Raw genomic sequence first — 115263 nt, forward strand, 5'->3', positions numbered from 1 at the left:
CACTGTATATATAATAAATCTCTAATAAATAAAGCAATCCTGAACAATAAAAGAACTTCCAGAGTTTTCACCATTCCTGATTTCAAGTTGTACTATAAATGTATAACAATAAAAAACCGAATGGTGTTGATATAAAGACTCAATGATCAATACAATCAAATTTAAGACCAAGATATAACTCCATATACCAATAGAAACCTGATTTTTGTTTTTTATAAAGAACACAGAAATACACCCTGGAAAAAAGAAGACAGCATCTTCAACATATGGTGTTAGTCAAACTGGATGTCTGAATGTAGAAGAATGCAATAGATTCATATTTATCAGTCTACACAAAACTCATCCAAGTGGATCAAAACCCTCAACATAAAATCAGATATAATGACCCTGATAGAAGAGAAAGTGGAGAAAAACTCACTGGCACAGTAGAAGACTTCTCAAACAGAACACTGTTAGCACAGATACCGAGACCAACAATTAATAAATGAGACCTCAGGAAATGGAAAAGCTGTTGTAAGGCAAAGGACATGTCATTCGGACAAAGTGGCAACCTATGAAATGGGAAAAGAATACCAACTTCATGTCCAATAGAGGACTAATATCCAAACCATATAAAGAAATCAAGAAACTAGATTTTTTCAAAGCATCCGATAACCCAATGTTAAAAACAAAGTATAGCTCTAAACAGAGAATTCTCAAAACAGTAATCTCAAATAGCGGAGAAACAAAGAATTGGTCAACTTCCTCAGCATCTGGGAAATGCAAACCAAAGCTACTTTGAGATTCCATCCTACCACAAAGACACATTTATGTTTATTGCTGCTTTGTTCATAATAATCAGAAACTGGAAACAACCTAGATGTCCTCAACAGAGGAATGACTACAGAAAACATGATAAAATGTTCATTAAAAAAAAAAAAGATGAAATTTGCAGACAAATGGACAGAACTAGAAGAAGAAGAAGAAAAAAAAAAAAATCATCCTGAGTTAACCCAGGCCCAAAATGAGAAATAAGGTAAGTATTCACTAGGTGGACACTGGCCATTAAATAAATGGTACCCAAGCTACAATCTGTAGATCCAGAGAGGTTAGGCATAAAGGAAGGGATTTGGGAGAACACAGATGTCCCTGGGAAGGGGAAATAATTCTACGGGTGTACTAGAGTTGCAAAGCTCTTATGAACTCACAAGAGACTAAAGCAGCAAGCACAGGGCCTGCATGGGTCTGCATTAGGCCTCTGTGCATGTAATGTAGTATTTTTAGGGAACTCCTTAGTGTGTGTATTAGTGTGTCTCTGATTCTTGTGCCGTCTCCTGGAGCTCTTTTCCTCCTGTTGGTTTGTCTATCATCCACCCCCCACCCAGAAACACACACAGGGTTTCTCTGTGTAGCCCTGGCTGTCCTAGAATTGGCTTTGTATACTATGTGGGCCTCACATTCACAGAGATCCACCAGCCTCTGCTGGGATTAAAGGAGTGTGTCACTGCAGCCAGGCTTTTGTTTTATATTTTGTTTTTGTTTTTTTTTTTAAATAATTTACACTACTGTGAGGAGTAAAAAGAGGAAGAGAGGCAGGTGGGAAGGGAAGGTAGGAGGAAGGGATCTGGTTAAGTGTGGTGCTTGTACAAATAAAGCCTGCCTGAAGGTCAGATAATGGAGCTTGCCACACTAGCTAAGCATAGAGGTCTGTACAGACAGACAGGAAGTGAGATAGCTGGAAACAGGATATACGCAGGGAAAAACAGGAACTTGCTCTCTTGTCTGCTGAGACACTTAAGAAGGTAAGATGTGGTGATTGCGGCTTGCTCCTTCTCTCCAATCTCTCAGCATTTTCCTCTATATTTTACTCCAGGTTTTTATTTTATAGACCAATTAAGAACTCCTCTTATAGTTAAGCTCTGAGGTCTGTTGAGGGCAGTAAAATAGTGACATGACACGGTTTTCTATGCTGCAAACATTTTAATGATTATTGTTGAGCATACATTTTGGAAATTTACGTCAAACTGCAACAAGTTAAATAAATGTTTATAATATACAAAGAAAAGACAACCAAACATAAAAGTTGCTGTGTGCCTTCCACCTAGACCAGTGTCTCCCTCCCTTAATATATCTTTATTTTTGAGCTGCACAGACACACTTTAGGATTTCATCCTTATAGAATGGTAGTTAGGAAAAAGAAGAAACTCCCACCTCAGAGAAACAAAAAGGCTGTGCATGATTGTGTGCTGAACAAATAGAGAACACTGGAACACTCTGGTAGTGCAGGCATCATTAAAAAGGAAAAGGAAAAGCTTGAGATGCGCGTAACACTCTATGTTTTACGGAAGCAGTATTTTTTGACCAAGTAGCTAAAAAGCCAGCAAAACGGGGATCAGTGATGGCAACTGTAGTGTATGGAATATGAAACGATGACAACTTGATACAAACATGGTTAGAACTTCCAGTGAGCACTGAAGATCTGAGAGGCTGCTCTATGGAACAGTTAGGCAGAACCACCTTTTCCAGTCTCGTGAGCCCTTGTAAAGCAGCACAGTGCCCTGTGCTGGGTACCTGCTGGCTGGGTAGTTAAGGGATGTACTTTGTCATTAGCAGCTAAGGAACTTATTCCACATGTTCTCAAAGCCTTACTGGTGGAAAACAAGGCAAGTGTCATTAGTGTGAGGATCACACACTTCTCGGCAAACAAAGCAAGAGGCTTCACTCGGACTTGTCTCTGCTGGCTCCTTTCTGCATTTCAAGCCTCAATTGAGATGAAAGCCTTTCTCCATCGTAGCAGCTAGCAAGCGCTCCCTCATGATCTCCTCAGAAGAGTACTCAGGCAATTTCAAATAATGGACACAAGTATTGACTGATGGATAGCTTGCATCAGTAGCATCAACCTATAGAAAGAAAAGGAAACACAGAAATGAGTTCATCTTTCTCATCCTGATGGAATTATGTTCCATTTGGATTCCCCACTAGCTAGTTTGTACCTTTCTGACAACTGTGAGCCTGGGGTGTAGGTTAGCCAGTCCACCTGGTGGTAGAGTTGAACAGCCAGTAGTAAACTGCAGGAATGCTTTCCTTTCATCCGAGGACATGCCACATAAAACCCTCACAAACCTGAGGAAGCCAGGACTGAAAGAACAAAACCAGAGCTTGTGTTGGTTTACCATAGACTGAAAACAAGACACACTACTACTACTACTTTGTAAGTCAACAATACCCACCCCATATACACATGCTAGAAGAACAAGACTGTCTAGGAACTGCTGAGTTAGATAATACTGGGCTGACACAGGCACTTTTAAAACCTCAAAGGCTGTCTCTCACAACAGAGTAGAACTGAAACAATGAAGCACAAGATTGAGCATAACAGGCTCTAGCTGGGTGGTGGTGACACATGCCTTTAATCCCAGCACTGGAGAGGCAGAGGCAGGTGGAACTCAGTGAGTTCGAGGCCAGCCTGGTCTACAGAGCTAGTTCCAGGACAGCTAGAGCTGTTACACAGAGAAACCCTGTCTCAAAAAACAAACAAACAAACAAACAAACAAAAAAAAAGGACCCCCCCCACACACACACACAAGTTCACAATCACAGTTTAAAACACACTTGCATAGTTAAGGATATAAGAGTGTATTTGATCTATTTTCATCAGTAAAATAATCAAATCTTATGACATTATTTTACTGGCGTAAAACAAAACACTACTTACCAACAAAGTGAACTACTACTATATGCCACAGGCAGAGGGGCTGTATAATCATGTGCTAAAACAGAGTACACAGAAGACTGCATGATTTCACTTGGGCTTCTAAACTATTTGCTATTCAGGCATATATTACACTGGCATGCTTACATGGTGAGAATTCCTGAACCTGGATACACAATATGGGTGCTTCTGTTACACTTCTTCAGTAAAACTTTAACACCTATACAGTGCAGCCTACAGGTTTACAATTTTCCCAGCTTAAAGAATGACTAAGCTCGGTGAGGAAGGCAGCCGAAGCATGAGGCTGCCTGCAACTCTATAGTCATCTTAAGTGTCCTCAGAATCTCATCACTGCAGTCATCTTGGCAGCCCCACTGTGCGCTTACACATTGTGAATGTAGCTTTCTAAGTTATAGTTCTTAGAGAATCTGTCATTGACTTTCAGACAAATGAAAAAGTTTGTCTCTTGGAAATTATCAACACATACCTGTCACGTGTATACCCAAGCTTAGGTTCAGTGTAATTGATAATGTCCTCTGCTGCCCAGGATGGTGACTGATTACCACAGAGAATCATCTGGACCTCCTCGTGGCTGAATGAACTTAATTTCTCCATTGGAAATACTTTATTAAAACCATCTACATTACACACAAAAAAAAAAAAAAAAAACCAAAGCATACAATTCAGTTCCTAAGACACAATTATAAAATGCCCAATTAAAAATACAAATTTCTGTACAGGAAAATGGGCCATGGGCAATCCCCAGCACCCCCATACTCCCACAAATAAAAACAATGCTTAATGTCACAAATGTGAGCAGAAAGAATATTTGGTCACTGTAGTCAATAGCCAAATTCTCATTGTATGTAAATATTCACTGTCACAACAGCAGCCAAGGTTGTGTTCATGTTTTTAAGTGATTTACAGTATAATTCACCCTCATCATGTAATATTGCATGTGTACAAATTTATGTCCACTCACAAATGAAGAAATGAGGGTGAGGGCCAGAAGTCTCCCTTCCTCTAGAGAAGTAAGCTTAGTGTTCAAACTTGTCCTAAGGGCAAATTCAATGCTACTCAGCAGCCTTGATGTTAATGTCAAAGTAAAAAAGTGTGATATCCTTTAAATTACCTCGAAAGGCTTCCATCTGCTTCTGAATACCCGTATGCATACAAAAGTCAAACATCAAATCCACATACTCTTCTGCATTATCCATTGTTACCATCTGCAAAGGAAGATTTGCCACTGTTAGTTCATTTCAACAATTTACATAGCCAGTTACCCAGTGTAACCAGCTTCATTAAGAGGATCTTTCAGAGCCTAGCAACTGTACTAAGAGCAAAATCTTTACCTCATCTTCACCACTCGGCTTGAGATCCACAGCTGTGAAGCCATATATTCTTGAAGAAGGGCAAAACTGGAAATTTAAACTGAAAGTTCAAAAAGATTAGATTACGATTCAGCAACTGACAGTGTTTCTAACTATTGTGGAATATTACTTTAACTAGGCAAAGATGTGTTACACTTACTTATGCTACATTCCATTAACCATGTAAAGATAGGTTGCTATTTTACCTTGCCTTCCTAAGGCACCTGATTGGTTTAATAAAAAAGCGAACTGTCAATAGCTAGGCAGTAGAGGGATAGGCAGAACTGGTGGCACAGATACGAAGGAGACAGAGACTCCCAGGGCCAGCCAGGCAGCCAGGCAGTTTGTTAGCCAGCCAGACACGGCAGAGTAGGGCATACAGAATGAGAGGTAAAAACCACCAAGGCAAAATGTAGAGGAAGAGAAACATGTTAAAATAGTGATGCCAAAACCACAAATGCTCCCACACTCCACCAACAAAAACCTATACTCCAGCTTACAGTAAAATCAGGCCTACCTAAGCTTCATTGTTTATTTATTGAAATTGCTGGGGATCAAACCCAGGGCCTTGAATAAGAAGTTGAATCTCTAAGGGGAAAATCATGTGCATGAAAACTATTAGGCCAAATGTTTACAAATCGTTCTGGCTTTGCAAAGACTACATAAAAAATATACTTGTCATGAATTACTTCCTCTTTTTTTAAAATAATTTATTTAATTTTTATTTTATGTGCATTGGTATGAGGATATCAGGTTCCCTGGAACTGGAGTTATACAGAAAGTTGTGGGCTACTGTGTGGGAATTGAACCTGGGTCCTCTGGAAGGGCAGCCAGTGCTCTTAACCACTGAGCCATCTCTCCAGCCCCGAATCACTTCCTCTTTAAGGAAAAAAAATATCAAACTTAAGATTTCCACAATGAGTTATTATAGGCTCATGTTTATATGTTTTTATAAGGCTTTTCTCCCAGGAGAGAAACTATTGCTTCATTTGTTATTCATAATATACACAAAGAAAAACAAATCCTTTTTCTTTTGGACAACATGGAGCCCTGGTAGCTAGCCTGGAACTATGTAGACCACACTAATGATAAGCTCACAGAGACTTGCCTGCCTCAGTCCCAAGTGATCTGATTAAAGGTGTGCACTGCCACAGCTATCCAGCAGTGCGCTAATGACAAAGTACATTCTTAGACATGTATCATTAGTTATCCAACCCTAGTAATAGAGACACACTCTCAGACATGTCATTAGGCAACCTTTTTGTTGCACAAACATAAACTATACTTAAAAAATCTAAATGGTACATTTGATTACACACCCAGGCTATATGATATGCTATGTATATTATTGCTTGGGCTCAAACTTGTACAGCATGTTACTTTACTGAATAGTGTAGACAAGTGTATTGTGAAGGTAAATATCCGTGACTAAAAAACAGCTAAATACAGGAGAGGTACAAGGAAGAAATCAAGTGACAGACTTTTAAGTCCACTTGAATTGTATGGGAACCCTTGTTTATATGGCCCACCTATGACTAAAATACTCATGTGTGTATGACCATTTATCACACACCATTTCTCACAATTACTAGCAAAAATGCAAAAGGAAATTGAAAGTCCTGCAGCCAACCTCAAAACATATGCAAATATACTTGAATGTATGACAATTATATATACAGGAAAGAAATATAAAGACCTGCAATGTCAGAGTTAATTGACACAGCCAATAAAGGCTTAAAGGCCAATCATTGTCTGACCTTAGTACAATGGGCTACATGTATGAACTGAAAGTTGTCCATATATTGGCTTTGAATTTTTTGTACAAGATAAAAATTTATCATACTTGAAAAATCAGATAATCTTCCAAAAACATAAGGATTAATGTTTCTTTTTCAAGGCAATGTCTTATGTATCCCAGGCTAGCCTCAAACTTTCTATGTAGCCAAAGATAAGCTGACAATTTTTTATTTTTCTGCTCCCACCTTACCAGCACTGGGATTATAGACACATGTCCCATGCAGGGTTCTATGCAGTGCACACTAGGCAAGCACAGTACCACCCGAGCCATACACCTGACGCAGTATTACCTTCTATAATAATAATAGAGGTTCAAACAGATAACCAGTATCAGTGTGTGTGTCAGACTTACAGAGAAACAGAAGCCTCTAACTCCTTACTTGTTGAGTCGAAGAATGAATACATTAATCTTACCCTAAATCCTCTATGCTAAGTGGAGGTCCAGAACCCGATGGATTCTTGAGCACTAACTCCTGTAACTTCGTGTTCTTCTCATCTTCAGAAAGATTTTTATTGCCTAAAATCTGGCGCCTTTTGATAGCAAGGTCTTTAATTTCTTTTAAAAATCTGGCTCTGTGTGGATTTACTAGTTCAAAATCTTCCCAAGTCAAAATCCCATTAAACCAAGCTGGGGGTTTGGGCTTAGGGGGATCGAGGATAAATTCTGACTTTGAATCCTCTTCAAAGCTTCCCACTGAGAGAGAGTCATGGCCTTCTTCTGTGGAAGCTTCAGACTGACTTTCCGTACAGTGTAAGTCTCTGTCGCCTCGTGACTCGTAGATCAGTTTGCTCATATTGCTTTTAATGTCACCCAAACACATAAGTTTAAAGAAAGGCTTAGAAATAGGTAAGTCCACCAGTCTATTGTCTTGAATACATTTGGCCAAGAAAATTCCAAGGAAGTGGAAGAGTTTTGTGATTCTTTCGAGCTCATCACTGTCTTGTGGAAATGGTGCTGTGAACAGTCCACATGATCGCTGCACATAGTATCCAGGAGGCTTAAGTCCACCGCCAAGATCAACCTGTGTTTTAGAAAGGAAACAATACATACATACATTAAAAAAAATAGTTACCAAGCCTTCCATTACCATCTAAAAGATTCATAAAGTAAGAAAATAAATTTTAAAAAATTAAAAATAAAAAAGATTCATAAACAAGAAACATTTTTTAAAATTTAGGCATCTAAAGACGTATGAACATTAACTTTGGAAACCAAATTTAATCCTTTAGAAATATAAGTATGTATGCATGTATGTTTTGAGACAGGGTTTCTCTGTGTAGCTTTGAAGCCTGTCCTGGAACTCACTCCGTAGACCAGCCTCTAACTCCTAGAGATCCCTCTGCCTCCCAAATGCTGGGATTAAAGGTGTATGCCGCCACCACCCCAGTTTTAGAAATATTTTAGTGGCACTAAGGTTATTCAATAATAAAAGAAGAGGGCAACCTGGGCAAAGTAGTGAGACCTTCTCTCCAAAAAACAAAAAGTAGGGCTGTCAGGATAGCTAATTGGTAAGAGTTCTTGCACCAAGCTCAATTACCAGAGTTCAGTATCTGTGAGCCCTATGGTAGAAGCAGAAAATGAACTCTTCACATAAGTTGGTGTCCACATACAACAAGGCACATGTACACAGTGGTGCATGCATACATTTGTCCACACAGATGGAACACCAATGTAAGATAACTCAGTTGCTAAAAGTATCATTCATGGAACCCTCATACAGTAGATATAACCTACTTCCGAATTGTCCTCTGACCTCCACACATGTCTCTCTCTCCCTCCCTCCTACCCCATAAAAAAGTTTTGATATTTAGCTTTAAAAGGGTGCCAATGTGGTTGTGGTAAATTCATTTCCTAGCACCCATAAAACACTGGATTTGATCCTCAGTATTGGGGGGTAGGGATGGGGTCTTAAATAAAAAAAAGCATAGCCAGGGGACTGGAGTGCTGGCTCAGTAGGTTAAGAGCACTGGGTTCAGTTCCCAGTCCCCATATGGTGGTCACAACCATCTGTTATCTCCAATTCCAGGTAATCCATGGCCACATCTGCTGTCCCCAAGCATCAGGCATGTATGTGGTACACATACACACATGCACAGAAAATAACCTAAGTTAAGTAATTTTTAAAATATTTAAAGAAGAAACTACAGTCTGAAAACCTGGCACAGCCAATTTTTAACATTTTGTAAAAAGCGGTCATAGCTCAAAACCCAAGATAAGAATTAAGGCTTGAATTGCTTGTGGATCAAGATATAGAACCATGTTGACCTGCGCAGTGCCATGCTTCTCACCATGATAGTAGGCTAAACCTCTGAAACTGTAAGCCAGCAACAAATAAATGTTTTCTTTTGTAAGAGTTGCCATAGTCATGATATATCTTCACAGCAACAGAAACCCTAACTAAGGCAGAAGATGGTACCATGGAATGGGGTATTGCTGTGATATGCCTGATCGTGTTTAGAAGAATATGGACCATTTTGAGACATTGGACTAGAAAGGCAACTGAATGCTTTTAGTGGAGATTAATGGGAAATAATAGTAAAAGCATCTAAGACAGTGGTGATGTGAACTGTTGAGCCTGGCTAGAGAGGGATTAGAGAAGAGTGCTAGCAGGTGGCCTAGAGATAGGTCTTGTGTTTTGGTGAAGAATCTGGCTGGTTTTTAGCATTTTCTGAAGAGTCTGCATAGGTTAAAGGGAAGAGATTTGTATTGATTAGTTTGGCAAAGGAAATCTCCAAACAGCCTAGTATGGTCTCTGTCACGTGGTTACTAGTGTTCACGCTTATGAAGATTTATAATGAAAAGGAGCAAGCTGAGCAAGTCAAAAGGGAAAATGTCCAGATTGAGGGGGAAAGTGGCACTAGGAGTGGAATGGAGCTAAGTCCTATATTCAAGGAAATAAACAGATTAAGAAATGGAAAAGGCGGCACACCTTTGATGCCAGCACTCGGAAGGCAGAGGCAGGCAGATCTCTGTGAGTTAGAGGACAGCCTGGTCTATAGAAAGAGTTCCAGGACAGGTTCCAAAACAATACAGAGAAACCCTGTCTTGAGGGGGGGGGGGGGAGAAGAAATGGAAAAAAGTCAGTGGTAACCTCACCTAGCTAAACTTCCAACCTGTGAAAAGGAATTAATGAAAAGCTTAAAGCTGGGTATAGTGGACCCTGCTTTTAATCCCTGCAATGAGTAGAAGCTGGCAGGTCTCTAAATTCAAGGCCACGTGGTCTACAGACAAAGTTCAGGACAGCCAAGCTGAAGCAGTGAAGGAAACCACAGAAAACAGAAAGGTCCTAAATATGTAATTGAATGTCCCGGTAAGCAGCAAACTTGGCAGCTTTGGCCACATGGTTCTGGCTATAAGGATAGTAGAAAGGAGTTATAGAATTTGCCTCTGTGACAAATGAAAGGCACCGACGCCAGCAATTAGTGAGTGGTGTCCCTCAATAGAGGCCTAAAGAGGCCATTGTATGAAGCTGTGAAGTTGAAGCCTGAATTGCTTTGGAAACCCAAAGATGTTTTGAGATGCCTGAGCCATGGGGTACCTGCCAGGGAAAGCTGCTAACATGGAGTGGAACCAGCCCAAGAGAAAGAAGTGTGTTGCTGTGAAAAAAGCTGAAAGGAGTTGAGATTTGAAGACCATTTTGACATCCGACATGGAGATGAAGAGTTTGGAGTTTGCGAGGTAGTTTTCAGCTTTGCTTTGGGGCCAGTATTTCCTCACTGAGCACTCTTTCATATGTTTTGGAATGTAATGTATATCCTGTGCCATTATAAGTTGGAAAGTATGTTATTTGTACTATGATTTTGATTTTATAGGGGATTACAATTAAGAGATTACAGCAAGACTTTGACCTTTAGACTTTAAAACACTGTTGAGACAGTGATAGACTATGGGGACTTTTGAAGTTAGACTAAGTGCATTTTGCATTATGATAATGTTACAAGCTTATGGGGGCCAGGGAGTCAAATGAGGTAGTTTGCCTGTATATGGCTGACACAAGCTCATAGGGAGTAAGTAGCACTATGACGAGGTGTACTTTTGTTGCAGTAGGTAAGGCCTTGTTAGAAGTGTGTCATTGTAGAGGCTGGCTTTGAGGTCTCCAATATGCTTAAGCCACACGCAGTTTCAGTATACGTCACGTCATTGCAGATAAAATGTACCTTCTTCTCCATCCTCAGTTATTTCTCCCTAGCACTATGCCTTCCTGCACTCTGCCATGTCCACCATGATGATAATGGGTTACACCCAATTTAAATGTTTTTCTTTATGAGAGAGAGAGAGAGAGAGAGAGAGAGAGAGAGAGAGAAAGAGAGAGAGAGAATGAGAATGAGAATTAAGTCTTACCTGACGAGATTCATCATCTGGAAAGTTATCATCACAGAGCCAAGTCCCCAAGTCAGTCCTCTGGAATTCTGCTGCCACAAGAGCATAAAACTCTAAAGTGGGTCCCAAGCCAGTTCCTTCTTCTCCTAAAAACTCAACCTAAAACAACAAGGAAGAAATGGTAAAGAAAGGCTAACTTTGTGCAATAATTTGTTTTGTTGGTGTTTTCATTTGAAAACAGGTTTTCCCTGTGTAACAGCTCTGGCTATTCTGGAACTCTGGTTTGTAGACCAGACCGGCCTCAAATTCACAGAAAGGCATGTGCCACCACACCTGGAGCATATTATTTTTAAATGAATCACTTCTGCTGCATCTGATCCAGTAGCATCTCCTCTTTTAACACAGCAAAGTAGTATATATACGATTCAAAACACAGATACAAGATTCTGGGTTTCTGAAGTTTCCATTTTCCATTACTGGACCATCAGGCACTGCTCTGAGTATCGTGCATATGTTAATTACTTGTCTTATATCTATCACTCTCACAACTCAGCAGAACACTTCAATCTGATCTTTCCATTAGAGGAAATCAAATCTCAGATAACCATTGGCTTGAAGACAGGATGGTAGGCAGCTTTTGTTTCCACTGGGGTTTTTATGACCAAAATCCTAAATTCCCCAGTTGTGACTTTAAGCAATCACCTCGGAGACTTTTGAACATTCCATCTGATATAAAATTGAGAGGAAGTTTTTCACAAAACTTACACAGTATATGGGGAAACAAAAAGTTAAGAATTTTTTAGTTAGAAAAAATACAATGACCAATGCAGTGATGGTGAACACCTTTACTCCCAACACTCAGGAGGCAGAGGTAGGTGGATCTCGTTGAGTTTGATTAAGGCCGTTCTGGTCTAAAGGGCTAGTTCTAGGACAACCAAGGCTACACAAAGAAACCAAGTCTCTAAAAAACCAAAAACTCAAGGAAGAAAAAGAAAAAAATGTGATGGAAAAATAGGATAAAAGAAGAGTTTGTATTTAGGGTAAAAGTAATAAAGCTTTGTACATCTAGAGACTTATCACATCTGTTGTAAGCAATTTGTGATGCAAAAGATCAAAGTAGCTTGTTCACATCTGTGATATGACAGAAATGCCCATATGACAGAGATGCTCACATCTCTGCCTCTTCACAAGTTAGGTAAAGGAATACCACAGAACCATCTGCTCCAAAAATATACTTTATCTAGCAGCACAGCTTAATGAGGGTACACCTTTAATCCCAGTCCTCGGGAGGCAGAGGCAGGCAGTTTGAGGCCAGCCTGGGCTACAGAGCAAGTTCCAGGACAGGCTCCAAAGCTACACAGAGAAAAAAGGAAAAAAAGAAAAAAGAAAAAAAAAATTAGCTAGTCAAAAAGACTTCTTTGTGCATACCATTCAGTCCAACAACCCAGGTGTTAATAGTGTGTGTGTGTGTGTGTGTGTGTGTGTGTGTGTGTGTGTGTGTGGTGGGGGGGGGAGGCATTCTTAGATGTGCTGACTGAAAGATAGCCTCTGGGCAAAGGGAAGGGATCCTCTTCCTGTTGTTCTGCCATGGTTTACACAGTGCAGACATAGACTCCCCAGTTCCCATGCACCCTTTTCCTTAAGAACCTTACTTAAAACATTACCTCTAGGACTGATTTCCGATCTGCATGTATTTGCATGACATTCTCAGCCCACTCCATCAGAGATTCACCACGTGGAACTTTTACTCTTTCATGCTTGAGCCGACCAACTCTAAATTCCCCAGGGTCATCTCGCCTCACACTGCTGGTGGTCCTTGTTCGCTCCACTGTGGCCTCTCGTCGGTTCTGTAGCCACACTATCGCTCTGAAACACAACAACGGCCTGCTTATAGCACTGGGATAGACTGCTAAACCAGCAGCCCAAGGCAAAGACCGAAGAGATTGTTTCTCAATTACTTTTAAATGTTTCGAGACAGGCTTTTCCTGCATCCATCACCCAGTTCTCAGGATTCCAGGTACACAATTATGTGCTCATTTAGAATCTTTAAAAAATGTTCAGTAGGATGATTTGGGTTTGTTTATTTGAGTCAGTGTCTATGCATTCCAGGATGGCCTGGAACTTACTATGTAGCTCAGGTTGGCTTCTTACCTTACAATCCTCTTTCCCTACCTTCCAGAGTGCTGGAATTATAGCTGTAAGCCAATATGCCTAACTAGTTAATTTTTCAAATGGCAATTTATTAAGTAAAAATTCATAGAATCATTTTATCATTATCTGCTTTAAAAATGAAGAAAACTAGCTACATATTTTCCTTCTTTATTTTATCAATGAAAAATATTGAAGGTCTGTGATACAAGAATTATAACACATGACAAGTGTCAAAAGAAGCCAAAAAGTGATTATACCGTCTTTATTACTATGAAAGGCACTGCCAACTACCATTAAAATGGTCATTTTAAGATATTAAAAAAAGTGTGTGTGTGTGTGTGTCTGTCTGTCTGTCTGTGTGTGTCTGTGTGTTTTCAAGTGTACATGTGGAGATTATAGGGCAACTCTCTCAGGAGTTAGTTCTCTGATTCTACCACATGAGTTCCAGGGACTGAACTCAATTTGCACTTGGTGGCAAGCACTTTTCCCTACTACTGAGACAAAATATTTAACACCTGTAATACAGTTTTAGGTACTTCAACCACAACAGGTAACAAAAGAGCTAAAAGTAAAAAGTCCTGCCCTCCTGAAACTGGTCTAGAAGGGTGAAAGAACAAAACTAGATACATTGTACGATGGTACTAGATACATTGTACGATGGTAGAAAGAGAGTCGTCAGGTGAAGACACATCCAAATATTGACTGTAAAGAATGGGGCTGCTGTTCAGTAACAATGACCTTGTATTGAGCTCTTGGTTAGACTCCAGCACTAAATAAAAATAAAATGCTGCCTGGCAGTGGTGGCTCATGCCTTTAATCCCAGCACTCGGGAGGTAGAGGCAGGTGGATCTCTGTGAGTTTAAGGCCAGCCTGGTCTACAGAGCTAGTTCCAGGACAGACTCCAAGGCAATACAGAGAAACACGGTCTCAAAAATAAATGAAAGAAAGAATGAGTATATGGATGAATAAATGAAATAAAATGCTATTTATCAGCTGCTATTTATTTTGATGCTGCTGAGAATTTTGTAAGTTACCAAAGAACTCTGAGTGTTGGTAAACAGAAATCGATTACAATCCATGCTGTGCCAACAACGCATATGCATTCAACTGAAAATGGAAAACTTCTAAGTGTTGACAACCCTTCACCAGAACTACAGACAATGCATCCCCCCCCCAATCAATTTTAGCAGTGTACTTGCATATTTGGACCTTCTATAATGAAAACCATCTTGATTCTAAAGATATCAAAAAGGACACTTCCTACCTGGAGGCACCAAATGCTGTACAGGTGAAATAAAGCTGTCTAGTTTCAAATGGTATTAGAAAAGGACACTTGCTGGTTAATTGTTCACACCAGTCTGGCAGAGCCCCACTCGCCAGTGCCAATGGTTCCTGCAATTTAACAAACAAAGCCTTAATGCTAAGAGCATTAAACACAATTAATAATGAACACAAAGACTATGAGAACTATTAGTGAAGAAGGAATGAAGAGATAATCAGAGGCAGAAAAGAGAAAAACACATATTAAGTAAGAAAAGCCCACCAAAAGTCACCCGTGAGATTACCTCAATCTGCTGCAAAATTTTGGTGGTGATTTTTTTACTAGTAAATTCATCAGGTGGAAAAGTAAACTGAGGCTGCTCATCACCATCTGTAAAATTAATTAACATGATTAATAAAAATGAAAACTGACTTGTTTTCTAACTGATCTAGAAATCAAGGCTTCTTACAGACCTTCTTGGGATATTCTGGAGTAAGGATCACTTGCAACTATAAACAGAATGCGCAGAAGCTGAAGGACATCCTCCACTCCACACGAGTTCTGGCCATTGCCTGCTTTAGCCTGAGGTTGCTCTTTTGTCAGATTAAGAATATCACTACTTTGAAGAGCAGAAATAGCCCCCTGGTTTAATCCAGACTTTGTTCCATGCTCACAAAAATCCTGAACAGACAATTAGCAAAGTTAGCAATAAATCACCTTTTCAAGAAAACATTCATTATTCTTAGTATTAATGACTGTTGAAATTTTCCCTGTTTTTTGAAATAAACATTTATCACAGAAGACAAAAATTCATTCAAAACCATTCACACTGCCAAAGAAAATGAAACCAACCCAAGTTTTGTCTGCTCAGATCTACAGCCACAAGCAACTTTAATACTGACATATTAACCATGCTCATCCAAACTCCTTTAAAATAAAAAATATCCCCAAAAATGTTCTTTATACTGTTTTTTTCTTTCTTTTTTTTTTTTCTTTTTTGGAGCTAGGAAGCCTAATCCAGGACCTGATGCATGCTGCCTAAGCACTCTATATATCATCAAACTGTACCCTAGCCCCACAGTTTTAAAGCTGAAACAAAGCTCAAGCCATTCCCACTCAAACCAGTATTTTAATGCAATATATACCTTATATGCAGCTATAAGCTGAGAACAATTTCTGTTTTTCCTAATACTTTTATTAGTGCCAGTTAATTTCCAGTGGCGTAGGAAAGCGGCGTCTGCATTCTTCTGCAAGTAGGTTATCAAATCATTCTTTGGTAATTCATCAGTGCCAAGGTACTGTTCCACATGCTCTATAGACCAGCAACCCTACAACAGGAAAAACCAAACATTGGCCTTTCCCAGTGATGAGGTCTACAATGTTCACATGCATTACATGTAAGATCATGCACTCGACTTGGCCTAACTTCAGTAACCCAGTGTTAGTTTCCTTCCTCCTCAACTGTGTTACAATCTTAGTTTCTTCTCTTTGTGGTGATTTGAAAAAGACTGGCCCCTGTGGGCTCATATATTTGAAGGCTTAGTCAGGTGGGAGTGGAACTATTTGAAAGCTTGAGAAAGATTAGGAGGTATGGCCTTGTTGGAGGATGTGGGACACTAGGGGTAGGCTTTGAGGTTCAAAAAGCCCACACCAGGACCATTTTCTCTGTCTCCTCTCACCCTCGTCTCTCTTAGTTCAACAAGTTTCAGAAGGTAAGAATAGTAGTGGTCTAGAAACCATCCTTGTGATATTTTGGTCAAGAATGTGGCTACCTTTTACCTTTGTCCTAAAAATCTGCCTGATGACCTCAGGACTAAGTTTCCAAGTTGTAAAAAGGAATTAGAGAAAAGCTTAAACAGCAAAGGACACAATTAACAACAGAAAGCTGACACAAACGTAACTGGACAAGGGGGCCAAGGAGCAGAACTTGGCAACTTTGGGCATGGTTCTGTATTTAGAATCAAGGATACAAGAAGGGGGTTGTGGACTCTCCCTCTCTAACTAAGGAAAACCACTGAGGCAAGGCATGTGTGTCCCTTCATGGAGGCCTAAAGAGGTCACTGCATGAAACTGTGAAGGTGAAGACTGGACTGCCTTGGAGACCTCAAGATGTTAGAGATGCCAGAGCTAGGAGATACCTGCCAAGCATAGCTGCTAACAGGTATTGGAACCAGCCCAAGAGAAAGAAGTGTGTTGCAGTAAACAAAGCTGAAAGGAATTAGAGATCTGAACAGCATTTTGACATCAGCCATGGAGATGCAGAGTCTGGAGTTCGCCCAGCTGGCTTATGGTCTTTCTTTGGTCCAGAATCCCCTCACTTGGCTCTCTTTCCTCCATTTTGGACTGCTAATGTATAATTGTGCCATTGTGTGTTAGATGTACGTGATCTGCTTTTTGATTTTACAAGGGGTCAAAATTAAGAGACTACCGTGATTCTCAGAAATTTTGAACTTTATTTAAACAGTGCTGAAACTTTGATAGATTATTGGAATCAATTCAATTTTGCATTATATGACAACAAACATATACGGGCTAGGGAGTAGAATGTACTGGTGGCCCCCTTAGTCTGTATTTGAAAGTTTAGTCATCAGAGAATAGAGGAGTCATCAGAGATTAAAGGAAGTGTGTCACTGAGATTTTAAAAGCCCAGGCCAGGTCCAGTCCCTCTTTCCCTACTGCCTACAGAACAGGATGCACCTCTCAGCTACTTCTCCTGCACTACTCTTGCCTACTGCCATGCTCCCTGTCATGATGAAAATGGACTAAGCCTCTGAGACTATAGGCAAGCTCCCAATTAAACGCTTCCTTTTACAGGAATTGCCTTGGTCATGATGTCTCTTCACAGCAATAGAACAGTGACTAGACACTCTTACTTCACCCCACTCCACCCCCCAGGGAAAGGGTTTCTCTGTAGCTCAGGTTGGCCTCGAACTCGATCTACACTGCCTCTGCCTCCCCAGTGCTGGGATGAAAGGTGTGAACCACCACTGCCCCACCACTCTTACTGTTTTCACTAAGTAATTAAGACCCATTTTTGAAAAATAACTTACCATTTTCCCATTTTCCTTTTCTTTATCAGAGTCCTTCATTTCTCTATACATGATTCTAAACATGAAGACATTATTCAATTAATTTGTGAATCAAATGATTTAGACTTATTTCCAGTAAAGCTTAATCTTCAAAAATGTTAACGAGGCCATTCATTAGATATATACTTTATTAAATATGAAACTCAAGGAGTTGCTCGAAAGTACTCTACCACTGAGGTCTATCTCCAAACCTTACTCTTTGCAACAACCCCTACTGTGTATCTGAGGCTGGCCTCAAAACTGATGCTGCTGACCGTACTCTGCCTCCCAATACTGGGAGTATAACCATATGACTCTTGTCTGGCTCAAGTAGAAACATTAAGATAAAAATATTCCAAAGAAAGCATATATCCACCAGGTGTAGTGGTACATGCCCAGTAATTAAAAGTAGGAAAGCAAGGGGCAAGAGGATTACAAGTTCAAAGTCACCCTTTGCTACATAGCAAGTTTGAGGCCACCCTTTGCTACACAGGACTCCACGTTTAAAAAACAAAATGAAGGACAGGAGCTAGGCAGTGGAGACTACACAGAGAAATCCTGTCTCAAAAATCAGAACAAAACAAAATACTAGGGGGAAAAAAACCAACAAAGGACAAAGAAAACATATATCCCCTCTACAGTTTTCAATGTAACTTTTTAAATTACTTGTTGTGTATGGTGTAGACACACACATGCCAAGAAATCATGTGCAAACCAGAGGACTGAAAGTCAGTTATCTCCTTTCACCAAGCAGGTTCTGAGGACAGAGCTCAGGCTGCAAGCTTGGAATCGAGCACTGGTTAGCAGATGTGCCATCTCTAGCAGCCCCAAATCTACGGCTTTTAAATACACGAATGCTCTATATACTAAATATTTTTGACTTCTTTTATAGTAACAGAAATAAAATGGGGTAAAAAATATTTTTTCTGTGACTAGATAGAAAAGATAGGAATAACAATAATTAGAAATATGCTTATCTTCTTTCTTTTTTTCTTTTGGTTTCTCAAGACGGGGTTTCCCTGTGTAGCCCAGGCTGTCCTGGAACTTACTCTGTAGTCCTTCCTCTGCCTCCCCAGTACTGGGATTAAAGGCGTGCACCAACACTGACCAGTGAGAAATGCTTATTTTCTAAGACAGTGAAATCAATTTTCAGTGTCTGAGGTGATAAAATCATTGTACCTTCTATTTCAAAATGATCTACATTGCCTTTATCAGGTATCATCTAAGATTATGAACTATTAAAAGAATATCATAAGCGAAATTAACAAAAATGAAAGTACATGATAATGGTTTATTGCTATAAAATACTAATACTAAGTAATAATAATACTTAGTAATACTAAGCACTTACTATGTCCTAGAAACAATAGCTGAAAACACTTCATGTGTTAATCTAGTAATTCTTCACAATTATGCTTCATTTTGTAGATTTTGAAATTTATAATAATGTTCAATCTTTGGGGATATAGCTTGGGTACAGATTTGATTGCAAGTACTTTAAATCTGCCATGTCATTGACAATTATTTGTGGAATGAATAGAGAGGTAGCTTAGCTCACATACTCCACAAAAAAGAATAATGTATATTTAGAGCTATCACACACAATTATAAAAATTCAAATAATATTGTCTTCAATGCTGAGAATAGTAGATTAGTCTAGACTACCTCCAGAGTATCTCCTTCTGCTTCTAAAGTTTAGCCATCAACAAAACAAGAAATAAACCTTTCCTTTTCCTATAATGCAAAATACAGAGACTCAACATTCTTGGCTTATAGATGATAATAATGTTTGTTTCCATATCAAGTTAAGAATCTCTTACGTGTAAGTGGGCTCCCAAATTCGCCTAAGCTTATCCGACTTCACATTGCCATTACAAGACAGCTGAAGCAGTTTCTGCACATAATAGAAGATTGTTGATCGGAAGTTGGTAAGTGGCAATTCAACTTCCCGAGTTGTTCCAAGCCCAGTTACTTTCAATGTGAGAGCCAATCGAGGTGAGGGAGTGCATTCAACTTCTTCCAAGAGCTCCGAGTGAGGTGTTCCTAGAGATATGAAAGACATGAAAACAATCTCACAAAGAGCCCTGCAAGAGGAGACAGGGCCGTTCATTCACTAAACTGTGTCCACTTAAGACTCCCCTGGCTTCAAGGTTTATTTTACTTATTTCTGGTTTGTGAAAAAAAGGTCTTATTATGGAGTTCTGGGTGGCTTGGAACTATCTCCAAGTTCCAGGCTGGTCTTTGAACACATGGCAATCCACTTGACCAAGCCTGTCAGACCTGGGATAACATCATCCCTGACTGTTTTACATAAAAATAAAAAGATTTTGCTGGATAGTGGTGATGCACAACATTAATCCCAGCACTCAGGAGACAGGGGCAGGTGGATCTCTATGAGTTAAAGACCAGCCTGGTCTACAGAGTGAATTCCAGGGCAGCCAGGGCTACACAAACCAAAATCTAAAGAAAAAAAGTATTAAAAATATTTTTAGATATGCAGGATATTTTGCATATATGCATATGCATGTGCAATATAGTGCCTATGAAGCAAGAAATCTCTGGATCTGGAGTTACAGGTGGTTGTGAGCCCCCACATGGGTGCTGGGAACCAAATTTGGATCCCCTACAAAAGCATCAAGTTTTAGCTGGTAAGACATCTTTCCAGCCTGTTCTGTTATACTTTTAAATGGGAATTATTACACCTAAGTTTCTTAGAGACAGATTTATACATATCCATAAAACAGAACTTATGTATATGATGTATCTCTAATTTTTACTTAAAATACTTAACTATGAACAGTTAGTATTTAAGTTTATAAATTATAAACTAAAATTATCACTAAATCTACATTCATGGAACATTTACTCTCAGTCAACAATCTGTCAAACTTTTATTTACAGTAAATGAATACATTTGAAGAAAAGATGCATGCAGACATAATGAGGTTAATGATATACTTGGAAAAACACATCTTTTCATTAGTTTATAATTCATTTTATCTTTATCTCATGTCTCCTAAAAGTTTTTTTTTTTTTTTCCATTGTAATGCATTCCATTGTGCTTTTGTTGTTTGCTTTTAGAGACAGTCTCATTATATAACTCTGGCTATCCTGGAACTCTGTAGACCAGGGTGGCCACAAACTCAGAGATCCGCCTGCTGGGATTCAAAGCGTGTGCCTCTAGGCCCAACTTTATTCTGATGTACTTGAATTGAAACACGGCCCTGCTATTGAAAACAAAAAAGATAATAATATCCTCCCAGTCACTAGTATACACAAAACTGGATGCAGAGCCCATATTCTTATGTATGGCAAAAGTAGTGTATCAAGATAGGAACAATACTGACAGAGGTGCCCAGAAGTCTCTAGCTGTGTGCACTCTGACACTGTTCTTTTGTGAAAGGAGTAAAGAATACCTTACTAAGCTGTATCTATAGCTGTGTGTAGCTCTGTAACTAACCGGTCTTTCGTAAGAGTAAAGAACATCTTATTCAAGCTGTATTTACCCTCACATAAAATATTAAACTACAAAGTGCATGCATCTTCATATAGAACCCAATCTCTTTCTATCAGTAAAACCATGTTTAGTGGCAAACCCTCTTAAAGGGCCATGAATTAGAATACATGGTATTTACTGAGACACAGTCAGGTGCCATGATAACTACTTGAGATGTCTTAATTTCATTTCATCTTTGTTGTTGTTGTTGTTATTTTTTACTACATAGCCAAACAATAAGTATCATTCTCTCCATGAAAGAAATGTGGAGATCCAATATTACTACAAAATGGGTGCTCCTATGAGACAAGTTTATTAATATTAGGAGTTTGAAACCAGAACTGTATGCTTTATTCCTCCTGGAGGTTCCACAGCTGTTTTTCCCTTGCTGTTTTTCACTTCTAGAGGCTGTGCATGGACCGCATTCCTAACCTCACAGACCCCGTCTTGACACCACATCTCCTGGGGCTCCGATGCTTCTGCCTCCCTCTTATAAGGATTATACTGGGTCTACCTGGAGGTGTTTAACTCAACTTACCTGCAGACTTCCTGCTATGTCAGGGCAAGGTAGCGAAAAGTTCCAAAAACTTAAGATCTAGATACTGGGAATAGGAAGGGGCACATTAGCTGCCTACCATACCCTATAAAATGGCCAGTTTTTGTTTTGTTTTGTTGTGGAGACAGACTCATTATGTAGCCCAGCTGAGCTTAAAACTCCACCTGCTTCTGCTTCTAAATTTCAGGATTAAAGGTATGTGCCATCATACCTACCCCTATAAAAAAGAGTGTCAGCAGAAAAAGTTATCATCCATGCTGACTCCAGAAATCTTTACTAGAGAAGCAGACAGCCTTTCAAAGTTAATATGTAACACTTTTGATCCAATAGAAAAGTAGAATTTAAAACCACACCTTTAAAAAATACCTTGCTTAAAAGACTACAAGTAAACATGATTCAAGGCAAACATACATGGAGCTTCCTCAAGAAGCCCACATCTATTGTCTGGAGTGTATCTTTCTTTCTAAGCATCTCTTAAGCCCCATGTTCAAAGTCTATCTTAAAGGATCTAGGCTCCCCCCCCACCAGCCCCCTTTTCTTTTTTCATTGTTTTTCTTTGGAAGGTTTTTGTTGTTGTTCTTGTTTTGTTTTGAGACACTGTCTCATCTAGGCCAGACTGGTCTAAAATTCAAAGTACAGCTGAAGCTGCCTTGAACTTCTTCTGATCCTCCTCCATCAGTCTCCTGTGTGCTAGTACTGCAGGTATATGCCAACACACCTATCTTAAAATGTCCTTAATAAAACTTCAACTCTGCTAGAGAGAAAAAGAGAAGCTGTGATTGGCTCCTTTGAAATATCCATTTTTGATTGGTTGAGTTTTATTTTGTGTCTTATGTGTTATGTGTCTGTATACTTGTGGAGGCCAGAGATCTATACCATGTCTTCTTTAGTTGGTCCTCGCTTTCTTTTTACTTATGTGTGGCTTCCAATAAGTTCCAGAAACTCCATCTCTGCCTTCCAATAATGGGATCACAAACAACTGCTGCCATACCCAGCTTTACCCCCAATATGTATTTTTAGATGTGTATGTGTGTGTTCATGTGCCTGCAGATGCCAGATGAGGATGTCAGACGGCCCTGGAACAAGAGCTAAAGGCAGTTGTGAGCTGCCTGGTGTGGATGCTGGGAACTGAACCTCTTAAGAACAATGGCTGCTTTAGAGCTGAACCGCCTTCTCCCCAGATCCAACTTTCTGCACAAGTGCTGAGGATCCAAACTCAGGTCTTCACACTTGCAAAGTAAGCACTACCAAATGAGCCACCTCCCCAACACTAAAACAGCCTTTTTAAAACTTAACATCTTTTTTAAAATATTTATTTATTTATTTATTTATTTGGGGGGGGGGGGAGGGTTGCCACTGAGCATATGTGGAGATCACAGGATAATTTATTAAACCCCTTCTTCAACTATGTGGATTCTAAGGTGTGAAACCAGTTTGCTGGGCTTAACAGCAAGCACCTTTACTCAATGAACCCCATCACTGGTCCCAACATCTATACAACTTATGGCTTAAAAACAAATTTTGTTTTAATTAATAACCTGTGAATATAAGCAGCACTTTACTTTTCAAACTCTGTGTAACCTTCCCATTTGTTATCAATTGATATTAATCACGATACTGAAATACATTGTACCTGGGGGAGGAATCTCTAGGTCTGTTGTCTGTTGGACATTCGTACGACCAGGTCTAGGATCAAAAGCAGGAACCAAAGCAGAAAACTGCCGCTTCAGCACATAGTCGTCATCCCAGGTCCTGCGGCGTCCTCCTTTGGTTTCATACTCCTCTTCTTCCTATGGCAGGGAAAATCCACCTACAGTAAGTCTTGGGAACACATCTTATCCCTGAACTGACCTTCTATCTACCAAATAAATCATCCTTTAAATTTTTATATGTTTAGTTACTTATGCGTGCATGTTTATGCCTATGTGTGGAGGTCAGAGGATAACTTGAGGGGGTTGGTTCTTTCCTTGTAACATGTGAGTCCCAGAGATCAAACTTGGGTCTGTCAGGCTTGGTAGCAAGAGCCTTAATCACTGAGCCATCTTGCTGGTCCTTTAGTTCTCTATGGGGACTATACTTCCTTTACTTGAACTGATTGCTAAAGCATAAAATAAGCTACAACAAACATGTAAAGATATTTATTTACCAAATGTATCTATATGCACATGGGGAGTGCTTTTAAAGAGTATAGGAACTAGGTTTCTCTCTCTCTCTCTCTCTTTTTTTTTTTTTTTTGCGCTTTACTGAGACAGGATTTCTCTGTGTAGCTGACTGTTCTGAACTCACTCTGCAGATAGACTGGCCTTGTACCCCACTTGCCTCTGCCTCCTGATTAAAGATGTATGCTACCACTGCTTTACTACTACAACTTCTACTAGGATTACTACAAACCTCAGCTGTATTAATATATGCTCATTTTCACTCAAAGGTCAAGATGAAGCAGCTTCAAGTAAGAAACTCACAGCTGCATTACACCAGAACAATCATGGATTCTCTGTCAAATGTGCAACCTAAGCCATCAGGGAAGTCGGGTTGCAGCTGACAGCTCACTCCACCTGCTTAGGCATATAACGATAGGCATTCTGATTATGTTTTCCTATGTACATGGTAATGGTAGTACCTGTTCCCCAATAGGCCGGCTCCCTGCTCCAGAAGGAACCTGTGGTAGCTGTGAGGTGACAGCATGGTGTGTTACATCTGAGCGGGAGCCAGCTCGACGTTGCAGGGATGGGCGTCTCAGAATCTGAAATTAAAAAATACCAAGAGACTTATGTTTAAGGATCTGGTCAACATTCTTCATTCAGTCTACACAAGAAAAGTGTTACTTAACAATGATTCTCTTCCCTGGCCAATGAGGTATTTGGGGTTCTTATTTTATCATGCATTTCATACTAGCCTTCTTCAAAAAGAACACATTTAGGTGTATTTTTTTTGTTGTTGTTGTTTGTTTGTTTTTTCACAATCCTAGGATTGAATCCAGAGCCTGTGTCTGTACACTGAGTTACAACTCCAGCCCTTTATTTTGAGACAAAGTTTTATTATAGCCCAATCTGGCCCGGAACTTCCTATGAATCCCAGGCAGCCCTCCATCTTCCTGCTGCAGCCCAAGTGAGAGAGTACAGCAGGTTATCTTTTTTTTTTTTACATTCACTATCTATTTTGTGTATGTATGTTTGAGTACACATGTATCCTGGTATGCAGAGAGAGATAGAGGACAAGTTGTAGGAACCCAGTCTCTCCTTTCACTATGTGAGTCCCAGGGAATATTGAACTTAAGTCATCAGGCTTAGTGGCAAGCATCTTTACCCAATAAGCAGTCTTGTGAACTCCAGGCATAACCATACTATAGAGTATTTTTTAAAAGTTCTTTATTCCACTAACTTTTTTTTTTTTGTCATTTAATATTTTATCCCATCTATTGTATGTTTGAGACAGCTTTTTATGCAGCCCAGACTAGCCTCAACTACCCAAGTGCTGAGGATGACCTGGAATTTCTGATCTTCCTGTCTTCACTTCCCAAGTCTGGGACTACAAGAGAGTACATCCTCTAATAATGAAGGGAATGGGAGATGCTCTCTACCATAACCTCCTCGTATTCTTGGTCCTCCTGATTGTCATCTTCATTCTCATCATCTTCCTCATCAGGCTCAGGCAGATCCTCATCATCATCTAGCTCAGCTAAGAGAGTACTGGCACGACAGCTATCAAGAAAATCTAGGAAGGAAAAAGCCAACAACCTTATTGTCAATACAATTAATAAACAACAAGCAAGGTATCTTTGCATCTGGGTTGTACAAGCCAAAGATAAAATTCAAAAGGCTCAAGCATAAATGCCAGTTAATGATGCCACCTATATATCCTAACAACACATATAAGACAATAATTAAGAACTGAATCTAATCACAAGCATAGCGGAAAAAATGGATGATCACAACATGTATTTCAGTCTATACAATCTATGAAATGGCAACCATGTGGGTGATGTTTGAAACAAAATAATAATACAAACACCCCACCTTTGTTCTCTGAGTACCAAAGGAAATACAATATGGTGAAAAGAGCCCACTGGAGTCATTTATCCTAATCATGAATATCTACTGAGCAAACATCATGTGCAAAAAACTATCACACACACACACTCACACACACACCATTGTAAACAAAGAGTGTCCAAGATGACGGATTTAATAAATGAACCAATACCTATAAATATGAGCTTTTATAAAAGACCTTATGAAGACAAACATAATTTAAGCCAATCAAAAAGAATTAAGGTGTTATTTAATGATAATGACTACTTCCCCTTCATAGGAAGATTCATCCCTTTATCTTAGTTCTTTAGGCTATGCCTAACCTCTGTGGTTATATGGACTGTGGCTTGCTTATTGACGACTTCAGAAGTTAACAGCTACATTTAAACAAACACATACCATATTTGAGTGTGGGGGGCTGGGTTACATCACTAAGGATATTTTCTATCTATTTACCTATAAATTTCATGATTTCATTTTTTTTTTTAAAGATTAAGGAATGACCCATTTTGTAAGTGTATCATATTTATCTAGTCATACCACAAGGGCACTTTATTCAACAACGTTCATGGCAGCATTATTCATAATAGCCAGAACCTGGAAACAACCTAGATGCCCCTCAACCAAAGATAAGGTAAACGTGGTACATTTACACAATGGAGTACTACTCAAGCTGTAAAAAATAATGTCCTCATGAAATTTGCAGGCAAAAGGATGGAACTAGAAAAACCATCTTGAGAAAGGTAGCTGAGACTCAGAAAGACAAACATGATATGCATTCCCTCATAAGTGGGCATTAGATGTAAAACAAAGGATAACCAGACTACAATCCACAGCTCCAGAGAAGCTAGGTGACGAGGACCCGAAGAGGGACACACAGATCACCCTGGGAAGGGAAATTAGATGAGATCTACAGGGTAACCTGAAGGGGGTGGTTAGTAATGAGGATGGAAGGAGGGTGGAGGAGAACAGGAGGGGACAAGAGGGCCTAGGTGGGGAGGATGCAGTAGAAGAGCAATGAAATACAGAAGAGGCACTATGGGGTTAAGAAGAAACCTGGTACTAGGGTAATTCCCAGGATAATTCCCAGAAATCTGAAAGGATGAACCTAGCTAAGACTCCTAGCAATAGTGGAGAGGGTGCCTGAACTGGCCTAACCCTGTAATCAGATTGGCGAATACTCCAACTATCGTCATAGAGCTCTCATCCAGCAATTGATGTAACCAGACACAGAGATCCACAACCAAGAACCAGGCCAAACTACATGAATCCATTTGAAGACAGGGAGGAGGGAATATATGAGCAAGGGAGGCAAAGATCATGATGGAGAAATCTACAGAGACAGCTGAAGCGAGCTCATGGAAACTCATGAACTCTAGACTGACACCTGTGGAGACTCCTGGGAACTGAACTAGCCCTCTGCATGTTATGAAGCTTATACTATCAGAAGGGCCCCTAGCAGTAGGACCACAATACAAACGAGGTATATGAACTAGCTTGTTGGAGCCCATTCCCTATGATGGGATGTCATGCTTAGCCTTAATGCCTCAACCTATTGTGCCAGATCTTGTTGACATTTGGAGACCTCACCCGGGAGGAGGGTGGACTGGGGGTGGGTTGGGAAGGAGGAGGCTGAAAAGGGGTCTGGGAGAAGGGATGGGAGGGAGAACTGTGGCTGAAATGTACAATAAACTTTGAAAGAATAAATAATTAAAAAAAAGAATAATATCTATTAGTTATAGAATAATATATAGTATCTCTCACATTATATGATTTAATGCATGAGCAAGTTCAGCAATCATAAATCCCCTTCATCTTCTTCTTTCTTAGGATCTCTCCCCAATGAAGACTGGGTCATGTTAAAGTGATGGTATACAGTTGTGATACAAGCACTCAATAGGTAGAAGCAGGAGAAACATGAGTTCAAAGCCAGCCTGAACTATACAGTAAGATTCTCTTTCCAAACAAAACAACTACCAGCAAGAAGGTTCAGGGTGTCAAAAGTGCTTGCAAAACGAGCCTGACAACCTGAGTTCAATCCCCAGAAGTGACAGCAGAAGGGAAAAGTCAACTCCTAGAAGTTCTCCTCTGATCTCTACATACATGCATCATATGCATATACAAAAAATTATTTTTAATGTATCAAATTTATATCATCCAACATAAAGATACTAAGAAGCTGGACTATATGAGAACTAAAAACAAGCAGCAGAATAATGAAATTAAACAAGAAGTTTTTTTCTAACTGTATAAAGGGAATATAAACTCTTAAGCAAAAGTGAAAATACACTTTCCTAAAGATCAGTTTATCTACATGTATTCAGCAACTTGTACAACTTGTATCTGCACAACTTTGAGCCAAAAGTCTTATAATCAAAATGTAGTAAAGAGTCATGATATCCTACTTAATTAATTAAAAGGTAAATATTTTTAACACTTAATATAATATTGTAAAGTCAGTATGTATCCTATAATTACTGGCAACAATTTTAGCTATGGTGTGTCTTACAATCAATGTTTTCTTTCTCTTTTTTTTTTTGATTTTTGAGACAGGGTTTCTCTGTATTGCTTTGGAGGCTGTCCTGGAATTAGCTCTGTAGATCAGGATGGCCTCAAACTCACAGAGATCCACCTACCACTGCCTCTCAAGCGCTGAGATTAAAGACCTGTGCTACCAACGCCCAGCAATCAAAAGTATCTTAAGTTTAATGAAAATTTATCACCCTTCGCATAGGTGAGGGGCTATCCTGCAATTTACAATAGCACTTGTGAACATAATATAGTTCTTCAAAAAAAAATTAACACATCACACTTTTGGTTTGGGCATATACTCTTAATTTCATATATTGAAATTTTCTGGTATTTGAACAATTCATTTAAGTCATTTCCCCATATTCCTTTTGTTATTCATACAAGAACAATAAAATGCTCTGAGATTCAGGCATGGTGGTACACATCTACAACATTAGCTCTTTCTTGGGGCTCTGGGGCAGGGTGACTTCAACTACACAGTGAAATTTTATCCTAAACAAAGAAATAAGTCAGAAAAGCACAAAATTTCAAATATTTGAAGATGCCACAGAACCAAACAATGTATCTCAAGGTAGAAAGTTTATAGTGCAGTAATTTCCCATCTAAATAAAGTATTGTAAGACTGAAGTTACTCTCACCCTTCATGCAGTCTTACCAAGTCCGTTAGTGTTAGGAGTAGAGAGAGTAATTTCATCAACGAATACTTTTAAAAATAGCAGTTGGCCCTAACATTTTACATCCTTTCACACTGGCATACCCACAGCTCCCTATTTGGGGGAAAGGGGATGCAGGGTTGAGACAGGGATACTCTGTGTAGCCCAGGCTGTCCCCATACTCACAGAGATTCGCCTGCCTCTGCCTCCCAAGTATTGGGATTAAAGACTCACAGCCTCATTAATCTTAGGATTGCCACGATCAAGAACTAAAGTATGAAAGCTCGAGAGTCGGCTCAATAAAGGACAAGAGTTCAGTCCCCAGCACCCATGGGGCTGGTCATAACCACTTGTACTTCTAGCTACAGGGGATCATTCTGTTCTGGACTCCATGAGTAACCATATTCATGTGTGTATGTGTGTGTGTGCGCACACACACACACAATTAAAAATAAATTTTAACTTAAAATTACTGTATTAACAAATGAGTAGGAAAGGACAGAGGGCATCCATGAAAATAACTACATCAGCAAATTTGTAAGATTTTATGTAATAATCACCAAATTTTACACATTTAGTGGACAAAACAGAAAAATATGATTTACATAAAACAATAAAACATATTAAATCTTTGGCTTAGAATATAAGAGACCATATCATACAGAAAAAAAAGAAAACCCATTGATAGAAATACACATAAAAAGTATTAAAAATATATATTTATGTAAGATCTTTGAAATTATCAAAAAAAAAAAAAAAACTTTGTTTTTTAAAGAACTGAGGGTTGAAGATATAGCCTGTGAGTCTTGAGACTGCCAAAGGAAAAACAGGAAGCATGTTCAAGGCTGTATGGTAAAAGCATTTCAATTCATCTTGACAGGAAAATGACTGTTTTAGAAGTAATTACTTTTTAAGGAATTTATCCTGAGGAAATTCCCAGCAATACACCCTAAACTGTACATTCATGTTTACAGGAAGGAAAAAGTTGTAACTTAACTATAAAAAGTATATAACTTATCATGATGATCCCATAGTGGAATAATTGGTTAGTAATCCCAAATGTAAGACTACATCCAGGATTAGGATGTACTGTCAAATGCACTGCATAAAAAGAACTGAAAAGAAGTAATTTCCATGTCCATGTGTCCGTGTCCGTGTGTGTGTGTGTGTGTGTGTGTGTGAGAGAGAGAGAGAGAGAGAGAGAGAGAGAGAGAGAGAGAGAGAGAGAGACGTTCTGGGGCCCCAGATAGTTCCTTGTTTTGATTTCTGAACCTTCTCTAAATATTGTGTGTGTGTGTGTGTGTGTGTGTGTGTGAGAGAGAGAGAGAGAGAGAGAGAGAGAGAGATACATAAATCAAATCAAAATCAATCACATATGTACCTGATCAGGTTTGGAAGTTAGGGACTCTACATTTTCTATTATTTTCAAGATTTAAAAAAAAAAAAAAATGTATACTAGTGTTTTGCCTACATATATGCATGTGTGCCACAAGCATGCCTAGTGCCACACAGGCCAGCAGAGGGCATCCATTTCACTGAGTCCCAGATGGTTGTGAGCTGTCCAGAGGGTGCTGGGAACTGAAACCAGGTCCTCTGCAATAGCAACAAATGTTCTAACTGCTGCTAAACCATCGCTCCAGTCCCTTTTTAAAAACATTAAGAGAATCAAATAGTTTTTGTCTCTGACTACTGATAAAAGCAATGAAGATTAAAAAAAACAAAAACAAAAACAAAAAAACCTTCAGAACTTTCTAAGAAAACTTTAATGAATTTGAAAAAAATCAAATGTTAGTCAAGCCCCCACCCCCCCAAAAAAATGTTAGCCAAGCATCATGGCAAATGGCAGAAGCACTACCCCAAGTTCAAGGTTAGCTAGCTCTACCCACACAGCAACTTCCAAGCTAACGAGGGATGCACAGCCAAACACTGTCTCAAACCAACAAAAGTCAACCATGCAATTATTTCTAAAAGATCTTATAACTGTGTATAAAAACTATAACTTTATTGCTGGGCAGTAGTAGCACACACCTTTAATCCCAGCACTCAGGAGGCAAAGGCAGGTGGATCTCTGTGAGCTTGAGGCCAGCCTGGTCTACAAAGCTAGACAGAGAAACTCTGTCTCTCCTCCCCCTACCGCCCCCCCCCAATAGTAGTATCATTTTACAAAAACTACTCTGTCACATTTTTTGTTTTAGTGAAAGGTGTCAAATATTTTCTTATGATGGTTATTAAGACTTCATTATTGACAAGAGGCAAAAGAAGATGATACATGAAAGCTCTTAGTCTTTTTTTTCCAAATAGTTTTAAATTTTTTAAAAAATTCATTTTATGCTGGGGTTTTTTGTTTTTGTTTGTTTGTTTTTTCTTACATTGTCTGTGCACCATTTGCATGAAGTCAGAAGAGATTTTGGAATCCTTGGAAGTTGAGTTATACATGGTTGTGAGCCACTATGTAGGTGGCTCCCCTGAAAGCCACACCCACTGAAAGACCAACAAGTGCTCTTAACCCCTGAGCCATCTCTCCAGCTCCTATAATCAGATAATCCTCCATATTGTGGTATTTTTCCATTTTCTAGGGTTGTGAGCCACTATGTAGGTGGCTCCCCTGAAAGCCACACCCACTGAAAGACCAACAAGTGCTCTTAACCCCTGAGCCATCTCTCCAGCTCCTATAATCAGATAATCCTCCATATTGTGGTATTTTTCCATTTTCTAGGAAGAGATATTTATATAAAAGGTTAAAAATATGGGAGGATTGGCTTGGTGGTGCACACCTTTAATCTAAGGGACAGGGCAGGTGGGTTCCTTGAGTTCAAGGTCAGCTCAAATTATGGTGAGTTCTAGACCAGCCAAGGCCACAAAGCGAGACCTTACCTCAAACTCTCATATTTCCCAAACACAAAGCACAAGTACAATGTATAGAGAATAGATGCCATAGATCAGTACATGAAAGCTTTGTGGTGTAACTTACCATATAAGGAATACTCGGCTTCCTGACCGGTGTCACTCTCACTAGAGGTTGAAGTGAGGCTGGTGGTTAAGGTATTACTTAATGATTGACCCACTGATAGAACTGTTGTCGCTGTAGCTACGTTGCTGCTGCTGGTAACACTGGATGTTGACATTGTCACTGTGGATGTAGTACCAGGTGTGGTCAAATTAGGGAAACTCTGAGCACCCATAAGAGGAGAAGCTAAGGAAAAATGAAGCAAGTCAATTAAATACATAGGATTATAGGCACCTTAGAAAAACCAGAAATGGGTCTTTAAAGGCCAGGAAACACATTAATAATGAAAGCACTAAAAAGCAACAACTTTGGGAACCCAACTGAAGGCCAACTAAAAAACTACTGTTTTTAAAAATACTATTATCTTTAAAATATTTAAAGCCTGGCTTTTACAAAAAGGGAAAGAAGCAATTGGAATAATTTGTACTGTAATTTCTATGGGAATTACTTCACCCTTTAGTAACTTAAATTACAATTAAATAGCTTTCAGAAGCTAAAATGACTGTAGGAGCTAAGTGAAAGCTATACTACAATGTAACATTAGCATTTAACATTTAATAGTCATCTACTTTATCATGTAATTTTGCTTAAACATTTATTATAAATACAAGCTAATCTGAATTTTGAAAACTTGAATTCTTCAGAACTTAACCTCATAGTCACAAGCTGCTGCACGTGGCATAGTTTGTCTACCATGGCTAACTAACATCAGCAGAAGGCTGCAGCCGGAACACACTATCGCTCCCTCCTGTGAAGCCCTCAGTGTGGAGGCAGTAGGTCCCAAAGGGAAAAGTCACTTACTTGCAGTGCTCATCACATTCCTCCCCAAAGTATTAGTGTTGTTATCACTGCTGCTTCGGCTTAGGTTCATGTTGTTCGTGGCATTAGTCCGTGCTATGTTTGCCACTCTCCTTACAAAACTCTCCAAGCTAGATGTTTCTCTTGAGGACAGGTTAGGTACACTTGCACTGGAGCTCATAGGGGCCCCAGCAGCCAACAAGGAGCTCACTGACAGTCTGTTACTTGCTGAAGAGCTAAGGGGGCGCGGTGAAGCTGCTTCCTTGTTAGTTAATTCAGACACTGAACTAACATCAGGAGAGCTAACACTGACAATCCCCATGGATATTGCACTGGACTCCCCAGGAGCTCGGACAGAACTATCAGGGCCTAACTTCCTTTCAGCATTTTCACTTCCCGTTTCCGCTGTTAGGGTGCTGGTGCTTGCACTGGAAGATGACCCTACTTCTGTTTGAGGGACGTTTTCAGCAGATGAAAGAACAACAATTGGTTCATGGACATCAACTCCTGAAACTATACTGTGTTCCATTACAATTTCTGATCTCCGTTCCGTTTTGGTCGAACCCAAGCTGATGTCGCTGCTACTGGCCACGCTACACACAGAACTGCTGCTTCCTTTTCTACTTGAGGAGCCTGCAGCAGCAGACGTCTTGTCTGGACAGTTGTTTTTCACCAAGCTGCTCCATGATTGCGTTGTGCCTGAAACAGTGGATGAAACAGGTTTGGGTGATGCCACTGTATCAGGGTCGTACCCTGGTGCAAGCTTGAGGTCAAATTTTCCTTCTGCGCCCATACGGTAAGAGTTTGAGCCACCAGCATCCCAGGTGACATCAATCCAGCCTGGAAAGGGACAGGAGTTTGTGAGACCCGGCAGAAAGCAGAGAGGAGCGTGTCAGACAGTAGCTCCACAATATGGGATCGGCGATCATCAGTGCTGTACCTCTTGCATTACTAACCACTTAAGGTCTGCCAACTAAAAGGCAGTTTTGCCCTCTAATTAATTAAAACGTGATTTGATACTACTGAGTCTATCTGAAAGTCTGCACTATTTAATCCTTAAAAAATATATAAAAGGTTTCTTGGATACCTCTAATGTTCTTCCTTGTATTACTTTTATCTCTGGACAACCCAAGCCTAGTGATACGTTTTTTGTTTGTTTTGGAGACAGGGTTTCCACTGTGTAGGCTCTGGCTGTCCTGGAACTCACTCTGTAGACCAGACTGGCCTCAAAGATGTGCAAGTGTTATTTATACCTATTCTGATAAAAGGAGGAACACATTTTTTCGTTGTTAATGGTGCTGAGGGTGGGATCCAAGGCCTAGCACATGCAGGCATCTACCACTGAGCTACATCCCCAATCACAGGAACATTTTTTTTTTTTAAATGTAAAACAAACACAACCACCTACACTAAATTCACATTATGAAGAGGCTAAGAGAAGCACTGAGCCACCTGCAGATTATCTTTTCAAAGGTTATTTGAAAGGAAAACTGACCACCCCAAATCTATATAAGCTTAAATATTACTCCAATTTGCATTTGTATGCCAAAATAAATTTTGAACAACCAACATTAATCTACCTTTTCTGCAGCAGAGTAAAGTATAAAAAAGGTTCAAAATATTATCCTAATATTAAATGCAGTTGAGATTTGTATTATACTGATACCAATATTTACTGAAATGCCCAAAGTATAAATATATAAACATTATATAATATATAATGCTAATATGTTTTACCCAGAAGGCAGTGAATCATATTTCGCCTTGACCACTGAATAGATGTTTAACTAAGTACCTTTAGAATTTTATAGGATAAGTGAGTAAGTGGATAGTTCTACCACCATAGACTCTTCAGAAATGCAATGGCTGTAACTGGTATAATGCAGGAATATACTAAAAAGTGTACACCATTTATATTAGGTTTGAGTTAGCTTCTAAAAGGTGAACATACTATACCTAAATATAACATGAACTATTCCTATGCTCAAACACAGATTAAAAAGACAGGATTAGTTTAAAAAGAAATTACCCATTGTAGGAATTGTATATGAAATCTAAAAATATTCTCTGACGTGTTTGAAGCCAAAACTGAATTGTAACACGTGAGGGATCAGAAACATATGTCTTTCTGAAGTTCTAAGTTCTGAAATGAAGATTCTAATTTTCTCATGTGTTTTAGCTGACTCTATTCAGAAAAAAATGAACTGTATCCCATGTCCCTAGCTTCCATCCTTAGTAAGCCACACACTTCAAATTATGAGAGAACATATGAACTCACTAACAAGAATAAGATACCAAATAATAGTAATATTTTAAATATTTTATCTAGTTTGGTACTCTGTAAACCTGTTTATGTTTTAAGTTGTTTGCAATTAGGATTCAATGCTATGGAAATTTGTTTAGAATTATGGTATTTTTCAAGGAATGGAAACCTTAAAACAATAAAACTAATTTATTAAAGTTATTTAAATTAAATGTTTTTAATCACATTAAAGAAAATACATTATAAAATAAATGTTAACTATTCTCCTAAAGTCTATCATCCTAAGTTTTATTTTGAGAGACGTGGTCTCTAATCCAGGGCTTCATAAACACCAGGCAAGCAATCTACCAACTGAGCTCAATTCCCAGCCCCATAGCTTAAATGTTTGAAAATAAAAACATAAACATTTGACATTTTTAATGCTCAGTACAACTGATGAGAACCTAATTTTAAGCAAATTATCTTCTACTAAGTAAGCCTTTCAAACGTTAAGAAGAAAAGGCAGGAAAGCTGCTTTGGGAGTCAACAGTAGCTTACTATTTGGCAGGGACTTTTCAGAATCTACACATAACGGTTAAAATGAACGTACTCATTTTGTACAGTTCATCCTACTAAAGGCAGTTTAAATCCTCCAGAGGCTGGTAGACTGAGCACCCCTGTACTCATGAGATCAAGAAACTATAGTCCTTATTCTTTGCTTTACTGGACACTAATATTTTTTTTCTTCTTCTATATGTTTTTAATACAGTAAAAAGGTGCTGCCTAAATCCTAAAACTACCAGGAAAAGCACACAAAATTAAAATCAGGATTTATTGGTACCTTGAGAATAATACACCAAGGAATAAAAGAAGAAATGTATCTTGAAGATACTTAATTTCTTAATTGGCAAACTTTCTAACCAAAATCCAAGAAGTTCACTATTTCTAAGTAAATGAATTATTAAATTTACAAAGAATCTCAACCATAAAGGTCTGGTTGGCCTGGAACTATTAGGCTGTCCTCTGACTCAGAGAGAGAGAGAAAGAGACAGAGAGAGAGAGAGAGAGAGAGAGACCCACTGCCTCTGCCTTCCAAGTAGTGAGATTAAAGATGTATTCCACTACGGCCAGCTTTATTTGTATTTTATTTTATTTTATTTTTCATTTTAACGTGGAATCATTATATTTATTGGTTCTTCTACAAAGGTTGGATACATTCACACAATTGCAAATTATCCGAAGAAGAAATACTTTTTATCATTCAGCACATGGCTGCACCACCAGCAGGGCTAGCCACCCACTCACCATTGTGCAGTTCTCCTGTGACGGTGCCTTCTCCCTGCGGGCTGCCATCCTGATCTCGCCACTTCCAATCAAGGCCTCTGATAACCCGCGCTCCAGGAACCATGTACTTGAGGACTTGTGAGCGCACGAGGCGCCTCTGCCTCCTAAGATTTGCTTCTGCTTCTTTAGCTGCTTTCCCTACGAGATCAGAATGAGGGAGCTAGAAACCAAGTCACTTTTAATAAACACTTGTGGAAACTTAGAAAAATCTCATGTCCTCTCATTACCTAGTTGGTCTTCACATACTCCATTTACAGTGCCATAGAGTTCAAATCCAGAGAGTGAGAGGTAGTGTGTCTGTCCACTGGCATTCTTCCCCATCTGTTTAATCCTCACATGTCGCCACCCCTGCTTTTCATCCTTTGCGGGGTCAAGTGGCCAAGTTGCAGTTGATCTATAAATGCATTAGACAGAAAGTGTTTTAAAATACATGATTATAAAAAGAAACATTCACATGAAAAAGATATTGGAGGTGAAAAGGTCTTCTTACACAATAACAAACTTTAGGAAAAAAAAGAACATACCATTAAATCACGTTTTGATTACAAAACAATACTACCACCAAAAAAAAAAAAAAAAAAAAAAAAAAGAAAAAAAATAGCCAAAAAACATAAGCAGATAGATCATTGTAAGTTCAAAATCAGCCTGGTCTACAGAGTGAGTTCCAAGCCATCCAGGGCTACACAGTGAGAGCCTGTCTCAGAAAACAAAACCGATTACAAAAATAGCTAATAAATAGGAAATTTTAAAAAGAATTTATAATGTCAAATATTTGATTTGCAAAATGCGTAAGGCAAAAGGATGTTTAAAAGGAAAAATACTTTTAAAATGAAATTTTTGTAAATTCTTACCATTTTAAATGTATTAAATATTTTCTTTAATTCTATTTTTTTTTTAATTTAACTTTATTTTATGTGCACTGATGTGAGGGTATCAGATCCCCTGGAATTGGACTTAGGAGACATCTGTCAGTTGCCTGTGTTTGCTGGGAATTGAATCTGGGTCATCTGGAAAAACAGCCAGTGCTCTTTAACCACTGAGTCATCCTGTAAGCACCTAATTTTTTAACTTTAAAACTCAAAATCTTTGCCCACTAACCCTAATGTTAATACAGTATTTTTTTTCAAACAATATCAAATGTGGAAACCAACTTAGAAGAAATAACTTCTGAATCTAATTGTGACATAATACATATCTGGCCTGGGATATAGTACAGCTCAGCATATACAAACCCTATGTTCAATTCTCAGTACTACACATACAAAATCCATACCCATACCCACGGGGGGGGGGGGGGGGGAGATCATAAAAGTAAGAAAATTCTCAGGTAGCCATAATGCTACATACAAGCAATACTAATCTGCTGAACATTTACATCTATGATAATTATATGACTATGTGGAACATTTATAACTTTATTTTCATTTGTGAACTACACAACTCTCATAAATGTTTATATAAATATGCTCAGCTTTTTATCAAAATATAATCTGAACTTTATAAAAGAAATTTTATTCCATTTTTATCTCTATTTTTATTTAAGAGTGTTTCAAGTGTGTTTTGCCAGCATGTCTGTGCACTATGTGCATGCAATACCCACCCTCAGAGGCTAGAAGTGAGTGTCAGATGCCCCAAGACTAAAGTTACACACTGTTATAAGCTGCAGCAGGGATGCTGGGTACCAAAACTTAGGTCCTCTGATGAGCATCTTAAGAGCTCAGCTTAGCTGCTGAGCCATCTCTCCAGCCCCTAGTTATTGTGTGTGTGTGTGTGTGTGTGTGTGTGTGTGCACGCACGCCCACATGTGCATGGGAGCATATTTGCACAGACACTTACAGACACTTATCTGTTTTTTGGAGTTGGCTCTCTCTGTCCACCATGTAAATTTTGTGGCTCAGACTCAAGACTGGGCAACAAATGCCTTAACCAAGAGCCACCTCGCTGGTCCCTACCCTGATCCTTTTAACGTTTTCAATACAACCAGTATTTCAAACTGTCAATATCTAAACTACACATCAAGTGATTTGTTTTTAGAAAGGAAATCTTACTTTAATATTTCAAAAACTAGAGCTCTACAACACACAATTATAAAATTTCACAAGGCTCTTTACTGAGTTTCCCAATTTCCAAAGACACCTCAACTAACCCTGGTTCATTGAGACTGCAGTCATCAACATGGGTATACAGAGAAGTCCAGTTCTGTCCATCTTTGGATACCTGGAAAACCCAATTTCTCAGTGCAGACCTTCCATAGCCACGAGCATGACGAAGTGTATATGCTGATGGTATTACCCAGACACCCAGATCTATGGCAAACCAGGCATTCTTATCATCGTTGCTATGACAATTTAAAGCAGAATTATCACGACTCAGTATGTCTTCCAAGCGACCATATGGCAGATTTCTTCCTTCTGATGATGTTACTACTACAAGTCCATAAGCTGCAGGATTTACCCATTCATATGCAGTTCTACACAAAATTAAAAATTAAAAAAAGAGAAATCAGTATCATCAATGCAATTTGCATTTGCTCTTACTAGTTCTTAATTCCAAATTATAAACTGAGAATGGTGGTACACCCCTTTAGTAAAGCAGCTGGAAGGCAGAGACAGGAGGATCAGGAATTCAAGGTTACCTTGGCTATACAGCCAGCTGAAAGCCAACCTGGAGTATAATCTCAAATTTAACTTATGAGATAAATCCCTTAAGTAGAAGGTTCAGTGAGTAATAATTTTACTCTGCTACCTAAAACTTCTCCCAGCTGAGCACTGTCACTTTACCTTAAATGAAATAACTTACTTTGCATTGGTCCCAATCCAGTAAATGATTCCATTTTCATCAAAATCATGCTGGTGCCGAAATATAAAATTTTGGCCTTCTCTTAATTTTCGAACAAAAACAAATGAGGAACGGTCAAAATCATACCACTGCTTTGCTACCTAAATCAAAGCAAATACACAAGACTGTCACCTTAAAAACTTACTTGAAAAAACAGTAAGCCCTTTCCACCCTTTTCAAAGTCCACTGTGTTACAACAGTGTTTTTAAAACAATCATCTAGCCAAGAGTTAAACACTGGAAGACAATACAAAATAACAAAATGTCCCACAGCAAAAAGCTCCAGTATCAGTGACACAGTTTGCCTGTGTGTTTGCTTCTGCCATGCTGGAGATCAGCACTCAGGGCTTTACGTGATAGACAAACACTGTCACCAAGCCACACATCAGGTAAGGGTATTTTTCACATACTACTTTAATAGAAAAAGGTCTTTATTATCAAAAACATTTTCTATTCTCACTGGTCTTCAAATACCTTTACAGATATATGATATTCAAATTACGTATTAACTGTCAGACACTTTTCTCAGTGACTCACATCTATAATTGTATTAGGTTTATAATACAAAATTGTCACATGGGAATGATGGTTCACCTCTACAACCCCAGTACATGGAAGGTGAAGCAGTAGTGATGGGAGAGATCATTCTGTAAATATGTTTCTCTTATTGGTTAATTAATAAAGCACTGTTGGCAAGATAGGTGGGCTAGGAGAGATGGAGGATTCTGGGAAATGTAGTAGGGTTATGATGTGATCTTGGGAAGACAGGACCATGTAGAAATACATAATTAGTAATTATGGATTAATATTCAGAATGATATTTAAGACAGAGCTAGCCAATAAGAAATGCTAGTAATTGGCCAACAGCTTTGTAACTAATAGATTCTCTGTGTGTTATTTTGGGGCTGATGCAGCTGTGGGACCAGGATTGCTGGAAAGTGCTCTTTACACAGGAGAATCAGGGGAGTCAAAGCCAACTCAGCTACATACTTAGTAAGTGCAAGGACAGTATGGATTACATGAGACTGTCTCCAAAAAAAAAAAAAGAAGAAGGAAAAGGAGAAGAAGGAAGAAGAAAAAGGAGGAGGAAGAGAAGAAGAAGAAAAAACATAGTAATGAATAAGAGACTATACCTCTACTGATTGGCACTAAGGTTTTGTGTACTATTTCAATATTAGATGAACTTTAATAGTCATCTTATGGTCAAGGTACTGGTAAGACTATTTTCTAAAACATTTCCAGAAACAGAATTATTGGGCCCAATTTTATTACCCTAACTCTTGATATGTGTGTCCTTGACTTTAACAAAGCATCATGTTAAATGCCTACTTCGGGAATCCCCTGCCAGACAGCTCACCATTTTCAACAGATACTGTTCCAGAGATTCAACTGTAGCTAAGGGTTCCATCTTCAGCATCCTGCCAGTCCGATCTATCAATGCAGTTTCACCAGGTGCACGTTCCAACCGAAAGCGTAATCTTCTTGTAAGTATCTATGCAGAAATGATCAGCACCGGTTAGTATTGTAAAAACAATTCACAAACATGAATATAGTCGTACCAGGAGAATAAAGCCAGGTGTGTTGGTATATCTGCAACAGCAACATTTGGAAAAAACGAGGCAAGAAAAATTGCCACGAGTTTGAAGCCAGACTGGGTGTAAAACCTGGTCTCAAAAAAATAAAATGGAACGCAAAGAGTAAGATCAAAAAATATTTCTCCCTGGCTTGTTAAAAAAAAAGTTCAATGACTGACAGTGATTATCTAGGGAAAAAAAATTTCCAAACTTCAAATATACATAGTTTAAATAAAATTACTAAATACTATTCACAGACAGGGCCATGTGTGGTGGTGCAAGCAGGTGGGTCAGAGGTTGAGGCCAGCCTGATCAATACAATGAGTCCCAGGGCAACTAGACCTACATAATGAGACCCTGCCCCCAAAAAACATAACTAAATGAAATATATAGCTTATAAATCATAAATTCCAGTTAAGTTTCTTTAAATAGCTAATCAACTTATTCCTTTGCAGCCACATGACCCTTTCAAAATGTGTACATCTGTTTGTTTATTGTGTGAGTGTACATCTATACTTCTTATGTGTGTATGTGTGCATGCACTTGTGCATCTGCACAAGGAAAAATCAAGAGGACAGTCCACACGGTTCTAGAAATCAAACGCAGCTCATCAAGCTTGGTAGCAAGCACTGGCTGTAAGTTAGGTTTTTGTTTTACTTATTCATTTTTTAACTTATTCTATGTATCTTTTACATCATGTATGTTGATTCCATTCATTTTCCTGTCCCTCACTTCTGTCCTCTGCTCCTGCACCCCCTGATTAAAACAAAAGAGATAAAGGAAAAAAAACTTAAACAGGAAAGAATTAAAACTCTTGTCATAGAAGCTGCAGTGTGACACAGTGAGTCACACTGTAGAGCCCTTTTTCCATAACCTTTACTTGCAAGTGTTTGCTGCAAAGATTCATTGGTCTGGCACGAGGCATCTGCTTCTACTACACTATGGATGCTGGGTCCTCACTAGGACTCTTCTTTGGTATCCTATTGTTGCCTTGTGTTGTAGAAATCCTGCAGCTTTTGGGTCTGTAAGTCAGCTTCCTTTATGTGTTCCAGATCACAGAAGGGCTGGATTTTGGGGCGGGTCAAGTCATAACCCTGGGTCTAGGACTGGGCAACTTTACAACTGGTCTGCCAGATGAGAAATGGGGACGGCTGTCCCATGTTTACAATGCCAGGGCTGGCTCAGCCACACCTGGCCATAACAGGGTTGGCTCTCCCACTCCTATGACCACTGGGCCAACCCTACCACCTGCCCAAAGTTCTGATGGGGAATAGGGTAGGACGGGAGAAGACAACTCTCCCCCACCCATGCCATCACAAGAAAGATGAGATGGGTTAAGGGGTGGGGACAAGCTCTCCCATGCTCACAACTTGGAAGCTGGCTCACCGACACCTGTACTAACAGTGTTGGCTGTACTGTGCTGCCCAGGCGAGGTGCAGGGCCTGATCTCCAGAGTGTTGAAGCTGACAGGGGTCAGGGACAATTCTCCCATCTGCCTCAGTGGTTGATGGGGGTCAGGGGGCGGAAGGGGTTGCTTTCCTTTTAAATATTCTTATCACTTTAATTTACTTAGCTGGGGATGGGGCATGTGGTAGTCAGAAAACAACCTGTGGGCATCAGTTCTCCTTTAACATTGTAGGTCCTGGGAAATTAACTCAGGTCCCCAATCTCAGTGGCAAATGCCTTTACCTGCTGAGCCATTTTTCAAGCACAAAAAGTTAGTTTTAAATGTCGGTAAATGAGAACATAGAATCAGCTGAGGAGAGCTTCCATTGACATGAGTTTGGCTTCTAGTCATGCTCATGGAGAATGTCTTAAGTGATGTAAGAAGAGCCAACCCAGTGGTGGCAGCACCATTTCAAGAATGAAGAAAGCCACCTGAAGGAGCAATCAGGTAGCATGGCTGCATTTGTCTTTCTGCTCTTAACTAAGATGTGGCATGATCAGCAGGCCCTGTGCCCACAATGGTGGACTATAATCTGGAACTGTAGTCAATTGTCCCCTTCTTCCTCTAAATTGCTTTTAGTCAGTTAGTCAGGATATTTTATCACAGCCACAGAAGAAACGATACCAGCCTGTAATAAACTTTAAAAATGCAAGATAATTTTTAATTCAAAACATTTTAGTAGGCAACCAATTTCAGAAAGCTTTGTTTCTGCTATCTTAAATCCTACAGAAGCACTAGTTACTTGTGCATTTGGCACACTTCTGATCTTCCTTCTTTGGGTTCTGAGATGAAAAAGTACACAAGTTGGGCTGTGTAGCTCAGGTGGTAGGTAGAGTACTTGTCCTGGGTTCAATCCCCAGCACCACAGAAACCCAGCAAGATGGCTCACATCTGTCATGCCTACTAGTTCAAGGTCATCCTCAACAAGATAAGGCCAGCCTAGGTTCGTGAAGTCTAGTCTCAAAAGCAAACCAACAAACAAACCACTGAACAAGTATGAAATAAATGAAACTGGGAGGGTGGAAACATGGCCAAGCCAATAAGAGTTCATGTTGCACTTCTAGAAGACCAGGATTTGTTTCCCAGAACCCATACAGCAGCTTACAACCATCTATAGTTCCACTTTCAAGAGATCAACAACCTCCTCTAGCTTCTGTAAGCATCAGACCTTCACACGGTGCACAGAGATGCAAACACAATAATTATACACATAAAAAAATATAATGATTTGAGGAAGTGAATTTCCAGTCTTTGAGTCTATCCTCCAATTCACTCAGCAAGAATAAAAGCCCAAAACAATGGATTAGTATCTTTGTCCTTATAGATCATCTGAATGAAACACAAAGTAGTCCTCTATATTTTTTCAGTATTTTTACAATCACACCTGGAGTGGTAAGCTCTGCAAGATTGGAGTGGCTTTAGTAACTTAAGTTTTGTTTGTTTTTGGAAATAGGATCTCTATGTAACAAGTGAGTTTTTGCAGTTACAAAAACCTTCACTGGCTTTGAGTAGGCTCTGCTTTGGCAAAGTAAACCCTTAAGTGATTATTAAAGGGTTACCAAAGGAATAGAATGAATGATTCCATTACCACTCCCAGACAAAGCTCAGGAAAGACTGAGGATCATAGGGCAGATGGACTGGAAGAGCCAGAGGTCAGGATGAACTAGGAAAAGACCCCTGTGGACACGAAAGGCAGTTATGTCATGAACTGTCAACAGTTGTGGTTGTCCCATACACCTGCACAAGATCAATCTAGTCAATACTCCAGCACTGAGGGAATGGAGCTCATAAGACACCACTCCTAGCTGGGAAATAACCCGCCAACAGTGTTCCTTGCGGTAGGGTTGCTGGTATGCTACCCATGTTAACAGTGGACAGCTCTCTAGTCACATGCATGCAGGTTAACCTAACTACTCTCAGTAGATTTTGTCTTTATATGACATGAAGTTGGAGAGATACAAAGAGAGGGAACCAAGAAGAGTTGTAAGGGGAGGTGAAGAGGAGGCAAAATAAAATGAATTAATGTATAATGAAAAAATTTACTAAAATGTTGTTTTATAGAGTTTAATTTGAGCAGAGCAGTGGTGGCACACACCTTTATTCCCAGCATTTAGAAGTCAGAAGCAGGCAGATCTCTATGAATTTGAGATCAGCCTAGTCTACAAAGTGAGTTCCAGGACAGCCAGAGCTGTTACACAGAGAAACCCTGTCTCGAAAAAAACAAACAATACAACAACAAAGAGTTTAATTTGAACACATGGGGTTGGGAAGAGATCCGAAGTTATTGTCAACCACACAGTAAGTTTGAAGACACTGTAAAGAACATTAAGACCTGGTCTCAAATAATAATAATAACAATAACAATAATAATAATAATAAGCCTCCATATCTAAATATTTTCATTTTTTTCATATCTGAACACAGACTTCCAACAAAGAGACCTGGAATGTGCAAGTAAGTGGAACCGAGAAGGTAACTGGCTAAGTAGATACAGCCCTCAGAAATTAGATTAGAAAGTAGAAAGGAGGTGAACACAGTGACTTGTGTCTATAGTGCCAATAGTAGAGAGGCAAAGAGGCAAGTGGATCTCTCTGAGCTCAGGCCTTCCAGGACATCACAGTGAAAAACCTTATCTCAAAAAGAAAAAAATGGAAGAAAGATAAAAACCTACAGGAGCCTGTCTTTTCTCTTTAGCACTAGAATATGTGGTTGTTTGAGGAAACCCCTTATCAGACACTGAGTCTGCTGCTGCAGCTATATAATAAGATGTCCAGCCGCCAAGACTGAGTGCTAACTGGCTCCTTCTTTCTGTCTTGGTATGTTTTTTTCCTTTGAACAGACCAGACTCCATTTATAATTTTAGGATCTTTTAACTTGATTTCTCATGTTAAAAAAGTATCTATTCCTGCTTATGGTCTATAATAGCTTAATACTTATTTATTAAATACAATTTATATCATAGTAATATGATAAAACAAAATAGATTTAAAATAACATATACAAGAATCATTTAAAATGTTAATTTTTAAAAACTCAAATGAGCCAAGCAATGGTGGCACATAAGTTAAATCCCAGCACTCTGGAGGGTAAAAGCAGGTGGATCAATGTGAGTTCGACGCCAACCTGACCTACAAAATGAGTTCCAGGACACCCTGGGGTGTTACACAAAGAAACCCTGTCTTTGTGGGGGGGAGGGGGGGTTAAAAAAAAAACACAAATGGGATATAGAGATGAGACAGTTCAACAGCTAAGAGCACTTGCTGGTCTTACATAGGACTCGGGTTCAGTTCCCAGCACCCGCATAGTAGTTCACAACCACCTGTAACTCCAGTTCCAAGGGACTTGGTGCCCTCTTCTTGCCACCTCTGATACTCATGCATGTGGGGCATTACACAAAGGCAAAACAATCATACAAATAACTAAGTCATTCTTTTGAAAAATCAAACAGCATTTAAACCAGAATCTTAAAAGTTAAACTGAAAATTTTCTTAATCCAGCATGAAAGGAAGAAAAATTTTAAATAAAAATAAAGCCTATCAATGTAACTAAATGCACACAGTTATGCTTTTCAGTTACCTGGAGGTTATATGTGGATCCTGGTGTATCATACAAATGGAGAGGTAGTCGTTCAATTGATTCTAGTACAGCTATTAACTTTCGAATTAATGCAACTGCTGGTCTGCTGTGAAGACAAAATAAATAAGAGCTTTTCTGTAACTGCATGCTAATCTAATGTAGACCAACTCCACATACCCTCTGTTTTCTTCAGTGGTGCAAAGCCCAGGCGTATTAGACAGCTCCCTTGCTTACAGTTGCTTGTTTGTGCCACCAATAAAGAGGTCAGACAATGACTTGCAGCACTTGGCTCTGTCCTTCCAGCATGTGTATCCAGGGATTGAAATCAGATCCCATAAACCTTAGCAACTTCTGAGCAGTCAGAGATACTCTCCTAACTCAATTTCTGTGCTTCAGAATGAAATACATGGCTAGAGAAATGGCTGAGTACCTAAGAGCACTTGTTGCTCTTGCAGAGAACTTGAGTTTGGTTCCCAGCACCCACACCAGGGAGCTCCCAGCCACCTGTAACACCAGCTCCAGTGCATCCGAGGTCCTCTTTTGGCCTTCGAGGGTACCTGTGCTCATACATGCCCATACATAGACAGACTAATAAAATTTTCAATTAAATACAAAGCATGTGTGTATTGTACTATTTAGAAAGCTATGTGTTACAGTTAGTACAGTAATGTTTTCTTTTCTTCATTTTTTTATTTGGAGAAGTGTGGAGCCAGGGTTTCTTGGAACTTGCTCTGTAGCCTGGTAAGCCATGAGTGCTCAACTCTCCTTTCTCCGCCTCCTTAGTTTAAGCAATCTATGTTGCCACTATATCTGATTGAACACAGCAATATTTCAATTGTTATTCTCAGATATAATATACAGTCAGTTAAATGTCACTTATAGAAATTCTACCATATTCAAAAGTAGAGAAAATAATACAATTTACTACCATCAACCCAAAATCTAGCAATTTTGTACTGATAGCGAATCTGCTTTTATTTCTACACCCTGCAGACCTCATTCCATTGTATTTTGAAGAAAATGATAGTGTGCCATTTCTCCTAGAGGTATTTTAACTGTATGTCCCTACAAAAGGATACAGTATCCCTGCCACAGTTTAACTACAATTACCATTTAATATAACACATTTAGTCAATGCTCAATTTTTTTTTCAAGGGTGGTGGGAATATTATATTTAGCTCACGTTGGTTTTGAACTCACAATCTTCTGTTTCTATCTCCTGAATAACAGAATTTCAGCTGTGTGGTGTTCCACCACCATATCTAGCTTTTTATAACTGTGAAACAGATGTTTACTATACAGTCCAGGTTGCCCTCAAAACTTATGTAGCTTGAGTGTATCTTAAACAGGCATGTTCTTTAAACTAAGTGATCACCTGAGGTACTGACAAATACGGTTTACTTTCTTCTACCAGATAGATTCAAACAACATTTCAATATTTTTTTTTTCATTTATATTTATCAAGCTACTTTCACTGGGTAAGATAATTCCCTCTGTCAGAGGATCCCCAGGTGATTAGGTATACTGAAGGCACTGAAGTTGTCAGTGATGGGGCTGGAAATGAAAAGATAAGTCAGCCAGCTCACTGGAGGTAAAGAGGAAGCAACTCAAGACCTCCTGGTGCACCATGCTCTTCCCTTCTGTGTAACAGTCCAGGGACCGCTGTCTGCTGCAACAACCCCTTAGCAGCTTACACAAGGCATTCGAATGTAAAGCTTCTGGAATCTCTGGTGCCCACATACCATCTATGTACCTTGGTGCTAGCCCTGTGACTCATCTATGTTTCCACCTTCTGTATGATTCTGTTTTTCTTGTGAATATGGAAAGATTTTTATAACTATAATAATGGGTGCTACAAGATTAAAGATTGGTGTCAACTACTGTTAAAAAATAAAAACATAATTTCCTTTGTGTATACAAACACAGGCTTACTTAAAAGAAGTACACCAAGTATGCAAAGACTATAAGTATCAAAGTAAAAGAAATTTGGGGTTTATTTTGTTTGGGTGCTAGATATTAGTCCAAAGCTCTGCACATGACAAATATGACTACACATACTCCCCGTCTCTAGAGTTTACCTTTCATCATCTTCACTTTCACTAAAGGCTGTTTTGAAGACATTTATCCTTTCTACCAGTTGACTACAATCTTGCTTCATATCCAAGTCTATGCTCTAAAAAAAAAAAAAAAAAATAGGTAAAAGGACATTTATATATTTTACTGCAATATATCAGAAGTGTATGAAGATATACTTTAAACTATCAATACAATTTCAGTAAACTCATTACTCATTTAGTCTTAGTCTTTCAACTAAAAAAAAAAAAAAAATTTTTTGTGTGCCCAGAGTAGGCAGTGATTGACATGCAGTTGCTTCTCTTCACTAATGCCGTATGAGAGTCACCAACTATGCCACTTTATTAGTGTTTCCCAAAGTAGGACCAGTGACTTTACATTGTACGAGAATCAATATTTTCCATTTTCACAGTGCTATTTCAATGAGTTTGGGGGTAAAAAATATCAAAACCATGGCTCCACAGATATTAGTAAAAGATATATTATCAATTGCTACTATAATTTCAGTAAATGCAAATACAAATGGTGAAATTTATGGTTATGAGATCCACTGAAGTTAAAGACTTTAAGAAAAGTTTAACTTTTTCACCAAATAAAAATAAAAAGATTTAAGCTGGATGGTGGTAGCAAAGGCACTTGGGAAACAGAGGTTGGCAGATCAGACCAGCCTGGTCTACAGAGTGAGTTTAGGACAGGCAGGTATATTACAAAGACAAATCATTTCTCAATCTCTCCTACCCTCCCTACCTCCCCCCCCCCCAAAAAAAGAAAGGATCTAGAAATTAAAATGAGAGTCAGAAGTAGTAGCACTTGGGAGGCAGAGCAGGTGGATCTCTTTATTCTAGGCTAGACTCTACAGGGTGAGTTACAGAACAGCCATGAAAGCAGAGAAACCCTGTCCCCCAAAATCCAAAAAAAGGAAAGAAAAATTAACGGGGCTGGAAAGAAGACTCAGAAGTTGAAAGCACTGGCTACTCTTCCAGTGGACCTACATTCTATTCCCAGCACCCACATTGCAGCTCACTACAGTTCCAGAGGATCCAATGCCCTTTTCTGGCCTGCATGAGCACTGTATGCATGTGGTGTTCATACATGCAAGCAAAACAAAACATCCATATGCATAATAAAAAAAACCTTAAATTTCTCAAGTTAAAAAAGATAATAAAGGGGAAATAGAACTGAAATAAGAATGTTTTTTTCTTCAGTGAAAAAAGAGAAAATATTTTTATGAAACTGAGAATATTTACAGTAGGCTAAGTGTAAGAGAAATACCTGATTGTTAGTAGTTAAATGATCACATTATGCTTCCTAACACTAAAGTAACTTCAAGCATGTGACTTAAGTACTAAGTTATTCTATTTTATTTAAGTGCTGAGGAAATGAGAGCATCAAATAATGTTAACTCTTAGGCTAACATGTATTTGCAATGACATCTTTACTAAAATAAAACTGTAGAAGTAAAACTCAAATAGATTCAAATACTTCATTCAATTGGCATAATGTAATGATGTAACTTAAAGGAGAATAATTAGGTATATTAACGTTTAACAATTTCTCAGTTTTAAAATATTTCTTAAATACTTAAAACAAATCTACCAAAAGCATAACCACAAACACTTTTTAAAACTTTATTATGCCTTTGTTTTCTAGTACAAAATAAACTTACATTGTTTAAAACGGTAAGAAGCGCTTGGACTAACCCACTACTACACATTTCATATGGTGAAATTGTGTTCTCATCCTTCAGAAGTACAATTAGGTTTTCTAAAGCTGTCTTCATTAAATCTCGCCAAGTGTTTTCCCCTTCAATACACTGAAAGAAAAACATAATTAATGAAAACAATGTAAAAACACACAGTCCTTAAGAAAATAACATATAACACCAGTCACTGTGAAAACAGGTTAAAGTTCTATTACCAAAGCAAATTATTAATAGTAAGCTAGCAATATTTGTTTGTAAAAAGCCCATGTCAAAAAGTTTAGAGAGTTTCAAAAGCATACTAATCATGTATGGTGGTTTAGAGAGCCTGTGTATGCTGGGTCCGTAGAGGCCCAGGGCAGCAAATCTCCCCAGAGCTAAAGTTCCAGGTGATTGTGAGCTACTCAGCTTGAGTGCTAGGAACCAAACAGAGATTCTCTGCAAAAGCAGTATATACTCCCCCCCCCCCCCTTTCTGTCTTGTTTTTCCAGATAGGGTTTCTCTGTGTACCCTTGGCTGTCCTAGAACCTGCACTGTAGACCAAGCTGTCCTCTAACTCACAAAGATTCACCTGCCTCTGCTTACAAAAGGGCTAGGATAAAAGGCACGTGCCGCCACTATATTCTTAACTATCAAGCTATATCTCTCCAGCCCTGATATTTTAAGTTTTATTATTCCTGTTAAACTTTGTTATACCACAGCATTTCTGTTGAACCCTGATTATTGCAATACTGCAAAACAGTCAAAAGAATGTGAAAAATAATAAGCATGGCTATATATAATCAAACCATTTCATGGACAGTGAAATTTTACCTTCATATAATTTTCATGTAGCATGAAACATTTTCCTCTTTTTGACCATTTTTTTGTTTGTTTATTCAAGACAGGGTTTCTCTGTGTTGCCTTGGCTGTCTACATCTGTAGACTGGGCTGGCCTCAAACTTATAAAGATTTGCCTGCCCTGCCTCTCAAATGTCTTTTTGACTATTTAACAACATAGAAATTGGGGTCTGGAGAGATGGCTAAGTGATTAATAACACCACCTAGTGCTCTTAACCTGGTGACTGGGTTCACTTCCCAGCACCTACATGGTGGTTCATAACATCTGTAACTCCAGTTCCAGGAGCTCTTATGACCACTTCCATATGCAGGTTAAGACGCTCATACACATAAAATGAAAACATATTTTAAAAATATAAACATAAAAATTACTCTTGCCTCATAAAACCATACTGAACTGGGTGTAAGAACAAATTTGGTTTGAGGGATATAATTTTCTGACTCTTACTCATTACCCAGAACATAAAAAATATGGGATGAGGAGCAGGGTAAGAATAGGACATAACACAAACTAAAATTCATTGTTTGTCTCAAAATCAAGAGATTGGGACTAAGCATATGAATCTATAAACCCCAGCATTTTGGAAACTGATATAAGAAAATTATGAGTTCAAGACTGTCATGAAGCACACAGCTACAGTTGATCTCAAAAAAGGAAAAAGAGAAGTCAGGCATGGCAATAAGGCCCGTGATCTCAGCTCTTGGGAGCCCGTGGCCAGGGAGCCTCCTAAAGTTTGAAGGCAGCTAGGAGAGCCAGGGCTACTCAGGAAGACCTTGTCTCAATTATATAAAAAGCAGGGGCTAGAGAGACCCAGGTTCACTCCTAGCACTCACTGCTGGATCACAACCATTTGTAACCCCAGATCAAGGGGGTTCTCATGGCTTTTTCTGGCCACTGGTGCACCAAGCACATATTTGGTGCACAACCATATACATGTAAGCAAAACACTCCAACACATAACACAAAACAAAAAAAATAATAATCTGAAAACAAAAGAGCTTAACATACTTGTCTATTTGTATGAAGTTCCCAAGATGACTCTAACTGAGTTGCTATATTTCTGAGTGTTACCACTACTCCGCGAGGCATGCTTTCAACAGCTTTAAAGTGGTCGTCATACAAATCTCGAGCCATAGTTCGTACCTGTCAAAATAAGCAAAGAAAATATAAATTCCACTACAATTATCAACATTACCACTCATCAGCGCATTCTCTATCATATATATTATGAATCACCTATCTACCTATCAATCATCTATCAATCTATCTATCATCTACCTATCTATCTATCTATCATCTAGCTCTCTCAGACACTCACTTGCAACCCTTTAGGAATTAAGAAGTTTGAAGCAGTGCATATAGCTCGGCAGTCTGCCTTACATATATACACAAAGTTCAATCTCTACCATCATCATCATACAAAAAAAAGTAAGATTTCTGTCCCCTATCAACTTCTACATTGTTAGTATTCTCACTCATTGTTCTAATTGCTGAAAAGACACTAATAAGATTTTAAATGTTCAATAAACTAACTCTTTAAAATGTCCAACAGTACCCTTTTCAAAATAAGAGTAACTTATTCATGAATAACCAATTAGAAATAGAAATAACACCACACCTCCCCGCAAAAAGGGAAAATCAAACCACTTATAATTCTAACAATCAAAGCTTACCCTTTTAACATTCCGGGATACAACAAGCTTTTAAATATTACTCACATATCATACATACATTTACAAATTTATAGATTTTACCATAAGAAGGCATGATCTGCCAGTTGGGTATTAATGAGTAATCACTGAAGTTAATACTATGGTCTGATAAATCTTAGTACATGATATTTATTACAAAGTCACACTTGAATATTTTTATATTATTAAATTATTTTAATGAAACATGTATTTATTTGTACAGTTAATGCAAATTTAGGATTTCTCTAATTTGATTCCAAGTATAGCTCTATTGCACCAGAAAATAAAATATTCTTCTAGTACTTCAAGTACTGGAAAGACAGCTCACAGGTTAAGAGTACATATTGCTCTTGCAAAGGACCTGACTTTGGTTCCCAGCACTGACACTGGACAGCTCCATGTCATTTGATACCCTCTTCTGACCTCCATGAAAATCCACATCACACACAGGTGGTACACACACGCATGTGTACACACACCCCACATACACCAAATATATCCTATTTTTTCCAAGACAGGTTTCTTTGAGCAGCCCTAGCTGGCCTCAGATTCATAGAGATTCACATGCTGGTATTTTAATTAAAGACATGCAACAACACACGAGGCTTAGAATCTTTGAAAGTACTTAATAATATCTGTCCATTTTATTTTTGTATGGATTTCTACATTAAAACACAGCAAACCCTAGATTATGCTACAGTATTAAACAGTATTAAAAATAAATCTGAGGTTAGAATAGTTAAAATTACCTTTACCTAAAATAAATATATTTTGCTGTTACATGCCAAAGAATAGCCAACTGGTTACTAACTTGTCAATTTCAAATCAAGGAATTGTGGCTGATATCTATAATTCCAGAATATCAGAAGGCTAAGGCTCAAAAATAAAGAAAAGAATTTAGAAAGGAAATAAACCAATCAAGAAATAGGATGAATGTTTGCCTATCACAACGTTGGATCCTGAGGAAAAAGAAAAGGGGCAGAGAGTGAATCCTGTCTGACTCTAAGAGACTAGAAATGTAGGATTGACACAATCTTCTCACTGATTGAAAAAGTCAGTTGTGAATCTAGATGGAGTTGGTGGATACACCACACAAGCCAAGCACCCTGTCCTTAAAAGCAGAAGGGCCAAAACCTAGAAACCTTTCACTAATCATGTGACACATCATCATTGAAGCCATCATATAAAAGGCTGGGGCATGGCTCTGAGGTCAGCATTGCCAAGCCTGCACAAGGCTATGTTTCACCCTTGGCACTGAAAACGACAATTATCTGCACACGGGACTGTAGAGAGCTGCGAAGTGCCACGCCTTAAAGATGGCGCTAGCTTCCGCCTTCCACCTTCCCGATGGTCAGTGCTCTCTGTCATAAACAAGTCCTTATTTGGCTAAGCCTGTTCAGCTTGCTTGCTTGCTTGCTTCCGTATAAGAGCAGCCTATCTGCAGGGTCCACGTGGCTCACTGGGGTTGGTCAGCGCAAGGGGATTTAAGCCTGTGCAGGCATTTCCCCAGAGAAGAAGCTTGTTCAAGGATCCTGATTAAACTGCTAGAAGAAGATCTCCCCTGAGTTGTGTCTTCCTTGCTGGTTGAGGTTGGGCGCGACATGGGACATATGAAACACAAATCAATTGGCTCTGGTTTTTACAATGCTTGCTGGGCATTACCCCAGGGCCCCAACATCCTAGGTAAGTGCTCTAATACATATCCTTAAGGAAGATTTGGGTCCTACCCTAAAGAATATACAAATTTTCCAGGAACTACAAAGTTCTGTGAGCTGTATCTGGTTAAAAACATTTCCACAATTAGTAGCTGGCACTACATATTCCCAGGAATTCCTGAGAAAAAAATCATTGGCTTTTTAAAGACTTATGAGTTAGTTACTCGTCAGTATCTCAGAACATACTCTGTATTTACACATTTGCCTATTCAGTAAAAATTACTGATACTCTCAAAAATCTATTGTTTCTAGTACTTCCTGGTTCTTCATGAATATTCGAAGTTCATCAAAAAGAACTATGTTGCCAGACATACATGTTCCCAGCTCAGCTCAAGTAAGGTGACATTCCAACACTCATATTCTGAATAAAGGTCTTATGTACTCTGTGTAGTGTCAAGTTTTGTATTTCTGTGTTGTTAAGTTCATTTCACTGTTTAACACATAATACTGATGCACTTTCTACTTTGTAAACACAATCTGGTCACGCAGCACAGAACATAACCAGCTTTTTGCTAAATATATATATATGCTCAGGTATGGCACTGCTATAGCCAGGCAAAAAGTTGAAATAAACAGTGCACATAAAATATCTTTTAACAAAACAACACAAAAATAAAATCCTATGAGCCAATTCACACAATGCCCGTTAATGATGAATACTGCATTCACTTTGAATTCCATTTAGTGTGTAATAGATATCTTGAGTCATATACATAGCCTCCCTTCCTTTTCTTCTTGTTTTCTTTCCTTTTAGTTTTTCGAGACAGGGTTTCTCCAGATAGCCTTGAAGCCTGTCCTGGAACTTGCTTTGTAGACCAGGCTGGACTTGAACTCATGGAAATCCGCCTGCCTGTCTCCTGAGTGCTGGGATTAAAGGCGTGCACCACCGGACTCCTTTCTTCCTTTTAAGACAGAGTCTAACTAAATAGCCCTGGATGTTCTGGAACTCTCTATGTCAAAGAGGCTGGCTTCAAACTCAGAACTATGCCTACCTCTACCACCCAAGTACTGGGCTTAAAAGTGTAAGACACCACTCCCTGTGAGTAAGGTATTTCTTTCTGAAGTGTTTCAAATATATTCTAAATTTAAAGTAATATCTGACCTTGCACTCTTTTAAGAAAATACAGAAGCAACCACAGAATGCTAACATAGCTATAAATTTACTCTTTCACTGACAGTGTATGCGTGTACATGTGCAGGTCAGAGAACAACTTGTGAAGACTTGGTCCTCGCTTTGTACCATGTGAGTCCCAGGGATTAATGTAGACTTGTCAACAAGCGATTTTTTTCCACTGCACCATCTTGATGGCTCTAGACTCATCTTTAAAATCTGAGGGAAACTCTTCTAAAATTTACAGCAAGGAAACGTCTCCAGGATAACTTACAATACTGATAACAAAAACTGAAGAATGAGTATGCTGTTTTGTTTATAGTGGTTTTTTTGTTTGCATACAGGGTTTTGTGATGCAGGTAGCCAGCCTGGCCTAGATGACCTAGACCTCGAACTCACCCTGCCTCACCATTAGTGTTTTTACTCTTTTTTTTTTTTTTTAAATAATAAATGGTTTATTTTAAGATTTATTTATTTTATGTATGAGTGTGTTATCTGTATGTATGCAGATCCCATTATAGATGGTTGTGAGCCATCATGTGGGTGCTGAGAATTGAACTCAGGAACTCTGGAAGAGCAGTCGGTGCTCTTATCCACTGAGCTATCTCTCCTGCCCTAGGGTTTTTATTCTTAAAAATAGTTGTTTTGCTCCAACTAAAACACATTATTTTAAGTTCCCTTCTGTAGTCTCAAGTAGCTGCAAACACTATATTTTAAAGATATTTTCTGGGACAGGCATACTGGCACATGCCTTTAAAGCCAGCATGTGGGAAGACAGAGGCAGGCAAATCTTCAGCCTGGTCTAGTAAGTTCCAAGCTAGCTACATAGTAAAACTTTTGTATAACCATTATAGGTAGCTAGAAAATGTTCAATCTGAGACTATTTTAATTGCCTTTTGACATATGCCAGATGCAGAACATCTGGTAAGTAACAGGAGAACTGTACTGGTCCTATTTTACTTATTCATTTTTTGCAGTATTGGGGATTGAACCCAAGACCTCACATGTACTAATGAAGTACTCTACTACTGAGCTATCCCCAACCCTCTTTTGGCTTTTTAAGATATTTGCATAAACTGGCCTCAAACATACTCTGTAGCCCAGGCATGCCTTGAATTTGTTATCTTCCTGCTTTAGTCTCCTGAGTAGCTAGGTTACAGAGCATGCCACTAGACTTGACAACTAGCCATGCTTTCGAAGAACAATGCATATCTCATAAATACAATTTTAAAATGAATACTATGGGGTTTTTACGTTAATGTGTTTGCTTCCAGTGTTTTGGTTTGGGCTTGTTTTGTGGGTGGTGCTAGGAACCAGATCAGGTGAATGCCCTATGCTATAGTTCTGACCTCTTTACCGCTAAGGTCCTACATTCGCCTAAGTCAGCTAATTACATAAGCACTAAAACTATCTGAATCCAGAAGAAATCAGTGAAGTTACACCATCACAAAGTATTACATCGGGATTAGGAAGTAAAATGACCATCTTTTAGTTTAGTACTTAGTGTGGTTGTGCATGTGTATACTGTGGAGCTTCCTGGATCAAACCAAGGTTGTCAGGTTTGACAGCAAACACCCTTACCCACTGAGCCATCTCCCTGGCCCATAAAATTAAAAATATTTAAACATCTAAAGTTTCATTCTTTCTTTCCTTTCCAATTTTCATTGATTCTAATGTTAGTACATGCATAAACTAATATTGTACAAAATAATTAACAAAGGGAAAAAGCATAACTAAAAGCTTCTCTTTGGGAAGCTTGAGATACATGTTTAATCTTTCCAATGCTTATCAGCTGTTCCCGGAAAGTTTCCAGTCAGCACAAAGGGGGGAGGGGGGAGGGGGCGCAGAGTTGAGCACACTGCACAGACCTACCTTTTGCTTTGTTTTTTCCAGCTTGGATTTTAATTTTCTGCCTCTTTTGCCAGTCCAGCCAGTCACAAACTCTGAACCTGAGGGAGAAGGGATGGCAAACAATGTCAAGGAACACTGCACAGAAGACATTGTGATACTCTCCAACATATGCACTTATTCTCACTGCCGAACTAGCACTGCACACTTACCCAGAGACGTTTCTGCAGTAAACGAATGTTTAGTTCCTCTGTTAGATTCAAAGACAAAACCAGGCAAGTCTTCTTTTAGTATTGTAGCTTGCTGACCGTCAGAGTTATGAATAGCAATTTCTCCTTCTTTCAGACATGTTAATGACCAGTTCCCTACTGTAAGTTTAGTGGGTCCTGGTGCTGACAGTATAGGTTGGCTTGAAGTAGATGGCTTTACTTGGCCTCGAGCTCTTTGCAATTTCTCTAAGAATTCACTTCTGCTTTCTATAAAGACAAAATACTTGTTTAAAAAAAAAAAACTACCCTTTCAAATATATCAGATTATTGAAATCTTTTATAAAGTAAGCATTAGTAGAGTTTTACTCTTCAGCAGCTTCTGACTTATCTGACCTACATAGGTTCAGGCCTAAAGCAACTTTACAGACATCTTTTTTAAAAAAAAATAAAAAACAAACTACAAATGAGGCTTCTAAGACATAACAAGACATCTATATACCTATGGAATTTGCTATTTCATAACAAAAAAAAGCTTTATCTGAAAGACTGACAAGATTAAAAGTAACTACAGTGTTCTTCCTTGGCACATAAAATAAAAAGATATTTATGAGGTGGACACTTGGCTGTGCACAGCACTCTGTGAGTTCAAGGCTAGCCTGATCTACAGTACAGTAAGATCCAGGACAATCAGTCAGGGCTATACACTGAAACCCTGTCTTTAAAAACAGGGGCATATTCATGAGGCATCTCCCTTTTCTTTTCTTTTCTTTCCTTTTTGTTTTGTTTTTCAAGACAGGGTTTTCTCTGTGTAGCTTTGGAGCCTGTCCCGGAACTGTTGTAGACCAGGCTGGTCCCGAACTCAGAGATCCAAGTACCTCTGCCTCCCAAGTACTGGGATTAAAAGCATGTGCCACCACCGACCGGCACTTGTGACGTATTTGCATAGTACATTTTCCCCCTTTGAAACAGGGTTTTTAGATAGCCCTGGCTGTCCTATAACTCACTAAGTAGCTGAGGATGGTATTGAACACCCAATCATCTTGCCTCCAATTCCCAAATGCTAGGATTACAGATATATACTACCATGTCTATATTAAAAAGGGACAAAACTGTGAGCCAGAAAACCAAATTGTAAAAGCTAAGAAAATCCTTTAATTAGAACAAAGTCTTACCTGAACTATCCGATCCACCTTCAGGACTACCACTTGAATACATGGTGGCAAGTTTTCCATCCAAGATAAATCTGAACCATCCATTACTTCCATTAGATAATTCCAAAGCTGCAGCATCACTCCAAATATATAAGCAGTCCCTTCCCCTAATAATTGACCAGTCTCTCCAATGATACGGTTTACCTTGCTGCAATTCTTTGGCATCTTCCTGTGGTTCATCTTCCTAAATGTGTAAAATTATCCAATAAATTTTTGAAATAATTTCATTTCAAATATTCACAGTATTTAAGAAACATGAATATGAACCAGATTTATAATTAAAATGTAATATTTAACTGCTTATAATTCCACATATATTGTAATCAACTAATTACCTATTAACTATATCTTAAATAATGTCTTAAAATAATACTTATATAAAGTGTATCATATCCAGGTATGGTGGTAAAAGTCAATGAATTAGAGCTTTAGACTAATACACACTAATATAATTAGCTCTAATTAATCTACTCACTATATCTCTAGTCTGTAGGCTGAAGAGGAAGCTCACATGAAATAACAGTATACAGATATAATGCAGTCAACACCAAGTTTTTCAAAATAAAATTTCTTGGATAAAGAAAAGATAATATATACATACACACTGATATACTGCTGAGCTATTAAAAAGAATGAAACCTTGTTTCAACATGGATAATGCTGGAGGACAGAATGTGCTAAGTGAAGTAAGTGTGATACAGAAAAGATGAGTGCATGTGCTCTCCTATGGAAGTTAAAGGAGTCTTATCTCTTGAAAGAAACAAATAAAATAGTGGCCTCTAAAGGACAGACGGGGAAGAGGCTCTGGGAACACTGTCAAATTGGGCAATAGGTAGAAAATACAGGAAGTTGTTCTTCTACAGTAAAGCAGAGTGACCACGGTCTACAGCCATTTACTAGATCAAAAGAGGAGCCTGAAGGGTTGTAACAAATAAAAATGCCCAACGTTCGAGGTGGAAATGCTAATCCCCAATTTGATCATCAAACATTGAATTTACTAATCATCTTTATCATGCTGTGTCCAGCAATGTATAATTATGTACCAGTTAAATATTAAATATAAACATACCATATACATACATACATGCTAAAAAATGAAAATTGATAATATTTTCAGACATGTGACACATGCCTGTAATGCACCCTTGGGAGATAGAAGCAGTAAGATTGTAAGTTTAAGGACAGCCTATATTACAAGTGAAGTTCAAAGCCAGCCTGGCTGCATACTGAGATGCTCTGTCAAGAAACCAAGGGTTGAGGGCCAGAGAGATGGTTCAGTGGGAAAAGGCTCTTGCTGCCAAGCCTGACAGCCTGAGTTCAATCACTGAAACCACATGGTAGAGGGAAAGAATTCAAGTGCTGATAATGCAGCTCAGTGGCTTCTCTGGCAGTCACAACGCCTTGAGTGCATGCAAAGCTCTGGTAGAGCACCTGGACAAGAAATCACATCCTGATTATTAAGCTTGTAGAAAGACAGTAAGCTCTTACGTTAGAGACTGAAGGAAGTGATTACAATAGGCAGGAACAAACAGCCCACCCAAAAAAAGGCAGTATGGCATTTGGGTGACACCGGCTAAAAACTCATTGCTTCCTTTGTGCCACTTGACCAACACAACCTCATGTGTGCTCCATATGCCATCTGCACTAACCCTCACAGCAACCTGGAAGGGAAGCACTACTACTATTTCCAGTGCAGATGAGACTTGAGATCACAAAGGTAATGAGCAATGGAACCAAAAAGTCAAGCCCTATTTTCTCTCAAATATTACACTAAGCTAGTGTCTGGTTAAACTTGGGAAGTCTGAATTAAGCCACTTTTCAAGGGGCAAAACGGAAATGTTTTGCCTACTATTAACCCAACACTCAGAAAGTGTTTATTTAAAGAGTGTAGCCATCATGAGACACCAATTTCATTTCCATGCACTCAATCCATGTAGTGGTTTGTTTGATGCTTCCCAGGGGTACTGGGGAGACAGCAGGAGTTACAGTGCAGTTCAGGCCCAGGGTCATCAGGGTTGGGGGGTGGGGAGGAGCACCAGGAACAACTGCCAAATAACAGACGATTATCAGTTTCTCTAAACCTAGAGGTTTCTGTGGGGCTGAAAAGAGAGCTCAGGAAAATGTCTGCCACACAAACATGATGAACTGAGTCTGACCCCCCCATAACCCACATAAAAAGCTGGACATGATAGCACATGCTTATAATCCTAGCACTGGGCAGGTGAAGATATCACTGGTCTGCCAGTCTAGCTGTAGCAATAAGAGCCCCGGGTCCTGTAAGAGACCCTGTCTGGAAAGTCAAGGCAGGCCAGCAAGATGGTTCTGCAGAGTAAAAAAAGCTCTTGTGGTGCAGGCAGGCCTCCTGACCTGAATTCAAACTCCAAAAGCCACATAAAGGTGAAAAGAGAGCAAACTCTATGAAGTTGTTGTCCACTGAACCCCCCAACCACCTCCACACACAGTGTCACACATATTGCCCACCTACACATACATGCACCAATAAAAACCTATTTTTAACTTAAAAGAAAATAAGGTGGATGTTCCTCATGAACACTCGAAGTTGACATGTAGCATCTTTCCACACATGCATGTGTGCACATACATGTAACATATACACACTTTCTGCTCCAAATCATAATGAACTAATAAAAAGCAAGCCTTTCAAATCCACTGTCTCCATGATAAGCAACTTAACAATAGACAAGATATATTGGGGGGGAGGGGAAATAATATCAAGAAAATAAAAAGCAGTCAGAGGAAATTTTCTGGCCAGCTTCATAAAAAGTACCTACAGAATCCAATCATATGAACTGAGGAAGTAGAGATACAAGTTTGAGGCATTTAACCCAACTGAACTATGAAGAAACAGAATCCAGGGTTTGGGAACAAAAGATCTATAAAAATATACAGTGTGGCCTCCTCTGAGTACTAGGAATTCTCATGGATAGTATGATGCTCTGTAAGATTAGCAAAGAATGACTGTAAAGTCATAAGCTGAAAACTTACCAGAGATAAAACAAGGTGCCAAGTTATAAGGGGCATCCTAATCAACCATGAGAACTCTCACAGGATCCAGGATAGTCAGTAAATACCAAACTTAAAAATCAGTTAGGGGCCACTGAAGAAAACTTCCCGAGAATGAAAGCTAATTCAGAACTACTCTAGTAAGGACTAAAAACAAGCCTACAAGTAACTTGATTTGTTCTAACAATAACAGCTTACATATTCTTTCACAAAAATCATAAAACCCAACACTCAATATTTATAGTGTACAGTATTCAATAAAAAAATTACTAAACAAAAGCTGGGCACAGTGGTACACCTCTTTAATCCCAGTACTTGGGAAGTAGAGACAGATCTCTGTGAGTTTAAGGCCAGTTTGATCTACATAGTGGGGTTTAGGCTTAACAGGGCTACATAGTGAGATCCTGTCTAAAACCAACCCAAAACAAAACAAAATGAACAAAAAAACAACAAAAAGCACCTAAACAAATAAACATGAAAATATGACCCATAATAAGGGTAAAAGTCAGTGAACAGGAAGAAACTAGGAAATTAAGAATTTAGAGAACTATAAACAAGGACATTAAAGCAAGTATTGTAACTGTCTCCAAAGTTTAAGGAGGGCTGGAGAGACGACCCAGAGGTTGAGTACTCGCTGCTCTTGCAGAGGGCCGGGGCAGTATACAACCATTCAAACACAGTTCCAAGGGATCCAACACCTTCTTCTGGGGTATTCAGAGATACCAGACACACAGAAAACATACATACATTCATGTAGGCAAACACTCATACTCATAAAATTTTTTAAATTCTTAAAAAAAAAAAAAAAAAAGGAGGTTCATTATGATGTTTCAAAAGACAGTAATCATTATGGCAAAAAACTGAAAGGAAAGATGAAAATTAGAGGGCCAGCAAAAAAAGAGATAGTTCAGCAAGTAAAAGTGCCTGCCACCAAAGTCTGACACCTGAGTCCAGGCCCTGGTCAAACCCAGTGGAGAAGAACTGACTCCTCAAAGTTATGACTCCCTTGGTTGTCCTGGAACTTGCATTGTTGACCAGGCTGGCCTTGAACTCACAGATTGGCCTGCTTTTGCCTCCCGAGTGCTGGGATTAAAGGCGTGTGCCTTGTAATATTTTTTAAATGTACTCTGTCTAGCTGTAGTGGCTTATACCCGTAACTTCAGGACTTAGGAGGCAGAGTTCAGGTTCACCCTCAACTACACAGAGAACTGGAGGCTATGTGAGGTCCAAACACATTTACACACACATAAGTATCTATGGAAATGATAAAGCAAATGGAGCAAACTGCTAACAACTAACAGATGTGACAGGAATTCTGATATTCTTTATATTTGGAGCCCTGCTATAAATTTAAAATTCTAACAGAAATTTTAAAGGAAATTTGGCCAAAAAGATACATATGTAGTGCTATTTTATATTTCAATTATATTTCCATATTACAGTTATATATTTGTCACAAACCATCCTAAGTTAAGCATGCATTTCCTTAAAACAAACCCTGTTCTCAGCATTACAATTAGGACCACTCACTTTCTCAGGTTTTGACTCCTCTTCATTCTCATCATCAGAAGAAGGACCTGCCAAAGCTGATACTTTGCTGATTACACCAAGTCTGGCTAGTTGATCTAAAAAAATATCGCCACCTTTATCTACTAAATCCCTTATGATCTGCAAAGCCAGCAAGTGGCCATCATCATCGTCCTAGGGAGGAAAAAAGACAAGCACATAAGAACAGAGAAGTCAAGGAAAACAACAAAACACATTTAGTTCCCCGGACAGACACCACAGGAATGTTTACTGATGAGTCTCCAAAGGAATTATAGCTATGAGATCTCAAGACACAAACGAACCTCTTGATCAAGGACAGTTGCAGTGATTTCCACTAGTGTTGTGGGCAAATTGTGACCAACATCAGAATCACACACTTCTTTCAACAGTGCTTCAGAACAAAAATGAATCATTTTTCGGATTAGAGCAAGACTGGCTTTCCTTAAAAAGGGAAAAAAGATTTTTATGAAATCAAAAAGCTCAAATTAGATAAATTTTCAGCTATACATTAGTAACATTTTACATGCCCAACAATTTTATAAGTACTAATGAAAGGCAAACACTTAAGAAAACCAAAAAATTTAAGACTCTATGCTATCACAACAGTTGATGTTTACTGTTTAGGTAATGAATTATGTTAATCAAAACTAATCATCCTTAGAATAATCTTGTTAAATGATATTTTATATTAATTTAATCAGCGTGGCTGCTGGCACAGCATGCTAACTTTAGAAAGTGAGGTAAAAAGCATTTAGCTACCTCTCTCTCTCTCTCTCTCTCTCTCTCTCTCTCTCTCTCTCTCTCTCGCGCGCACGCACACACAGACCCATTATGAGGTAGGAATTCTTTCACATAATTTAAAACATTACAACTCTTTTAAACCATAGTAGGTTTTATATTCCAGTTTTATAAGAAGTCTAGGAACAGAGATAACAAATCAGTGAACTCGCTTATCTCTATCAGTATACTATATTTTTATAAATACATATAAGTATTTTATACTTACAAACTTCCTATTTAATACTACTTTTTAAATTAAGTTCACTTAAAGTATTTTTCTACTATATGAAAGATAGCATCAATGGGATGGAGAGGGAACTGGGACTGATAAGTAAAATAAGATTGTTTCTAATTTAAATAAAATGTATTTTAAAAAATTTTTTTAAGTTTAAAAAAATAAAGCATCATTGAGTCTGGAGAGATGCCTCAGTGGTTAAGAGCACTGACTACTCTTCCAGAGGACTAAGGATTTAATTCCCAGCACCCACATGGCAGCTAACAACTGTCTCTAACTCCAAGATCTGACAGTCTCAAACTGACAAACATACACGCAAAACACTGATGCATATAAAATAAAAATAAATTTAAAAAGAAAACGCATCATTTTGGAGAAAACTGATTTTTCCCCTTTAACAGAGATTCATATATCTAAGTACTTAAAACACTTTTATATGGACTGAATGCATATGAGGACAGCCTCCACACTTGCAAACTGATTTTAAAAAGGCTAGAGAGTCAGGTGTGATGTTCACACCTAAAGATCCAGCTCGCAGAAGTCAAAGGCAGGAGAACTGCAATCTGAGACTAGCCTGGGACACCATAAAAGCATAAGTACAGCAAAGGACAGCATCATTTTTTTTTTTTAGTAAAGATGGTCTACAGAAAGGGAAAACTACTTTGCCAGCTAAACATATGAGATGACAGGGTTAGTATCTTGAATATTCAAAAGAAGAAAAACTAAACATGAAGACAAAGCTCAACTAAAAATTTGAGCATGGACTTGTATAGAGGGAACTAAAAAGATTTATAAAAAAAAAAAAAAAAAGAGAAACAATTATTCAGTGTTAGTAGGAATGCAAACTATGTATAGACACTATGGAAATCAGAAAGCTAGACACAGATCTATCACACGATCTAGCTGTACCATACCTGGGCATATACCCAAAGGACTCTATACCCTACTCTAGAGATAACATGCTCATCCATGTTTATTGTTCTAAACTGGATACATGTCCATCAACTGATCAATGGATAATGAAAATGTGATACATACACACAATGGATTATTCAGCTGCCTGCCAAAAATAAAATTCACAGGTAAATGCATGGAACTGTCAACAATCGTTATGAATGTTAAATTTGCTTATGTTGTAAAGTATTACTTTAACTAGGTAAAGGTCTGCTGCATTTGTTTTTGCTACATTTGTTAATTATGTAAAGATGGGCTGCTGCTTCACCTTGCCTGCATAAGCTAAGGCCGAGCATTCATAACTAATGTTTAAGTCTCAGTTGATAATCCAAAAGAAAGCCAGCTATAGAGGCAGGTAGATCTCAGCAAGTTCAGGACCAGGCTGGTCTACATAGTGAGACCCTATTTCAAATTATAAAATATAAAAAACCAGAATAAAAGATGACACTTCCAAAGTAATTTATATTACTATATTTTTTAAAGTAAACCCCAGATACCACAGCATCAGTATAATTATAAGCACATTATCAATAGCTACCTTATTGAAGGCAACATAGTTTGCTGAAATGTTTGTGCAAACACAGGCAATAACCTCTTCAAGTATATTGGTGCCATTTCTGGATCTCCTTTGGGTTCATTACATTCTTCTTCATCTTTGTTTGTATCTTTCTTCTTCTTGTCATCCCCTTTATTAACTGGACACATCCAATCACCTGCAAAGTATTTTTTTTTTTTTAAATGCATTCTGAAATACAATGTCCTTCAAGGAAAAAAAAAAAACTGTTTATAATCACTTCAAGCTAAATTGCCTAGGTAGCAGAGTTCAATTCTTAAAAAAGAAAAAAAGAAAAAAAATAACCCTACCTACTCTGGAAACTTAAAAATGGCCTAATATTCTAGTTACATAGCTTCTAATTATTCTTTATATGACAACCTCAAATCTTTTAAATTCAGTTTTTGTTTCTTCATTCTGGACTTACACAACTAATCTGAAGCACACAGAACAGGGGCCAGAGAAATGCCTCTGTTTAAGAGCATGCATTGCTCTTCAGAGGACCTGAGTGCAGTCCCTAGGACTCACGTCAGACAGGTCACAGCCCTACAACTTCAGCTCCAGGATGAGATTTCTAACTGCCACCGGCACTGTGTTCACATGCACATTCACAGAATTAAATATAACAGGAAGATCATTTTTAAGGGCAGAAAACAGTAAGATGCTGAAGATTTATCCACCATCTTCATACATATACACATAATTACTGGGCTTTCTAAGAATGGTTCATTTCTACAATGTTAGTGTATCTGTGGGAGGGAAGCTGAACAGCAAACACATGTGGCCTACAAAGAAAGAAAAAACACACAGCTCACCTGGAGACTGAAGAATAGCTACTACTTCACTGTGGCCTCTTTCTCGAGCTTTATCCAACGGCGTTTTCCCATCTTCATCTCTTAAGTCCGGATTGGCACCATGCCGTAAGAGAGTCTTATGAAGAAAAGGGTTTAATTTACATTTCAACTTCACAGTTTAAGGTTTTCCACTCACTGGAGAGATGCTGAGCAGTTACGAACACGTATTGCTTTTGCAGAGGACCTGGGTGAGGCTCCCACAACAACACATGGCTCATAACCACCCAAGTCTGGTTACAGAGATCCTATTACATCTTTTGAGCTACAACAGCTCTTGAACATGAGTGGTACATATACATACATACACTCAAGCACACACAAAATTTAAAAAACAAAACAAAATTTTTAAGACTTTCCAGAGCTGGGATGTGGTGGCACATGACTTTCATCTCAGCACTTGGGAGGGAGGGGCAGAGTCAGCAGGATCTTTGAGTTTGTGGCCAGCCTGGTCTACAAAGTGAGTTTCAGGACAGTCAGGACTACTCAGAGAAACCCTGTCTCAAAAAGGGAAGAAAAATGCTTCCAAGAATCAATCACACAGAATCTAATACGAACCTTATCCTGTACCTATTACCTTAAAAGCAGATATTCATATGTCAAAAAGTTATATGTAATTTCACTTGATTATTTACTAGCCCTAAAATTAACTTATATTCAAATCTCAATCTGTCACTTCTCCCTCAAACTCCTCCCAGTTTTTACAGAAATGCTACTCAGTTTATGACCTGGCAATCAATCTCAGAATTTCCTGTACAATGTCAATTACCAATTCTTTGACCAAAAATACATCAAGATCTGTCTCTTTCCTCCTATTAAACATGTTATGCCCTCATGGTGAAACTACTTAATCACAATGGCTCAAATACTTTCTTCAATGACAGAATGGATACAATTTAAAAATACCTGAAACAGAGCTGGTACCAAATGCTCTCTACATCAGGTTTGATCCCCAGGATGGGAGTGTGGGGAAAAGATAATCTCTAACAAGAACTCTAAGACGTGCTTTGCTTGGCTCTCCCTAAAACTGTGCCAGTTCAAATTGCTAGACTCAGAGCTTGAAGAGGCGGTCTTTGTCTAGTGAAAAGGCAAGCCATTCCATGATCAGAATGTATAGCATATCATAAAGTGGTAAGATAGTAGCAGCAGCTATCACTCCAACATCTAGGATGCACTGACAATTACAGTGATCCATTATGTGTTATCCTTTCCTAATTCTCCCAACAACTGGGAGAATTAAATTAAAACCAGTTATTCTGGGAAACGGGAGGAATCGTAGATAGCATAGACATGCAAACTTATCAGAATGAATTTTTTTTTAATCATTCTAATTTCTGAACCATGTAGTTGTTAAAAATAAATACTTCAACAGCATGGGGCTGTTTAGATGGTACAATGGGTAAAGGTGCTTGCCACCAACCTAGTGACCTGAGTTCAATCCCTGACTGGCAAGATGGAAGGTAGAGAACTAACTCCTACAAGTTGTCTTCTGACCAACATATATGCCATGACATGTGCAGGCAGACTGACTGACTGACTGACTGACAGACAGACAGACAGACAGACAGACAGACAGACAGACACACACACACACACACACACAATAAATAAGATAATATTTTTAAAACCCTGGATTTTACCTTTGCTACTTGAGGTCTTCCAAAACACGCAGCATAGTGTAATGAAGATGACCTTTGGCCTCTATTAACATCAGCACCTCTCTCACAAAGAAATTCTACCTGTAATAAAATAAAGAATCACACAGTTGCTCTATTAATACTTCAAAACGTAAAGTACCACCTTTTATTAGCTTACCATTTCCTGAGTTCCAAACGCAGAGGCCCAGTTTAATAGAGTCTGACCCACATCATCCATAAAATTTACTTCAAAGGCTAAAAGTTAAAAAAAAAAAAACGAAAATCTTTTATTTTTAAGGCCATTAGTTAATAGACAACTTCTCTAAAGTTTAAACAATTCTGATTGTTATGATTATTTTATTAAGTACAGAAATAGATATTTTGCATACTTAAGTCAATATAAAGTAATAAATAACCAGCAACCCTAAGGTCAGCTGAGGAAAGGTATCATAAAAAGTTTAAATCAATCCAGGCACGGTAGCATACACCCATAACACCAGCATTCAAGAGGCAGAGGCAAGAGAATCACTAGAGGTGTATGGCAGTCTAGTCTATGTTGCCAAGGTCTAGCACAGTCAGTCACAACGTAAAACTGCTGAGAAATGGAAGAGGGAAGAGACATTGAATCACTGAGGAACTACATGGCTTTAAACTTAAAGTAAATATGCAATGAGGATGGAAAGACGTATGACTCCTCTGAGACGCTCACATCCACCTTCACGTGCATTGTACTTGCTTTTTGGGTACCTTTCTCTTAACCTTAATACTTAAAATCCTTATTAAAATGCCACAATAAGCCCGGTGTTGGTGGTGCACGCACTCGGGAGGCAGAGGCAGGCCACAAAAGGGGCTAGAGAGATGGCACACAGGTTAAGAGTACTTGTGCTTCCTAAAAACAAAGGTCTAATTCCCAGCACCTATAGAGTGGTTCACAACCACCTATAATTCCTGTCCTAGGGAACCCAACTCCTGATTTCTTAGGGCACCAGCACACATACACACATGAAGGCAAACGCCCACATACATAAAATAAAAAAAGAACTAGTCAGGAACCGTTCCCACGGGTGACAAAATGGATAAATTCCCAACTTGATAAACATTTAACAAATTCCCTCTACAAATATATACTCCAGCATTACGATGCACAAGGCTGATAATTATATAGTGGGAAAGGAAGAATATCTAAACAGTTAACAAGTTAAGAGTCTTGCCCAAGCGGTATGAACTAGAAACCGCCTACGATTCCTTATCTTACAGCATTTACTTACTTACTTACTTAATTTATTTATTCGTTTGCCTTTTTTGTGTTTTGTTTTGAAACAAGTTTCTTTGTGTGATAGCTCTGGCTGTCCTGGAACTCTGTAGACCAGGCTGGCCTCAAACTCAAAGACATTGCCTCTGCCTCCCGAGTGTTGGGATTAAAGATATGTACTACCACACATGACTATATGGCTTTTATACTTAAAGAGAAAAATTTCTGACCTCCTGTGTCAATTGCATCTATAAGTGCATCAGTATCTTTACTTCGAATACAGTCTATAAGCTGCCGATGGGAGCGTTCCCCAGAACTATCCAATCTCCGAAGTCCTGGGATTCTGCCCGTAGATCCAGCACTAGACTTAGGCAAGGCCTTTCGTCCTTCAAATAATAGCACCAAGAGGAGGTCAACCAACCGCATGGTATCAAGCACACATCTTTCATCACCCTGTAATGCACTTTCAATTGAATCTGGAAGCTCTGACCTCAGAAGATCCTAAAAAAGAAAATGGGAGAAAAACATAATATCTGCATTATACAAAAGCAGTTTTTTTCTGAAAGGTTAAAAAGCAAAAGATCCAAAAGCATTCTTACGTGTGTGACTAGTGGAGAGCCTCTGCAAAGTGTTGAGAGAAGACTTACAATTGTCGACACCTGGTTACTCAACTTGGAATCTGCAGCCGTAGAGGGGGCTCCTGTGGTGCTGCGACCTGGTTTGCAAGCTGAAGATGGCCCTGAACCAGTACCACCAGCAGCTGCCATTCGTGATAAAAGCTCTTCCGTTAATCCATGCTTGGCCAATGGAGCTGGATCCACTCCACGACGAGTAAATCGGTCAGCTAGCGATGCAAAACAGCGCAGTGCTCCATCTGAAACCTAATGGCATAGGAAGTGGATAAAACTTCCTCCAGAGAGCTAGCATCAAGTCACTTCAACACTAACACCAAACAGAAGACAGACAGGCAAAGTGATAAAACACATGGCCTGTCGAGATTTGAATGACTGCTCCACATTCCCTTAACATAGTCTGAGAAAGAAAGTCATGTACCTGTCAAAGGCCTGGGTCCCCATCTACAAAACAGTTTAATAATACTACCTATAACCCATTGTGTCTGCTCAAATGAGGCAAAACATATAAAGGATATAAACAGATAGTACAAACTCTAAAATATAAACTGTTATTATGTATACCTTTGCCAAGATAATCTATGAATGTAAGGTGAGGTAATACCCAAATAAAAAAGGGGAGCATGAAAACTTTATTTTTTAAAGTATAGAAATCCAACAAAACCTTACAAATAATATTATATAAACATTAGGTTATTTTGCTTTGGTAAGATCTAGCCTATTGTTTTCAATAAATATTGCATTAAATCAACAAAATGTCACTGAATACAAGTACAGGTATAAAAATAGCTATCTCTGTCACAAAGTATATAGACGAGGTCACACTCAAACTCACAGAGATCTGCTTGTCTCTGCTTTCTGAGTGTTTAGGATTAAAAGCCTTCACCACCATGCATGCCTTAAAACACATTTTACTGCCCTTCCAAGAACTTTTGGTGTAGAAATACTGGACAAGTAAATCAAGTGAAAAGTTCAAATTATAATGTATTGAGTTCTAAAGAGGGAACATTATAAAATCCTATGTGAAAACTCAGTATCTACAATACAACGTACTTACCTGATGATCTTCATGTTTTAATAAACTAGATAGAGACTCTACACAGATTTCTAAAGAAGAATCTTGAGGTTCCATTTTGCCACAGAGTCTGGACACCACAGCCATCGCAGAGTGTAAAGTGTCTTTATGAACCAGGTGTCCGCTGTCACGAATGAAGGTAAGAACACAATTCAAACCCCCAGCCTCAAAGACTGCTCCTGACTCACGAGTGCATATCAGTTCCAACACCTACAACAGTGACACAAAATTAACAGAGGAAAGCCACAAGAATTTAAGATGTCAGAATTACAAAAAGCATAATAAGCCCTTCAAATTCAATAGCTATAGTCCAAACAGTAAAGTAAAACAGTGAAATTAAATTTTCTATCAACCTAATTTTTATGTAACCTAATATACAGAATGCATTATAAATGCAATCTATAATCAATGAAAAATATTTATATAAAACAGATGGGATGGTGCAAGCCTGTCGCGTGCCAGCACTTAGGAAACTCGGGCAGCAGGATGGGGAACTCAAAACCACCTTTGGCTACATACATAGTAAGGACAATGCTAACCTAAGCTACAAGGGGAAAAGAGAGGAAAGAATGCAATGGTCAATAAAATCAAAGGCCACTCACCAGGATCCAAGTTTAGAGCTATAAAGAACTAGTATCATGGTGACCTTCTGGTTGTTTTACCTCAGAAGAGTTAAACAAACACAATCCTGACTTCAGTGGGCTTAGAAAGTATACCTTATGCTACTCTTTCTAGGAGCTGGCTATTCCAGGAAGATAGGTGAATTGGAATCAATAATCAAAGAAGGGTCTCAGACTTTTTTGGTTGTTTTTTGTTGTTGTTTTTGAAATGGCAAACAACTAGTAATAGGAGTTTACAATATATACCTTCCAATGCTACCAAATACGAACTAGACAACAAGAAACAGCATATCATCTCACAAATAAAGTTTTCAGAATGAAATTAGAGGCAGGTAGAGCTCTGTGATTTTTAGGTCAGCTGGGGCTACATTGTGAGACCCTGCTTCAAAACAGACAATTAAAAAAAAAATGAAATGAAACAATCACAACCAAATGCCAAATGCAGAACATCATTTAACATAGTGGCCTGGACTACAAGCAAGACCCTGACTCAAAAATACAAAATAAAAAAAAAATCTAAACATGTTCACTAACTATTTCTGGTAAACTACTGATTTGTTACTGGTGTGTGTGCGCATGTGTGTGTGTGTAAGTGCACACATGCTGGAATGCGCGCCAAGTGCCCATGGAGACCAGAAATATTAGATCCTCCTAGAGCCAGCTCTGTAGCCCCTAAAACAGTTTACTATAGAGATGACTTCCTAAGCTGCAAATCTTGGCTCTGTCACCACTACCTGCTCAGCATACTGATTTTTCGCATCTGTAAAACAGACAGGATATTAATGGCACCACTTACAGAACTATCATGACTAAAAGCGCTTAGAAGATCGCCTGTACTAGGTGCTAGTGTTGTTTGTCATGCTGAACCCTATGTCTATGTCTATATGCAGTAACGTAGGGTAAAAGCATGAATAATTTCTCAAGCACTAGTGACCAGAACTGAAAATCATGAAGCAGAAGAAAGCCTATTAACTACGTCCAGCTGTCATCCAGAGGTTGCATTTCCAACCCTAACAGGACCTTTGAGGCCACACGATTGTCATGTTACTATTCTTAACCACTCTCAAAGAAAAACAGTGATGGAATTTTACTTTTTCAGTAAAATGTATTTTTTATTCTCCAAATGATATAAGTAATATTTACCTTTACACATTGTTCAGCTAAGTCTCTGCTGGTCCTGTTGTTAAGTTCAACTACCACCAAACGATTACAAAGTGCTTTTATAGCTCCATCTACCCCTACAATCCTTCGGGTGCACTCTGCAGACACATCCAGGTAGTATGTTATGGCGCGAGCTGTCACCTCTAACACATTGTCTGGAGCACTCTCATCAAGAAAAATTTTGCAGAGAGCTGGTAGGAAAGTACGAGGGGGACATCTGTAGTGAAAGACATGATATTATGATTAGAATTACCAAACAAAATATTAACATTATGTTTAATATTATATGTATAATATTATATGTAACATTAAGTAATATTTATTTCCAGTTTCTGTCTCCACTATAATACACAAATTTCACTTGTGCAAATACCAAGCTGGAACAACTTACAGCAAGGGCATTAATTCGAAACCCTAATCTCCTCCATAGTTACACCTAATAAAATCAGTGCATGCACATTTAATGTCTCTCTTTATTTCAAGACCAAGTACTAGTTCATGGTCTTTTTAATTACATTTATTTTTTACTGTGCGTGTGCGTATGCATGCAGGTGCACACATGCCACAGGTCAGAAGCTGAGGGTCAAAGGACAACACGAGGGAATCAGTTCACTCCTTCCACTGTGTGGGTCAAGGGGATAAAACTCAGACCATCAATCAGCCTTGACAGCAAGCACCTTTCCCACTACGCCAACTCACTAGCCACCATTATATGACCAGGCACCTCTTTGAAATTCCAAAGACCAGACTAAAGCAAAAAACAACAGCTCTGTGGTCTCTCTAAGCCTATTCCCTCATGTGTGAAGCAAAGATAGTATAGAAATGGCACCTATTTTACATGGTTACCATAAAGAAGAAAGTTAAGCAATGTAGGACCTGGCCAAAAAACTAATGCAATCTCTCTTCCCCTCTTTGAATAGTCCAATGTTTGTTCATACACTTATGTAAGATGCATTTTGTTTTTGTTTTTCTAGACAGGGTTTCTCTGTATAGCACACCTTTAATCCCAGCACTCAGTAGGCAGAGACAGGTGGGTGGGTCTCTGGAGTTCAAGGCCAGCCTGATCTACAGAGCCAGTTCTAGGACAGCCAGGGTTACACAGAGAAAGCCTATCTCAATGAATGAATGAATCAATCAATCAATGAATCAATGAATGAAAGAAATTACTGTTCTTAATTTCATTTTTTTAATTATATTGATTTTATTCATTTATTCATTCATTCAATCATTGGGTCAAAGGACAACGGGAGTTGATTCTAAGATGCTCTACATAATATACAATATTGTTTACACCAACTATAATGAAAATCTGCTTCATATTTTCTTTTCCCTTTTAGTTTCCTGAGACAAGGTTTCTTCTACCATGGGGACCCTGAGAATCACACTCATGTTGTTGCCCTTGACAGCAAGCGCCTTTACTCACTGAGCATTCTTTAAATGACAGGATCTACATACTGGCCTCAAACTCTATAGACCAGGCTGGAAAAGCCCATGAAGTTTTAACATCATGGTGTGCCCAGTTTTTAGTATGGTTAACTTTATTTTTCAGGAAACAAAAAACTAAGATGTTGTATTTAATCATGGGCTGAGACTCCAAGGTTCCAAGGCATGCTTCATCTAGGTTTTTACTTCATCAGGTTTTCAAAGTATGAAACACCTGATGTATGTTTGGTTTCTGGACAAGGAAACATTTTTCTGCCTGTCTCTCTAGTTTCTCTCTCCTCTTCGCTGAGACAAGGTTTCTTTGTGTAGCCCTGGCTGTCCTGAACTACCTCTGTAGACCAGGCTGGCCTTGATCCACTTGCCTCTGCCTCCCAAATGCTGGGATTAAAGGTCTGTACCACCACACTAGGAACTGTTAACTGTTACTTTTCAACATGAAGGCATCAGGAGTATATTCACATGCATTTGAAATCATTAATTTGGGAGACTGAACAGCTCAGTGGTAAAGTGCTTACGGCATGAGCATGAGAACCATCAGATCGCCACCATCCAAGTAGAAAGCCGAGCCCAGTGGCATGTGCCTATAATCCCAACACTGAGGAGCCTGAGCCAGAGCTGGAATCCCTGGAATTCAGTGGCCAGGCATATTAGCCAATCGGGGCTATTTTTGAGAGACTGTCTCAAAACTAAGAGGAAAATGACTGAGAAACACACCCAATGTCAAACTGTGGTTTCCATATACATGTACCCTCCCATACGCACATAACACAGGAACACATGCAGACACACACAAATCACTAACATTTTTTAAGTTTACATTTTTTAAGTTTTTAGTTTATTTTATGTGAATGGGTATTCTGTCTCATGTATGACTACGTAACATATGAGTGCCTGATCCCACGGAGGCCAGAAAAAGTGTTGGTTCCCTGTGGAGTTATACATGATTGTGAACTGCCAGGTGGATGTTGGGAATTACACTATGGGCCTCTAGAATAGATTTAGCACTCCTAACCATGAAGCCATCTCTCAAGCTCCAACAATCACTAATATTAATTAGGTAAAAAACAGTAAATTAAATACGGAGTAGCAGAAAGGACTGCAATTATGTTAAAGTCACACAAATAGGGTAGTGAAAACCCTGCTGTCTGATATGCTCTGCTAGGATTCCTGCTGCAGCACTGCCTCTGTAGAAGGCTTTCACTGTCTTCAGCCCTGGGTTGGTACATTTCTTTCTTATTTAACTTTACTGGGTTGCATGAAGTAGTGAGGAAATTTCCTATTCTCATTTGAGAAGAGCCCCGGGTTATTGACAGATAACTAAACTTCAGTTTTATTATTAGTCAACATGTACTTGAATATTCACAGACAAGCAAACCCTTCAAATCTCATCCCTGATTTCTTGGCTACAACCATAACAATTCAGACCCACGGTCTGAATCTACTGCTAAGAAATGACTAAAAAACAGTTGTTTAATCAGGAAAACTGACCTGACTATCTAAGTTTATGACATCAATATTAAATGGCCACGGCACCTAACATTTCCCCTACTGGCCTGCAATACATACTTTACACAGCTTTCCCCTCTAGCTTGTCCATTCTAGTCTCTTCTTGAGTCCATTATCTATTATTATTTCATTGATTTCATCTACTCCCTTAGTTTATTTAATTTGGATATTTGGTTTTGGTTTTGGTTTTCCAAGACAGGGTTCTCTCTGTAGCCCTGGAATGTACTCTGTGAAATAGGCTGTGTGGATATACATCTTATCCACAAACCACAAAGCTCACAAAATGAAGGGTTTGCTCACAGAAAGTATTCAAGAACTTGTTCAGTAACCATAAAACTCAAACTCAATCATCTATCTTAAAAGGGTCTCTTTGAAAATGCTAAGAAATTCCCTAAATCTACTTCAAAGCAACTCCCTACCACTGTTTTTATCTAGAATGATATCAACATAGGTATCTTGAAGGTGTACATCTAAAACACAGTTCCCACTTGATATCTTTAGATGCTCCAATTTCCATCTCAGTTAATGTCAACTAACCAGAACCCTAAACCTGAGAATCTTCCTCTTTTCCTCTCCAATTTCCAACTATCCACTGAATCCTATAAGCTACTCCTCTAGAATTCATCATCCATCTTTTCACTTCCCTCATTCTTTAAAAACCCTAACTTAGGACCATTTCAAATTCTTGTTCAGACTACCAGAAAGAGCCCTTACACATCCATATAAAAGCACTAATACTGATGAATGGAGATGAAGAAGGCAATCAGGTGCAGAGTATCTGAGGGTACACGAAGTGAAGAGGGCAACTGTGCAGGGGACTTGATTGTATAAATGTACTAAAGATAATGGAAGCTAAGCTGGGCCTGGTTGCTCATGTCTATAGTCCAGCATTCAGGTGGCTAGGACAGAATGATTTCATGTGAGTTCCTGGATAGAATGAGACCCAGTCTCAAAAGACTATTTCAAGTGAGCTGGGGGAGCTGAGGAGATGGATCAGCAGTTAAGTCTTGCTGTGTATAAAGACAAATGGGGTTTGGACCACCAAAATCCACATACATGCTATTTGAATATGAAGGCTAACCTGTGATTCTAGCCATGGATAGAGGAGACAGGATCCCTGAAGTAACCTATCTCAAAGACTAACCTTGTAAGTGAGCTCTGGATTTGACTGAGGTAGAAGAGTCATTGAGGAAGACTGCCAACATCAACACTGGACCTCCATATGCATGAAGGTTTTAATACAGAGACGAACAGAAACAAAACATTAAAGTCTTAAGCCTACCCCTGGCACGATGTCACACATTTGTAGTAATCCCAGAACTCAAGAAGCTTAGGCAGGAGGACCAGGAGTTTGAGACTATCTTGGCCTAAACTATGAGATCAAAGCTAGCCTGGGCTACACAGGAAATTCCTGTCTCAAGAAACAAAACATGCCAGGCAGTGGTGGTATACCCTTTTAACCCCAGAACTCAGGAAGCAAAGGCAGGCAGGTCCCTGGGAGTTCAAAGGCAGCCTGGTCTACAGATTTGAGTTCCAGGACAATCAGGGCTACACAGAAAAACCCTGGAAGGAATGAAGGAAGGAGGGAGAGAGGAAAGGAGGGAGGGAGGGAGGGAGGGAGGGAGGGAGGGAGGGAGGGAGGGAGGGAGGGAGGGAGGACATGTTAACCACACTAGTATGAAAGCAATACATATTCAGGAGAAAGCCTAATGCAGTTTTTGAATGCTGACCTTTCCCTGAGCTAGAAATATCCTCTCATGATCTGCTGCGGCAGCCTGCCACATTAGCTCCAGTCAGCCACAACATCATGAGGGTAAACAACCCACATCATACATACACTATATCCTTTCTATCAAAGGTAGTTTAGCCCAACAAGGAACACCCACCCCCTTCTCCTTTGTCTCAATTTGTCAATTGCATTAGACTGTGAAGCAAGCTGCCACCAAGGGGATAAGACAATCACCACCTACGTCAGGAATAAAAAGTAGAGGCAATTTTGGCCATGAATGCTTGCTAGCTGGTTTGGGTTTGACATACCCTTTGTGCAAATAGATTGCCTTGCTGAATGAATTTTCATTTTGACTATATATTTCTTTGTATAACACCAAAAATACCCATCCCCAACCTTCTCTTTACTAAGTTATGATGACCAATAGTCTAGATGTGTTAAATGCATTTCTACCTGACGTTTACCAACAAGAGATTAATAGGCTTCAACCCCATCTTAAGTCAGAGTACCTGTAATTAGTCAGTGACAGAAAATATGGTTAAACTTCAGTGGCAACCAACATTGCATTAGCTTATTACACTCTATCACATCCCACAAATACAGCCACAGGCTTTGGATGGACTGAAAAATCAATTAACTACCCAAGGGCTCTGAAAAACTTTCAACAGCAGGTGGACTGGAAAAGAGGTCAGAACATAAATAATAGCATTATAAGGTTGATTTCAACCTTTTCTTTCTCTCTCTTTCTTTCTTCCTTAACTTAATGTATGTGTATCTCATAGAGCTAGAGCACAAGCAGTACTGAATCTCACCCAGTGTGAGTGCTGGAAACTGAACTAGAACCAAGCTCCATTCCTAAGCAGAGCCATCATTTCCTTCCCTTTCTCTTTCCCTCTACACTGTGGCCTCTGCTTATAGCTTAGATCTGGATGTCCCCCAAAGGTCCATGTATTCAAAGCATGGTGAACACCATCATCTTTGGGAGCTAAGGCCTAGTAGAGGAAGCAGGGTCATCACAGGCAGGTAACCGCGGAGGATATAATGGCTCTAGTCCTTTGTTTTTTAGCTTCCAGCTGGGTGGTGGTAGCACATGCCTTTAATCCCAGCACTTGGAAGGCCAAGGAAGAGGGATTTCCATGACAGCCAAGGTTACACAGAGAAGCCTTGTCTTGGGGAGATTGGGGGGGGGGGGGAGGGGAGATTCCTTTAAGCTTACAGACTGTCACAGGTGAACAGCTATGCTCTGTTCTGGGATCCCTGACATTATACTGTATTATATTCTGCTTGCCACTGGCCCCAAAGCAATAAAATCAAATAAAGCCAAATGAACACATAATGAAACTCTTAAAACCATGAACCAAAATAAATCTGTCCTTGTAAGTTGTTCTTAGAAATTTTGTCATAGCTATAGAAAGCTAGCAAACCTGTAGCAAAGCCACATCCCAAAACCGTGTGGCACACACAACAGAAACTGGGAAAATAAAGGAAAAGAACCTTATTGCATGACAGGAGATGAGGAAGACTTCTCAGGTGTTTCCCCCCCCCCCCCCACTAATCTGGCCCCAAAGCTGGCTCCATCCAGCACATGTCTCAGACCCCCTGGGAACTCGGAACAAGGCTCCTAGGACCCAAAGAGCCTGAGAAATATCCTATTATCTGGTGTTATGTTTACCTCCCCACAGCCATTTTCTCACTACTTTCTTCCTGAGGGTAATCCAAGTATAACAACAGTGCCTACACCAGTCAAGGTAACAGAACAGAGGGCAGGGAACTAGCTAGAAGACTAATTAAAAAAGCTCCTGGGAGCGATAGAATTAAAGGAAGGAGTAAAGAGAAAAGAACTAAAAAAGGACTCCCTGGGAGGGTAAAGAGATAGCTGAGTGGTTAAGAGCACTTGATGTTCAATAGTCCTGTTCATTCCCAACACCCACATGGCAGCTCCCAACCATCTGTAACTCCAATGTCCATGGGATCTGATGCTCTCTTCTGGCCTCTCTTGAGGGTCAGGAACACACATGGTGCACAGGGGGAATGTGAGATGGCACAAGCACATGCACAGGCACACAAGCATGCATGAACATGCCTGGTAAAACTTTATAAAATAAATGAAAACAAGATTTTAAAAGTCATGTACCATGAAATTACTATCATAATGAAATACAGCCAGAGGCTTATGTTTATATCAGCCACAACAGACTTTATAACCATGAGAATTGCTAGGTAGGAACAAAGATAGACATAACAAACTAGACGTGTTTTTTTAGTAGTTGGTATGTCTTAACATGTTGAGAACCTGGATCCAATGATGGGGGGGGGGGGAATCAATGCACACCTTTAATCCCAGTAGTACTTAGGAGGCAGAGGAAGGTGGATCTATTTGAGTTCAGGGACAGCCTGGTCTACAGAGTGAGTTCTAGGACAGCCAGGGCAATACAGAGAAACCCTGTCTCAAAAAAAAAAAAAAAAACAAAAAAAGTCACTCCTCAAAGATACAACTATAAATATACCTAGTACAATTTTAAAACAAATAAATCAAAACTGAAAAAATAAATCCACACCAATATTTGGAATAATCAAGAGTCCTCTCTAAGTAACCCATTAAACAAACAGAAAATCAATATGGATTTGGGCTTCAATAGCACTATCACTCAACAGGCCCCAATGGACATGCACAGAAAATTAAAAAAAAAGGTTAAGGGGGCTGGAGATGGAGAGAGGGCTCAACAGTCAAAGAGCACAAGCTGCAATTCAGTCATCACTTACATGGCCCTGGCTGGCATCAAATTCTTAAGTGAGCCTCTTGCTTCAGCTTCTCAAATAATGGGATTACAGATCTATGGAACTTCACCTCCTAGAAGCATGTTAGGAATATAGACCAGGGCTAGGGAGATGGTTCAGGGGTTGAGAGCACTTGTTGCCTTTGTAGTACCCAGATTTGATTCCCAGCACCCACAGGGTGGCTCATAACTGGCTGTAACTCCAGTTCCAGCAGATCTGATATTCTCTTCTGGCCTGAGAACACCAGGCATGCACATGGTGCAGACATACATGCAGGCAAAACACTCAAACATATACACATATAAACATATATGAATACTGACCAACTCAGCGTGGTTTTTTTTTTAAACATGAGCCAAGTGATTCCCACTGTGCACGTGAAACATTTAAAGATTAGGGTTAGGGCTGGAGCTCAGCGTACAGCTCTTTCTTACCTAAGACACCAAGGCCCTAGGACTGACCCCAGAACAGAAAAAGCAGTACTGCCCTAGACAAAAGCCAATTCACAATATGGAATATTTGTCCTCTGACCTAGCTCCTTTTCCCTTACTTCTCAAAGAAGTTTTCCATAAGATCTGTCTCCACATCATCATGTCCCACTCACTCCACAGTCCATTCAGATCTGTCCTCACTGTTGTCCACTTGAGAATGATGCTAAAATACAAAGGACGCCTTCGTCCCACTTGACATCAGGGATATTCAGTAAAGCTCATCTTGACTCACTGGTCCCTATGCTGACAAGTGCACTAATGACGTGAAAGCAAGGCAGAATGCACCTGTTGGAGCTGGTGGCCCTGTCTTTAACCCCGGCACTAAGAGGAAAAGGCAGGTGCATCACTGTGAGTTCAGCTTGATTTACAAAGTGAGTTCCAGGCTGGCCAGGGTACATACACAGTGACAACTGTCTCCAAAACAAACTAACATAAAAAAAAAAAAAAAAAACTGTTGGTGAGGGCAGTATAGTGATGAGGGCAGTAGCTACATTTAATACTAGTTAATACTTGCCAATACTAGTTACTACAATTAATACTCATAACTACAGTTAATACTAGTAACTGTAGTCTTCACTGCCAGGAACTAACATGAAAATAAAGACCAATTTCACCAATGTACAACTTTAATGGAGCAACAAAATTATTCTTACTAAATCTGAACTCTTCAATTTATAAATCTCCTTAATATTCTACAAAGAAAAAGAGAAAAAAGGAGAAACCACTTCTACACAACCAAAGAATAACAGCTTATCAGTGAAAAGGACCTGTTCAACTGTCTGAGAACTGAACCAGTGGCTATTTTCTTGCAGTAACATTTTTATGCAAAGAACATCAAACAAACTGATTAAACAGGCTTAGATATCCAGCAAACACAGGCGAGGTCATTCAGCAAGTAAAGGAACTTGCCACCAAGCCTGATAATCTGAGTTCAATTCCAAAGGACTCATGTAATGAACACCCAAAAGTTGTACTCTGACCTCCACAAGCCTCACTGGGGCTTGGGAGTATACATACATACAAACAATGGATGGATGATGGATGGGTGGGTGGGGTGCGGTGGGGTGGGGTGGGATGGGATGAGATCCGGATATCTCGTAAATGTTTTTTAAAAAATTTAATGAAGCAGAATTTTTAGTGCAAGTAAAACAATGGGGCTTGTTACCAATTACAAAAACATTCAAACAAAAATGACAATTTTAGAGAATATAATTGCCATAAAAAGCTGACAGCATCCCAATAAAGACTTTTTTGATATAATTAGTCATAGTAACAAATGTGAGGTTTTATACTGTTAAAATATGTCAACATTTAAAATATCTGTACAACCCAGGGGAAAGTATTTTTCAGATGACCAATGGAAATTTTTACAAAATTAAATACAGATGAGTCACCAACTCAGTATAAGATAAATCATGCAGATCTAATGGTTCAAGCCTGTAATCCCAGCTTTTTGGGAGGCTAAAGCAGGATCACCAAGTTCAAGCCCTACCTAGAGTAAATTTATGGTCAACCTAATCAATAAACTGCCTCAAAATACAAAGTTTTCTTTTTGTTGTTGTTTTTGCAGGGTTAAGGAAGCTGAGACTAACTCAGTTAGTAGGTTTCTTGCCTAGCATGCCTGAAACCTTGAGTGCAATCTCCAGCACTATATAAACCAAGCATGGTAACACACACTGCAATCCCAGCACTCTTCAAAACCAGAATTCACTATCCTTGACCACATAGCAAGTACCAGGCCAGCCAGGGCTACACAGTAAGACCCTGTCTTACCTCTCCTTTCCATAGTTATCCCCAAAAAGGCAAAAGAAAATGATAGGTTTTGCTTGTTTGTGGTGTTTTGTTCTGTTTTGAGACAGGGTTTCTCTGTGTAGCTCTGGCTGTACTGGAACTCACTCTGTAGACCAGATTGGCCTGGAACTCATAGAGATCCACCTGCCTCTGCAGGCGTGTGCCACCACTGCCCGGCCTGAAAATGATAGTTTTGAGAGAATTTTAAAATTTTTTGCTGAATGACAAGGTTTGAGAGTATAAAAGAAGAAATGGATAATGGTACCAGTCACAGAACAATTATGGAAGGCTCCTTTGTTTTGTGACATGCTGGTCTCAAATCTGTGGCAATTCTCCCATCCCGGCCTCCTAACTGCTGAAATTACAGGAGTTCACCATCATTCCCCAGCCAAAGGATGGAGCTAGACTTGTTCATGACATTTGAGATATCTTGTGGATGTTGAAGAAAGAGTCATGTTAATAAGTTTGGAAATCCTAAGTGGGCCCTAAGTTATAGAAATAAATAAATAAATGACAAAGTTTCTCCCAGGCTGGGGATATAGCTGTGTTGGTAGAATGCACAAAGCCCTGAGTTGGACCCTCACTGTATCATACACTTGTGACCCCAGCACTTGGAAGATGGGAGCAGAAAGGGCTGAAAATTTCAGGTCATTCTTGGCTGCACAGCCAGTTTGAGACCAGTGTGAGCTACATGAGATCCTGTCTCAAAAAACACACAAACATAATAATAATAATAAAGAATCACAAAGGTTAATGTGGTCATGAGATGTGACTTAAGACTAGGGGAGTGATTATTTTGGGCACAAAATAATGCCCAGCCTTGAACTTGCTAGGCTTTACCACTGAACATGAAAGTGATAGTCACAGGAATTTGTTAGGAGTCCTGAAGAATTGTTGTATCTGTTGTTCAGGTCCTCTACTATTTACTATACTCAAAATGAATCTGGGAAATTTAAAATTGTACTTACAGTTTATTCTAAAATAAGCCCTGGCAACTCTCCAGCATGTGCTTCCCACACTTGTGTACAAGTCTTATTCTTTCCCAGAGCATCCATGCTTAAAGTCTGCTAAAATGTCTTGTGAGGGCTGGAAAGATGACTCAATGGTTAAGAGAACTTGCTCCTCTTAAACAGGGCCTGAGTTTGGTTCCCTGCCCTCACATCAGATGGCTCACAACTGTCTATGACTCAAGCTCTAGGAGCTCTAACATGCCTGGCGTCTGCGAGCACCTACACTCATATGCGCAAACCCACATTCAGACACACACAGTTGAAAATAACTTTTAAAATGGCTCGAGCATCTAACTTTGATTCCTGAGTCCCATGTGGTAAGAGAGAACCAACTCCAGAAAGCTGTTCTGACAGGTGGCACATTTGCGACAGACAGACAGACAGATAGACAACAATTTTTTTAAATAAGAAAAAAAAAAATCAAAACAAGCCAGGCATGCTATCATGGGTTTTATTCCCAGGATTGGAGAGGTGGAGATATGTGGATAGCTTGAAGTCTGACAGCCTAGTCTAACTGGCATGCCTCAGGCTCCACTGGAAGAAGATCTTGTCTCAAAAAAGAAGATGAGATGGCTCATTCTGCAAGGTGCTTTCCTCACAAGCCTAATGACTTGAGTTTGATTCTCAGAACCAATATAAAACTAGGAGAAAACCAACACTACAACATGCACCAGTCCTCTGACTAGTACATTAATGCAGTGGCAAGTGTATGTACTATCCTCACCCCACACTATATGCAAATACTTGTAATAATAATAAGTACATAATAAAATTTAAGGTGGATGGTCCCTGATTGTCTCAAGTACCTTCACATCCACAAAGCTCTTTAAACAAACTATAACTCTGAGAAGACTATAGCCAAACTCTTGAGATGTATCTTCACAAAATACCCTCTTCATGCTAACACTCATGCTTAAAACCTGTATTTAAAGTCCGTAGGCAAGGCATGGTGACACACACCTTTAATTTTAGTACTCAGGAGGCAGAGGAAGGTGGATCTCTGAGTTCAAGCCAGCCTGGTCTATAGATTGAGTTCCAGGACAGGCTCCAAAGCAATACAGAGAAACCCTATATTGAAAAACCAAAAAAAAAAAAAAACCCTAGAGAAAGTGGGGCTGGAGAGATAGCTAAGCAGTTAAAAACACTGTCTGCTCTTCCAGAGAACCCAAAGTCCAATTCCCAGTACTCGTATGGTAGCTCACACCTGTCTTTAACTCTAGCTCCAGGGGTTTGACACTTATACATACATACATGAAAAACACCAATGCACATAAAATTAAATTTTTTAAAATTAGAAAAAGTACCCCAAACTCTGCCTCATTAAATAAATAAAACTGAAAATAATAAGCTTCTTAAATGTTAACTATAGCTTGTTTTTAAAAAAAAAAAATTTAAAATAAAAATGACTAAATAAGCCAGGCGTTGGTGGCACACACCTTTAGTTCCAGCACTCAGGAGGCAGAGGCAGGTGGATCTCTGTGAGTTCAAGTCCAGCCTAGTCTACAGAGCAAATTCCAAGACAGGCTCCAAAACAATACAAAGAAACCCTGTCTCAAAAAACCAAAACAAACAAAAAGACTAAATAAAGCATCTGAGAGATGAGTGGCAATAAGGAAGTAATTAACACTTTTATAAATCTCTCTAAAACCTGCCTTAATGTAAGAGAATTTAGGAGATTTGTTTCTGCACTTGATCTAGTTGCAGAATGGGGTTTTGTTGTTGTTGTTTTCTTTTGTTTTAATTATATTCATTTACTTGTTTGTAGCTATATGTATGTATGCGACCATGTATCTGTGGAAGTCAAAGCACAGATTGCAGGAGTCAAGTCTCTTCTTCCAGTGGATTCCAGGGATCAAACTAAGGTCTCCAACCTTCAGCAGCTGAGCCTCTTTTATAGTGCTGGAGATTGAACACTATGCCTGGCACATCCAAGTGGCGTTGCAACCCCACCCAGCCTATGACTTCTTTTTTGACACAAGGTCTTGCCTTGACCTCTAGAGTGCTAAGTTCCAGGTATATTCTACCATATCTGATCTAAGTAATAGTTTTAAAAGACAAACTTAGGGGTTGGAGAGGTAAACTTGATATCCAGAACAGTAAGAAGAAAAAAAGACCACCATGCCTCTCGTTCACTGCATCCCAACTCCCTCCCCATGCTCCTGTAATGAAATCCAAAGGCTTGCTCATGATACATGACTCACCCACCAATGCAGACACTACTCCACTAGACCAAGTGCTCCTGAATCCTTTCCATGCCTGGATGCCACTACTGCTTGAGGAAATTCCTCAGCATCCTATAATCTGAATTATCCCTCAATCAAGTCACTTCCTTTTTTTTTTTTTTTTTTTTTTTTTTTTTTTTTTTGTCTTTTGAGAGAGGGTTTCACTCTACACCCTAAGCTAGCCTCAAGCTCACATTAATCCTCCTGCCTCAGCCTCCCAGGCATTGTTATTATAGACATGAACCAGCAAACCCAAGAAAACCTTTTTCCCTAATGACTCCTATTACATTTGAGGGGCTAATGGGAAGCAAAAATTCACCCTTCACTTACTTTACTTTCAGAAACATTGCCTCAACAAGTTCAGACTCTAGGAAGTTGTGTTGCATCACAAAAAGTGGATTAGTTAACTCCAAAAGGAAACAAAACCGTAGTGATTCAGAATAATTCCAAGGGGGAAATCGTTTAACTATTATGCCGAAGAGAACATTAGCATTTCACTTGCATTAATCTCACTTGATTTCCATAAAACCCAACAAGGCTTAGGAGTCAGGCTCCATAGCCTATCATATGCCTCCTAGGCAATGAAGGCAAGCTTCTGAACTCAGCTCTAGCCCATTTCAAGACCACAATTTCCCCTGCACTATGTGCCTTTCCTAACTATACAGATGCACATTTTCAATACAGACAAATCAGACACAATGTATCAAATGTGTGGGCATGTTTTGATTCATTCACATAACTTAGATTAACTTTATGAAATCAAACTGAAAGATTTTCTATGGTATATTAAAATATGCACTTCTTGCCAGGCAGGGGTGACACATGCTTTTAATCCCAGCATTTAGGAAGCAGAGGCAGGCGGATCTCTGTTGCGTTTGAGGCCAACCTGGTCTAGAGTGAGTTCCAGGACAGCCAAGGCTACACAGAGAAACCCTGTCTCAAAAAACAAGTTGGTTTTCTCAAAAAACGTCTTGGTTTTCGCCTGCCTATTTGCCAACTTTAAAAGACTTTAAAGCCTGAGTGGAAGGGGTTCCAGCCTGAAATTCTAGCATTGAGGACGCTGAGGCAGGAGAAGCGTCTGATGTGGTAGTGCAATCCCAGCACTCAAGAGGATCATCTTCAGCTGGAAGCCAGCCTGTGTTACAAGGTGAGTTTTAGGTCAGACTGAACTATAGTGATAACCCTGTTACCCAAAAAAAAAAAAAAAAAAACAAAACCAAAGCCGGATATGGTGGCACATACATGTATGTAATCCCAGCACTTGAGAGGTGGGAACAAGCGAGCAAATTTCAGTCCAGCCCAGGTTACATGAGAACTTGTCTAAAAACAAGAGAGAAAGACTCCCAAATGAATCACCGTTTCAAGAAATAAAGTTCCAAAATATAAATCAAAATTAGGTATTATATCACTTCACTTGAAACATGTTTTCACATATATTCTCACCACTAATCCCCACCTGAAATCATTTTAAGGAGGAACAAAATAAGTCTCTCAGAAGCTAAGTAGACAAGCAGACTGTAAGAATTTGAACATCAGGGCTGAAAAAGTGGTTCAGTGGTTAAGAGCACTTGCTGCTCTTACAGAGGACATGGGTTCAGTTCCCAGAACCCACATGGTATCTTATACCCATCTATCTGTAACTCCAGTAGCAGGAGATCTGACACCCACTTCAAGCCACATGTGCATACATACAGACAAAACACACATACATACACATATGATGAAAGTGAATCTTTTATAAAAGGAACTTGAACCTATAGCCATAATGTCATAACTAAAAATAATTATATGGCTATAGAAGGATGAAAGCAAACCAAGATTTAAAGGGGAAAACTGGTGAAAGCACTTGCTATAAATTACCTAATTTCAATTACCTAAATTCAATCCCAGAAAGAACAGAAATAGTCCTTGTAAGCTGTCCTTTGACCCACACATGCACGACAGTACAAAGCCAAGCACACACCCAAACATATTGCAGTAAGTAAATTTTAGAATTTGGTTTTTTTTGTTGGTTTTTGAGATAAGGTTTCTCTTTAGCTTTGGAGCCTGTCCTGGAATTCGCTCTGTAGACCATCCTAGCCTCAAACTCAGAGAGATCTGCCTGCTTCTGCCTCCTGAGTGCTGGGATTAAAGGCATGTACCACCATACCTAGATAAAAAAAAAAAAACAAGAACAAGAACAAAATCTTCTTCAGGTCCAAAGGTGGCTCAGTACATGCCACCTAGCTTGCTGACCTGGGATCCACATGGTAGAAAGAAAAAACTCAACTTCTACATGCACATACACACAAATAAATACAGAAATAAATTTAATTTTTGGGAATTATCCTCTAAATTGTTTTAATGTAGTAATAGTTTCTTTAAGTGCTGTTATAAAGGGACAATGAATCAGTTTAGCAGAGAACTTGCCAACAACCATGACAAACTGAGTCCAATCCCTGAGACAGACTATGTTACTTGCTAAATCTACATCCCCTTTTCAATGGCTTTCTTTCTTTCTTTTTTTCTTTCTTCTTCCTTCCTTCCTTTCCTTCTTTTTTGGTGGTGGTGCATGCCTTTATTAATCCCAGCACTCGGGAAAGAGGTATAAGCAGGTAGATCTCTGAGTTTGAGGCCAGCCCGGTCTTCAGAGCAAGTTTCAGGACAGTCTCCAATACAAAGAAACCCTGTTTCAAAAAAATAAAAAGAAAAGGAAGGCCTCAAAAATCTCTTAAAAAACAAACAAAACAGAAATCTGTGTGTGTGTGTGTGTGTGTGTGTGTGTGTGTGTGTTTGTCTGTGTGTACACTAAATAGAAAACATAAAGTAACACTTATATCTTTGGTTGTGAGCCTAGCCTTTAAAGGCTGAGCCATCTCTCCAGCCCTATAACACTTAACTTGATGCCTCAGCAGAGAAAAGAGCAATTAAAGCTCCTAGAGAGGAACCAGAGGAACCAGGCTCAGTGCCCAGCACCCACATCAGGTTGCTCACAACCACCTGTAACTCCAGTCCAGGGGAGGACATTTCTGGCCTCTTCGGGCACACTGCATAAGCAGACATAAATATAAATAAATCTTTACAACAAAAAAGAAGCTCTCGACCTAATGGTGACTCTGTAATGAAACATAAGAATACTTAATATTCTAGCTCATGCTTCTATAAATCCTGCTAGAACAGGATATCAATGAAGAAACTAATTATTGTTTTAATAATCTACTGATTGCCTAGTGTGGTGACACACTCCCCAGCACTTGGGAGACAGAGGCAGGCAGATATTTGTGAGTTCGAGGCCAGCCTGGACTACAGAGAGAAACTGTCTCCAAAAACTAAAAAGAAAAAAGGAGTTAAAACCAACCCCTATGATGTGGAAGCTTGTTTATAAGGAGTTCTATCAACCCTGCCTTCAGAGACCTTAAAGGACAACTTACCAGAACTGGGTCTCTCCTTCTACAACAGGTTCTAAGCACTGAACCCATTGAGCCATCTCCCGTGACACTCTTGCTTTATTTTTATATTATATTATATATTTTTTTTTTTTTGAGGCAGGATGTCATGCAGCTCAGGTTGGCTTAGACTATATTATGTTGTTTCACAATATTTGCTTACATTAAGATGTATCTCTGCCTAAGGCACCCTCTGATTGGTTTAATAAAGAGCTAAATGGCCAATAGCTAAGCAGGAAATGATAGAAGGGATTTCTGGGCAGAGAGAAAGAAAAAACTGGGAAACAACATCTAGGCACATGTATTTCACCAACAAGTAAGATGTGCTGAACTAAGAAAAGGTAACTGAGCAATGTGGTAGAACATAAATTTAAAAATATTGGTTAATTAAGTTATAAAAGCTAGTTGGGAAAGATCCTAACTTAAGGACAAGGTTTCATAATTAATATAGTCTCAATATCATTATATTGGAGAACTAGCAGTCTTGCAAAGAACAATCCAACAAGAGATTTTGCTACACTATGTAGGCAAAAATGGTCGACTTTTATTCCTGTTCCTTCTGCCTCTACCTCCCAAGTGCTGGGATTAAAAGCAAAAGCCACCATATCTAGCTAAAATAATATTGTTTTTAACAAAAATCCAAACTACGACTTAAAAAAAAAATCAAAAAGAGAAAACAAGTTGAAAAGATAATATAGATTTATCAAGTAATATAGCCTGTCTACCTCAAAGGCATTAACTGCACCAAACTTTAGGTCAATATCTCAAACACTTTCTAATTACCTTTGAATAACATTAAAGCATATATAAAAGGTTTTTAATCACTTATTGGAATTCAGAACTGTAAACACAAATGAACTCAGAAGACTGTTCTTTTACTGAACTAAAATCATACAAGAAAAACATGACTTTAGTAGCCTACCTAGTAGTGAATTTTCTTTTACATTTTTATGCAAACTTTATTATCATCTCCATCTTCAAATAGAACTGTTTAAAACTATCCAAATTTGGGGTGGTAAGTTAGCTCAGCTGGTAAAGGTACTTACCACAAACCCTGGCAACTTGTTCAATCCTGGAACCTAATACTGAAATGAGAAATCAACTCCTAAAAACTGCCCTCTGATTTCTACATGCTCACTGTGGCAAGCACACTCGGGCACACACACACAAAAGCACTCTATGTAGCAACCAATGTAACTTCTAACTTACAAACAAGAAAGTTACTTTAACAAAAGCACAGTGACATATGAAAACTACAGAAACAGGCAGTTCTAATCTTATTTTCCTAGTTAGTCATATGTATAAAAACAGCTTTAAAGAGAATAAACATTTACATTCTCCTCAATTTATGGGATGTTTCATAACTGACTCAACCAAGCTATGGGTTAATATTAGTATTCCTATAATTCACATTCATTCAACAAATATGTATTTACATAATCACAATTATCATTAGTAGGGTTCCATTTCCAGGCACCTCTTATTTCTCAGCAAAGTAAACAGACAACTTCAGAAATGTCTAAAAGTATGTTTTAAAATTCTCCAGTGAAGTTCTCACACAAACCGAAGTCAGCAAATGGTTGGAAACAGATGTCACCAGAGTGACCCTAGAGGAAGATGTTGAAGGAATGCACTTACGTTTCAAAACACCGATCCACATTGTCAGACATCAAAAGCAGCATGCAGAGCTGTTCCAGGGCTATCAGCTGCATGTCCCTTTCATCTCCCTGTCCCATCTGCAGCCATTCCAGCAACGTATCAGGGTCCACATCTGCCATGGTCTTTAAAATGCCTCTTCCCTACATTTAAAAAGGAAAAGGGGTTTTCAAATGCTCAGAACTGATCAGGCTGTGTTTACACTTTTTTCCTGTATACCTGCTAGAATCAAGTTTTGTAAGGTTCTCAAACTAGTATACATACACACATACACACACACACACACAGATGTTCTCAGATTTCCATATGTGAACTATGGCATGCATATACCCACACACATACAAGAATAAATAAATATACATGATTTTTTAAACTTTCCAAACTTCAAAACCCCTGTATTACAACTTTCCTCTACTTCCAAGGCATAATGTTCAGACACACTAAACACAAGACAGTTTAACACAAGAGTATATATATGCTGATTAGGTTGCTAGTTAACTAGAAACCAGAGCTGTCTTTGTCAAACAGAGAAACAAGGCCTGGATCCCACTCCTGTTATCACCAATGTCTGTGCCAAAAAGCAAAGAGCACCTACAAAACAAGTTCTTTTACCAGCGAACTTCTCCCTGCAACCCCCACTTCCCCGGAAAAAACAAAACAAAACAAAACACTGGGCTTTCCATACTGGCCACATCCAGAACTTTTAAGGAAATTACACATTTGACCCAATTCTCCTTCAAATTTTATTTCTCCTTTCCCAACAACTTCAATAAAGTTTTAATTCTCAAACTTACTCCAAAATACGTCCAAATACAAACAGTAATTAGATATGAAATCTACTGTGTTGGGGGGGTTGGTTGTTAAATACTGGTTAGAACTTACAGCAGTCTTGGCAACTGTTCTTAAAACTTTTTTTTAATGCTTAAAGTTAATACAACTAACAGCTTACCAACTCCCCCCCCCATGCAAAAAAATAAAAATAAAAAAATAGGCCACTCTCGGTTCCCACAAGACGGGGCAGTTAGTTTTTATTTTAAAAAACCAAAATTCGAGAAGTAGTCTAGGCAGGTGAGTCATTACAAAAGCTGCTCTAAGTGCCTGACCGAAGGACAGCCTGGGGTCCCACGCAATCCACCTGCCGGGAAACCAAGAGGCGGGTCGCGGTGGGCAGCCGCCGGCGGCGCCCGGCGAAGCTGCCCGGCCACCCTCGGCCTGCCTGAGGCCGGAGCAGAGCCGCTGACACCCAAGCTGGCTAAGCGAGCTCCCAGGCTGCGGGAGGAGGGCGAAGTTCTGGAGAAGCAATCAGCTGCGTGCTCGAGAGGAAGCGGGCGAGCTGCCTGCCGGCAGGGCTGCGGGGCTCCCGGAACTCGGAGGCCCAGCGGGACGTCCCCGATCCCCGGCGGGCGGGCAGCGGAGCCTCATCAAGGACGAGGGGAGCGCAGCCGGAGCTCCGGCGCCAGCCAGCCAAGCCCCGTAGGGCACGGGGAGGGGAACAAAGGGGCCGGGACCGAGCGGCGGCGGAGGCGGACGGTCGACCTCACCGCGCCGGAGCCCGGCTCCGCGCCCGCCCGCCCGCCCGCCGATGGGCTCGGCTGCCCAGATCCTCGCGCAGGCCCAGCCCGCCGTCGGCGCCGAGCGCTCCCGCCTGCCCTCCCCGCAGCCTCTTACCCTGCCTCGTCGTCCCAAACAGCTCCGGTCCAGCTCCAAGCAGGCCGCGGGCAGAGCCAGGCCCGGCCGCGGCCTTCGAGTTCCCAGGAAGCCGCAGGCCGCGCAGGTCGAGCCAGGCAGGCGGCACAGGAAAAGCCGCGTCTCGTCCCTCCCCTTCCTCCGCGGGGACCCGGTGACAAGGAAGCGAGAGGTCCTCCGGAGCGGCGGCAGCCAGCGCGGGTCCCGACCCCCCGGCACGCGGCTCCTTAGGCACTGCGGTTCAAAGCGAGGCCCGCGCGCAGCTGCCGGCGGCGGCGGGGAGAGGCCGCGTCCATCGCCAGCCGGGCGGGGGCAGGGGACGGCTCGACCGGGTGCCGGGCGGGGAGGCTGGCGGAGGCCGCGGAGGCGGAGCGAACGCCTCCCGGCCGCCCTGCCCGCGGCCACCTGGGGCGCTGCGGAGGCCGGCCGGCCGGCGGGACGGGGCGACGGCGGGGGACGCCGGCTCCCTGGGGCGGTCGGCTGGCTACGGCTCTCCTCAGGCCGCCGGGCGCCGGCCTGGCCGCGCTGTCAATCGGCGCGCGCCGCCGGCAGCTGGTTCGCGCACGCTCCGCCCGCCTCGCCCGGCGCGGGCCACTCCGGAGTCCGGCGGAACTGAGACCACCGTGGTGGCCGTCGGGCCACCCTTCCCGGCGTCCGCCTGAGGACGAGCGCGCTGCGGTTTACCTGGACGCTTCACGGCGAGCCTGGCAAGCCAGCTCGGCGTTATCGCCTCGGTGCAGATGGGACGCGTGCCTCCTGGCGGCCCCCCTCGGAGTCCCGGGAAGCGGCGGCCCCGAGGGCTTTCAACGCCTTTTTTTTTTTTTTTTTTTTTTTTTCCCTTTTTCCCTGCGGTTTGTGGTCACTAGTACTTCCAGAGTTTTTCCGTTCAAACTTTTATTTCACCGGCACTTGAAAATTAAAGACTGGCCGCTGGGAGTGGCGTCCGCCTGTGACTGTGACACTAGGGAGCTGGAGGCTGGAGGACCTGGAGTTCAAGGTCATCCTTGGCTACATAATGAGGTCGTGACTTGTCTAGGCTACTCCGGTGGCGGCAGTGGTGAAGGGGGGTGGGGTAGAGGAGCAGGAAGAAGAGAAAATGCTCCTGCCTCTAGGGGCGTACATGGAGATGTATGCCATTAACACACATACTTCTTAACAGCTAGAGCCCCTTGGTTTGTGAGATTACCAGAATTATGCCTCACACTCCTTACTGAACTCTCGTTTATTCATCCTTTGAACAGAAAATGGCAATAGATACTTAATTTTATAAAGAGAGACTATGCAAAGACCTAGTCTAGTCCTTTTCAAACACAGATGCACATGAGATTCACCCGCAAAAGTTTTTTTGTTTTGTTTTCTTTTGGTGTTTTTTTTAGCAGTTTTAGATCCACAGCAAATTGAACAGAAAACACAGAGAATAAGTTAGGACTACCTTGTGTTCCTGGCCAGCCAGGTCTAAGTACAGAGAGTTCCCAACTGGTCTCTGTTTATGGTCTTACCCTTTCCAAAATGTCATCTAGTTGGAATCATATTGAACATACAGCCCTTTCAGAAGGACTCTTCATTTCACTAACACTAGTTGGGACCCTCTGTGTCTTTCAATAGATTGGTAACTCACTTATTTGTTTGGGGTTTTTTGTCCTGGATTTTTTAAATTAAGTTTTGTTTTTGCTTTTTTTGTTTGTTTGTTTGTTTGTTTTGTTTTGTTTGCCTGTTTGTTTTGAAATAAGAGTACACTTATGTAACCCAGGCTGGCCTCAAAGTCAATATCCTCCTGACTCAACTTCCAGGGTGCTACAAGAGTGCATCATCACACCTGGCTTGGGAGTTCATTACTTCTTAATGCCAAATAATAGTGAGTTGTTTAGAAGTATCACAATGTATTTATTAATATACAGATCCCTGGATTCCAGCTTCACAGACTATGAATGGGCTGCACATCAGAAATTTCCAAAGATCCCCAGCAATATATCTGATACAAACAACATACCTAATAAAGGACTATTGTCAAAACATATCAAAATATCTTCAAGTCCAAGAATAAGATCACTCCTGGAGGGAGAGCAGAGTTTGTTGAACCACAATTCACAATTTGGAATTGAGCATTCTCCAAAGCAGAAATAATAAGGTGTTGTTCAGGCCCTGGAGAGATGGATCAGCAGCAGCTAAGAGCACTTGGCTGCTTTTCCTAGACAACTGGGTTTTAAATCCCATCATCCACGAGGCAGCTCACAATTATCTAACACCAGTTCTAGGGGATCCAACACCATCACACCAACATACATGCAGGCAAAGCATCTATGCACATAAAAATAAAACCATATTTAAAAAATATTAAGTTACCCTATGGGCAAAGTTTGCTCAACACCCCTCTCCAGCATCCACAGTTGCCTACCAGAACTGTCAGAGCAGGTCAGGCAGCCCAGTGTTATCACTAAACAGAGGCTGCCATGAAAGCTATGTTCTAAACCTCCACATTTGTGCCAGGCATATACACACCCACACCTACACATCATACATACACTAAAATAATAGCCAGGCCTGGTGGCGCACACCTTTAACACCAACACTCGGAAAGCAGGATTCAAAGCCAGCCTTGTTGCCAGGCTGTGGTGGTGCACACCTTTAGTCCCAGCACTTGGGAGGCAGCGGCAGATGGATCTCTGTGAGTTCAAGACCAGCCTGATCTACAAGAGCTAATTCTAGAACAACCTCCAAAGCCACAGAGAAATCTTGTCTTTTGGGGTGGGGGTTGGCGGGGGGAACAAAACAAAACCAGCCTTGTCTACGTTATGAATTCCAGGCTAGTCAGAATTACAAAGTGAGACTCTCTCAAAAACAATAACAATTTTGAGAAAGGGTCTCACTTGGCCTACAATGGTCTCCAATTCAGTATATAGCTGAGAATGACTTTGTCCTTTAAGAATAAGGATTACAGGCAGGTACAACTGGTGCACACGGGTATTTATAGATACTTTATTCGTAATTATTAAAATGTGAGAGTTAGAGGCCAGCCTAGTCTACAGAGTGAGCAAGTTCCAGGATAGCCAGGACTGTTATGTAGAGAAACCTTGTCTCAGAAAACCAAATAAATACTTAATGGAGATCTTTTTGTTGTTTTTTGTCTGTTTGTTTGTTTGTTTTTCGTTGTTGTTTTGTTGTTGTTGTTTTTCGAGACAGGGTTTCTCTCTATAGCTTTGGAGCCTGTCCTGGAACTCATTCTGTAGACCAGGCTGGCCTCGAACTCACAGAGATCTGCCTACCTCTGCCTCCTGAGTGCTGGGATTAAAGGTGTGCACCACCAAGCTCAGCTCATTTTTTGCAATTTTCATAACCCTAAACTGATTTCTGAATAGAAAGTCACTGAAAACAGTGACAATACGTTTAGCTTACAATGACTAATTCTTAGTAATAATCTGTCTTCTAGGAATCACTGTTGCTTTTCTAAACATTTTTTAAAAGATGCATTTAAATCCTAGAATTCTGACAGTTTATTACATGATTCACTATAGCTGCCATATCCCTTGGTAGTAGAGAGAAAACCCAAACAGAAGTTGAAAATGCTGGGTACTCTGTGTTCCTAGTCAATTGTTCCTGTTCCAAGGCTAATAAACTCTTCCATAATTTGCTAACATCCTGTTCCTTTTATCTTGAGAAAATTTTTTCTTGCCAGTAAATGAAAAGCCTGCTGTCCTGCTTTAGCATATTTAGATTCGTGAAAGTCATTCAAGAAGCTTAGTCAAAGGAAAAGTGCGGCCTAATCTGCAAAAGTTTATCATACAGACTTTCAGTAACTCAATTTTTACCAAGAATGTTTTTATCAGTTGCAAAAATGTGTATGGGGAAGTTGCATAATTTATGCAAAAATTTGAAAACTTTCCTTCTAGATTTACTAATTGATTACTATTAATTGTGTTTGTCTTGGATAACGATATAATGCTTATAATGTTTTCTGAAAGAATCCTAATTACTTAGAGACACATACTAAAATGAAGACACATACTAAGATGAAGCCTAGGGATGTAGTTCTGTTGGTAGAGTGTTTGGCTAGCATATGTAAGCCTTGAGTTTGATCCCCAGCATTGTGTGAAACTGGGCATCTAGCAAAAGCCCATAATCCCAGCAGGCAGGAAATAGAAGAACTGGAAGTTCAAGGTCAAGCTTACCTACATCAGGAGTTTGAAGCCAGCCTGCAATATGTCTCAAAAAATAAGCATATAAAATCATACAGCACAACTATCAGACTATAACTATACCATAATCTTATTGTTAACCAATATAAAGAGAATCTGAAATTAAACCAGCCTTAAAACCCTTCCTTGGACTTTTAAAACTTTTATCTGTTCTTCTTTGAACTTTTTAGGTTGTCCATATTCATTTATCACTCAGTATCATAGCTTGCCTTACTCAGAGAGTAGTTTTTACTCCTTCTGTTGGCTAGCTGGAAAAAGTAGATACGTGTACACTAGCATGAGAATTACACTTCTACTCAGATCAATGGTCTGCGATGGCAGAGGAAAGTGACAAACATTTATCCAGGGAAGCTGCTCAGAAGAAAGACTCTATATAGGTCATTCAAACCCCAAATTACCACTTACTTTCCTGTCATCTTTTGCCACTAGAGATCTGAATCCTTGTGGATAAACCCAACTTTGGTACTAGTAGGTCAAGTGCTTGCCGAACAAGCAGGATGGCCTGAGTTTTGATCCCCAGCACCATATAAAAAGCCTGACTCAAGCCAGGCAGTGCATGCCTTTAGTCCCAGCACTCAGAAGGCAGAGGCAGGTGGATCTCTGTGAGTTCGACACCAGCCTGGTCTATAAGAGGTAGTTCCAGGACAGACTCCAAAGCCACAGAGAAACCCTGTCCCAAAAACAAAACAAAAAGCCTGACACATGTACATTATCTGTAACTCCAGTGCTAGTGGTATAGGGACAAGAGAACCCCCAGACTCCCTACCATGCTGTATCACAGTAAGAGACCCTGTCTCAAAAACTGAGGTGCATGGGCCATAGAAGCACCAAGATTGATGACCTAAGTTTGATCCTTGAAATCTACATGACGGAGAGAACCAATTCTTGCAAATTGTCCTCTGACCTATACACACACACACACACACACACACACACACACACACACACACACACACAAATAATAATAATAATAATAATAATTAATATTATGCTCCTTCCCACACACAAAGACCTAGGTTGGAAGACCAGCATTTAAAATTTAATATAAACTCAGCCCCAACAGTATTTGATTTACTAGGTAAATGCCAATGACTGGTAACAGCTGCAGACTGCAGATGTGTGATTAATATGGAAGTGTGGATATGCTGAGGTATTCTAGAGAAGAGGTGGGTGATTTTTCACAAGTAAACAAATCCCCCAAAATCTGCAACCAACTGCTATGTATACTAGTTTTCTTTGAAACCCATTATAGCTCTATGATTTCCAAGTTTACTCAATTCCATTGCATTTGTATTTTGTTTCCAGTTATCTATATGACAAAGAGGTGTCGATATAACTACTTAATTAGAATATAATTCAAGCCAGGTGATGGCGGGCACCTTTAGTCCCAGCACTCAGGAGGCAGAGGCAGGCAGGCCTCTGGAGTTCTAGGCCAGGCTGGTTTACAGAGCTACTTCCAGGGCAGTCTCCAAAACAATACAGAGGCACCCTGTCTCAAAAAACCAAATATGTATATAAAAAATACACACACACACACACACAGAAAGAGAGAGAGAGATTTCAAATACCACGAAGTTTCTAATTTTCTTTGTTTGCTTTTGAGACAAGGTCTCCTGTAGCCCAGGCTGGCCTTCAATTATGTAGCTAGAGCTGGCCTCAAACACACTTCAGTCTTCTTACCCAATCGGCAGAGTACTGGGGATATAGGTATGCTGGTTTGAGTGTTGTCCTTTTTGACATGGGCTTTCATGTAGCCTTGAACTAATTTGTAGCTGACGATGACTTTGAACAGAGGCCCGAGAAATGTCTCAGCCGTTGGGAGCACTGGCTGCTCTTTCAGAAAACCCAGGTTTGGTTCCCAGCACCCACATGGCAGCTCATAACTGTCTGTAACTCCAGTTCCAGGGGCTCTGAATGCACACAAAATAAAGTTAAACAAAGTTCTAAAAATGAAGTAGTCTTAATGGGAATTCAGCCCTATTTAAGAAAGAAAGGAACAAAAGGAAGGAAGGAAGGAATTAAAGGGCCATTATGCCCCATTTAGGATTAATCCTGAGTTAATTTGGGACTTTGTTATCAGGTAGTGTTTTAGAATTTCTATTGCTGGGAAGAGACACCATGACAATGGCCACTCTTCTAAAGAAACACATTTCATTGTGGTGGCTGTCTGACAGTTCAGAGATTTAGTCCATTATCATCACGAAAGGAAGCAAGGGAGTACACAAGCAGACATGGAGCTAGAAAAGGAGCTGAGAGCTCTACATCTTGACTCAAGCAACAGGAAGTGGTATGAGATACTGGGCATGGCTTGACTATACATGACACCTCCACAGTGACACGCTTCCTCCAACAAGGTCACACCTATTGCACCAAGGCCACACCTCCTAATAGTGCCACTCCCTTTGGGAACGTTTTTTTTCTTTCAAAGCACTACAGGTAGCAATATAACTTTATTCTTTTGATACATGCATATGTAATTGTCTCAGCATTCCCATAAATGTCCTAGGCACCAATTAAAAGTCAATTGATCATAAATATAAAGACTTATCTGCCTGGTGTTGTAGCTCACACATGTGACCTCTGTGCTTGAGTGGCTGGAACAAGACAGTTACCTCAAGTTGGATATCAGCCCCTTGTTAATCCCAAAGGGCAAGAATAAGACCATTACCACACTTGAGCTTAATTTGAAGTAGGCTTGATTTTTATTGGGGTGCACTGCCTCCTAAATGGGGTTAGAGAGAACAGTCCTGAATCCACCTCTTGGGCCCCTTCTAAGGAGTAATATCACAAGTAGTTTTACAGAAGGCAGACAAAGGGCAATAAGGAAATACAAAAAAACTTTGCTGGACGTTGGTGGCTCACTCCCTTAGTTCTAACACTGGGGAGGCAGAGGCAGGCAGGAGGATCTCTGTGAGTTTAAGGCCAGCCTGGTCTACAGAATAAGTTCCAGGACAGGCTGCAAAGCAATACAGAGAAACCCTATCTTGAAAAAAACAAAAAACAAAACAGAACAAAAACTTAAAAAAAAAAAAAAAATGTGATCATTCATCTGATTAGGGGGGGTCAGGGAAGGGAAGGTATTCTCAAAAACAAATCAAGGACATGGGTCAGGGAAGGTCAGACCCCAGGAAACAGCTATAAACTCTCACAGCAAACAGACACTTAATTTAAAAAATACAGCATAATGTCTCCTGCCTTTAAAATGGAGTCAGGCAGGCTCCTCACCCTGGGCTACATGGTGAGTTCCAAGCCAATTTAAGCCATAGAGATAAAATAAAATTCTTTCTCTCTCTCTCTCTCTCTCTCTCTCTCACACACACACACACACACACACACACACACACACCATATCCTACCATATCCTATATCAGGAATTTTTTGTTTTGTTTTTGTTTTTTGAGACAAGGTTTCTCTGTAGCTTTGGAGCCTGTCCCGTAACTCACTCTGTAGACCAGGCTGGTCTTGAACTCACAGATTCATCTGCCTCTGCCTCCCCAGTGCTGGGATTAAAGATGTGCACCACCACCACCTGGCTATATCAGGATTCTTAATTCTGTTCATTGATCTGCATTTCCATTTATTTAATTATTTATCTATCTATGTGTTTTCGAGACAGGGTTTTTCTGTGTAGTTTTGGTTGTCCTAGAACTCACTCTGTAGTCCAGGCTGGCTAGTTCCACCTACCTACCTCGGCAACACCATAGCCTACTTTTCTTTCTTCCTTTATCTTTTTCTTTTTTGCAGGGGAGGTGGGTAGTTTCCAAGACAAGGTTTGTCAATAGAGCCCTGTCCATCCTAGAACTTGCTGTATAGACCAGGCTGGTCTCAAACTCAGAGATTTGCCAGACTCTACCTCCTAAGTGCTAGGATAAAAGGCAGGGGCACCAGCTGCATTTCCATTCTTGTGAAGGCCTCCCTAACTTGATTACAATAGTCTTGTTATGTGTTGAAATCAAGCATGAAAAAGTCAAATTAGTTTCCCTTTTCAAGATTATTTTGCCTATATGTCTTAAGGTCATCTGGGCTGGAGAGATGGTTCAGCCATTAAAGGCTAGGCTCACCACCAAAAATATAAGATCATCTTGCCAACTGTGGAAAACCAAACAAAAAACAGTGTCTTATTTAGGATTTCTATTGCTGTGAAGAGACAGCATGGCCTTGGCAACTCTTATAAAGAAAACATTTAATTGGGCTGGCTTACAGTTTCAGTGCTTTAGTCCATTATCATCATGGTGGGGAGCATGGTGGACATGGTGCTGGAGAGGTAGCTGAGAGTCTTACATCTTGCAAGCTACAGGAGAGAGAATTACACCGAGTAAAGTTTAAGCAAAACACCTCAAAGCCTGCCTCCACAGTGACACACTTCCTCCGACACGGCCACATCTATGCCAACAAAGCCAGCCTCCCAAGTGCTAGAATTAAAGGCCACTACACCTGGCCACAACTATGATTTTTAAACATTTTAAAAATGTTGCTGTTTGTATCTAAGTGTCTTTTTCTGCATGTTTGTCTATGTAACATGTGTGTGCCGGTGCCCTCAGAAGTCAGAAGAGGGCACTGGATCACCTGAAACAGAAGTTACAGATGGTTGAGTGACCACCATATAGGTGTTGGGAACCCCACCAGAGTCCTCTCTCCAAGAGCACAAAGGATTCTGAACTGCTGAGGCAGTTTTCCTGCCTTACAGCTATGATCTAATAGGTTTTTCATGAATTTATAATTTCATTTGGAAAGAATTACCATTTATAGTATTGCCCTCTAATTTACAGGCATAGAATCCCTTCTGTTCCAGAATATTCTCTAGGACAACAGTCCTAGTGTTTGAGAACCAGCCCTGAGCTGCTACGAGAGACAGAGGCAGCCAGGGGTGAACTTATCTGGGACTGGTAGAAGTGTGTCCCAAGCACAACGAAGCCATTACATCTTGGCAATTTGAGAAAGATGGAAAGGCCTGTTTATGAATCTGCACAAGTGATTTCACCTTCACTGGGTTGCATTTGATTTATTTTGACACAAGACACATTCCCACATGTATGGTCCATTTGTAAAGTGTCGTACACCATTCTGACAGTTTTAACTGTTTATGCTTTTCTGGGAAATTGAGCAGGGAAACCCAAATATCCAGGTGGCTAAAGTCATGCCACACAACATCCATATACCTCTCCATTTAGTTCTTTAATATCTGTGACACTTTGTTTTATGGTATAAATCTTATTCCTCCTCTTTAAATCAGCCCTAGAGAGTCTTCCATGTGCACTTGAGAAGGATATGCATTCTGCTCTTGTTAAGTGTACCTGATACTGTGATGTGTGTTCTCTGTTTCTTTGATCATTTATTTGCCTAGAGTTTGTGACAATGACTAAAATTGGAGTACTGAAGTTTTCCACAAGTATCATTGCCTTGTCTACTTCGGGACTGTTAGATTTTTATTTCTAATTCTCCATTGTTGCTTTCTTTTGTTTTAAATAATTTTCTCATATACTTTCTAATCGCTGTTATTTCCTTTTTGAATCTTTTATTTATTCTTTGATAATTTCATACATGTATACATTTTTTATTGTATTTCCAATTGGATTAGTTTTTGGAGGCTGGCCTGGGACTACAATTAACAGCTTCTTAAAAGTTAAATTATTCTTTTATATTTGAGCTTATAATACAGTTACATCATTTCTTACTTCTCTTTCGTGTTTCCAAACACTCTCATATACCCCCTTGCTTCCCTTTAGATTAACGACTTTTTTCACTTACTGTTATTACATGCTACCATGCACACGTATACATTCCTAACTATAACCTGTTCACTCTGTAAAGTGTTACTTGCATGTATGCTTTCAGGGCTGGCCATTTGGTACTGGGTAACCAGCGATGTGTTTTTCCCTGCTCTTAGCACGCCTTAGTTCTTTGTGTAGAGTCGAGGTCTTTCTTTAGCACACACCACCACTCCTCTCAGTCCTCCCCCACCCTGTCCATGTGTCCACTTTGGCATGTCAACTGGTGTCGCCCTTGTTTAGCTCATGTTGGTGAGACTTTATGGGTATGTAGTTTCTGACATTACCAAGAGGCATGGTCTCAGAGCAAAACTCTGGTCCTCTGGTTCTTACTTTCCTTTTCTTTTTTCTTTTGGTTTTTTTGAGGCAGCGTTTCACTTTGTATCCCTGACTGCCCTTGAACTCTTGAACTTGCTCTGTAGACCAGGCTGGCCTCCAACTCACAGGTCTGCCTGCCTCGTGCTGACATTAAAAGTGTGCACCACCTCCACTTACTATAATTCTGGATTCTGATTGGTTGGGGTTTTCTGTATTTGTCTCCATCTGTTGCAAAGAGAAGTGTCCTTGATAGGCTGTACAATTAACACCTTAATTTAAAAATAATTCAGAGGGCTGGGTATGCTGGCACATGCCTTTAATCCCAGCATTTGTGGGGCAGAGGTAGGCAGATCTGTGAGTTGGAGGACAGCCTGGGCTACAGATCAAGTTCTACAACAGTCAGGGATACAAAGTGAAACCCTATCCTTCCTCAAGGACAAAAGCAAAAACTAGGCAAACAGGGACAACAATTCATGGTAACAGGTGTAACTCAATAGTAAGGCATTTATTTACCTAGCATCTCTGGGTCCCTGGGTTCATCCCCAGAATGCAAAAGGATAAAACAAACAAGCAAACAAATGCCCGAATCACATTTAAACCAATTTAGTTTTAGTAGAAATGATTGTTTTATGCAGTTGTCTCTTACATGGTAAGAAGAAAAGAGTTACAAATATTACACTCACCTTTACATTGATGGATTAGCCTCTACTCTGTACATCATGAATTTATTGTAAAATAAAATTTCTCAAATATTGAAATTATGTCTGCTTTACTTCACTTTTCCATTTTCAGTGGTTTTTATACAGTAATTATCTAAAGCCAAGTAGCTTAGTAGGAGGACTAATGGGCTTTTATCAGAAGCCTGAGTATCCACTAATGGCTTTTAGCCCTAAGACTGGTTTTGTAATCCGGAGTAAGCCATTGCGTTGCTGTCCAGGCTTCAGTTTCCTTGCATCACTAGTGGAGAGAATGCATCTGGCAGTGATTGACTGCTGATTTCATCTGTATACTTCCCCAGGCACACCACCACAGGCCAAGAGGCTTTTGTAATTCTAGTCTTGGGAAGATCATGTCCCGAAAGAAGGTCAAAAGCTTTATAATATTGTCAACTCATAACCACCAATAAAGATAAAAATAATTATGATTAAATTAAAAAAAAATCTGAAAGCTGCTTCAGAAAACCTACAGCTTTCCTTCATCTCTCAAATTGCTTTCTGGGTAACTTTCAATGAAAAAAAAATGCAACTCAAAGAAACACTGCTCAACAATATAATAAATACCCATTCCTAGGTGAATTCACTTTAAAAGATAGAGTTTTTACACAGGGTTGAGACTAGATGATTCTCCAGAATAGATGTAATATACTGTGTTAATGTCCATGTCACTGGACCTAACGTTGACTCTTCCTATTAGGTGTTAGGCTTTGGGTGATGCAGCCCAGGATAGTCCTGAACATGCAAAGTTCCTGTATCAGCTTCTTGAGTGATTTTAATGGGCCAGTTATTGACTTTTAAGGGATAGGACTGATATTATCTAGTGCCTGCAACCTAGTGACCTAGATCTACTGCAGGGCTAGCAGTGTAATTAGCAGTGGAGCAGTTACACTCGCCTAGTGTTCAAAGTCCTGGCTCTGATCAGGAGTGCTGAAAAAAAAAAAAAAAAAAAAAAAAAAAAAAAGAACGTAAGGAAGGAAAAAAAGGAAGTAACGAAGGAAGGAAGTTAGTTAGTTTTGTGTGTCATCCCAGCAGATGAAGGCTCAGACAGAGGAACTGATCAATGCCAGTGAGGTTCTACCACAAACAACAACAAAAGCTAAAAAGCATAGAAAGGAGAAGGAAGGTGGAAAAAAGAAAGGTAGGAGAGGGAAAAAGGAGGACACTTAGAATTTTAAAAGGAACACTGTTTACACTCGGGAAGTTCATTATGTTTCCTTATTCAGAAGATGACCTTTGTTTGACCTTTTACTCCTGTCCAGGTTGGAAGCCTATTTCAGAATGGGGTGTTTTGTTTTTTGACTTCTGAGGCCACCGTGTTCCCTACGATTAGTAGATGACCTGGTTAGCACTTGGGCATAATTCGGCTATGAAGTGATTCTCATTCTAAAGAGCTCACATTGTCCTGCTCAGTCCTGGGGAAATGCAGCTAGCTAGACTGACAGCAATATTAATTACTGAAGAATTTTCCATAGTAGGCTGGGCGAGTGGCTCAGTGCTTGCCTAGCAGGCAAGGGTCCTTGGCTTCAGTCCCTATCTGTGAAACCTCGCCAAATAAATGTTCATATGATCCTATTTTTTTTTTTCCAGTGGATGGCTAGCCTTCTCTCTGCTAGCTACTCAAAACATCTCTTTTAACCAAAGAGTTGGAAGGGAAGCAGAGTTTGCACCTTCACACTTGCAAGCAGCTTCCCATGGGACCCTTTTTTTCTTAAGCTCAAGCAAACTGTCCATTCGTGAGTGGTCTGCAATCTCATTAGCAAACAAACTGCATATGACGTTTTCACGTCTCACCTTGACTCAGAAAGACACAGCAAACCTGGCATCAATAAACAGACCAAAACTCCCACGCTCGATATTCCCAGGGACTTCAAGATCTGAATAAGATATCACGGGAATCCCTCCCTCCTGACCTAACCTGTGTGAACCGTGGTTTTGGGTTTTTTGCTTCTTTGCTTTTTAAGAGGCAGCTTTCAGTGCCGGGACACAAAGCACAGAATCTTCTTTTCATAGTGGTGTCTTCGATACAACCCAATCTGTAAAACCGATTAAATTACAATAGTACTAAGGCGGTTAGTTGCTTTTCCCCAGTTGGCCTGTTTTGGGCGGTTGGAGGAGGACCTGCTCCAACCAGAGATTTGTGATGTGTAAACAGAAATCTATTAGGAGAGCTGCTTAGTTTGTTCTACTTCTTGAATTCCAGTTCACGAAGTGAGTTTCTTCGCAGTGACAATCCATCAGCCCCACTCTTCATTTCCTTCCTCAGCAGAGCAGCAAGCATGTTTGTAGCCTCCTCTGACTTCTTCGTGGATTCTCCCCTTCCTTCTCCGTCCCGCAACCTTACTTACAACATTCCACAGGAGGGAAAGTCAAGTCTTTCTAAAGGACTGGGTACTGTTTACAGGCTCAGGCTGCTAGCCCTGGGGGTGACTGGAGTCAAATGTAAACCCGGCGTTTATCGCTTATCGCTTGCAGTCAAACACGTTGTGCAACCCGGGAGCAGTGGGCACTGTGAGAAAGGTTGCTCAGGCAGCAGCCCCAGGTTCAAGAACTCGCAGCTCTTCACTGCGGGCTGTGTATGTGACCAAGATACTGGAGGTCAACGGTGATGGAAAGGTCAGATGGCCAATGAGGAACCAGAAGGAGGGGAAAAAGGTCTTGGCAAACATTGCAGTGCAGGACAGAATGTCTGAGAGAAAGTTGTTTTGTGACCTTTGTTGTTTCCCATGAAAACTTTCTCCTGCACGAAGCCGGTGCAGTTTCTGGCTATATTGGTTTATTGGAAACCAAACATTCTTTCCAAAAAAGACATTTTTTTTTTCTCTTCCTTGAGACAAGATCTCACGTAGCCCGGGTAGTGTACCTGAGAACTTAGAATGACCTTGAACTCTTGATCTTGCCTTCATCTTCATTACTGGCAGGTTCCAACATACCCAGATAACAACCAGTTTTCTTTTGGTGATATGTTTAATTATTAAAGATAACACCATCAAGCAGGTATGCTGTGCAATCCAACCCTGTGAGTCTGAGATGGGAAGCCTGTGAAATAGAAGCCAGCCTGGGCCACACAGTAAAAATGTCATAAAACAGAACAGCCAGGCGTTGGTGGCACATGCCTTTAGACTCAGCACTAGGGAGGCAGAGGTAGGGGCAGGGGCAGGGGCAGAGGCAGAGGCAGATCTCTGTGCTGTGAGTTCGAGGCCAACCTGGTCTACAGAGGTAGTTCCAGGACAGGTTCCAAAGCAACACGGAGTAACCCTGTCTCAAAAAACCAAAAACAAACAAACAAACAAACCAGCAGAAAGTTTCTGTTCTGTAGAAAATTAGGAAAATAAGACATAGGGAGGAAACATTTATAATCCATTTTGCTAAGAACCAGGTATAACTGGTTTGTAAGCTTTGGTCACATGAGTTCCAGCAACCTATAGTCTTTTTCTCCTTAGCCATATTTTAAGCAATTAAACAATATCCCATTCATCATATTTCACTTTAATCGTTCCCACAAATAGGCGGCTGCCATTCTATTTTTTATATATAACACCAAAATAAACATAATTGAAATATAGCTTCCCAGAAAACTTATATAAAAGTATATTTGGAGTCAGGCTTGATGGTGAATTCCACAATCCCATACTTCAGACTAGGAGGTGTAAGCAGCAGGGTCAGGAAGCAGTTCCAAGTTAGCCTTGGCTACATAGCAATTTTGAGGCCAGCCAGGGTACATGAGATTCCCCCCATCTCAAAAACCACACAAGTAACAAAGTATATAAGAATAACTCAAAGAATAATACCAAATGAACAGCTGAGTGATCACCCTGGACTCACAAATAAAACATTGCCCGAGACTTAGAAGCCCACAGGTTGCTTCCCCCTCACACATTCTGTTTTCTTTCTCCACAGCAATAACTCAGAGGGTTTACTGCATACATTTTCCAGATTTAGTTTCCCTTAGGTTAGAATTTGATCGCGATGATAGGGATCGAGAGAAGGCTGGAGGCTAAGAATGAATAGTGCTCTGCAGAGGACTTGAGTTCTGGTCCCAGCATCCACACCCAGCAGTTCACAACTGCCTATAACTCAGTTCTGGGTGTGGTGGTTTGAATGAAAATGGCCCCCATAGGCCCACAGGAAGTGGCACTGTTAGGAGGTGTGGCCTTGTTGCAGCTGGTGTAGTATTGTTTGTGGATGTCTGTCACCGTGGGTGGGCTTTGAGGTTTCAGATGCTCAAGCTAGGCCCACTGTGTCTCAGTGTCTTCCTGCTTGCTGCCTGTGCATAGAATTCTCAACTCCTTTTCCAACACTGTATCAACCTGTATTCCACCATGCTTTCCCACCATGATGATAATGGACTAAACCTCTAAACTGTAAGACAGCCTCAATTAAATGTTTTCTTTTATGAGTTGCCATAGTATGGTGTCTCTTCACCATACTATAGTATGGTGAAGCCATACATAGTATGGCTAAGACACAGGGGATCCAACTTTCTCTTAGCGCCTTTGCAGGTACCCAGACTCATGTGCACAAACCTACACTCAGACACATACACCTATTTATAATTAAAAGTAAAATAAACAATTTAATAGTGATGGTAAGTGACTTACATGTTTGTCAAGCTAGTTTTCTGATGTTTGTGGGAAGCACTGGCTTCTATTTGCACTCCAAAAATTATCAGGCTTGACGCACCCACATAGGCTGGGGCCCCACAGACCAGGAAGCCACTGTCTGGTCTGGAGGTGTGCTCTGTAGTGGCAGTCTGTAGCACAAAGGTATTAGGAGTTAGTTCTGAAAATCTGTAGCCTGGAATGGTGTCTGTCTGGGTATGGTTTTCCTGTGTAAGGTCACTGTCCTGGCTGCCTTTTTTGTGTCAAATTGACACAAGCTAGAGTCATTAGAGGAAGGAGCCTCAATTGAGGAAATGCCTCCATGAGACCAGCCATAAGGCATTTTCTTATTTAGTGATCAATGGGGGCGGGCCCAGCCTGCAGTGGGTGGTGCCATCCCTGGGCTACAAGTCCTGGGTTCTATAAGAAAGCAGGCTGAACAAGCAATGGGGAGCAAGCCAGTAAGCAGCTCCTCTCCATGGCCTCTGCATCAGCTCCTGCCTCCAGGATCCTGTCCTGTTTGAGTTTATGACCTGACTTCCTTCATTGATGAACAGTGCAGAAGTATAAGCCAAATAGACCCTTTCTTCCCCAACTTGCTTGTTTAAAAATAAACAAGCCTGTTTAAAAAATAAAATAAAAATGTACACAAATAAAAATAAGAGGTTGAAGTTAGTCTGGGTTGTGTCACAAACAACAACCAAGCAAGCAACAGCAACAATAATAAGTGAGCTGAGCACATGCTTAGCATACACAAGGAGGCAGACAGAAGTAGGCAAATCCCTGTGAGTTTGAGGTCAGCCTAGTTTACAGAGTGAGTTCCAGGACAGCCAGGGCAACACAGAGAAACCCTTTCTTGAAAAACAAAGAAAGCTGAAGGGCCAACAGGTAGGTGAGGGGTATAGGCAGTATTTCCAAGGACAGAAAGGAAGAGACAAGATAAAGGCATGCAGAAGATGCCTGGAGACATGGAGAAGAAATAGGAGGTGCAAGATGGAAGAGAGGTAATGTCACATAATTGAATGTAGATTAATATAAATGGACTAATTTAAGTTATAAGAGTTAGTTAGGAAAACAGTAATAAAAGAGTTAGTTAGGAACAAGCCTATAGGCCATGCTTTCATAATTAATAAAAAGTCTCCTTGTCATTTTTTGGGAGCTGGATGGTAGGACAGAAAAAGACTCATTACATACCACCCTACACTAGGGTTGGCAGCCCAAGAATAGTGTAAGATTCCGGCAACAGCTGCTCGGCTACAAGAATTGACTTACGGCATAAGGAAATGAAGAAAAGACAGACACATGGACAAGCTGGGGTCAGGTGGGTTGTGCTCACTCTGTGGGGGGCACGAACCACAACCCAGAAACTCCCCACCAGATTCATTTTCTGCATCTGAATTGAGGTTTATTGTGTGAGTTTATTGTGTACAGCTGAACAAGGAGGGAGGTTTGGCTAATCTCAGTAGGAGGTCTTGTTGGAGGGCAGTCTCAGAGGGCAGTCATGGGAAGGAGGAAACAGTGAGTGACAGTTTTTGCACACACTGGTCAGTCCTCCATAAACACTTACTCATGGTTGGGAGGAAGGCTTTGCCATGTCTCTGAGCCGCACCCAGAGAAGGTGAGTCTGAGGCTTTGGGATCCTTGACATGCCAGTGACTTGCAGTACACATTCACCCAGAGCTTCCTCCCCCTCCCACAGCAGTGTGAGAGCTTAGCACAGAGGCTGGTAGCATCCACTTAGGAATCCTCGGTACACAGCCCACTGTGCTATGTTTGGCTGGAGGGGAATCGGAAAACCTAGTTCCTTACCCTACTATGAGTTTGAATTATTAATATCTGAGAAAAAAGTACACTTCAAGAAGTGCATACCTTTAATCCCAGCACTCAGAAGGCAGAGGCAGGCTGATCTCTGTGTGTTCAAGACCAGCCTGGTCTATAGAGGTAGTTCCAGGACAGGTTCCAAAACAATACAGAGAAAGCCTGTCTCAACACCCCCGCCCCCCCCAAAAAAAAAAGAAAAGAAAGCCACTAGGCTGGAGAGATGGCTTGGTGTTTAAGAGTACTGACTGCTCTTCTAGAGGATCCAGGTTCAATTCCCAGCAACCCACATGACGCCTCACACTTGTCTGTAACTCTAAGATCTAACACCTCACACAGACATGCGCACAGGCAAAACACAATGATCATAAAATAAAAATAAAAAATGAAGTGAACCACCATAATTATTTCAGATTGTGGCAGATCCCCATTGACTATTGGTCAAAAGCAAAATCTATGTGCAAGATGGCTGCAGCCTGCAGGTACAAGCTGAGGTGAATTTCAGTACTCTGCCTGGAATAGTCTCCCCTTCCCAGACTTTTCTATTGTTCTATTTGTTTCGGTGCTGGGGTCTCTGGGCCTTGTGTTACCTAGGGCAGCCACTCTATCTAGGGAAAAAAACACACCATCCCCAGACCTTTTCTTCTCAGTTTTTTTTTTTCCTTTGTGTAACAGCCCTAGCTGTTTAGACACTAGCTTTGTAGACCAGGCTGGCCTCAAACTCACAGAGATCCACCTGATTCTACCTCCCAAATGCTGGGATTATAGGTGTGTGCCACCACTGTCTGATTCTTCTCAGTTTTTGACTTGAGAGCTTGTCTGTGACCTTGACAGCTGAAATTCTTCTGCATCTAACCAATGGCCTGCATGATACTGATTACATAATAATTATCTTCACATCAGGAGTCAGGTCGCCTATAGGCACTTAAAAAGAAGGGACATTCAGAAAAGAAGTGGTTGAATAGCTAGAAGATAAGGGTTGTATAAATAAGATAAAAATAGAAATAGGAAACCAAGTCAGAAGATGGTCATTAGTAGTCTGGGAGACACTGGCCTTACTCAACTCACCTGTGGTTAGTGTAGCTTGGGAGACAAATAAGAAAACAACTGTTGGAAATTAAACCTGAGGTTGTAGCAGACTTACCTGCTGCCTACCATGAAAAAAATATTTTTCTAGCATATACTCACAGGCCCTGAAATAGTTATTGCTGAAGCTAGATCCCATCTGACATTTTTCTTGTAGCTTCTTTTGTCTCTTCTGTATACTCAGGCTGTCAGAAGTTTATTGTGTTTAATGAATCCAGCAGTGATAACTAAGGATATTATTATACACTTCAATAATGAACATGTTTATAATCTCATAATATTGTCATGATGGCTTATGTTTTTGATCCCTGCACTTGGGAGTCAGAGGCAAGAGGATCTCAACAAATTCAAAGCTGGCCTGGTTTTTCATAGTTAGTTCCAGGCCAGCCAGGGCTATATGGTAAGATCCTATCTAAAAATACTTTATTTTTTAAATGATATTTAATCCAGAGAAATTTGAAATGATCAATTAATTGGAAAATGTCAAATACTTTGCAAATGTATTAGGAACATTTTATTGTAGTGATGATGAATAAAGGGAAAGAATCAAATAGCAAACACAATTACTATTAAAATAATGTTTTCAACAAAAATTGCATATTTAAATTCTGTTAAATGAATCCTCAGTGATCAATGCTTTGAGTGAATTTCTTTTTCTACAATGTGGGAAAATGTCAAATTAATCTAAAAAAAATATGGAGAAAAACTTCAAAGATATGGCAAACCCCTTTTATTTTGTGGAAGTAATATACACAAATAAAATAATTAATAAGCAGTAATAAGAAAGTGATAGGGAGCCGGGCATCGGTGGCACACACGTTTAATCCCAGCACTCAGGAGGCAGAAGCAGGTGGATCTCTGTGAGTTTGAGGTCAGCCTGGTTTACAGAGTGAGTTCCAGTACAGGCTCTAAAGCAATACAGAGAAACCCTGTCTGGAAAAACAAAAATCAAACAAACAAGGGGGTAGGGAGATGGCTTAGCTGGTAAAGTGCATATATATCTTGTAAGCACCAGGACCTGAGTTTGATCCCTAGACTCCAGGGGCATGGTGGTATAAAGTTGTAATACAACTTGGGGGAGGAGGAGTCAAGAGATTCCTGGGCTCACTGCCAGCCAATCTTCCCTAATCAGTTAGTTCTAGGCTCAGTGAGAGAGGCTTTCCTAAAAGAAAAAAGAGAGAAAAGAGAAAGGGAAAGAAACAGAAAAAAGTAAATAGCTCTTAAAGAATAATACCTTAGGTTGGCCTTTGGTTTCCACACATGCATACATGTTCATGTACACACATACATACACCCACACACATACACCCACACACATACACAAACACATACACCTACACAATGAACATACACAGATACACACACCCACACACATACACATACACACATACACCCACACACATACACAAACACATACACCTACACAATGAACATACACAGATACACACACCCACACACATACCCACACACATACACATATATACATACACAAACACATCCAGCCAGTTATGGTGGGGAACTCTGTTAATCCCAGCACTTGGGAGGTTGAGGAGTCAGATATCTGTGAGTTTAAGGTCAGACTGGTCTACATATGGAGTAGACAGCCAAGAGTCTATAAAAAGAGCCTGCCTCAAAAAACAAACATAACAAAACAAACACACATGCTCATAGACACATTCACAATATACACTTATATACCCCCCATAAACATACATATATATATACACCCTAGTATATATCCACATGCATGTATACACATACATCCACATATACACACGCCCATAATACACATACACACATATGCACACATACATCGACATACATGCACACATATATATGCTCACATAAACACATCCATATCCACATATATACACAGATACACAGACATATACACTCATATACACACACCCATCACATGCATACATATACACATATATACATTCACACATATATACATTCACAGATGTACACATATGCACATACCCACACACACATGCACACAATATACATACACACATGCATATCCACATATATCTACATACATGCATCTACCCACATATGTATTAGGGTTCTCTAGAGGAAGAGAAGTTATAGAATGAATACACACACACACACACACATACACACATTTATTAGAGTGACTTTCAGGCTGAGGTCCAGCTAATCCAACAATGGCTGCCTATGAATGGAAGGTCAAAGAATCCAGTAGTTGTTCAGTCATGAGGCTGGATGTCTCAGTTGCTCTTCAGTATAAACTGGACCCCTGAAGAAGGAGGCTCTAATGTCAGTGCAGGAATGGACTTACTAGCAAGGTGAGAGCCTGCAGGCAAAAAGAGAAGCTTCCTTCTTCTACCTATGCACTGTGGCATGTGCATATGGGTAACACACACACACATACACAAAATAAATATAATAATTTTTCAAAAGTGGAAGAATATAAATTAAGATGCTAGTTATGTTATTGTTATAATATGCTTTTATTTTTCCTATAATTTTCTTACAATAAGCGTACTATCACTTTAAACTCATAAATAAAAACATAGACATCACAGGGTGGTAGTGGCACATGCCTTTCACCCAGCATTTGGCAGGCAGATCTCTGAGTTTGAGGTCAGCCTTATCTATATAGTGAGTTCCAGGACAGCTAGGGCTACACAGAGAGAGACCCCGTGTGGAAAAACAAAAAACAAAAACAAATTAAAAAGGCAGGTGTCAAAAGATAGCATGTGTTAACTTTCATAGAACATGCCATTCTAATCATTTCCTTGTAAGGCTTTTGCGTTTGGCTTCCTAGGAAACCTTGCTTCTCAGAAGCAAACCCTGATACTGAAATTAAAAGCTGGACCAGTAGATTAAGACTTTCTGGGGAGAGGAGACAGAAGGTAAGGCAATGAAACTCTTGCCTGACAGGAACTTTACTCCATGTCATCTACACACGCATGGGGCATATGCATGGGACATGCATGCAGTCCACTGGGAGAAGGCATAGGGTGCACAAAAGCATGGGCTTCTTTAAGAGTCTCCTGAAACTAATCAGTTCTGAAGCTGAAGCTGCCCCCTTAACATAAGGCTTTCCCTCCTTTTCCATTTCCTGTTTCTCCTCTTCTTCCTTCTTTGAGACTGGGTCTCACTTAGCCCAGGATGGCCAACAAATTATTTATTTTATGTACATTGGTGTATATGTCTGTGTGAGGGTGTCAGATCCTCTGGAACTGGAGTTACAGGTGGCTGTGAGCTGCTATATGGGTACTGAGAAATGAACCTGGGTCCTCTGGAAGAGCAGACAGTGCTCTGAACTGTTGAGCTATCTCTCCAGCTCCTGATCTTAAACTCTGTATACTTGGAGATGGCCTTGGACTTCTGTTCCTCCTCCTGATACCTCCCAAGTGCTGGTATCACATGCCTGCACCAGCCTGGGATTAAATCTCATGAGCATTTCTATCCGTGGAAGACAAACTTAAATTATTATTACACTTTGCTCTTCTTTTTTGTTTTTGTTTTTTGAGACAGTGTTTCTCTGTGTGCTCATGATCTTGGCTGTTCTGGAACTCACTCAGTAAACCAGGGTGGTCACCCGAACTCACAGAGATCTGTAGGCCTCTGGAGTGTTGGGAATAATGGAGTGTGCTACCATGCCCAGCTATGATTTTACTGTCTTTATTTACCTTTTAAAGCAGAATGGCTTGAATGCTACATTTCCATCCACAAGACTCACTCACTGACTTACTATTGAGCCAGCTCTACAAGACCTACAGAAATGTCTCAGGGTAGTGGTGGTGCATGCCTTTGATCCTAGCACTCAGGAAGCAGAGACAAGAGGATCTTTGGGAAAAAAATGCCCTGTGGAGAATCCCCCCATCAAACCTCTCCAACTTAATGCATTACTTCTAGAAGACTAGTGTATGCAGAACTAACTACAAGGGATGGAAAAAACATTTAATTTATTACAGTGCTTGTCAATCTGTGAGTACAATATCTTTGGGGGGGGGTCAAACGACCATTTCACAGGGGTATTTTTCAGATATCCCACAAATATCAAACATTTACATTACGATTCATAGTGGCAGCAAAATTACAGGTATGAAGCAGCAACAAAAATAGTTTTATGGTTGGGGGTCACCACAACATGAGGAACTATATTTAAGGGTCACAGCATTAGGAAAGTTGAGAACCACTGATTTAGAAGATGAAATTTAAGTCATTGAAACAAACAGTATTTTAAATATCAAAGTATAGCTCAGAACACTTTAGTAACAACACAGTTTGACTTGGCAAGGAATCCAGCTTGATATCTAAACACTTTAGACCACAAAGATAACAGCCTGTTACAATATGTCTTACAATGGTCTAGCAACATGCTAAAATAAGTCAAAGATGGGTCAGTTAGATGGCTGGTAAAGGTATTATTTGCTGCTAAGCCTGAGGACTTAAATTCAGTATGAGGGCTCTACATGGTGGAAGACAAAAATGATTCCAAGTTGCAAGTTGTCCTCTGATCTTTGCATCTGAAATATGAACACACACACACACCAGCATATTAACTCCAGCTTTTTTTTT

General features: G+C 39.9%; 1 protein-coding gene across 5 annotated transcripts; it reads right to left on the minus strand.

The window, feature by feature from the left end:
- Positions 1-1939: 1939 nt before the first annotated feature.
- On the minus strand, positions 1940-92335 carry Hectd1 (HECT domain E3 ubiquitin protein ligase 1). Of its 5 annotated transcripts, none has more exons than XM_051195814.1 (43): positions 92192-92335; positions 90506-90666; positions 72455-72689; positions 70674-70901; positions 69584-69865; positions 69215-69485; positions 67911-67987; positions 67736-67834; positions 66060-66174; positions 65230-65404; positions 63025-63163; positions 62705-62875; positions 58112-58334; positions 56943-57206; positions 56755-56831; positions 51374-51508; positions 49492-49638; positions 47831-47925; positions 45753-45855; positions 40513-40647; positions 39118-39257; positions 38465-38788; positions 36546-36712; positions 36280-36456; positions 32736-33572; positions 31899-32120; positions 25292-25425; positions 24332-24454; positions 23345-23501; positions 19480-19702; positions 17642-17696; positions 15737-15919; positions 15065-15272; positions 14896-14981; positions 14595-14722; positions 12844-13045; positions 11201-11338; positions 7273-7880; positions 5044-5122; positions 4824-4917; positions 4179-4329; positions 2973-3117; positions 1940-2879 (listed from the first exon to the last, which is right to left on the minus strand). In XM_051195814.1, exons 2-43 carry the CDS (start codon positions 90643-90645, stop codon positions 2742-2744), a joined length of 7830 nt encoding a protein of 2609 aa, XP_051051771.1. In that variant the 5' UTR covers positions 90646-90666; positions 92192-92335; the 3' UTR covers positions 1940-2741. The 5 variants fall into 5 exon arrangements, with proteins under 5 accessions (XP_051051771.1, XP_051051774.1, XP_051051773.1 ...); XM_051195817.1 differs by having other exon boundaries at positions 25298-25425; positions 32736-33431; positions 45753-45858; XM_051195816.1 differs by having other exon boundaries at positions 32736-33431; positions 45753-45858.
- Between the last annotated feature and the right edge of the window lie 22928 nt (positions 92336-115263).

This window comes from Phodopus roborovskii, unplaced genomic scaffold (genome assembly GCF_943737965.1).
Source record: "Phodopus roborovskii unplaced genomic scaffold, PHOROB, whole genome shotgun sequence".
Taxonomy (NCBI): Eukaryota; Metazoa; Chordata; class Mammalia; order Rodentia; family Cricetidae; genus Phodopus; species Phodopus roborovskii.

What these genes read in the sequence shown, in the direction of transcription:
- Hectd1 (XM_051195813.1), bottom strand. Translation starts at nt 90,645, where the DNA reads ATGGCAGATGTGGACCCTGATACGTTGCTGGAATGGCTGCAGATGGGA. An exon ending in GAAGACCTCAAGTAGCAAAG is followed by an intron (nt 66,175 to 67,735) that starts GTAAAATCCAGG and finishes TTTCTTCATAAG; the next exon opens with ACTCTCTTACGGCATGGTGC. An exon ending in CAACTGTCCTTGATCAAGAG is followed by an intron (nt 62,876 to 63,024) that starts GTTCGTTTGTGT and finishes TTTCCTCCCTAG; the next exon opens with GACGATGATGATGGCCACTT.